This window comes from Pezoporus occidentalis, unplaced genomic scaffold (genome assembly GCF_034315485.1).
Source record: "Pezoporus occidentalis ecotype Australia unplaced genomic scaffold, CSIRO_AGI_Poc_V1 ctg18, whole genome shotgun sequence".
Lineage (NCBI taxonomy): Eukaryota > Metazoa > Chordata > Aves > Psittaciformes > Psittacidae > Pezoporus > Pezoporus occidentalis.
Window position 1 is genome coordinate 10,118,330 of NW_026913640.1, and position 114,813 is coordinate 10,233,142.

General features: G+C 39.1%; 3 protein-coding genes across 4 annotated transcripts; 1 reads left to right on the plus strand and 2 right to left on the minus strand.

Moving 5' to 3' along the window:
* Positions 1-3,527: 3,527 nt before the first annotated feature.
* Positions 3,528-65,051, minus strand: ATM (ATM serine/threonine kinase). The gene is made up of 63 exons (XM_062615314.1): positions 64,919-65,051; positions 62,759-62,860; positions 62,561-62,673; positions 61,186-61,331; positions 60,609-60,773; positions 57,962-58,127; positions 57,436-57,674; positions 56,420-56,583; positions 55,879-56,048; positions 54,093-54,464; positions 53,343-53,537; positions 52,915-53,010; positions 51,685-51,910; positions 50,946-51,077; positions 50,197-50,322; positions 49,995-50,084; positions 48,836-49,007; positions 47,452-47,651; positions 46,897-46,979; positions 46,633-46,788; positions 46,210-46,285; positions 45,928-46,058; positions 44,588-44,708; positions 42,323-42,499; positions 41,394-41,563; positions 40,845-41,091; positions 40,133-40,248; positions 38,511-38,637; positions 37,340-37,539; positions 36,236-36,410; positions 35,512-35,676; positions 35,091-35,223; positions 34,031-34,126; positions 32,555-32,726; positions 32,044-32,185; positions 31,220-31,387; positions 30,675-30,846; positions 29,460-29,547; positions 28,977-29,132; positions 27,955-28,066; positions 27,099-27,187; positions 26,901-27,003; positions 25,700-25,848; positions 24,123-24,227; positions 23,480-23,599; positions 21,258-21,492; positions 20,499-20,666; positions 19,101-19,220; positions 17,884-18,101; positions 16,912-17,119; positions 14,867-14,980; positions 14,311-14,469; positions 13,072-13,210; positions 12,642-12,724; positions 11,040-11,180; positions 10,153-10,269; positions 8,550-8,699; positions 7,682-7,847; positions 6,725-6,811; positions 6,531-6,645; positions 4,943-5,006; positions 4,143-4,279; positions 3,528-4,017 (listed from the first exon to the last, which is right to left on the minus strand). Exons 2-63 carry the CDS (start codon positions 62,828-62,830, stop codon positions 3,837-3,839), a joined length of 9,195 nt encoding a protein of 3,064 aa, XP_062471298.1. The 5' UTR covers positions 62,831-62,860; positions 64,919-65,051; the 3' UTR covers positions 3,528-3,836.
* Positions 65,052-65,094: 43 nt separating this feature from the next.
* On the plus strand, positions 65,095-91,132 carry LOC134161948 (protein NPAT). Of its 2 annotated transcripts, XM_062615316.1 has the most exons (18): positions 65,095-65,269; positions 69,270-69,388; positions 70,760-70,820; positions 72,123-72,195; positions 72,642-72,682; positions 73,558-73,788; positions 74,289-74,373; positions 76,099-76,225; positions 77,089-77,180; positions 77,264-77,351; positions 79,084-79,180; positions 79,703-79,834; positions 80,642-82,324; positions 83,966-84,081; positions 84,170-84,278; positions 85,292-85,349; positions 87,407-88,562; positions 89,843-91,132. In XM_062615316.1, the coding sequence occupies exons 1-18, from the start codon at positions 65,233-65,235 to the stop codon at positions 89,918-89,920; spliced, it is 4,383 nt and encodes a 1,460-aa protein (XP_062471300.1). In that variant the 5' UTR covers positions 65,095-65,232; the 3' UTR covers positions 89,921-91,132. The 2 variants fall into 2 exon arrangements, with proteins under 2 accessions (XP_062471300.1, XP_062471299.1); XM_062615315.1 differs by lacking the exon at positions 89,843-91,132 and having other exon boundaries at positions 74,292-74,373; positions 87,407-88,773.
* A 1,283-nt stretch (positions 91,133-92,415) lies between these two features.
* Positions 92,416-110,191, minus strand: ACAT1 (acetyl-CoA acetyltransferase 1). The gene is made up of 12 exons (XM_062615317.1): positions 110,067-110,191; positions 107,993-108,040; positions 104,739-104,856; positions 103,709-103,804; positions 103,148-103,248; positions 100,623-100,766; positions 97,479-97,629; positions 96,833-96,928; positions 95,569-95,682; positions 95,107-95,171; positions 94,009-94,166; positions 92,416-92,785 (listed from the first exon to the last, which is right to left on the minus strand). Exons 1-12 carry the CDS (start codon positions 110,115-110,117, stop codon positions 92,665-92,667), a joined length of 1,263 nt encoding a protein of 420 aa, XP_062471301.1. The 5' UTR covers positions 110,118-110,191; the 3' UTR covers positions 92,416-92,664.
* Positions 110,192-114,813: the final 4,622 nt, after the last annotated feature.

The window sequence follows — 114,813 nt, forward strand, 5'->3', positions numbered from 1 at the left end:
TGTCCTGTCACTACACGTCCTTGTAAAAAGTCCCTCTCCAGATTTCCTGTAGGGCCCCCCTTTAGGCACTGGCAGCTGCTCTAAGGTGTCCCTTGAGCCTTCTCTTCTCCAGGCTGAACAGCCCCAGCATTCTCAGTCTGTCTTCATAGGAGGTGCTCCAGCCCTCTGATCCTTCTATACATAGCCGCATATTCTTATCATCCCTCCTTCTTTGCTTCAAGCACACATGGTATAAAGCACCTAAGGCAAACAAACAAGCTCAGATCTTGCATGTTGTCTGTTGTATGGCAAAATGGATGTGTAGAATGAGGAGCTGTTGTGGATGTAGCAGCAGGAAATCTGCAGGGCAGACAAGGGTGTAGTCACTTTGCATCACGTTTTTTGTGGATACATACACAGTAGTGAGGGAAGAATGAGGGAGCAGGGAGAGAAGCTATGTGCACCTTTAAAGATATCACTGACATTATTCACTATAGTGCTCTGAAAGCTGACATGTACTTAAAAGTGTTGTGGGCAGGACAGATGATGAGAGCGTTTGTTACGTGAACAACATGGTAAGTCTTCTCATATAATCAGGATACAAGTAAGATTTTGAATTGTGTTGGGAAGAGAACCTAAATGCTCATTTTGCACACTTCCCAGCTTCCTCACTGAGGCTTCACTCTTCAACCTACCTGCTGAAATGATGAGTTTTATTTAATGCTAATATTAAAGTGTCATCATTAAGTGCTAATATTAGGTAATCTCTCCCCAAGAGCTGTTTCAGGCTGTCTACAGGTTCCACAAGACACCACAGCTGCCACAAGACAACACAGCTGCCTTACACGGTTGCTTTGAATTCACAGGGGTGAAAGTAGTAGTCAGAACCTAAAGAGTCATCACTTCCCAATCATGCAACCAAATTCCGCACAGGCAGATTTTGGAATTGCCCATTTACGAAAGCAACCCTTTGTCATTGAAGAATTACCACTTGTACACGCATGGAGTAACAACATTCATGAGGAATACAATTAGTGACGATGTATAAGAGCACATTATCCCCTGAAAATATGAAACCTAGCTTTTCAGTGCATTCAAAAAAATACAGTGTTGAATGCTTTGTATAAACTCAGGAGTTTCACAGTAGCATAGAATAGTGACCTAGTTAATTCAGAGTTACTGAGAAAATGATTTTTGGTTGTTTTATCTGTAAGAACAAAAGGAGTTTTCAGATCTGCATTCATGAAGGCTGACATCCTTTTTAAGTATCTCACCAGGTGACCTGTTCAATCCGATTCCTATTCATGGGACAGTTTCTTGCTGATGGAAAAGTTCAGTCAAGGTACATAATTCAAATTGGTTTACCTGCCAATGCTTCACTTTTTCCACAGTTCATACTCCTGAGGACATTTCTCCAACAGATGGTTCAACAGCAAAAAGCCCATTTCAAATAAATATGTTCCCATTTAAAAACTCTTCTCCTATCATACTGGATCACAGACTCATTTTTCTTAGAAATTCTCTTTTCTAAATGTAAATGTTTACTGTTACTAAGATGCATTCCAAGGATAAAGAAAAAAAAACCAACCAACTTGTCTCACTTATTTCCATTTTACTATTACAGTAAATACATTCGAGGCTCATGAATACTGATCTACCTTGCCATCAGTAGCAGCATTAACAGCATTTCCATCCAGGTTTTATTTTTCTATTCTTCTACAAGGAAAGTGTGTACCTATAGAGGATACATTTTGCAAACCATTTACTTTCTAATTTTGACTTCTAAAAATTAAGGCATTACTGGAGTAAAAAGAAAAGCAGTCGCTGATGGTTGCTATTTGGCTATATGAGGCTTTGCACTGATGACAATTATCTCAAGAATGTTAGATTACTCAAAACAGATCTCACAGTAACAGGATTGTGTCACACGGATTTTGACAGTGTTTTGGAGACACTAAAATTTGTTAATAGTTCAAACTGTTTTCATATGTTTGTCAGCTAACTGGCTTTCACTGCTACAGGGTCTTACAAATAATGTAAGCAGGTTTAAAGTACATTTACAATATCTACCTGCATTTTCATTTGCATTTCAATCAGCTTTAACAATGAAAATGTACAGACACTCAAAATTTAGGCACTAAATACGGCATTAACAGCATTGCAGAGGAATAATTTTTTCCTCTGAAGTTAGACTTTCCTGAGACAATCATATTAATATTAATGGTTCCCCATTTGCTGGAAGTAAAAAACCTAAACTGCAGCCCAGCATGACAAAATATTTAAATGAAGCAGCAGTAACTCATGATGGAGGGAAAGGATCTGTCATCTGCTTTTATGCACTATTCATTCATATGTCACCTAGGAGTTCTAGTATTAATTACTGCAAAAATGCCTAAAGAACTTCCTCTACAAGAAGCATGAGAAATATTTCCAGAAATGCTACCAGATTTTTTATGTCTGTGCTTTTTGTTTAGTCCTTACCTACCTGCCATTCTGTAATTGCTTGGTAGGACTTTTCTCCCTTTCCTAAGTGTCATTCAAAAGAGTATGTGCTCTGTCAGTTAAGTTTCATCTTCAGAGAACAAATCACTGTACCCCAGGACGACAGTTCTTCCCCACAGAAAAGCCAGGATGCACTTTTGGTGCCAAGGATCAACAGAAATTTATGTCAGCTTCATGAAAACATAATCACATGAAAACAAAAGATTCATCTTGCCATGTTGACATTAACTTATAAAACAAAGACAAAGCATAAAAAAATGTGGGAATACTGTACAAATAAAAATCACTGAAATGCTAATTAGAACAGAAATCCTTCACTATACTGCTGTAAAAAGCATAAGGTGCAAACTAAGGTAATGTCAGAGTATGCCAAATTTTATTCATATTTTTATATATAAAGACGATTCTGGAAGATTTATTAAACATACCAGCACAGCTGTTACTTGAGTGGATTCTCCTATTACCTGTATTCATTGACTATCCAATTACAGTAGGTATTTTTATTTAAGGAGTAATGTATTCTGTGCAATCAGAATGGGATTTTTGTGCTCAAAATACAACTTCAGTGTTTCCGACAAGAGTTTACTGCAGATATAGAATGACTGTTAGAGGCTTTAGAGGCATATTTGGTATGCTGAGCTTCATTGTACAGTCAGTCTATTTTATCAAGGAAGCCTGAGCTACAAAAGCTAAATATTCATTGTTTCATACTACTAACAGTATTATAAAAATAAAATACCAACATAATTTAATTTACAACAGGAAAAAAAAGCAGCTGTACTATACTTGACTCGAAGTTTGTATCTATATAAAGAAACATCCATTTAACTAAGCTAAGAACCAAAAAACCCAACCCCAAGAACCCTCAGCTCCTTAAACATTTGGTTCTTAGGTTTTCTTTTATATTCACTGTAGCATTATCTTTCAGGTATAACCCCCCTTTTGAAATGTACTTTAGGTAGTTATTGCATGACTCCTGGTTTTTAGATCATCCATTCTGCACAGTCACGTAACCATACAGAATTATTACACACAAGGCTCCAGTGATGAATCTCAGGCTTTACGATTATAACACACCCAGTATGCCCAAGCAAAGTTCTTGCAGATCACAAGAAACATCAAACCCCTGCTTCGTGCCTTGTGCTGTATGGTGAACATAAGTGGACAAAAAGTATTTTCTTGGTAACAGGTTATTGAAGAAAAAAAAACTCCAGAACATCCGCCAAACACTGATGAGTAGAAGCCTCATGGTTGCTCCTGCTCTAAGTTTAAACTGTGAAATACCGACTCAAACTGTTATGACACTTGCTGCATAGAAATAAGTTTCTTCTAAAAACGTGCTGGATCCTTCCAAGTCACACCCAAGGTTTCCATCCAAAAAAGAGTTGGCTCAGATTTTTGGGATCCATGGCCTGCTGTATGAGGAGGTTCACCTGTCCTCCCACACTGAGCACTGTTCCATCCTCAACACCTTTCAGCTTCTCCTGAAGTCTCAGCAGAACACGCTCAGCCACTTTGTTAAAACTCTGGTCATCTCTGCTGACAGAATGAAAAACCAGAAAAACAAGTGCACTTGGTATGGATCCTGATCAACATTCAATAGGAAACCACAAAGCAAGGTGACGGGGTAGGGGGCGTGTGATAAGAAAGAAATCTTGCACCTGGCTTTTCTTTTACATTCTTGTGGATCAGCATTGAGTGTGGAGTTCATGTCAGCCTCATCCTCTGGTCGCTGCTGCAAATACAAAGCTTTCAAGGGGTTGATGGTCCAGTGGAAAAGAGGATCATAGAGCAGCACCTACATGGTAAATAAACGTCTATTTAATTTAAATCGTTCATTACAGCTAGGTCAGTACCCCAGTAGGAAGAAAGACACTCCTAATGCTCATACTAATCACAATATTAGGAGATATTTTGGGGTTTGGGGTTTTTTCTTAATCCCATAGAATTGAGCTAAATTGCTTGGTAGACAATCCAACAATTAAACTGCATCTGACCATCTGCAGGTACTGGTGTTGTTCACCCCTGACTCAGTTTTGCCACTCAGTCCCATCTCAGCAATGAAAAGGTCATTTTTTCATACACTGAAGACCATAATTAGTTTTTAATGCATAGTATAAGCTGCTTTTAAAAACTAATTCTCTTTGTGACTTATGCAAAGAGGATTTAATTCAATTGGCACTGCTCATGCTAAGAATGTTGCACCATGGCTAGAAGCATTTAGATACTGAACAGGGAAAACTGCATATGCCTGAAAAAAAGAGTTCCCATAGAAAACGCAAACTGGTCATAATTTTACTGAAGATTACATGCACTCACAAATCTGGCCAACGCTACTGCACTCAAATTCAATAAAACCTCCCTACATAAATATTTGGTATAGCAATGCATATGAAGACAAAGAGATGAAACTAAAGATATTCTGGCAGGTTACTATCAGAAAGAATGACAAAATGCTCACCTCTACAATAGTCAGCAAAGCTTCTTGGTTATTTCTCATTACAGCCATTGTTTTCTCACAGCATCTAGAAAACATTTTACTGTATTTTTAGGTTCTTTTTGTCAAAATAGAACAGTATTTTTATCATTTAAATTATGGATATTTGTATCCTTTTTAAAGGATTTCTAACATATGAGTAACCTCTCTGATACTTCCAGTTTTGAAAAAAAAAAAAAAAAAAAAAAGGAGAAATTTAGAAATGTAAGACCAGAATGAGACTGGGTAGTTCACTGATTATATTCCCTATGGGAAAACGATTACCTGTTTCACTATCTCGATATGTTTCTACCTGCAGAATTAACCAAGTTAACACTGATCTTTGGCTGAAGGAAAGCATGTGAGAGACTTGTGGGGTTGCTTTACACAAAATGAGCAGATCCAGTGGGCAGACATTAAGCTATTTCTGAAATCTCTCCAATGAGTTTAGTTACCAAAGTGGTAAATAAAATTTTACATGCATTCCCGAGCAATCTAAACTTGCGGAAGGAATATGAAACTCTGCCTTATGGGACAGGTATTCCAGTTAAAGATGGATTAGGCCTCCCGTCTACTTCAGGATAAGAACACACCCAAAAAAGGTAACTGACTGTGTTCACACCCAATCCTGAGATGACTTGTTTATGCACTTACACCTACACTGTTAGTTACCAGCCAGTCTGGCTGAGGCAGAAACAGTATCTGCACCAGTGCCTTTTATACTGCATTTACTTCAGCTGGAGCCAAACAATTCATGTTTTTCTATATCATGGGACACAGGTTTCAAAAATAACATGAAATTATGAATTTGACAGCACCATGTTTAGAATATAAGTGGTAGTGACTGTCCTTCACAGGACAAAGGTATATTAGGAACCACTTGTTAACGGTAATTACTACCATACAAAGACAATACTTACACTATGTACTTTTTCAAAGACATGAAACCTGGGGTTTGCAAGCACTACGTTCATGAACATCAGGGATGTCCTGAATGAGAGAAATGTTCTGCTTTTTAGGGCTCTCTTGGGTCATTTCCTGGAGATAGGGTGGAATTTGACAGAAACTCAGCCCTTTTGGGATGTTTCTGGTTTGCAGCTCAAAGCTGTCGTGGGATTTATATTTTGCACTTGCAAAGTGATATCAAATATATGATCCAAAAGAGGAAAAAGACTTCAAGATACAGAAAAATGAACAGAAATAAGAGATAGAACAAAATGGTTCAAAGAAATAGTTCTGAATAGATAGTATCGTTCTGAAAGAAAAAAAATCTGGCAGTCTAGATCAAGTGACGAAATTTAGCTGTGGAACCTTTGGAAGCACTGAGCCATCCTTGAATTCCACAAGAGGGTGACAATAACCCATTAGTTAGTGAAGAATACTAGGAGTTGGGTAACAATAATGAACTTGCAATTGATCATATAAATAAGACCACATGAGTTAAAGTAGAACATTTAGCTTGGATACCATCAGCAGAATGATATCCAAGGCACAAAAACTATTTAACATGTCACAATCCTAATGCCAGGTGCTCTGCTACCTCCTCCCCACTGTGTGATACAGGAGCACTTACCTTCTGAAGACTCCTTCCACGCCAGTAATACCCATTCCATCCACAATGTCCCTGGTTAATCTAAATGGAACAGTCTCTGGTGTGGGAAGGATTTTACCTTGCTCAAAAGCAACCCCTAAATGAAAGGATAATAAATGTTTTTAAAAATGTTAAAGTACAGAAAAAAATACAGTCCTCTTGCCTGTTCCACTTACCCAAATCTATATGCACTAGTTCTGCTGTTTGTTCATCTATCAAGATATTCTGAATATGTCTGTCTCCAAGTCCAAGGATGTAGCCAACTAAAACAAAAAGGTAGGTGCTGAAACCATAGTTACATACCATAAAAACAGAGGTAAGATTTAACAGAGAGGATTATTAGGATCACAGTAATACGTGCAAACAAATTAAAAGTGCGAATATTTCTTCACCCATGTATACGTATTACTCCAGTAAAGAGCAAATGCCATTCCACAAATCCAAAAAGAAACGGTTAACTGGATGCAATTGCAAGAAGGTTATTCTCATACAGACATGTATTGTTTTGGCTACTCCACAGACTTCTTGCCCATTTGTCTCCATGGATAGGTTAAGCAAACAATTTCACAGCTTTCAGAAAAACCCAACAAATCAAAGGCATAAAGCAAGTGCACAACAAATTAGGGTTTGTTATTATTACCGTACTGCAATTTATGTCTGCTACTGGTTTCCTATTAGCTGATGGGCACAGACAGCAGTAACATTTCCTACAAAAATCTTTCATCTCAGTTCTGCTAAACTGTTGGTTTACTTCAAAGTAAAAGATTAAGCTTTTCAACTCAGTTAAAACATTTGAGGCTACAGATGAAATGAATAAATGATAAATCGCAACATCAGAGTTAGGTAGAAACTTTAAGAAAAGCCCTACTAGAACCTAAAAATACAAACCACCAGAAATACAAAACCAAGAAACACAGAATTTCATTCTGTATTTCTACTGCAGAAAGGGAGGGTGGAGAGAAATTAATCAGAAATCTTCATTACCAAAATAATGCTGGTGTTCTTGCTACCTTTTTTTGCCCCTTGCTCCTCCTTTGCTTACGTGTGACAAAAGCAGAACAGCCATTACCTCGGAAATGGTATAAACCCCTTGTTTAATCTAAAAAGCTAGTGTTAATAATCTAGTATCATACCTATAGAAGATGTTGCCACACTGCGGGTATACGCCAGTCGTTTTTCAAACCACACAGCTGGATCCAGGAATTTTTCCATGCAGAAATAACGAAACACAGGTTGGAAATTCTCACAGAGTTCCATGAAGATGATGTATTTCTCCTCAGAGCTTTTCTTTTGTGCAGCCTTTAAACACGTAAGAAATATTTTCCCCATGACTGACTGCTCTGGAAGGCAACCACCTCTTCCTTTGAAAGGACTATGCTCCTTTTTTCTACTCCCCTCCATCAAATGCTGTTCTCAGTCCTTTCTCTGACCTATGGATTACTGTCTTTTTTACAGCAATCACTAATGCACCTATCACATTTACTAAACAACTCTGTTTTCATACATAACTCAGAGGCTACATGGAAAAAACACACTCCTTTTTCTTTGGTTGCAGTTGTATGTACTTTATGCGCATGTACAGGTAAATGCATCTTGTTGGGAGCTATTTCCCTTTGCAACTCTGCTGGTACCTTTGCCTATCTGATAGTTTCACATCACTGGGAGAAGGTCGCTCTCACATGCACAAGCTGCACAATGCCAAAATTAAATATACTTTTATCCTGTTAATAGTATACAGATATAAAAGGAAATAATTTCTTGCACCATCATGGCTTTATAAAGTAACAGGCAAACCTGTCTGCAATTTTCTTAATGTCTGGTGAGGTGGTTTGTGGAACTAAACTAAACTAAACTAAAGTCTGAAGATCTATTAATTGTCTATCTATGCCACTGGTCACATTATAGTACATTGAAAGAATAGTATATAATTCTCCATAAATTTCAGCCCCCAGTAAAGAATGAGCTAGATAGTTTATTACTCTTGTAGTTGTTATGACTCACCATCATCATTTTCTGACAGTGAGAGCTGGAGTAATCTTTTGGCCTGTATCTCTTGTGAGCTCCCTCTTTGACATCCACAAGGAAGTTCCCGATGGGTGTTGTTCTTGAGCACCACTCAAGAACACCACTTCTCTGAGACAGGGGAACCACCTGTGAAAACAAAACCACTGCTGCATCAGGGAGGGTCATACACTCCACTGTGAATATACATACTGCAAAGCATGGATATGTATTTCTGGGGCTTTTTAAAAAGGCAAAAGACCAAACCATACAGCTGACCACAATACATGTTTTAAATACACATGTATACACATATAAAATACACTCAAGGTTTTTCTCCCAAATACTTGCATTTTTTTCCTGGCACAGAGACCCTTCCACTGCCTACTTGACTACAGTATTTCTACTCAATTTGCACGTTTGTATCAGTATTTTAGATGACCTCAGAGTGCCCAGAGCTTGACACGTGTGACTGCGATCATACAAGCATTGTGTGAACAAACACATAGAACCTGCGTGAACATACTAGGCTCATCTCTGCTTCCCACCCTTCATAACCTACAGCCCTTCGTAACTGCCTGTAATAGTTACCTCAATTGCTGTAGCAAACAGAACTGGCCAGAACAAAGAATCTCCTGTCCTCAGAGAAACAGCTACTGACGGTTCCTTCAGTTTTCTTATGAAGGTCTCTATCTTACCATAGAATCATAGAATAATTAGGGTTGGAAAGGACCCTAAGATCATCTAGTTCCAACCCCCCCCACCGTGGGCAGGGACACCTTACGTTATGCAACACCCATTCTCTTTTTCCCTGCCCCCATTCATTTTTTCACACATAGAAACCTGAGTCTTCATTGAAAATTATTCAAGAAATGTGACTCTAACTCCACCTGTGAATTCTTAAAACTACGCCAGCAATTCAGAATAGCTCCTTCAGAGATTCTGGAGAGCACACTTCCCATTTGTCAAAGACAAGAGCTTTTACTTAGAGAGTACTTATTCAGAGGTCACCTTCACAGCTATTATTATAATCCAAGCACATAAAAAGGAAGGAGGAGAGGAAAGTTCCTGTTCAAACACATTTTCTGCATTCACCATAAGAATTTATTGCTGTATTTCCAATTATAATAAAAACAGTTCTGCAACTCAAATTCTGCATGAACAGACCCTAGATGGCTCTTCTGGATTTTCTGGATTCAACTGTAAGGCATACCACAAGACTAAGATTAATTATTAATTAATCAAGGAATACTGCAAGACTAAAATTAATGAGAATTCGTAAACAACTTGTATGCTCAAGTAGCAATTTACAATTCAAGGACAGTGCCTGCTTTAATTTCTTTTCAATTATAAGTTAATTTAAAGACAGCTTTGAACAATATTGAAATATATATTAGGCATCAGAATTTTTTTCTAAGGATTTGGGAAAAAATTGTAATAATTATTTTAATGACTAAATTGTATTGTTTATTGCATACTTTAAGGAGTAGTGACTATATTAATAACATAAATAAATACACTTCATGTCAAAAAGAGGAGACTGAGGAAATATGCTTTTATTGGTAGCGCTTATTCCTCTGCTGCAGTAGCTGATCAGGGTTACCTTGTATCTTCGGATGGTTAATTTTCTCTTGCGCGTTTCAGTGTTTTGCTGGAGCAATGTGTTGCACATCTGGAAAACCTGCTGCATAACAGCATCTTGTCTCAAGTCATCATGCCCCTTTAGAGTAAGCAGAAAAAGCAGTTAAAGAACACTTCCAGCATTCAACTGCTTGTTCAGTAACTTTAGAAGAATTATTTAAAAAAAAATCCACAAACCCCAATTTACTTTTCCACTTAAATCAGTTGTAATAAAATGTTACTAACATTTTTTTTTTCTCTTTGTTTTTCTAATAGTGCTCAGCTCCTTAAGTGGAACCATTATTACCTTAAATCATTGCCTTTTTCTTCTGTTTTGGACAAATGCCATTTGACTAAGGTTTCAGTCACCCCACATGCTCTGGTACCCTTCTGAAAACCAGGTGTTTCATTCTCAACATTCAGCAATGCAGCACACAGGTGAAGAGGCAGCTGTTGCTACTGCAGCTCTGATTACTGGATGCAGATGTAGCGATGCTTGCTTCTCTTGACAACTTTCAAAACTACCCATACTAAACAGAAAAGCAGAATTCTCCAAGCAGCTGCTGAATCCTTACATTCAAAGACAGATGGAATAAAATCAACTCCATTTCAAAAGGTTTCACTAGTTGAGACATGACCACACAAGTTGCAGGTCTGGGAGCTGTCAGGTAAGCTACTGTATATTACATACATTGTTGAAAAAATAGTTACAAAAATATTATCATTCTTCTTCTATGATTATTTATATTAAATTGTTATATTACTTATTACTACCTTGTAATTTCTTTACTAAAGCATTCCTGAACTGAGAAAACTGAACTGTGAAAAGCCTCCTCGTGGCACAGAATTCATACAGATGACAGAACCTACCTTCACCAACTGCCTCCTTTCTTTACCATCTGATCCTACACAATCTATTATTTTAGGCAGATTCACGCCTCCTGCTAAGTGAAATTCTGGCTTAAAAGACTTTATTGTCACCAAATTTTCATATTGTCCTGTGGGATCCACCTGAAATTATAAATTAGTTTAAAATTAATATAGAATCACTAAATGGTTTGGGATGGAAAGGACCTTAAGATATCTAGTTCCAACCCCGGTGCCACTGGAAGGGAAACCTCACACTAGACCATGTCACCCAAGGCTCTGTCCAAACTGGCCTTGAACACTGCCATGGATGGAGCATTCACAACTTCCTTGGGCAGCCCATTCCAGTGCCTCACCACCCTCACAGTAAAGAACTTCTTCCTTACATAAAATCTAAACTTCCCCTGTTTAAGTTAAAATCCATTACCCCTTGTCCTATCACTACAGTCCCTGATGAAGAGTCCCTCCCCAGCATCCTTACAGCCCCCCTTCAGACACTGGAAGGCTGCTATGAGGTCTCCACACAGCTTTCTCTTCTCCAGGCTGAACAGCTTCACCTTTCTCAGCCTGTCTTCATAGGGGAGGTTACCTCCATTTCTCTCAGAGAAAGTTGTAGGAAGTTGTTTGCAAACCTCATTAGAATAGTAGGTGTTAAATATTAATATGAGCACTGCATCATCTATAAGGATAATACCCACAAAGACTACAAAAATATACTGAACAAAGGAGTGAGCTTGATTCCTCCTTGTTTTCCTGGTAGAGAGGACACGGTGCTGCAGACAGCCACAGCACAAGCTCTAACAGAATCTCAGCATGTCCCAACTGGCTTTTTCCCAAGAAAATGTTCATGTACGGTTGGAGGGCATTAAGTTTACATTAGGCTGCAGATGGACCCAATCTACAATCCTAAAACTGTTACAGTCTACAGGATCCGTATTCAAACTGTGGCCTGAGGGACTTCAGGGAAGTTTGGCTGCATAACATTTGAATTTTAGGTGCCTGGCCCAAAAAGCATCTCCACACTCCTGAAAATGGTATGTATCCTCAGTAGAGTGTGGGGCATCTGAGTGCCTATACACTCATCCCACCAAACACTTCAAATGGATTATTTACCGTTACTGAATGGTAAAAACATAAGCTGGCCATTTAGGAACAGAAGAAGCGTATCTATTAATTCTCACCCCTTTCTGAACAAACTCTGAGCTAGCACATACAAACCAGGATATTCACATTCCGAAATCGTCTCTGTGATTCAGGTAGCCCATCACCCCTTCTGACAATGAAAAATTAGTCAGTGATAATAGTGGCAAAGCCATCTTCATACAGTAAGGCACAGTAAAACACTATCCATCAAATATGATACTTAAGGTCAAGGTATTCTAAAGTCTAAGGAAATAGGATACTTAAGGTCAAGGTATTCTAAAAATCTAAGAAAATCACCTCACCCTCATCTCCCACCTGACAGGAAAGTAGCCCTGGTTCGCTGCCCTACAACAAACACATGAATTTGATGAAGCGACAGATGTCCTGACTACCAGTATAAAAAAACTGAAGTTGATTCTACAATTTGGCATTATAGTGTATATTTATTTCAGCTCCAGTCACCTTAATTTCCATGGTAGGAACCACAACATCATCCAAGTCCTTCAGTTTAACAATTGGCTGGTTAGCAGGAATACTTATTGCTTCTGTAATTAAAAGGAATTCATGTTTTTAAATTCAGAACTACAAACATATATCAAAGTTCACAAATACCATGGATTTTGAGACCCAAAACCTCACTGCATACTTATGTTGAGCTGATGAAGATGACCACAGACAACAAGAGTTTTCTGGAGTTTCATACTTGGCGTATGAACCTCACAGTGCAAGTAATTACTATGACTTTTAATCCAGACTAAGTTTATCAAAAACAGGACACAGTGCTAGCACAGTACCTCCTTTAAATAAATATCAGTATTTAGACATATACTTTTTAATCCAAGAAAATATAACTTCTCTATTAAAAAAAAAAAAATGTTTTTCCAAGACTTACTTCTTTCAGATTTCCACGGTGTAGCATCTACATTTGCTAATATGATGTAAGCATCACAAAGTGCTTCAGTATGTCTAACCATACGAGCTCTCGTTTTTCTTACGATATTGATTATATTGCTAGCAGCCTCCATTCTGTCCTAGAAAACCCCAATGGAATACAAACATCAGATCTTGCAAACTACACCTTGTAATATTAAAGATGCATCGTAACATGCAGTCAAACAAGTAAAATTGAGACACATCCTGTGAAAACAGTGGACATTGTAATAATGGGCAGCCCTTTGCGATGTGAATAGGAATAAAGTGAAGAAATGTTCTGTGCTGTCTAATCTGAGATAATGAGTGAAGTAAAATACTACTGGGAAAGGAGACAGTGCACATCTGTCCAGACAATTTGCAAAAAACCTGCAAAAATTCTTTAGGAAGAGGGACAAGCAGTTTTGGATGTTCTTCCACCATCTTTCTGTTTCCATTGTTTCCTCCCAACTGAAGAAAAAGCCTGTATGCAAAAGGCAAAAATCTGACTGTGTATCCCTTCTGTGCCTAACTCTGAGACACTTGCTGGAGATGAGTGTAATCCTACTCCTAAAGAGTGGGACCACAAAAAACAACAAATCTGAGAGCAACATGAAAAAGGCCACATGAAAACATGGTGAAAAATTGTATCGGGGCAGGGAAAACGGTAATGACAAACAACCATGCCAGGTCTGTAGAGATGGGGTAAAGAAAGGGCATTAATCTAAATATGAGATGATTCCAAAGACAGGTTCCAGCAAAAATTAAGCACTAACAACTTTAACGTGAAGCCATAGTTTGGTATAACCCATCATCACGGCTTTTAACATAAAAATGTCATATAAAGGAATGAAAGATACACTGCACAAGATTAAATACTTAGAACAGCTGTTATCACTCAAAGCAGAAAAAATACTCAATTCAGTATTATTTTGTGTATTTTTAACAATAAACCCACTTAAGTCTTTGTTGCATCCAAAATGCCTTTTACAGAATCACACATCAAGGACATTTATCACAAAACTCTTTGCTGTTTTTTGCAGGAAATGTTAAATATGTTTTGTTCAATCCCATAATTACTCCTTTCAATAATAATGACCAATGTATGCATAAAAGTAGGCTTTCTTATTATTAAAGCACATTTTTCCTCCTCCTACTCTTTCTTAAAAAATAAAATGAAAGGACTGAATCTCATTGATAGAATAGAAATTTTTGTAGTCACCACATCAAGCTGGGAGATATCTTTCGGTGCATTTTTCATTAACTCATTTCTTCTTACTGCATTTCGTTTTGTGAAGAGTTCATCTTTGTTAGCATTTGACAAAGCTAGTATTATAAACAAAGTATGATGGGGATGATCCAGTGAAATTCTAGCTATTAGCTGTGGAGAAAAACAATAAGATCCCATTATTGAAAACTGTGAAGAAAAAAAAAAAACCACATTAAAAATTATCAATTCTTTTGAACTTCTAAGTTTCCTAATAAGAAATAAAAAGTAAAACTTAGATTGCATTTCCACAGCTAAAATATGTTCATAGCATACTCCTATACCTGCATATGACTATTCTTAAACAACAAGGAGATCAATTAAATAGCAAGAAAAAAAGTCCCCAGTCCTCTTCCCCTCTATACTGATTTTGCAGCACTCATTGTTAATACACCTTTATCACCTACATAACTCCTTTAGCTGTAATTGCACAAAGGAAGATATGTATCATTTAGAAGTATGCATGATGAAGCCAATTAACTTATCTTTAGCTACAACAAGCATAAATTACATTATTCAGAACTTCATGAAATCCTAGACCACCCATCAACTTGGTTCCCATCCGAGCAGCCAGCTGGTACATCAGAGGCAAGAACTTGTATGAAGGGATCTTCTTTGCATTTTTCTGTAGTAGAAAAAAATCAGTTAGAAAGCTGTACAAAACACAAAAACCCCTGTAATCACAAAATACCAGGTAAGGGCTAGCAATTTTGGTCTTGCTTTTTTTTATAAACTGGGAATATTCATTGCTGTATGATCAAATGGTAATCCAGTGAGTATCACATCATCTTGGTCCGTGTCTCCTAAATGCTGCAAGTCCTTCATAAGAAAACTATTTTCTATTCTATCAGAGCAGAGCTTAGATGTGCTGATTCAGAATTCATTTCCAGATTCTTTGTGGCAAGAGACAATCCTAACTAACAAGTACAATCTAGTTTAAGACATGGAACAATTGTTCGTCAAAAATATGAGTAAAGAAACACTTTCTATTTTTCAAAGTTAATTATAACACAAAGCAATTATACAGACCTCTGTTATAAACAATCATTCAGATTAAGAACTATCAGATTTCCTGCATGATTCTAGAAATGATAGAACCAGCTTAAGAACTGGCTCTACACCAGGAACTTTGCTGGTCCCTGGCTACTATGTTATAGAGACACTCTGAAAGTATATCCTTTCACCTAGTATTATGTACAATATTAGCTAGAACAAAGTTCTAAAGGATGCTGGAAGACGATAGTCTTCCAAGGTTTGTAAAGAACAAGGTGATAACAGTGAACAGATCATGAGACTGTCATACTGACTTAATCATACAGACTTGTTAAATTAAAATGCTAAATTAAATTGAGTTAATTTAAAATACACCGTGAATTACAGCTCTTTGATGAAAAACTAACTGATAAGCAATGACTGAAAAAATTAATTTTTGAAGGAAAAGTTAAGGAGATACACAGGAAAGCATACTGCACAGCACTGTATTTCATCTTCTAGAAACAAGGAGGACAAGAAGTTATGACCAGTAACGAGTGGTGTCCCTCAGGGATCGGTGTTGGGACCGGTCTTGTTTAACATCTTTGTCGCTGACATGGACAGTGGGATTGAGTGCGCCCTCAGCAAGTTTGCTGATGACACCAAGCTGTGTGGTTCGGTTGATACGCTGGAGGGAAGGAATGCCATCCAGGGGGACCTTGACATGCTTGTGACGTGGGCTGATGCCAACCCCATGAAGTTTAACCATGCCAAGTGCAAGGTGCTACACCTGGGTCAGAGCAATCCCAGGCACAGCTACAGGTTGGACAAAGAGAGCAGCCCTGCAGAGAAGGACTTGGGGGTGTTGGTTGATGAGAAAATGAACATGAGCAGGCAGTGTGCACTTGCTGCCCAGGAAGCCAACCGTATCCTGAGCTGCATCAAAAGGAGCGTGACCAGTAGGTCGAAGGAGGTGATCCTGCCCCTCTACTCTGCTCTTGTGAGACCTCACCTGGAGTATTGTGTGCAGTTCTGGTGTCCTCAACATAAAAAGGACATGGAACTGTTGGAACAAGTCCAGAGAAGGGCCATGAGGATGATCAGGGGACTGGAGCACCTCCCGTATGAAGACAGGCTGAGAAAGTTGGGGCTGTTCAGCCTGCAGAAGAGAAGGCTGCGTGGAGACCTCATAGCAGCCTTCCAGTATCTGAAGGGGGCCTATAGGGATGCTGGGGAGGGACTCTTCATTAGAGACTGTAGTGATAGGACAAGGGGTAACGGGTTAAAACTTAAACAGGGGAAGTTTAGATTGGATATAAGGAGGAAATTCTTTCCTGTTAGGGTGGTGAGGCACTGGAATGGGTTGCCCAGGGAGGCTGTGAATGCTCCATCCCTGGCAGTGCTCAAGACCAGGTTGGACGAGGCCTTGGGTGATATGGTTTAGCGTGAGGTGTCCCTGCCTGTGGCAGGGGGGCTGGAACTAGATGATCTTAAGGTCCCTTCCAACTCTAACTATTCTATGATTCTAAGAAACATGGATAATACCATGTGAAAGCATAAGGAAAAGCAACATCAGACATATACCTTCATCAGTTCATTGACTCTATCAACTCCAGAATTTTCAAGCCATAGAGAACAGAGTCGAAAGATCCACATATCATGTTCTTCTCCACTTAGTAAACAGCTGATATAGTTCTCCACTGCTTTACACAAGAAACGTTTACGATCCTCAGTTAGGGCATGCATGGCACATTCATCCAGTTGAAGTTCTCGCTGAACTTTCACTGTATATCTGTGTAAATAGAAATTATTTTTAAGCAACAAATTATTTCTTAATGAACTTACAGCAGGTCTGTCAGAAGTTCTCTCGCTAATTTAACATTTTTTAACTTGTTTTGTATGTACAAGCACAATAAATTAGACAACTGAGAAACCAAGTTGTGGGAGCTACTCCTTTAGTGTATGTTCACACAGACCCACCACTTTAAGTAAATTTTCAGTGGTTTTGTTTTGCTTTTTGTTTTAATGATTTAATCTCAGTGTTGGGTCATAAATGTGAATATCCAATACCGATCACTTCTGTAAGGACTTTAGTTTCCAACAGCTGAAGTTCAATTTTTTCTGCTCGTTTGCAACTGCATTTACTAAATCTTCAAGAATTCTGTATTAAGATGAATTCTACTCTTTCATCAAATGTGCAATGGAGAAAAATCTCAAAATTATTTATTTTCACTCTGTAGTATTCTCTCTGTCAACTGAACAGATCCAGGGAATAAATGGGAATTCTGGGCCACGACCATCCGTGCTGTTTAATTGTTGTAATTCTCCTTGGCTTAGTTTTTGCCCACACTACCTACCTAGCACTCTCCTAGACCATGTTCAAGCACATTTCAGAAACTATTTGCAAGAAGCACTACAGATTTGGCCACTATTTTGTGCAGAAGGAAAAATTCAGCTGTAGAGATGTGACTCATGCTGTACCAGTTGTTCAGAGAATTAGTAAAGATGGAGCCTTTGACAGCTCCATAGTCACCACCTATCCATTTGAATGCTCACCTATTTGTCTCAGCTTTACACTCCTTGAGAAGAATGACCTCCTCCTGGGCCTTCTTCAGTAATGTCTGCTTATTTTCAAACTCTGAGGATTTCATGTAATTCTCAATTCGCTGGTACTGATTATCTGAGAAACGAGCCAAAGACAGGAAAGCCTTCATCTTCCCTTTCTTTAGCTCATCACTGCTGTCTCCACTGTGGCTTGAAGCAACTTCCACCGCCTAAAAGGGAGGTTACAGTAACGATGAGACTGATAATCAAATTAATAGTGCTGCATAATACTTGATTAAACTCATATTATCAGAGAAAACCAGAATGCTTGAGGTTGGAAGGGACCTCTGGAGGTCATTCTTTTCAACCCCCTTGCTCAAGCAGGGTCATCTGCTCAAACAGGTTATTTAATGTTGCCTATGATGGAATATGTATGCATATAAAATAAACCTACCAGCTGAATATTTTTCTCTTTGAATTTAATCTTTGAGGAGTGTTTCAGTGAGAACAGTCAAAAAGATAATGCTGTATGAAACAGCTTTAATAACCATACAGAAGTCTCCTACAGTTATCTTTTAGAGTAACTAGGCATGAAGTTTTACAATGGTTTTACAATAATTTTACAACTTATAAGATGGTAAAAAAGGCAGTCGCCAAAGTGCCAAAACCAAAAGGAAATTCTATATGAAAGTCTTTGATTCAAATCTTCAGAGTGAAGAAAGCATGTACAGAGTAACAGAGAACAGCAACTATGGAGAGTTTCACAAGTTAGCATGAAATAAATTCAGGGTGGACGAATATTAATAAAAATATTTCTATTACTAAGAGTTAAAAAAATACAGTATATAGAAATACCGGAACAAGACTTTCCAGCACTTGGCGAAGAATATTACAAATACAATACCCATACTGAAAAGACAGTAAGTGAATCATCTTTCCTGTAAGGGAAAAGATGGGGATGGAGTGGAATAGAGGAAAGGAAAAGGGGACTAGTAGTTGTAATCACTGCACTTCTAAACTAATATTAAACATAAGTTTTACTGTGAATTTTATAAAGACATATTCTAAATATTTTATAAGATTCAGTGTTACACAATACTACGTGAATACTTTTATAAGAAGACGTATTTTCAATCCAGAAAAATAAAGGCTGCATTGAAAAATATATTTAACACATATTTTAGCACAGCATTATCTTCAAGACTGTACATTTCAAAGACTGGATGCACCTTTTCTAAGTATTTCTGCATGATGACTGTAGGATTTTCCAAGCATGTTTCTGCTAACCAGGTTCCACATAGCCTCAGACACTCTGTATATATCAATTTCAGATGAGGATCATTCTCAACCTTTAGGAAAGCAAGTTAGAGGGGAAAAAAAAAAAGAAAAAAAGAGGGAGACATCAAATAAAAATACCTTTTGCATATGAGGTAAGCAATTTACAAAGCTTTTAAACCCTTAATATAACTCAATCACTTGGGTCTCTGAACGTAATGTATCTACAGAGTCATTTACCATCCACATCTAAAGTAGTCAATAACCTTAAATCACATTCACATCCTATGTGAGTAAAAAAAAGAACATATTTTTAAATACCTGAGAGTTTGAACAATGAAAACCAGAATAAATCAATGATAAAATGTAATAAAAATTAAATAAATTCACAGCATGTTTCCAGGATTGCATTTGCTAATGTTTCCATTTAATCTGAAATACCACAGTACATCCTGTAGGAAACATTCAGGAATTGCCGTAACTATGTGTGACCATTAAATTTTTCAGGCAGACCTCTACATGGAAACTTGATTAAAAGTGCTCCAGAAAGATGAAGGAGCAGGTTTCCAAAGAGTATTTTCCAAAAGGTCTACATAAATTCGCAGATTAAATAACTGAACTACTAAAAGAGGTATAAAAGCTTTTGCTTAAAACTGCCTGAGTGGCAGGTGGCAGATGTGACACCAATATTTCAACAAGTTCCAGGAAAGCACACATCAGCAAGACTTCAATCAGAAGTGGACAAATTAGCAAAAAACTATTGACTATTAATTTCCAGCAAGAGAGATTTCATCACTTCTTTGGGCAAACTGGTCACAGTATTTATAGGTAAGGAATTTTCTTCCTGTATCTTAATCTAGTGGCTACACTCTTAGTGATGTTCACCTTCATAGCCACAAAGACACGCTGAATCATTTTAGCTTGCTGTTCACTAGGACCAGCAGGTCCTTTCTGGCAGTTACACTCCAGCCAATTAAAACCCTCCCTGTAATGCTGCTTGAGATTATTCTATCTCAGGTGAAGAACTTCCTACTCATCTAAAGCAATTCCTATTGGCACAATTTTCAAAACTATTGAGGTCCCTGTGACTGGTGGCTCTTCCTTTGAGAATCTCTCCAGTCACCTGTGGTGTTCAAGATACTAGCCTTGAGGAGGCAATGAACAGTGAACACAAACACTGATGATGATACCAAGTTATGCAGAAAACAAGGACAGATGAAGAACTGTAAGCAAAAAATAAATGACAATAAATAGAATTAAAAAACCTGATGAAATTACAAGCACAAAAAAAAAGGGTTGCATGAAAGAGGGAAAGAGACTTCCCATAACTTTACAGATTATGTAACACATACCTGAAACCAATTTGCATCTAATTTTTTTATCATACTTTTAAGAATATTCAGTGCAAGACTCTCTTCCTTTTTAGCCCAGAAAACCTGAGCTTCTTCTAGTTGCCATTCAGAAACTCCATATCCCATTGGATTGTGTTGCTTGATCTGAAACATAGCCCTTTCTGGAAGCTGAAATTGAAAAAACACTATAATCACTTCTTTAAGTTAAATACATGTATCTCACAGCAAGTTTTGTTTTTAAACTCCATCTTCCTTTGCTCTACTTGTGCAGCATACTCTGCCTAGCCAATTCTAAGAATTTATCTGCAGCAAAGAGATGAAGTTATTCTCCTACACTTGCAGAAAATCCTGATTTGTAACAAAAATGGACTATGGAATTAAACTTGACAAACCCCAAAATAATGTATCACGTTCTTTCTGCAGCTTTACTTTGGAACACTACAGCAGTATGATGCAAGTGGAAGCTGGATATATAAAGCTGCATTAAAATAAAATACTAGAGCTATAAGAACATTCTTCACTAATATTTTCTTTTTGATATTATATTCTTCATAGAGTAGCTTACAGTTATGAACAAAACTTGGACAACACAGCCATAAATACAATTAATGAATTAAGTTCTACATAGTTTAAGTCTCCAACTAATTGATTATTGAATAAACTTAGAATACAGTTCATCGTTGGTACTGTTGAAAAATGAAGTTCTTTGGAAAACTAACAAACTAAACATCCATCACTGATCTTTTCTGCAATTTGTACCTGAGTATTTTTAGCAGTTCTTGCCAATCTAGACAGCTCCACTAGATGTTTGGTCAGGATGTCTTTAATACATTCTCTTTTCATATTTTCATTTTCTTTTTCAAGCAAGATTTCCAAAACTACAGTGCGCAGAGCCATGACAGGTTCCTGGAAACGGAAGTCGCTGTCCTTGAGAAGCTGGGACTGCCTCTGCCATTTCAAATAAGTATCATTCAGTTGTTGAGTAGTAACAGACCTGTAATTGCCACCAAAAGAACACAAGACCTGTTATTAATTCTTGCTAAATATTAGTGAAATGCAAAATAAGTAACAAAAGTAAATTACTGAGGTAGTTCACAATCTACAGTTCAAAACCAAGAAACAGTCCATCAAACCCTAGAAGATTAATATGCAGAATAAACTGGCAGGTAAATGCATCAAAAACTGTTGTGGTTAAAGGTCTATTAGCAATGGGAATCACCTTCAAACACAGGACTACTGAAAATACTAGAGAGCAAGATTCCTATTCTATAATATAGGTCATATATGGATTAAAATAAGCATATATTCTAGACTGTGATACTGTAGCTGTGTAGGCTCTCCTTATATGTATTATTTTCTTAGACAATTCATTAACTGCAAATAGCAATGGTTCATAATGTCCTGGACATGCTAAAGGACTGTAGGATAACTATTAGCTACTAGACTGATTAAGGGTCTGTAGCATCTCCCTTTGAGGGAGGGCTGAGGGAGCTGGGCCCGTTCAGCCTAGAGAAGGCTCCAGAGAGATCTGATCAATATATATAAGTGTCTGAGAGGATGGTGTCAAGAGGATGTGGCCAGACTCTTCTCAGTGGTGACAGGTGAGGAGGCAATCGGTATAAACTAAAACAGAGGAAATTCCACCTGAACATGAAGAAAACCTTTGTTTCTGTGAGGGTGGTTGAGCACTGGAATAGGTTGCCCAGTGAGGTTGTGGAGTGTCCTCCCTTGGAGATATTCAAGAGTCATATGGACACAATCCAGATTAATGTGCTCTAGGTGACCCTGCTTGAGCACAGAGGTTGGACTTGACCTCCAGTGGTCTTTTCCAACCTCAACCATTCTGTGATTCTGTGAAACTGATACCACTACAGCAGAAAAAAATCCAACATTAATAGCATTAGAGATATAAATACTCTCCTATGATTAAAAAATAATATTAAGAATTCAGGTAGTATACTGATATTAGTAGTGTTCCTGAAGAAAGTGATTCAAACTGAAGCAACGTTCAATAGATCTATGAGTATCACTAAGGAAACGGAAAACATTTTTAGAAAGGAAACTAGAAGAGAATAACTCAGTTACTTTAGTAAACCAAAGGCTAGAAGACATGATGGCTACCTTGGAGTATACTCAAAAAAAAACCAACCAAAACCCCAATTATTTTATATTAGTATTGGCATAATATCATATCATAGAATAGTCAGGTTTGGAAAGGACCTTAAGACCATTAAGTTCCAACCCCCCTGCCATGGGCTGGAACACCTCAAACTAAAACATGTCACCCAAGGCTCTGTCCAAACTGGCCTTAGAACACTGCCAGGGATGGAGCATTCACAACTTCTTTGGGCAACCCATTCCAGTGCCTCACCACCCTCACAGTAAAGAACTTCTTCCTTATATCCAATCTAAACTTCCCCTGTTTTAGTTAAAACCCATTACCCCTCGCCCTATCACTACAGTCCCTAATGAAGAGTCCCTCCCCAGCACCCTTATAGGCTCCCTTTAGATACTGGAAGGCTGCTATGAGGTCTCCACGCAGCCTTCTCTTCTCCAGGCTGAACAGCCCCAACTTTCTCAGCCTGTCTTCATACGGGAGGTGCTGCAGTCCCCTGATCATCCTCATGGCCCTTCTCTGGACTTGTTCCAACAGCTCCATGTCGTTTCTATGTTGAGGACACCAGAACTGCACACAATACTCCAAGTGAGGTCTCACGAGAGTAGAGTAGAGGGGCAGGATCACCTCCTTTGACCTGCTGGTCACTATAATTAAAACTAAATCACAAATAAATCCAGTCTGGAAATAAAGAGAATCTAGATTTGTCTTCACATAGTAAAGCTAAAATCTGTATCATTTTATAGACGAAGTTTGAGATGTTCATAAGCGAATTTTGTTGAGGTGATTTTATTTTTTGTGCTAGACTTGATTACCAAAAATCTGAGAACTCAGAAAGGAGTATGAAAGAAGCTTAAAAAAATACCTGGAAAACAGCAGACCTGTATTTTCCAACTCCCCAATTAGCTGTAGTCTGCAAAGAGTCGGATATAATGAATAAACAGACTCAAGACTGCCTTTGCACAGCTCTTCTACTTCATTCACTCTATGGATTTAATAGAGAAATACTAAATTAGGGTTTTTTAATATTCACAAGTAATTCCAAATATCCATAACATAATTTCCTTATAGTGAACAGAATTTAACCAGCAAAACTATTAAGTTCAGAATTATTCGTATTACCATAAGAGTTCAAAACATTAGTTTTTTAAATAACTGAAAACACTGTAAGCATATATCAACTCCAAACTGTGACAGATCAGCTAGAGTAGTCAGCAATCAAATCCACTTAAGAGGACCATGAAGTAAGGGATGTAGGCCACAGGAAATGCATTTTCAATTAGCACACAAACTGTATATGCACGGAAGACAAACTGAAGTTAAAAAAAAAAAAAAAAAAACAACAAAAAAGCTTAGAAACAAAGCTGCACTACAGAAATATTCATTAATTCTATGCACAAGTCTTCATTTAAGCCCATAAAATCCCACAACAGTTTTTTAAACGTAACTTGTGACTACAGACACACATTCCATCTCTCTCTAACAGCACAATATTTGCATGCAGTTACCTGGCGTCTTTAAGACCATCATAGAAAGCAGAGAATTCCTTATCTCGTAAAGACTGAAGAGCATCATACAGTGATTCGTGGTACCCTGGTCTTCCTGTGTCATCGCTTAGAAATAAAACAAAAGTAACATAAAATAAAAGGAAAATTATAGTTCTTTTGCAAAGAAGTCCATTTTACCTTTATAACAAATATTTTCAGTAGTACATTTTCTGCAGTTGGATGGATTGCTGTCTTGCATGATAATCAATAATAAGTTTTAAATAAATTTAGTATTTTACAAATTCAAGATGTGCTTTTAAAATAAAGAAAAAACAAGAACTGATAGAATGTTCGGAATACATACGAGATGTTCAAGGTTGTATCAAAAATACGGCACAAAACCAACTGCACAGTAAAAAAATTAATCATAACATTTCTCACAATGTTACGCTAAAAGATACCTATAATGGTATGTATGCAACTTCAGTTCAGGATGTACAATTTTTTACATTTAACTTCAGAAATACTTATAAAAGGAATAAATAAAGAAAATCAAAAGGCTGAAAAAAAACCCCACTGAACCCAGAGTTCAATTCAATTTTCTCTTTGTCCTTTTCACTTTTCCTTCTGCTTCTCTCAATCCTCCTCTTCCATGCCATCTCATTCTCTCTCATCTAACATGTTATTTTTTTGATCCTGTATTAAAACTCAATATTCTATTTGCATAAGAGGTTCATAACCCAAGAGGTTTACACAAACCCTAATCCAGAGACAAAGTACGCCCACCTATATGAATTTTGTTGTGACTGTGGCATGACACATTTGACAGGATATGTCTGTGAAGTCTTTCAAGTGCTTCTAAACAATGATCTAAAGACAGTGCAGGAGAAAAGAATGAACACACCAGGAGCATGTTTCCCAGACCCATTTCTTTGTACAAGTCTTAGGAGAAAAATCCTCCATTCTTCCAGCTATTAAAAGTTAACATAGAAGGAGTTACTGAAGACCCCATCACATAACTTCTGCTTTTGGCAAAAATGTAACAAATCTACTCTGTATTCCTCCTAAAATGTGTGATGATGTGGCTGTATTAGGAAGGCTCAGAGTTCATACTAGATCCTGGCCAGCCATATAAAGTAACTAATGCCAGGGATCCAACATTACACAAGAGAGGAGATTGCTCCTTACAAGGGAGGAGCCATGAATCAACACTGGTGTTTGCTTATCCAGGTCTTGATAACCTCTTGTGGCTTACCAAGTAATATTTTCCCCATTTGCTTATAAATTAAACATCTAAAACTATTTCTCCCTCATATGTACTTGAGACACAACTATCTGAGTCAAAATGGAAAAATTTCAGTTTATAGTTATGGACAATCAAAAAGAAGAATCAATGTGTACAATTTCCCAAGAAAAAGGAAAGTGATTTGCTTAAAGGACAGCCAGGTCTAAGTGAAAAAAGACTACTTTTCCATTCAATGATTAAGATAAATTAAGTGACCTGCTTCATAGAAATGATATTCTACGTTATCCTTTTGTTTGGAACTGAAACCATTGCCTTTCACTTAAAGAACTAGCAAAAAAGTAAGTCAATTTACTTGACAGAAGAGAGATGGTCCCACTGCATAGTCCTCCATGCTGCCTGATAGCGTATTTCCTGTAGTTCTGCACTCCACTCAGTGTTTTCATGTTCCAGTCCTTTTAAATACGTGGAAAGAGTGTGGCGAAGGCCAAAATTCTGCAAAGCCTGGAATTAACAAAATTACTGAAAGTTGGTTTTCCTCCTTTAATAAATGGAACTGTTTTTTTTAGAAGGCTTTGTTTTACCTTAGGAAACAAAAGAAGCTGCTGGGGGCAAAGCAGGACCATAAGTATTTCTAAACTCAGCACTATATAAGGTGAAAACTTTTACACAAGAATGACTACTAATCACACTATTGATAACTGCAACCCCAGAAAAAGAGTTTTGTTACTACTGTGGCTGGCATTTTTTTGAAATAAACTTCCATGCTGTGTTTGAAATGAACTATCTGCTCACATTTCTCCATTCCATCATTCCTGGGCAGTAAGTCTAAACTGATTTTACTTCTAATGAACTTTTATTTCCTGGTGGGGGCACTTGGAAAAGTTTCCCAGCACTCTAAAACTACTAGCTGTTTGCAGACCATAATGACTATAATTGTGACCACTTATCCAAATGTGTGCAGCCATTATGAAGGAGGGACACGTGGAAGTTTTACAATGATACTAAATTATTTGGGGTAGGAAAAGTACCTTAGGAAAATGAAATTAGGAGAAACACAGATATATCTGTGTGATGTTATTACAGAAGTAGTGTAAATATTTTTAGGATAAAAACTCAAAATATTTTTAAGGGCTCGAAACAAGACAACATCAATTCTATTTATTTATTCTATCAGAAGTACCACCGTTTCAGTACAATAGTTGCCATAATGGAGAGGTCTAAAGAATGAGATAGCAAAAATAACTGCTTACATTACTTTTTACATGCTGTCATTTTAGGAGCTGGCCAAATTCTGTATAAAATTAAATATACTTATTTTGAAATATTTCACAAAAAAATTCACTACCTAAAATAGGGACTACGGGTGAATGACAAGAGGACTAGAAGCCTTCAGGTTTTCAGGACAAATATTAAATTGCCTTATGTTATACGGCTTGTAGGCCTACAACAGTGGGCTCTTTTTGTGCTAAAACAATTTTGCATTTACTACAAATGACTCTCAGTATGATGGATATCAATTCTTACATTCATTTCCTATTATAAAATAAAATTACCTCTATTATTCCTGCCTGGTGAGTAGACGGTGCGAGGCTTGCCTCAAGGTCATGTGTTACAAGGGCTTTCTCCCATACTGCTTCATGCTCATACGTTCTTATCCTGTTGTAAGTTAACAAGAAGTTTTCAATTTAAGTTCCTTACTAATAAATGAAAGCAATGACTTTAAAGAACATAAGAACATTAATAAATCATACCGTGCTAATGGCTGTAATATTCTTCCTCCACCACAACCATACAGACTGTCAGGTTCTCCAATGCTTCTATATATGTCCATGAGAAGGTCCTAGAACATGTGCCATAAACCAAAGAATTAGTTCTTTGCAATCAGTTCAAGTGAGTCTTATACATAGCATATAAGTTTATAAATACTAGTCCTTCCACGTAACATGGTGCTATCATTGCTTAATTTTCCTTTATCATTGCTTATTTTCCTTTATCTGAGCCTGGTACCACCACAGGAAGACAAGTTTTTTCGCCTAGCAAAGCTCCTCAGGCCTATCTAACTTTTCTGCAATGTTACTAAAAACTAGCACTTGACCTTAAGCGGGCAGGTTGAAAAGCAAAAGGCAGTAACACTGAATGAACATCTGACATACCAGCTAACCCATGCACTTTAAACATATGCAAGCACAGTTCTGGAATAATGAACTAAGCAGTAACTTAGACAAGACTACCAGATTTTATCTATCCAATAAACTGGATAATACCACTTCGGCTTTGATTATTACAACTTGCTACACCACTTGCTGACTTTTTATGAAAATATCTCTCTGACAAAACACACTGAAAAATAGTCACCTGGTTACCACCATGAGGTCAGCTTTTTCGGGAACAGTCTGCTTTGCTGCCATTTAAAATGCATCAATTAATTAGTTTCAGAAGAACAAATACTCCATTTAACTGGAAAGGCCATTGAGTCCACTTTTAATGAGGAGAACTTTCAAATACTGTTTTTGAAGTTCAACTAGATCTGACTTCAGCTCAGATGAAACCTGCTAATTGTACTTCTATGAGAAGACTGCTTTCAGATTATGAAGCACACACATTTACCTGTAAACTTAGGCCAGTTTCTTCTTTGCTTTTTTCATTCAAAATAGTAATAGTTGTTTTTTGATCTTCTTCTTCTTCAAAAGCCAAACTCTTAGCTGCTTTAAAGGAAGACCTAAAAGAAATGTTTCAACCAGTGAAGTTAAATGAAATTTCATACAAAGAACTAAAATTCTGAAACAACACTTAAGCCCAACACACTGGGCCCAAATACAAAATGCAAGATCAGGCCTGTTGTATCCTTAGGTTATTCAAAATGGTTCTCCACCAGAATAACAAAGTAATCAGCTGAACTATCAACATCAAGGGATTTCAAAATCAAGGTGTTTTGGGGGAAAAAAAAAAATCCCACGCCACCTTATAATATCTAATCTATTAAATCACACTGCTTTTGTGAATGCCTGAAGCAAGAATGCTCTTTTGGGAAAGAATAAAAGAAACCACATAATATATAAGCTTATCACCATACTTTTGTAATACATTCACTGCCTTAGAGCTATTTGTTGCCAAAGTGAAGCTAGCAAACTAGCTCCATGTTTTAATCTTGCTACAACGGAAGACAAATATAACTGTCTATTACAGAAGAAATCTCCTTCTACAAGGATCGTTCAGGTCTACCCACACAATTCTGGTATTCTGTGGATTCACTTCTGGCCATAATTTAACTACTGGAACACTATTAATTATGTGAAACAGAATCTGAAAAGCATTCAACATAAAAAGTGAGTTTCAATACATTTAGTATTCAGAATCACTACCTTTACTGAAGTTTCTCCAGAACACACACTACTAAGAAGACATTCCGGTTAGAAGTCAAAATGACACTATTTTGAGTGTGTCAAAGCTAGCAAAATTAGCAAGGTTGAGATCACAGTGGCAGAAACATTTTCGATGTCAATAAACACACCTACAGAATATTTTTAAAGTTTCCTTGACTTTTCATGGAATAAAATACTACTGGGACACAAAAACCATGATCCATTATACCCAAAATATCAAAAAAGAGAATTTCTCAAGCATTGTACCTTTCTTGCTGTTTGTCTCTGTTTATCTTGTCCGCATAGATTTCTGTGTAGAGCAAGGCTGTGAAGTGAGCAGCACAAGACTGTGCTGCTATAGCAACCTCAAGATAATTCAGATCTAGCCAGAAGCTGTCATCAAAAACTGTACCTGAAACAGACCTGATTAAATAAAAACTTCAAGATTGCTGTAACAGACCTCTCTGACGCTAAACAAAATAAATCCAATCTAATTATAAAGCCTTGTAAAGGCTAATTTTACCTTACTCCCCTCAAAACCCATACCAAAACCGGAAAGTTTTTAGAGGAATCTTTCAGCCTTTAAGGCTAGCTATATCAATTCTGTAAGAAATGCAAGGTTACTACTATATCCTCAATTCTTTGAAATGACACGGTCTCTACCACAACCTTGTCCTTTATCTACAGTGTCAACTGATCTCAGACAGTCATAATTAAATTAAAGCAACATTTTGGAAAGCTATAATTTACCTGTTTTGTCTTCTTAAGTAATCAACAACAGTAAGCATGGCTCGTCGAGATACTTTATCCAGACTTTTAAAATTATGGGTTTCTTGGTCTGGGATATAGATTTCAAAAGAAAGAACATAATGAACTTTCATCAGAACAGAACCATTTAAAAAATAAAAAGGTGTATTTCGTACTCAAGAAAAACATAAAAAACCTTCCTTGGACAACATTTCCAAACTTAAAATTAACAGTTTGTCACCAAATATACTTCCTCTCCTTATATGATGTTAGTGACATTACAGTAGTTTATGCTGCAACTTTATCAAATTGTCTTTGTATTAATAATGTATATATTCTATTGCTCCTTATAGAATTCAGAGATCATCCAACACCATTGCACAGCTTTTCCCTTAGGCCTGAGACATGTAAACTTATTCCAAAGCCACAGAAATACTTTTTAGTAGCTTTATTGTAGACTTTATAACATGTATGTTTGTACAAAACCCACTATTTCCCACATACAGACACATACTTTTAAAGAATTTATATTTCCATGCCTTGCTCCTAGTTTTCAAAAATACCAAACAAACAGATGGCTACAAGCTGTGTTCTGGTCATTGGGTTAATAGTTTTCTCTTGGACATTTTTAATTAATAAATCACAAGAAGCAAGAAACAGGGAAAGCATAAGCAAAGGTTTGATTAGTACTACACTATAGTAAGATGCAGAACTACAAATCTGTGTGTTCTTAATAAACAGAAATGAACAATACTTACTTTCCACTGCTACCAAAGACCTTACAGAAGGAACATCACCTCCTTATTTGTACATCATCTCCCATGTGCTTAACATATATAGACATATAGTGGGGACATGCGACTACCAGTTCCTAAAGCATCATGACATTTTGCTCTCCAGAGTCAGAGAGGAATTTAACTGCCAACTGGTCATTTTGAGTGGCAGTCCATGACTCAGTCTCACAGCACACAACATTGGATCACATCTAAATTCAGCAAGTAAAAACATTATGCAGTGGTGAATAAGGAAAGAAGCTATACAGAAGCAGCTACTTGGGTGCTGCCAATGAACAGGTATCTCCACCAAAAAAGATCAAACAATTGGACAGAAGCTTCCAAAATCCTGTCTGCCTGCAAGTGCACATCATGTTTGATGTCAGAAAATAATCTTTTCACAACCAGAATCCTTCTTTCAGATGAAACAAAAATATGATATTACCTGAATCTGAATTTGGAGGTGTAGACCTACTAGATGAGGCAAATCTGCAACAGGCTGTAAAAAACTTCTGGATATGAACTGACAAAAGATTTCTCCAAGATTCATCTGAGTCATGAAGAAGGATATCATGAATCAAGTATGGAAGCAAAGTTTGACACAAGTCTGTTTTCACCTAGGAAACAATCATGCACAGCAGCTGCTAAGAAAAACAACCAAAAGCCTTTCTTTCTCAGGTTATAATCAAACTGACAACTACTCAAACAGCTATCGCTTAAGAACATGTAATATGAAAAATGTAAACCACTCAATGGAGCTATGCTGGCATTGAGTTATGTAAAGTTCATCTATGTTTACAATTGTCTCAAATCTTGTATTTCAGGAGTGTATTTTTTAGGTATCTGCAATATCTGACTATAAAACACCACTATTAATGTTAAGAAAAAGTAATAACTCAGTAGCAGAGATTACTATTTGCTATCAAGATGAGTAATAATGTATTTTTATGCATCACATATTGCATACATGTACATACACATATACCTCACCTCACATAGTGGCTTCATTAGCTGCAGAACTTCATTCTGCACACCTCTACTGTCCAGTATTGAACTAGTCAGGCGCTTGATCCAGGTCTCATGACTTTCTCCCAGAGGAATCCATAAGTTTGCATCATCCAAAGATGCCTCTGTATCATTAGCAGGTACTACAAAAAACTAGAAGAAAAAAAAAGAAAAAATTGCAAATGTAAACAAATTCTACGCATTTGAAAAAAGATACTGCTATCTGCACAGATTAAAACATATTAAATATTAACTGCTTTAACTGATTGACAGTATTTTTTCATGTAAATTTAACGCAATTTTTCATGTAAATGTCATTTTGTTCATGTAGAGTTTTCCAAGGAAATATGAAAATATTAGAAATAAAATTTTACTGTTAACATCAATAAGGCCACATTAGACATCACATTTAGGTTATAAAACAAGTTTGAAAACTTAATTATTCATTATTTATGGTTCTTTCTGACCTATCTTCCACTGACTTTTTGTAAGAAATGATACTGGAATCCTCAGAAAGAATGTATTACATTACCGAGTAGATAATCAAAAATTGTCTGTCTCATAATGAAAGTACACAGCTTTCTAATGCCAAATTGGTAATTTCCTATGTGAAGAAGCCACAAATGCTGAAACAGAAAGGAGAAACTGATGGACAAAAGCAATCCCATTTGTAGTCTGACTGCAATCTGAATTTTACATTCAGCAAAGCCTATCCCAAAAATATTTTCAAATTTACTTTTTTAAAAATATGTATTTTCAAGTTTTCTCTGCCCCATATCCATCTAAATAAGGTATATCAGAAGAAGTACCTTTTTCCTAGATATTCTGAAAGGCTGTAGATAGATTAACATGGGATCAGCTTTATTTTTATAAACTTCCCAAAATTCACTGCCAGACTTGGTGGCTAATATGTTTTTCAAACAGGAAACAGCAGCAGCTCTAACATCAATACTGAAAGAGTACAAAATGTTGTCATTAATTTCATTCAGATATTTTACTTTTAAGATCACTTTTATAAATATAAAAAATAAGTAATTCTGCAATCTGACATGTCTATCAAATCAGAAAATTGTGGGCTGGGTTATGCCACTGCATATTTTGTTATAAAGCAAAGTGTCAGTATTTACTCCACAGCACTGCTATCCTCTGGCTCAAGCCCAACTGGAGAATTTCTAAGAAACATCTGAGCTTGACGGGATAACTAATCTAAGCCTTGAAGACACACACCATTGGACATTAATTCTGAGGTGATTTGAGCAATGCACAACTTAGAAACTCCCATTAAGCTTTGAACGAAATAAATTAAGCAAGTATACTCACCAGTTATCTGTTAAAGCAATATTTATTTGAGTTAACATTATGAAGACCCACTGAAGTCTCCTATCTTCAAGTAAGTCCACTGCTTTAGAATCCAGTGCATTTTCAGCATGCTGAAGAGCTATGGTGGAGAAGTCCATTGGACCAATTTCTCCCAAACAACTTCCAACAGCCTCTGTAAATGCAGGTAATCTTATAATCTTATGCATGCTAAAACAAGGTCCCACCCTAAAAGTTGCAATTAATACAAACTAATTTTGGAACTAAGATTACTATGGGGTAAAACCTGCAAACGTTTATAATCACTTGAGGAACTTTATGATTAAAATTACATGCATATAAATTTTGCAGCTTAAGACTCAGTTAATATAGTTATGCTCTCAAAATTTTCTAGGAGTGCTTATGGCTCTGGGTTTTGCAGTTTAAATCACATATGGATTTTATATCTGCCTGTGTCAGAACAGGTAACTGCAAAAGGCCACTAAGAGACACTCATTTTCATTCCCTAAGGATATGATAAACAGTAGTCTGTAAACTCAGTGAGAATTAACCTACATTTCACATAAAATGATGTATCAGTGTGTTCCTCACTTGTTTTCCAGAAAAAAAATAGTGTACAGAACCACAAGTACAAACAACAAAAAATAAAACAAAACTGACCTTAAAAGCAGTTTAAAAAAATAGGCGTTAATGTTCGTCAGAAAGAAACCAAAATCTATTTCCCTGCTCTTCCCCCATAATTGGCAGGTGTCTTCAAAATGTTTCCATTATCTACAACATTGTATTAGCCACCAAAGCAAATAAAGAACACACTGAAGATACTCAGACTGTATTTTTAACTAAATTTAATAAATCATCTAAGAAACAAGAATCACAATGCAGAAAAAGCTGAAACATACAGCTTGCAAAGATGCTGAAGAATGTATCATACTGAAATCACTGCAAGCTTTGGGTGCTCACCATTTCTAATTATCAGTTATTAGTCTTTTAGACAAGTATCTATTAAGGAAATGTTCTCATTACTTGTGTTTCTGTCTAGTTTAGACATCTAACTTCAGTAAACATCACCTTCATGGAGGTACTCCCCGCTTGGGGAAGACGGGATTTGGGTATTAGCTCCAGTGCTCTGGATCAAACATTAATCAGGTACTCAGTAAACAGTGAACAATTTTAGTAACACATAAGAGGCTCTAAGATAGAGAATTTTCAGTTCCTCCAACACATGCTTTCCAAATTTTCAGATAAGTTCTCTTCAAATTTTGCTTACTATTTCTCAACTCAATGAAGTAACCCACATAACAGCAGGTGACTCTTTACTTAGAAGAGACCAGGGTCTAAACTGATGAGAAATTAAGTTATTAGTCAAGAAATTAAGTCATATGCAAAAAAGCAATGGGAAGTAACATTGAAAGTGGTCACACCTTCAACCTGGGGTTTGCAATGGCAGCCCTAGAATGCCTGTGGGACTAAGGAACTTACCTAGCACTGCTTTTTCACCTGTATGGTTAACTGCCATCTTGGCCAGCTGCAGTAAGCTCACCACCAACTTCACTACTACACAATCTTCTGGCTTTTCTATCATTCAGAAAGAAAAATAAACCCAAAAGTCTCATTGTGTATTTGTAACATGAACGTATAAGAACACACTGATTTAGAATCTTTTATCTATGAATGTCAACATGCCTTATTAATGGTGAAGTTGGTATTAAACAGTACATTGAAAAATTAAGCATTTTGTCTTACTGATCATGTCTTGAAAAAATTTTTATGCATTTGACTATGCCAAAGAATACCCAAAACTAGAATACACAAACGTTATTATTTTCAGTATTTTGATGCAGAAATGACCATTAAACACATGAAATATCAGTATCAGCATAAAAATATTACTTGAAATAGTAAAATCATACAATGTGACTCCACTGACAGCACTTAAGCCAATATCAATGTTTCTGTTCTAATCACAAAACCAAGGAATATCCAAAAATAAAGGTTTCTGCCAGAAACCTCACAGAATTTGACTAGCTTTATAAACTCCCAAGACGGGTACTTCCCTATATATCTGCTGCCTGGCTGAGGTCTCTTTTTTTGAAATAAGCATTTTGCCTTTGCCAGGAACAGTCTAGGAAAAAATATGATGATCTGCCAATGGAAAAAAGAATAAAAGTGGTACTTCTTTTAAAAAAATCCTGCTGCCCTGTTGATTGGAATGGAAACATGGAATCAGGCTTTATGTTTGTTGACATTTTTATAAAAATGAATACACGAGTCCAAACTGCAGTAATTTCTTTCTTAAATGTCAGTTTTCAGAATACCATTTTATAGCCTTTACCAGTGACTATTTTTTTAATTCTTTTTAACAGCTAAAATACTTCTACTAATGTTACAAAAGTGCTTCATAGACTTTAAGGCAAAATGAAGGCAACAGGTTCATCAAGCCTGTCCACCTGCCTCCAAAGGAGTAAGACTAAGTATTTCTTCCCAGGCTTTGCCCACGATAATTTAATATATGATAAAATACAACAGTAGATGTCAGTACCCTGGAAACTTTTCAGGAGATCCTTCATCTGATCTTTATATTGTTCCAATTGTTTGCGTAAATCATACAGTCCTTCAAGTCGTGTTAAAGGCAATGAATCACAACCACCAACTGAGAGAAAGTGATTAATTTCCTGCAAAGCAACATTTTGTATTAAGCATATACAGCATACAAATAAAAGCTTCAAGTAAAAAAGTGGCTCTCAGTAGTACAAAACATGGATATGAATAGATGCAAAATAAATGGAGACCTACAAACACCTTGGTGTCTGAAACTGGCAAGAAAAAGAATCCCCACCTAACTTAAATCTTTTTCAAGATTTATTTTTTCTCTAGCCATATCTACAGCTAGAGAATTTCCTTTTGAAAGTTTGCATTACAGAAACCACTCTGCCATGAGATATATTTTAAAATGTAATTACCTCTAAAAGAGAATATGGTCCTTTACTGTATTTTATTTTCTGTTGAGCTGCTCGCAAATCTTTAAAAGCAGGATATTCAGGAAAAGGATCTAAGCATTTGATTGCTTGGTAGAGATTTTCATTATCCTTGTTATCTATCACCAGATACTTCAACACGCCTAGGACCTGAACATAAAAAGTAAATGAAAACCAAAAAATACAAACATTTTTGAGCCTTGTTTGTGTGGCAAGGTTTTGGTAGCTGGGCGCTACAGAGATGGCTTCTGTGAGTCGCTGCTAGAAGCTTCCCCCATGTCCAATAGAGCCAATGCCAGCTGGTTCCAAGACTGACCCACCACTGACCAAGGCTGAGCACACCAGTGATGGTAGTAGTGCCTCTGGGGTAACATAGGTTAAGAAGGGGAAAAAGTTACTGTGCAGTACCAATTGCAGCCAGAGGGAGAAGTGGGAGTACATGAGAGAAACAACTCTGCAGACACCAAGGTCAGTGAAGGAGAGGAGGTGCTCCAGGCACTGGAGCAGAGATATATTCTCATGCAGCCCATCGAAAGTCAGGCTGTGTCCCTGCAGCCCATGGAGGTCCATGGTCGAGCAGATATCCACCTGCAGCCTGGGGTGGGCCCCACACTGCAGCAGGTGAACATGAGTATAGATACAGCTTTAACGACAGTGAATATGAACTGAAAAGCTAATAGCTAAGGAACAAGCAGCAACTCAAAACTACCTGTTCCTGAATCTCAGGTTGTTCCACGGCAAGAGGTATTAGGGTTCCTACAATAACATGAAGGTGGCTGTCCAGGGCATCACTGCAACATGTAACTGCTATGTGGCAAACATGATGAAGAAGATCACAACAAAGTGAAAAGCTGCGCATGGATATGTCTCTGACAGTTACAGGTCTGTCACAAGAAATAAAAAGTGAAATTAAGGAAATGCAAATTGTCATTGTCTCAAGTATTAAACTATTATACAACAGGAAAATATAGGGGGAAAGGGGAAATATAAATAAACTTTATAGGAGGAACTGATTCTAAACTTTAAAATATATGAAATCTATCAGCTCTAGGGATTTAGCTCTCACGTCTTGCCTGGAGTGGCCTGACATTGGACATGGTCCTACTGCAGCTTCCTAATACTCAAAGAGGAGAATGGCTATTTCTTCCCTCATCTTGCTGGCTACACTATTACCAGCACAGTTCAGTACACAGTCAACGTATGGTAATGAAAGGCATGCTGCAGATTCATCCAGCTTGTCCTCCAAGACTCCTGAGTCCACTTCTGCAAAGCTACTTTCTAGCCAGTCAGCTCTCAAGCCTTGACTCGCACATGGGAGTATTCCATCCCAAGTGACAGACTTCAGTGTTCATTGCAATAAATCTCATAATAATGGGATTTACCATAAATGCCATCTCTTTTCAATAGTCCAGGGTATGAAATGCTTCCAACAAGCAAAGGAATCAACTTACATGCAAACCAAATGACATTTAGATGAATAACTGTCTTGGAAATCCAAAGCTAAACCTCAAGGAAGAGAGTATCTCTAGTCCTTACGAAAGGTAACAATCTCCATCTAAATCTTAAACTTGAGGAAGTACCAATTTTCTCGATCTGAACACATGCATGTACCAATTTTTGCTCATTCTGTTAGCTAATTTTTGGTGAGAATGTAAACGTCAATACTCTTTATTAATTCAATAAGCACATTTTGACATTTACTTTGCACTTAAGTCCGCGATCTGAGTATTTCTCCTGTATCCTTTTAAGTCCCAAAGATGCCTTCTGTCATCAAAATCAGTCAGGAAGAACAAGATATAATTAATGTATTTACCTGCTATTAATGTGGTGAATCAGGGTGTAAATTACATCTCGGAGGACAAAAGCCCATGCTCCTCCTAAACCATCTTTTATCTCTTTAAGTAGAAGACTAACAAACAAGTGATAAATTATAAGAGCTCTGTGCTTCTTGTAAATGTTGGTTGTATCTGACGCATGCTTACAAAGGGCTAGAAGGATTTTCTGGAATGAATCCTAAAAGTAAATGTGTGTAAAAAAAAAAAAAAAAAAAAAATCATAATACCAATACAGATGTCCTTTATAAAAAAAAAAAACCCACTTTCAGCAATAGCTATATATAGATTTTTTTAAAAGACATGGGCAAAAAGGCTTTATTATTTTTACTCCTTTAAACAAACAGAAGACCTTGATTGAAACTCATTCTCCAAGCAGGACTGTAAGCCACATACCTCCTAATTTTCTTTTTCCTGTGTCATTCCTCCCTTCCCTTCCCGCTCCCCTCTCTCCCCTGCCCCAAGAAAGGTTATGCAAAAGACAGTTATGGTAGTTTTCACTAATAGGAAAAACATCAAATTAAAAACATTAAAAACCTGAATAGTGCTTCAACCTATATTCTTTCAAACTTAATGTTCAGTTGTACAAATCGCATTATTTCATAGAATATACCATTACAGATCGCAACTATAAAAAGTAACTATCTTCAAATAGTAGACAGGTTGTATTAAATTTTAAAGCATTTATTCCACAAGCTGGCAATATTAACTTTTACATTCAAGACATTTAGACAAACATGGTAGAGAAAAGGTCTTTTTTCTTATTGTGAGACTGCTTATGGCTAGACAAAATAAGTTGCATATGCAGTAAAATAGTGTACTTTGAACAAATCTTTTGCATCTAAACTATGTCTGGTACACACAGATTTCCCCACACTTTAAAGTAATTTTCTCTATTTATACAATATTTGTTAATTTTTAATATTTATATAACACATGTAATAGTTCAAGCATGTGATTTGTGCAAGGTTACTGTGTCTCTGAGCTTAGGACTTCTTCCATCTCAGAAGACAAACAAAGGAACAGAAAGGTTTCTAAGGTTGTATTTTTTTCCTCCTATATACATGCCAAAAATGTCCAGTTAAACCAAAATGTACCCATAAAAGAAATGTTACATTCTACAGAAAAACAAAATCATCATTACATACTTACAGGGCTTTTAGAAAGAACTGCTACAAGATTTTTCAATTTGCTTTTATGACAGTTATTAATATAGTCCAAGGTTGCCTTAATCACGTAAGATGGAAAATGAGGAGGATTAGGAGCAGGATCCAGTTCCCTAAATGAATAAAAGAGACTATTTTTTTTTCCTTCCCAAAATCAAACCCCATGTAAGTAAGTCTCACTGAATAAACTCGTAACTCCTAGGAAATCTTTTCTGCTTTCAGTAACTAAGTAACCAAAAGCCTACAGCAGAGTGAACTACATCTTATTTTTAGCTGTTTCCTTCTATGCCAGCTTTATAAGTTGCACTTTCTTAACATTATTTTACTGTTTTTTGAAAGATCCTATTTCTAAAAACCCACACATTCATCTCATCTAAGCTACCTAGTAGGAAATTATAATTGCAAGTCATGGAAAAAGGCTTCTGCACTTTGCAATTATGGGAACAATTTGCTTGAGAAAAAAGTAATCATGAATCTTCCCATTAAAAATAAAGTAGTTGACTCTGCTGGGACCTCAAAAAGAAATGCATCATGACAGTACCAAACCAGCAAGATCTAAGCTTCATTACTCTCATCCTTACCATTCACTTCTTGGAAAGAAAAACTTCAATTGCAAGCAGACACCACAGTCAGTTAATAAACTCACTGAAATTTCTTTTATAAAGTTCTGAAATCTTCAACCATTTAACTTTTAGCAGACTTTCATAGAAAAGCTTTGTTTTTTTTTCAACTTTACATTTCTACAATAATAGTATCTTCTTCAATAACTTCAGAAAGTGTGGTATTTTTCCACCTCGTTTGTATCTAAACAAAAAAATCTGTAAAATTATGTCCAGACGCAATTATGCGAATAGTGGTATTTTCGTAACAACAAAGCCCAAAAAGCTCAGAAAAATGAAGATATTTATGGCATTAGAATATTTCTATCATTTATTTGACATTGCTTAAGCAATCTCCTTACCAACGGCAAGAGTCGACACTACAAGAACTACTAAGAAACATTTCACTTCACTTCTCAGTGACTTCTAAACATTTAAAGGCCTTTAAAAGAATCATATAAATTTAGACATTAAAAGCTAACCAATTTTACATTCGAATTTGAACTAATTTAAATTGGCATTGCCATAAGTCCAGCTCGCTAACATACAATGGCATTCCCTGGCCCACCTATTCATTCTTTATAAAATCACAGAATGGTTTGGGTTGGAAGGGACCTTAAAGCTCATTTAGTTCCAACCCCCCTGCCATGGCCAGGGACACCTTCGACTAGACCAGGTTGGTCAAAACCCTGTCCAACCTGGCCTTGAACGCTTCCAATAATGCGGCAGCTGTAAATTCTCTGGGCAGCCTGTTACAGTGCCTCACCATCCCCTCAGTAAAGAATTTCTTCCCAATATCTAACCTAGCTGTAGTATTATAGAGGTTCTCCTTACTGATACTGGGGAGTAACGCTGTGAGAAAGTATGCCTATGATACATCATTACTAATGACAATAAAATACATGAATTCTCAACTTCAAGGCCACCTCTTCTTATACATGAAGGGCACATTTTAATGCACTATATTATACAAACACACTCAGTGTTTAGAAAATAGACAAACACATACCTTATGTATTTACTTAGCTGAGCTCCTCCTTCTGGAGCATCAGGTGGTTCATGTAAGGTCATCAACAGTTCAACCACAATCTCTGGCAAGTTATTATGGGACAAATTGTCAATTTGCTAGAAGAGGAAAAATAGTGGTTTAATAAGGAAAAAAAAAAATTCAGCTAAAATAATTTAACATGTCTTTTCTGAGAAAACCCTTATTTTCCTGTATGGATTCTCTATTCGTTCAATCATCCATGCCATACAATTCAATAAAGAATTAAGCCTGGTAAAGTCTTACTATCGCAATTGCAGGTAGAACAATTTACTTTCCTACAGTATCTAGAAGAAAAACCATTTTACTACCTGACAGTTCTGAATATAGTCTGCCTCTAGAGAAGATGCCTCCTCATAAAGCATTAATAAAATATTTTATGAGGAAAACATGACTTTCTTAAACACATATATGACCAGTAAACTCAGGGTTGTAAATGAATGGTAAAAAAGTTGTTATTACATTCTGAAAAAAATTATACTTCAAGTCAACTGCCTGCCTGAAGGTTTCTATTGAAGAGCTACTTGAAAACCCTGTGATAAAAATGTGGCTAGCTTGGTTGTATTAAAATAATAATTTTGAACTTGAGCTATTTGTACTTTCACAGAATATAAAGAAGTTTCTTTCAAATCTGTTAAATGCCAGAGCACTCAATTTACAGATTTAAAATGGATACCTGTTTTCCTAAGCAGTTTTCATCCTTAAGCATGTCATAGACTTTAGAAGCTGCATCTCTTTGCTCTGCTACTTCACTGTTTCCATGGCTTTGATAGGCAAAATACGGGAGGATATTCACAAGTATCTTCGGAAAACAGTCTCCTAGAACTTGCCTCCAGTCTTTTTCAATCTTGTTGGCAAGTGATTTCACTTCTTCAAATTGACTTCTAATCACCAGGTGTGGAACCAAAACTTTGTAACAAGACCTACACATAGTAAATACATTTCCTGAGTGTCCTTGTAGTACATTTTCAGAAGTCTCAAGTGTCATACAGCAAACACCATCCTCTACTGCATAACTGTGTGATTATAGTCTAGCTACTACTACACAAAAAAAATTAAATCTTGCCAGTACAAATATAATGCAAGATACTTGGAATACATTTTAGAAGGTCTCAATACGTCACATTCCAACAAAAACCTCATGTATTAATACATTTAGAAACTTGAAACCTCTGTCATAATTGTAAATAAATCTAAATAAAATGCTTTCATGTAATAAATTTACCTGTAGAATTCCTCGAGGTTAGTGTGGTTCAGAAGAACATAAGGAAAAGAAGACAGGCTATATCCACTGTCATTTATTTTCAGCCACTCCATCACCAAATAGTCTAAATGTGAAGTCATGAAGTCTTCTATACTTTTATAGCCGAAAATATCGGATACTTTTTCCAAAACCTGTGTATGAAACAGGATTGCAGAAACAGCATGCAAAGTACACAGTACTATGGCAAACTGGCAGTACTACACCTCCATGCCCTCCCCAGCCTTTTAATGACTGTTTTTATAACTCAGCTCCTCTTTAGCATAAGCAATTTATCATTTGTATTGCTATATCTCAAAACAGTTCAATTAATAAACTACAACTACCCAGTAAGAGGTGGTACACAAAGAAAGGACAGACAGTACACATTTTGAGGGTAGACTGTGTGTAAAAACAACAGGCAACAAATAGAAAGAAAGCATAAAAAGGACAAGTGCACTAAAAAATGACTGGCATGAAAGGCTGATGTATAAACAGCAATTACTTCAGCACACCCTTGTGAACTTCAAAATTAAAGTACACAAGATACATACTATCTTCCAATACATTGCATTTATTTTACATGTTTTAACACTGGAAAACTCATTTTACTTCCACTGGATAGAAAGATTTATTTTTTTTTAAATGAGATCTGCAATCTTCAATGTATAAAAATCTGTACTTCAGATACAGATTTTGACATGGAAGATTTACAGTTAAAATTGCTTTTATGATGTCATTATTTCTACGGAAGTCATTAAATATAATGACAAATATATTCAGATATTTAAGTCTTACACTAGTCACACTTTTACAAAACTTAACTTTCAGTACTGACAAAAGCATATTTTACCATTCCAATTTTAAACTAACCTAAATTTAGAACCTAAGTATAAAAGGAAGTTTATACTTGCCTTTTTCACAAGGTGAGGTTCTAATCCATTCTCTTTCATAGACTGGCAAATAGCAAACAAAGCTTGCTTTTCACAGACTGGACTGCAGCACAGAACCATGGTTATAAGCATCAGCAAAGTAGCTTTTCCATTACACTGTCTGTCCAAAAGATCTTCAGGACTTGCATCACCTCTGATCTTCAATAAGAAATAATGCACTCATACAAATATTCTGTCAAAGCAATCTTCTAATTAATAAATACAATCATAGAATAGTTAGAGTGGGAAAGGACCTTAAGATAATCTAGTTCCAACCACACTGCCATGGGCTGGAACACCTCAAACTAAACCATGTCACCCAAGGTTCTATCCAACCTGGCCTTGAACACCGCATTCACAACCTCCCTGAGCAACCCACTCCAGTGCCTCACCACCCTTACAGTAAAGAACATCTTCCTTATATTCAATCTAAACTTCCCCTGTTTAAGTTTTAACCCATTACCCCTCGTCCTATCACTACAGTCCCTAATGAAGAGTCTCTCCCCAGCATCTTATAGCCCCCCTTCAGATACTGGAAGGCTGCTATGAGGTCTCCACGCAGCCTTCTCTTCTCCAGGCTGAACAGCCCCAACTTCCTCAGCCTGTCTTCATGCAGGAGGTGCTCCAGTCCCCTCATCATCCTCGTGGCCCTCCTGAGCTTGTTCCAACAGTTCCATGTCCTTTTTATGTTGAGGACACCAGAACTGCACACAGTACTCCAAGTGAGGTCTCACAAGAGCAGAGTAGAGGGGCAGGATCACCTCCTTTGACCTGCTGGTCACGCTCCTTTTGATGCAGCCCAGGATATGGTTGGCTTTCTGGGCTGCGAGCGCACACTGAAGCCGGCTCATGTTCATTTCCCCACTGACCAACACCCCCAAGTCCTTCTCGGCAGGGCTGCTCTGAATCTCTTCTCTGCCCAACCTGGAGCTGTGCCTGGGATTGCCCCAACCCAGGTGCAGGACCTTGCACTTGGCATGGTTAAACTTCATGAGGTTGGCATCAGCCCACCTCACAAGCATGTCAAGGTCCACCTGGATGGCATTCCTTCCCTCCAGCGTATCAACCGAACCACACAGCTTGGTGTCATCAGCAAACTTGCTGAGGGCGCACTCAATCCCACTGTCCATGTCACCGACAAAGATGTTGAATAAGACCGGTCCCAACACCATAAAATAATTTAAAATTAGGGGCATTGGCATAAATACTGCTGAAAATGTGGCACACTTGGAAGAGAAATGATGGAGAGACTCATAAAAGAAGCCTCTTTTCTGCTCCTGATGCATATAGGAAAGAACTACGTTGTAATTCAAATGGAGACCTTCCCTTATTAAAGCAAGGTGCTGACAAAGTGATAAACACTGAAAAGTAACAAGAAACTGCAATGAAAGGTCAGAAGCTAATAAATAGCAAGCTAAGGGGACAGAACAGGGAGCCAAGGCAACAGAGAGACAAGACAGCAAAGAACTGGAGGCGATGGTACAGAGATACGAAATGAGATGACAGAGAGATAAGGTCTCAGCAGCAAGCCCAAGCTACAAGACAGCAGACAAAGGGAACAGAGACAAAACACAGCAGAGAGACATATGATAGTGTGACAGAAAAAAAAGCAGAAAATGTAGGTGATGTAGATGACTTAGCAAGGTACCAAGGAAGGATGAAAAGTTAAGACACTAATAGAAAAATTAACAGTTAAAGAAATTTCACAGTAACATACTCCATGGCACTTCTAGCGACTGCAGTGAAGTAAAACCATTCTTTCATCTTAAATTTCTTCTAACTAGTTTAGATTTTTAAGCAAATTATGGTTTTGTGAAAACCACTGCTTTTAATACCACTGGAAACATGATCTTACTGGAGCTTATAAATCTGTTTTTATATTATGTGAACACGTAATTGAATTTACATTGCCTCTTATTCACTCTATGTCATCTAGAATATTGAGGCTCCATTTTAATTTGACTCTCAACTGCTACAGTACACAAACCTGCAACAATAAATCGTATGATACAAAAGAGCAGTCTGGAACATACAGTAAAAAAGTGCAGAAAGTTGTAATATGTGCTAAATAGTGAGTGACTGAATGTGTAAGGAATTTCCTCACTACCACCTTTTTTCAGCAGCACCTCAGGATATCATAAGCCCAGAAGAAATTATGCTCTTGGAAAATAAAACATGATCTTTTTGAAATGACCATCTTATTCATAAAAAGAAAACCAGGTAAAACTAATGACTAGATGTTGGTACCAGGTTTTTCATTCCTTCCTGAACTCTGAGATACGCATTCTCAAAAGCTTTTTGCTGGAGCTTCAAGGGAAGAGGTTTTGACATTCCAGAAGAATCTCTCTGCTTCACATCTTGAAACAAACTTTAAGAAAAGAATAATAATTAGCATAACATTCAGACCACAGAATTACTGCATATTGTGCACATCAAAAAAGCAGCTTCCAATTATCTGAGTATCACCATTTTCTTCTTAACTTTCTTGTACAGCAGTCTTTCCTTCCTCTGCCTCAAACATTATCAATAACACTATCTGTTAGGCCAAAATGGTAGAGAATAGCCTGAAAATATAGTTCTATAAATAACTATAAAAGTTTCACAACCTCTGCCAAATGCAGGAAGCCAAACTTCAGATGTCCATTGTAATGCAACATTTCATGTCATGAATTACTTCGGGAATACGGAAAAAGTGTCTGAAAGAATTATTATTATTTTTTTGTAGATAGAGGCCCAACCCACTTTGCTCTTTGTAAAAAAAATGGCAACATCACAGTGGATTGGACAAAATGTTACTCTAGCCATTTATTTCTACATGACTATTAGCAGATACCTAAGAAAGATCACCATATGCTTGCCTTGTATGCATAATAATTTCTGGAATATAACATTTGTCCACAGATGCTCTAACCAGACCGTATTATGATTTTTTCTTTCATGAATTTGTTGCTTTTTGAATCCCTCAAAACATTCAGACAGTTGAAGAAGGTAGGATAACACTCAGGATAACTGAATGCTGTATGAAGAAGTAAACCATATTTTCTTAGCAAGAAATTTTCAAGAGAACATGTTAGCTTCACTTGATGTCCCCTAGTCTTTAAACTGGAAAAGACTCCCAATCTTCACTTTGTTCCACTCCTGATTTTGCAGTTCTATTATACCTCCTGCATTTCAGCTCTTTTTGTGCTAAAGAGCTCTAGTTTATGCAACCAATAGCCATGCATAAAGTTTTTCATAATTTTGAACATCCCTCCTTTACCCCTATTCCAGTTCAATTATATCCTTTTTTATGCAAGAACTATATATATATATACAAAACCTAACATCCTTTGAAAAGCTTTCTATGCTACGCAATGCACATAATCTATTTCTAGAGGATTAACTATTTCCTGTTCAAGTTTTGCATAATAAACTTAGTGCAAAATTTGCTCACACATAGCTTTATATATATACTGTTTATCTCTCTCTACATATATGATTAAAGCCCCAGAAGTACTGAAAAGAGCAGCTGTACAGTAGCAGAAGTAACACTCAGTTAAGTGAAATTAAGCATTATTATCATCAGAAAAAAAGAGCTACATTATCACCTGGTAATTGACTTTGCAGCAAGAATGCAAACTTGATGGTGGCTATCTGCGAGAAAATGGGGAAAAGCATCGCTCACAGATAGATCTTCATTTATCACATTAAGGATCGCCCATTTGCAATAAGGATCAGCCTGAAGAATATTAACATTGTGGTTTAAAATATACAGAAGATCTACAACAGAATATACACTAATGTATACAAAAGATCTTCAGATACTGTTTTCAGGTACACCTTGAGTATATACTTGACATGCTAATGAATGCCAGAAAATCTGGGATTACCTCAAGCAGGGCTTTCATGCACTTTAAAAGGGCCACTCTTACTGGGGCTGTGCATTTCCCTCCTTGAGATAAATGCCTAAAATAAAGAAGATTTGAATAAATGAAAATATTTAAATAAACTAAAAACAGTTCTAAGAATAAGTCTGACAAGTTTCTGCTGCTCACAGTTCAGTCTTTCGTGCTTAATAGGCAGTCTTTGTCAATATACAACAGTGCAGAATTTACTGTTCTAATACTATCTTAAGGACAACATGATTCCTTGCTACAAATACAACACAGAAAATCTAGAAAGTTAAATGCTGGATAAAAATATCATAGGATACCAACAGCAAGACAAACAATAGTACTATAGTCTTCACACTGATAGCAAAAGTTAAAATTTTTATGCTCAACAGACTTCTGCATTAAATAGGCAAAACATACCAAAAGGCTCCAACAACTGTCAAAAATTGTCCTCGTGCATGTCTTGTCTTTTCAGCATCTGTGTTGGACTGGGCCAACTGTACTGCTATAGGAAGCAAATTATTCAGAATTACTTCACAAACTTCTTGATCTCGGCGGTACAAAGAACACAGGGAACTGTGACAGAAAGAAACAAAAAGCATCCTGAAATACTGAACAGCTCCCAAATCCTCTGGCTGTTCAACTAAAACAGCTCTAACACATGCTGAATAGTTTCTCCCTTACGAAAGAGACTGAAGAAGCATATGAACATCGTCTTCAGGCAAGAGGTGCTCTTCAATAGGGAGCTCCTTCAAAAGGACCAAGTACTGGGGAACAAAAAAAAAAAAAGAACCAAAATGGAAAATAAGTAGACAAAACTCTAGCACATTTTCTGTAACTCTTACATGAAATCATGCAGTAAGGATACCTATTGTATAACATGTTAGACTCTGACCATCTTTTCATGCAAATACTGTCACACAGTAATACGGCTCATGAAATTTTTTGGTTTGGTAGTCAAAAATATTTCCTTTGTAACCTAAAACACAGAGCCTATTGTACCACTATTTCTAACTATTTAAAAATTAATTAATGATAAAGACAGGATGTTTACACTTATCAACTCTTTATTTTCTGGCCTACAACACACTTCCAAACACTAAAAGTAGCTGGTTTAATGTCTTCTCAGGGGACATACAACAAGACAAAGACAAGAATACATAATTGACAAGAATATGCAAGTTTAAAACCAGTACAAATACAGAGATGGGTCTGCTGTAAGAAAAAACTCACACTCACCACATGCAGGTGCAGTGGCTTAGCACCGTCAAAGACACTGCCATCAGTAAGCATTAACAGCTTCCTCCGTATATCAGAGACTCCAAAACTCACTGTTTGAATTTGGACTGTAGTTACACAAATACATAAGAATCTCAGGATTTCAAGGAGAAGTAAATCCTGCTTTGTCAACTGTTCTTCAGCTAATGGACTCAAAGCACCTGAAAATAAGATTTTCATGTAAGAAATGCTTCCCCAAGGACCATAAAAAACCAACAACAACCTGATCACATTTCAGGTCTTTACAAAACTAATTTATATTTCCAGAATAGATAGAATACTAGCAACCTTTATATTTATTTGTTATTAAGAAGTTACTGTATCAGTAACAGCTTCTTGAGTGTGTTTCCCACTTTTTCAAATGCTTTCTCTAAAACGGAGGCTTTTAATTTTTTTATATATGGCTGATTTCTCCATCAAGGTTACAGTCTGCTGAGTTCACTATCTACAACTGTGCTCTTTTGTGCTGTTAACTATAACTCAGGATGTATTTTAAACTACAGATTCAAAGCTTTCCCAAAATTGAAACTATTATAATGAATGCTATGCTAATACCCTCATTGAAATGTCAATTATAACCTAAACAAAGTAGTTACAAATGCAATTTTTCTGTCACATGTAGAACTCTTGTAACTTTCTGCAATTGCAAACTTTATATATTAGAATTATTTATTAGATGGTTCGAGAAGATACGTCTAGAGATAATTCAAAATGATAGGGAAAACAGACTAGCTGCTGTTTGTGGCATTAATAAACACCCTGATTTCCTTCTCATTCAATAATAATTGGAAGACATAGTCCTGATTATAAACTAAGATACACACCATTTTAAGAAAGAACTTAAAAAAAAAAGAACATCAGAACTTGTAGCTCCTAACAGGATTCATGCTCTTGTACCTCTGCAGGTCCAGAGATACAAGAAAGCCAATCCTGTCAATAACTACTTATCAGGAAAAGGAGAAAGTTAAATAGGAATACTTTAGAGAAAATTAAGCTCGGTCTAATGACAGAGAGAAGCGTCCTACAGACACACCTTTCAGTCTCCTCTTTGCCAACAATTCTGCTTGACATTGAACAAGTTTGCCAGCTTCTCTGCTTGCATTCTACTATTTATAAAATAAAAAATAAACTCCCTTCTAAACGAGCTAGAACAATTCATGAATATCTTTAAAACACTAATGACGTACAAAAGAATTATTGTTTAGAAAGTACTTGGTTCAATCAATACCTGCTTCAACTATTAATAAAGCAACACAGTTTTGTATCTCGCTGTCTTTTAAGCAAACAAAGAGCAATCTGTAAAAATTAGCTTTTGCAAATAGTTTTGGACACAAAGAAGACTTACCTGTTACATTTTGCATCTCACTAGATTCACTTGTATCACGGATGCCAGTCACAGCAGGATCATCAAACAGATCATCAGATACCTGGTTATCTCCTTCCATTATACTCTCCTCAGGATCATTACCGACTAGATCCACTTCTCCCAGTATGCTTGGTTTTCCAGTAAATGTCATCTGACAAAAATACCACATACTTTTAAAGTTGGCGTAAGACAAGGAAATAGACTACTGTTTCCCAGTGACCTAGAATGGCTGAATTCAATATGGGCTACACTGAATTGATGAATTTCAGCCTTTGGAATAAATCAATCTTCTACACATGTGAATTCTTTGATTTGAACTATTCTCTTTAGGATAGAAGCTTCCTAAGCCAGGTACTAGTCTCTGTGTTTTAGATGGTGCCAAGGATATTGTCAGTATCTGAAAAACGATTCTCCCTATGAGACTCTCAAACTTCTCACTACATAATTACAGAGAAATTAAAAGAATGCATATGGCATTTTCGAGGGCAAATTAAGTACTGCTTTCCCTACCAGATGACAAGCTAACAGAAGGTAAGACTCTCAGCTTCTCCTCATCTGAAAAAAAAAGGATTTTGCCTACTCAAATCTGATTACAGGACAATATGCCAAAACAAGACATTTTAAGAGTTATGCTAAACACAATGATGTGCAACCGTATTACTTTTTTCAGTGAGAAAGGAGTCATTTACAGTTAGATTCAATATCTACAAAATAAACACCTTCAAAGTGTTCTAAGGCACATAAGTTCATGAAAATACAAACGAAACAGAAGCTTTTAGAAGTTTAGAAGTGCATTAAAGTGTTATATGTTATAGAAATTCTTCCCGTGGCATAAAACTTCTACTTCAATACAGTATTAAATAAAAATCCAAAAATAACATACACTGGTTTTCAATGTCAGTTGGCATGCTAACCTTCATTAAACTTTATCCATCTGATCTCATTTTTCCCCTATGCCTGTGTTCAACTGCTAAATAGAAAAGTTTCCAGTTAGAAATCCTCTATAAAACTCAATGTATTTTGGTTCAGTTTTTCAGTAATTTGGTTTTCCTCCAAACTATTATAATGTAAAAACAATCCTCTTGCAGAAGAGCACTGAATTTAGAAGCAGACATCAGAAACAATGGAAAATACTTACCAGATTTTTGCAAGTATCTACAAGGTCATTCATAAATTTCGATGTTAACAAACGCAGGAATATATCAGAGTGCATTTTATTAGCACTGTTCTGTAAGAAAGCAAGATAGGTTAATTCATTTTTTTCAGGTACCATATATATGATATTCACTTCATGATCCCATTAATGAAGAAAGAAATATAAATTCCTTGAAAAGCTTTACCTTCACACAATTGCATAAGCATTTTGTACACTGCATTATCAAAGTCCTCAGTGAGTTGATCTGGGCATCTTCATTTAGTTTGTTGTTAGAAAGAGAAATGCTTTCTCCAGCATAATGAACGAGAGACTAAAAATACAACAGTTAAAATACCAGTTACATTCCTTTATCCATTGGTACAGACACAGTGCACACAGAGACAAAAGGTTATGATTCTCACTCATACACTCTCATTCATATAGCTTTATATGAAATACACACTATATAGCATATAGTGTGTATCAATGAGTTTTGACCTTTTTTCTTTCTTTGATTTTTGTTTCACACTTTCTGTTCTGTGACAAAAAAATGGCCCAGACCTGTCTGTAACACTGACACTTTCATTACAAAAGAAAAATATAGCATCTCTCCATGATGTGTAAGTTTGAGGTTTCCATATTTAGGCAAGAAATAACTTCTGATAGCAGTAGTAGTAGTATCAGCAATAATAATAATTATAGCTGTCTTCGTACCAGTTGAAACCACCAAATGATCTTAAATTCCTGCATGAAAGACCTAAGGACATGTCTACATGTCCATTGTTATTTATTTATATTTAAAAAGGGGTGACTCAGAAACATATCGGTATTTAGAATACTTTGCCCTGCAAAACTGATGCATTGGTGTACTGACAATATGAATAGAATTTTTAAATTATTTCTATTTAATGGTTTATTTCATTTTTAATAGCTCCCGAATGCATTGCCGCTTACCTTAGCCTTCTGGAACAGCTCTGATTTACAGGCATCCTCTTCTTTAAATATACCAGTGTAGCAATAGCAGCCAAGAACACCAGTCAAGAGACTGGCACATCTGACAAGGTGTTCTGCTGTAACCACCTTAGACTAAAACACACAGTATAAATACCAGTGGTTTATCATGAAACTTCTTCATCAAAACACAGAATTGTTCGGAGCTCCTACCATCTCAGTGGCCTCTTCTGCATGCATGAAGTGCCTCGCACTGGGAGGCCTAAAACTGGATGCAGTATTTCAGATGCTGCCTAAAGTCACTGCTAATATAACCCATACTTGCAGTTTTCTTTTACAACTAGTCCTTTACACACGCTGTGTTTTTTTACAAACCCTAAATATTTGAGACCTCTGGGTCTCAGGCTATCTTGGCTGAAAACTGGCAAGGGCTTAAAGCATTACAGGGGCACAGAAACTGAAACCAACATCACAAAAAAGCAGGGCAAGTGGTTTATGTGGCAACTTTGCACACATTTCCACTTCTATACAGCTTCTGTGTATTCCCATAATTTTGAAAATAACATCATTGGCAAAATATCCATAAAAAAATGCAGACTTCTCTATTTTGTATTATTGGATATAGTTTTTAAAATGCTTGTTGTTCAACTTTACGTGGCAAAAGGAATTAAAATCTATGTACTTTGGCCTTGAAAACATATTGTTTGGAAGCACAAAGATGTAACAGTCATTTCCACCTTACCTTAGAAGCATGGATGCTTAAAAGCTTTTCTGCCATTGCTAAAAGACATTGCTCCAATGTTTCCCTAAGATTCTGGTTAACAGCAAGTCTTGAAACAGTCACATTTTTATCTGCAACATTTACTGCAAAATTAGTGAAAATATCCATTTCATCAAATGTTGTCTGCAGATACAGCTCTTCAACATCGGAAAAATTGCTTTCTTCTTTCCGTTGCAAGTGCTGCACACTTCAAGAGGAGACATAATTCTTAGCAGTCAGTATACAACTTACAAGACTTTAAAACCATCATTTATATACAAGGAAAAAAAAAAGCAAAATAAAGTACTTTATCTTTTTGTGTTTCCAAACTCTGGTTGATTTCTAATTTCTGAGGTGACTTTGATTTGGCAATGGATACAACTTTAGCTCTATCTGAAGAAACTGCAGGCAAAAGTGAAGTCTGCACACGCATCCTATGTTCTACTGTAGTTCATATAGCAGCATCTGTTTTGCATTAAGATGACTGACCTCAATCTACTTCACACAACTGGCACAGAAATTCAAAAACACCCTGAAAACAGTATTTTTAGCTTCTAGTAGGAAGGTCTTATATTTCATCAGAACAAGTTATACACATTTTAGTTTATTAGGAGGAAACTGGATATAGTCCAAGGGCTTGAACATACGTATCACTGAAATATGCAACAGCATTTGTAAGACTGACTCTGACAGAATCAAGCAACGTGAGGCCAGGGCCACAAATACAGGTGGAGTGGCATGAGGATGTATGAACAGTAAGCATCTAGCCAAGTTTCCACTTAGCATTAATCTTCAAGAAAAATCTTTAGATACATGTTTCCTTGAGAATGGAAGGTAATGTTATAAAGCATGAACAGGTATTTCTATAAAGCTACAAATTATTCAAAAAATATAATGAGTTGATATACCTAGTGTACTTATGGATAAAGAGACAAATATTTAGCTAAATTGCTGAAGATTAATAATACACATAGCCCATATAAGGTATTTTGTTCAGTACCTGAAGCTTTGACTGTCAGCAAAAGACTATTTTAACACACGCTTAAACCATCTTAACAAATCACAAAAGCACTGTTATTTTCATGGGGTCTCAAAGGTGTTATACAGAAAGATGCAAAAGAGCTTGAGGAATTACGCATTTCATTATCCCTGCCTGCTAAACTGACAAATATAAGAAGCTTAAGTATCTATAAAGATTGATTAAAAACATACCATTTAGCATCATTTTGGAAAAAAGTCATGGCAGCTCTACAGTTCTTCATTGTAAGGCTCACAAGAATCTTTTGTAATATAAGATGAGGAAAATCACTGTAGAAAAAGAAAATCATTTTGTAGTTTCTCACCATCAGACAAGCTCTTGGGATTCCTGAAGTACACTCAACAATTCACCAGATCAACTGCATATCTTCGAAGCAGCTTAAGTTTTCACTTAAGGTTTTAAACATAGTTCAAGTATCTGCTGTGCTATGGACAGATAAGTAAATTATGGCCCCAGAATGACATTCCACAATAAGCTTACAAACTCTGTAAGCTCTACCAAAGCACTAATATTATGCAATTCTGTAAATCCACTTTTTCCTGTGTAATCTCCTGTGTCACAGAGTGAACTTACATATAAAAATAGGCCACAAAGACTTTACCTGCAGAGCACAGGAGGCAACTCTGCACATTCTTCCATTTCTTCTTCCAAACAGCTGGACAGTAGCCATTTCATTATTGCTTGCCTTAACACGGAACCCAGATTTCTTTCAGAATTATTCTGTTCCATTCCTACATCTAAATTTTCTGGCACTGAATAGGCAGTCATCAATAATGATAAGCAACATACAGCAGAACTGTAACAAAAAGAGAACACAGGGCATCTGTGAGAAACAATGTGGTACTTAGCACTCTAAAGCGAAGTCACTACTTCTGCATGCTCAGGGAGCATCAAGTATATAAGCAAGTTATTAAGCACACATACTGGAAAGCACCTTTTTAAAAAATCTGTGTTTTCAAAAGCCACATTTTGGCTATTACAGACATTTCCTGTCTATTTTAGACTGTTTCCAAATACTCATTTCAGAATCAAAATCTAGAAGAAAACATACTTTTTAACTCCCAAAATCAACTTTGCTTTCACTTTCCATTTGATGTTTTTAGTCATTTTACATTTGAAGATGCTTGCCTCTTCTCCTCTGCCTGCTTTTAGATTTATGTCTGAAATTTATGTATTTATGATTATCTGTATTTATGCCCATTTCAAATGCTTAAAACACAAATTTGTACAGTTCTTGAACAGAAATACAGCCACAACAATAATGTTATTTTGAATAATACAGTGATTTTGGCTGCACAACAATAGCAATGTGAATGAGACACAAAAATATTATCCTTGCTTCCCATTTTACCTTGAAGGCTTACATGCAGGTCCTGAAAATATTTTCCAGAGTTCTTTATCTGTCACAACAAGATTTCCTTGAATCATAGCTCCAAGTAGCCCAAAGCTCTCCACTTCAATTTGCTGGAAACTAACACTACGAATGGTAAGAGACCAAATCTTTGCCCAGATTCTCTGGAGCTCCAACTTGTGGCTACTTTTCAAATCAGTCTTCCGGTTTTGACACAAAGCCATCTCTCTAAGACACTTCAGCACATATGGGGTCCTTTCTCCTCGGCGCTGCTGAGGCAGTAACTGGTGAAGTACACTGAGTAAGGGAGGTAGCTCACTGTTAGGAAGACTCATGGGATACTTTGATACTAATTGAGCTGTAATCTGTAACCTTGAAAACACAAAGTGAAGCAATTAATATCAAACATATGTAAATCTGTGTCTTCAAAAGCAAATGAACAAAGTGCTCTCCAATTGTCATTTTACATTTATACTTTCCAGTATTGAGCCGATTTGTTTACTAACAAAGGTTAAAGATTGTGTATTAGTACTGTTTTCACTTGTAAAGCCTGCTCACCTTGCTTCACTATCACCAATAATTCCTTACAAGCCGACTTCACTGATTTCTGACTACAAGGGAAGAAAATTTCAGGAAAAAAAAGATTTTTTTTCCTTCTCCTGGACTGGCCTGTTATACATTCTGACCCACGGGGTAGCCTTAAGGGTGAAATTACATAAACAGAACATTACAGCAACATCTCTTCAGATAAGAGAAGTAAAATTCATCAAATGAACAAAATGTTAAGCTGGGCATGGTACGTTGGAAGGATGCTGCTCTTAGCAATGGTTGCAACTCTACTCAAATTACAATACTTGTGGTATTTCTTGGAGATGGTCACCTCCACACAAATGGCATGTTAATTACTCAAAACAGGCACTTTGCCTCAATACTGAGAGCAATAAACGCACATACCTACACACACAGAAACCCGCCACCCCAGCTCAGGACTCAGATCATAAGCAGCTGCACTGTTGTGGAGCCTTGTACAGCACTTTTCCAAGAAAAGACAGAAAGGAGCACTAACGGAAAAAAACATCTGGTGTAATCTATTGCAGCTAAAAAGTCAACATTTTTGGGCTTAGGACTACAACTGGTTAGTTCTGGAAAAGTCTAGCTGTGGTCTTTTAGCTTGATTCCCTGTCAAGCTCTCTGCTACAGAATCCTCCTGCAGCAGTCAGTGGAAGACGGTATGTAGCTATACCTCAAGGGCAGAACACCCTCATCAAAAAAAATGATCCCCTATCAAGGTCCAAGTTAAGGTGCTAGGCCTTGCCCTTCAACAGTTTTTAGGCCAGATATTATGACAAACTGTGTGAACCAGCCCAAACTGTTAACGGTTGCTGTCCTGTGACACAGCCAGCTTAAGAAACCAGCAAATCTCACGTTCACTTCCTAATACTAACAAGCTGGATCACATACACAACACTTACATAAAGAATGGCAATATCTAGAACAAGAGACGAGGAAAAAAAAAAAAAAAAAAATCAGAGGCAGTAATATCTTATACACTACCACACAGTTTACCAGGCCTCATGTTATTTCTTAGGAAACCAAAGATACAAAATTTTTACAGCAAGAGTGCCACAAACACTACTCATTACTTTCCAAATGCTGTGATAACCTAATCTGAGTGCTTAGATCTATGTCTGCATGCCCAGACACTTCATCTGAAAGCACATTCAGAAGTATGTAAATGTAGAAAGATGTCTGTAGTGATATTTATTTCATGTAAAGATGGTATTACCAAGGTATGACATCAAAATCCTTCTGGGATCTTTGCAGGTTGTCTCGAATTATCTCCCAGCCTAGTTCAATCCTCCTGCGCTTGCTTGGTAAGGTTTCATCATTGGGCTCTCTTTGTGAAACAGCATAAGACTGGGTAACTTCCAGAACTTTGGTATCCTCTGTAAAAACCTTTTATAAAGAGAAATAAAGAAGTATGCAAATAAAAAAAAAATGTAGGGAAAACTGAAATGATAAGATAAACTGGTCTATTTTTTACTGTGCATAAAGCCTCTTAAGAGGCAATCAGAATTATTCTTTACTACAACAGAACCTTTCTTTATAGTCTAATAAACAACACTAGTGAAATCTAGTGTGATTTAGGAGCCACACACTTCTAAACTGCACAAAAATTAGTAATTAAACACAACAGAACACAGACAAAAGGTACTAATACATCAGTAAATGATTCTGAGGAAATGCTAAAGCCTATTACACTAAAAAAGTAAAACGCACAACACAGCAAATAAATAGTCAACTTTATATTCAAATAAAAACGTTACCTGATGACAAATATCAGCCATTAATTCAATCAAATTTTCCTTTACAGTAATATTACGTGAGGCTGAAGAATACTTTCCTCTACTGCTGATGAGATTTATTTCATTCACCAGCAGATCATACAGGTTATATAAGATACTTTGCCATTTTTCTGAGTCATATGCACCTGTACCTGCAAAATCAATGAAAAGATAACCTGTACCACATTGTATGGATACAATATGCAAACCTACCTGTATGATGTAAAATACACACCTACCTAGACGATGCAAAGTACAGCCAAAATCAGAGTAAAGCACAAAAAGCTTAACAAATGCAGACATGCAAAACAAGCCTTATAATGGAGAACGAATAAAATAAAAAAGTGGAGAAGGTTAAAGAGAATTTAATCAGTGTATACAAGTAATTAGGGAAGGAACAAAGTTTGTAATAAACAGTTCTTTTTCTAACTGTAAAGACTACTATGATATGCAATGGATAAATTTGGACTGATTATAAACTCTTTGCCATTTGTAGACAATGTAAAAAAAAACCAACACCTTTAAAAAGATGCTGTAACTGAAATAGGCCATGACAGACAAGCAGAGTTACTGAGTGATCTTCTGTGAAAAATTTTATACAGTAAGTCAGATTTAGACCATAGTAGTAATTTTTAGGCTTAAACAGACCTCGTAAGATATGACCACATGTGACAATCTAAAAACAACCCAAAATATTCTTTCCCTTCCCCAAATATTGTATGCTTTGATTCTTTAAAATCACCTTTTGATTTAAAAAATTTAAACCCCAACCCTTAAAGGACTTAATACAATTAATATTCTTTTACTGCATACAATTTGAAAACTCATTTTCACTTTCACTCAATATTAATCTATAGCATAAAACTACTGACAAGTAATCATCACTCCCATTAATGTTTCCAAGACTCAGTATCAAAATTCAGAAAGCTGGCACAATTCAAACAATCGCATACAGTGATAGAAAAAACTCCAAAAAACTCAAATAACTTTTGCTGTACCTTTTCCCTGAGCTTTTGCACCCTTTGGATGATGAATATGAACTTGGAAACGAAACAACTCAATTATTGACTCCTTCAGGGAATCCTTTGGTCTATATTGAGTCCATATATAAAGGACTGTAGGCAAAATTTCTTCCCCTAATTTACAAATCCGTATGCGACAGTTGACAGCAAACTTATTGCAGAAGATATTCATTGCTCCAACAATATGATCCAGGCCTGCAGCACTCTTCTCTTGCCTGCAACATAAATCTAACACTCAAACTTCCAAAATAAATAATCTCATTTCTTTTCACAGGAATTGTTTAAACATGAATACTAGCAAGTAACTATATTTAGAATATTATTTGCCCACTAAATCCAGAAGTTAATATTTTCAGTAATTTATTAAATTGGAATTCAAAGACAGAACAAAATATGCCTGAAGAAGTATTACCTGCTATTATGCAGGTATTATCCCAAATACTTAAAATGAGCTATCTTTATAAGTAAGTATTAGCATACAAAAGGAGCACTTGCAACATACCTTGCACACTGCATTGCTTTTGAAAAGAAGATAAGCATATCAGAACTCAACCCATCAGTTTGGAAGCAGTACCCCCTTGCAAGTGTGTGAATTATCCTAGCCACCAAGACTCTATTAATCTTCCCAGAAGGTTTGAGGTACAATTGGCCATACAGGACCAGCAACTCTGCAAACATATTAAAAAAAAAAGTCTTTATGACATAATGTGTAAATATGTTATAAATATAAAAACATGTATATGCATACATACTACAGAAGATTACATAAAAATGCTGGAAGCAAACTATTGCATTAAATACATAGAAATGATCATTCTGAATTGACCTGCATTTCGCTATTCACAAAAGTTAACAGGGCAGGGGGAATGTGCACGTGGGAAATAAAGCATGTAGTCTACACTGGAAGTAAAGTTATATTCATTCTGACCTGCGATACAGTCTGCTTTGTGTTACACTGAGCAAAGTACCTACCACCTCATGATCAATTTGCACAACTACTTCCATGCTCAATTTCTACTCTACATCAAGTAGAGCAGGGGCTCCATTTGTTGCAGAATACACAATAAAATACTTGGAAACAATTTACAGCCACACATACACTAACAAAGAATTTGGTGTAAAAGGAGTAGGTAAACCAATCAGAACAGTTGAAACTGAGGCTCCCCCATATTTCCATTACATGGAAATTCACGCAGCTTCGAGTTTCTTTTAGTAAGATTAAGTTCAGCTTCTACTGGCCTCACAGGACTCCTTTGATAATGCGGCCAATATGACAGCTTGTCATAATTTTCACAAACACGACTATAAACATTCAGAAGCTCAGAATTTCCAGCAGATAAGAGTGCCTTGTGAAATCAGTACTTGTTATCTAACTTTGGCCAAGAACTGGAATCCATGTTTACTCTCAACTGCTGTACCGGATCACTGATTTTGTAAGTAGAAAACAGACTTCTCCATTGTACTCCAAGAATTATAAACAAGGTGGAATTGCTAAAAAAGGTTATGATAACCTTTACAAAGCTCATATCTCTCCTTTAATAAAAGCAGATTGCTTCATTTAATGGATTTAAGTCTGACTTCCTCTAGATTTATGACCATTAGTCCAGCCTCAGTTCAGTAACTGAATTCAACTGTGCCCCTTAAGATCTAATGCCAACATTTCTTCTGTCACTCTTCCAAGCTTCCACCCATACACAGATTCAGCTAACTTCTGTGTTCCTAACCTACCTAACTGCCACACAGTAACTCTCATAGGCTCCTCATGCAATCTGCATGTATACTTCCTGTGACACTCAGTCTTAGCTTCCCTTCTGTGACTTCTTCAACATGTCTTTAACATCCCTGGTTACTTGTCTCATTCCCTACCCACCTACCACCAGTTCTACCCAAGTACCCAATTCTTCAAATGCCTTTCCTGTCTAGTACTTTGAATTCCAGCTTCCAGCCTCCCTATCTGACCAGCAGGCTTACAGCCCTTTGTCTTCTACCCCACTCACTGGCTCCTCATCACGGGCAGCTTTCCTATGCAGTTGAGGCTTCAAGTCCTACATCCATGGTCAAATGGTACCAAATTCTTTAACTTCTGAGATCTCACCCTCAGGCTCTCTAATTACCAAACCACAGCTCTGCTTTACCAGCCTTCAGCGGGGGTTTTCTGCACACACACACCCCCCCCCCTTCATTCCCAGTATCACCAGGCCTCTCTTCTGAGTTTTTTGCAGGTTGATTTCCATTCTGTAGTTCAGCAGTTTCTCAAGCTACAAAGCAGAGTATTTTCTCATAAAATGCTTTTCAGGAATTTAAATTGATTTTACAGCACTACACCATGCAAATACAGTATTTCTACACTTTCTCCAAAACTGTACATGCAACATGCAGCAAACACAACTGCAAAACTTCTAATTACCTTTTTTTTTTTCCAAATTACTCTTCTAGTCCATCAACAAATAAAAACAGATGAGTTGAGAGCTCAGCACACATCAAATGATTCAAAATACATAAAAAATATTCTCCATGATAAATAATATCTTGGAGTCAAATTCAATCCTCTGAAAAGTGAAAAATCCTATCTGTATTTCCACTCAGTTCAGGTTACATGCATTGTCATCACACAACTTTTAAATCTGCTTTTATCTATTGAAATCTTAAGCTTTCTAGGTTGGCTTTTTTTTTATGTATGAAATATGTGCATATAACAACAGTGACACAACAGGCTTTTTAGGACCTTCATAAGCCAACAAAACTCTGATAATAAAATTCAATAGTAATACTTTATCAAACCTACACCAGCCACTACCTAATAAATTGTGAACAGGAGCACATTTGCAGCGCACACATTCCATGGATTTGTTACACATATTAAGCCCTGTGGAGACCATGTGTTCATATATTAACTCATATAGAACCTGATTCTATATGAGTACACATGCTCAGCAAGCAAGAGGCAAACAGGATGAAAAAGAAAAAAAAAAAAAAAATCAATTCCCAATCTTTGCTGCTTTAATTCAACTGTAAGCTTACAAGGCTGACACTTTTTTAGTCCACTTTTTGTGTAGCACCTCACACAACAGGGCATAAAGAAAGCAAAATGTACCTAATCATGCTTCTATAATAGGAAAAGACATTTGCTGTAGGCTTAAAAACGTTACCTGACCACTGCTTCTGGGATATCTCACACCAATATTTCCTTACTGAGAGAATATCTTTAAGGAGTATACTACTACAATCAGATCCACATGCAGCACAACTTGTTGGATCTCTTATAATTTCCAGCACATAAATCAGAAGTTCCTGACATTTCAGCCTGGGTCTTCCTATATGAAGAAAGAATGTGAGATTGTAATTAACCTAAAGTGTACCAAATAAATCTTGAGTACCAAACAAATTATTTGTAAATGTGTATTTAAAAATAATTAAAAAAACCCCCACCTCAACAGTTCAGAAACAGTTCTCTTAGGTATCATCTTAAATAGCTTCTAAGGAATAAATTACTTATGAGAGGACAAAACAGTTATATACCCATTGAATAATTAGAAAAAGGCATTGTGAATATCAACAAGGACAGAGAAAGAGCACAAAGGACTGATTCACATCAAGATATTTAAATTGTGAACACCTGGAAGTGCATGAACCCTACCCTGGTAACTTGCATCAGAGTAAAAACTCAAAGTTGAAAACAAAGCACCAAAACAAAAAAGTAATTCCATATGAACAGATGTTACTGACTTTTATTAGCACATCTGATTAAATATTTGACTAAGCTTCCAACTTCTTGCACTTTTTTCTGTCTGGTAGTTTGGGTTGAAGCAGATGCATTTGGTTTTGTCAGCTGCAGGGTTTTCATTTCTTTCTGGAAATACTTCTGCAAGACACTTCAAAAACAAAAAAGATTAATTATCTGCACGTTTATGACTAAAGAAAAATAGGTAATTACAGTTTTAGCCTACAGTGTCAGTGCTTGTTCTTCTCACAATTCTAAATAACGAAGACTAATTGAAATATATTACAGCTTTAGAATGACAGAAATAATCTATTAAAGGAGCTGTAAATTCTAAAATAATCCAGAAGCACCTTAGAAACTAAATTTTCCTTTAAACTTTGTATAATGCTAAACATACAACTTATAATTAGGGAAAAAAAAACCCAATGACAAGTTTTTCTATTTAAGCTGCAACATTGTACAACAAAACAGTCAGAAATATTCTTCACTGTTTTTACTGGGGAAAAACTTCCAAGTCCTATTTCACTATTGTTAAAAATTAACATGATTACATTTTAGATCTAAAAACAGATTAAACCTTTCACTGGCTTTGTCACTAGCAGTTACTGTCAATTTTCTGGCCTCCTATTTATATTCAGTTCAGAATCTGTATTTCTGTATTTCTCCTGTGCATTTCTAATGTATTTCTGGCCATCTCAAAAGAAACATACAGAATTTATAAATACCTCTTGTGGTATTAGTGGTATAGCTTTGAAACAAGAACTACTCCAATGCTGAGCAATTAAAAACATAATGGAAAGCTGACCAGCCTATGAAAGCTAACACTTCAGAAGCACTTTTAACGTGAAATTTAACACTGGGTCCACTTGCTCTAAGAAGAGATTGCACAAACACTCAGACCAGTCTCACAGTACACCTAAAGCACATTATATAAGAAAAGGGACTCTACAAACCTGAGCCCAGCTTCTTTAATTCACAAGCCACACTCCTTCCACTGTATCTTGAAGAACTCAGGAACACAAAACATTCTAATGAGCTATCTACAATCTACATATGAACTACACATTGAAATTCAGATGCAGAGGATAATTTTCAATAAAAGAAAGCAACTATTATTTTTTGCAAGAAAAAACAATCAATTAATTAATGATCAGTTTCCTAGCAGTTATGTTTTCTGCATGTGTTGCATTTTGGCTATTTTAAACTTACTTCCTTCAGAGACTAACACAAGTCACTTCTTGTTTACAAGCTGACAAGAAGACTAAATCAATCTGTAGAAAGATCAGCATTAAAAGAGTCCCAATAAACAAAAGAATGATGTTTCAAATAAGAAAACTGCAACCATTAAAAAAAGGAAAAAAAAAACCCAATGAAAACTACCTAAATACAGCATCCCAGTTGAGCTGCTTTCCTTGTTTAGAATCAGAATTCCGGTCCAGCTGGAGAACTGTTTCAGAATCACGGAGAAGTCGCTTGAAATTTTCAATTTCCTTCTGAAAATGTATTTCAAGAAGAAGAATTATTAATGATTCCCTTCACTGCTAATTGAGGCACACACACCAAAAGAAAACTTGTTACCCTTCGCTCCGCAGCTTTCTCATTTTCAAGACGACGACAACAAACAAGCAGATTGTGTAATGCAAGACTCATGGTTCAGTTTAACAGAAGGGTCATTTGTATCTGCAAAGAGAAGGAAATGATAAAACAGTAATTATTTTATTTTATACAGAGCCAAGTCAACCAGTCAAAAACATAGCTATGTGATATATTTAAAATTATAAAATGCATTCACTTGGAAAGGACCTTAAAGATCTCCCAGTTCCAACCACTGCCATGGGCAGGGACACCTTCCACTAGACCAGGTTACTCCAAGCCCCATCGAGCCTGGCCTCGAACACTGCCAGGGATGGGGTAGTCACAGCTTCTCTGGGCAACCTGTGCCAGTGCCTCAGCACCCTCACAGGGAAGAATTTCTTCCTTATATCTAATCTAAAACTACCTGTGTTCAGCTTAAAGCCATTCCCCCTTGTCCTGTCATTATACGCCCATGTAAAAAGTCCCCCTCAGGGTTTCTTGTAGGCCCCTTTAGGTACTGGCAGACTGTTATAAGGTCTCCCCTCCAGTATCAAAAATAACCACAGTGCCATTTCACTGAAAATCTCATTCATGTCTGGGTTAGTCTTACTGATCACAAGACTGAAGCAAAATCTCATGCAAAGAATATAACCTATTCCCAAATGCAATGGTCAAAGAATAACAGCAGAAATCCCCTTCACATGACTGACTTTCTCCCTTTTTCTGAGTGTTAAGAGTAGAGTTGGTCAGGCAATATGGAGTGACATTTTAAGAAGATTCAAATGACACAGAGCTGAACACACTCAAACAGCACTAACTTTCAATAGCCAGCTGTTGTCAGTACCTGTCTTAACCTCATGCTGCCAGCAGAAGGCAGCACTTTGAAAACTCTTCCTCTCTCACACCCCACATTTTTATAGGTATGCACTACCACATTGACAAATCCTTCTGGACTCAATATGCCAAAGAACGCTCAAGTATCAATCATAACAGAAAACAACCTTTTTCTTCTGTAGCAACTTAAAATGATGCCTCATATTCCTCAACAGAGGCTGGAATTAGCTAGATCCTGCATTTCTACTTTACATAGAATTATGCTGACACAGAACACAACAGTGACATTGTACACAATTTTTCTACTTCTCCTTTTACACCTTTAAAGCAGACCCAAGAGAAACTCTGTCAGAAAAAGATAAGACAAACTCAACTCCAAGCACATGCTGCTGAGGCTTCAGCAAGCGACTGAGAACAGGCATTCATGATACACAGCACTGCATCTTGTGCACTTAAATGTGAATATAAAAACACACATTTAGAAAAGCAAAACCTGAAGTATCTACTGCCTTTTATTTATTGCTTTTGGCTTCAGTCAAGATCTGGCTGGGACTAAGTATGATCAAGAGATACACTGACTAATAGGTATGGATGAAAATAAAATGTAAGCAGGAAGGCTGGCTGTACAGTACAGCTGAACTCATTTAAGTGATGAAATGAAATTAAAGTTGATGCTTTTGCTGAAAGAGAAACTGAAAGGAGGAAGTAACATTTTAACACTAACAGTGTCTAAAAAGCTGATGGGCTGAAAAATGGTGGACCAAGAACTGTAGCAACATGGGTTTTATGTTGTAGGGTCTGGGTATCAAACAGGAAGATGTTAGTCCTCTAGTTTGTACTTAAGGTCATTTCAACAGGCATAATAACAACAGTGAAAAATTCCTAATACTGAATCCATCTCCTATTTCTCTTACCAATTACACAGTTTTCCAACTACCCATTATGACCACCGTCACCTCCTGGTAAAGACCACGTCGGTCAAGGTGGGCACACATCAGTAGTATATAAATCACCGCCCCCAGGCATATTCCCCCCCCCACCCCCGATGCTCCCGCGCCAGAGCACGGGGCGTTACACTAACGGCCGCCATCAGGCCGCTCCCGCACGGCAACCTCCCGCTCCAGTACCCCCGCAGCAGGCGTGAGGCCCCCCAACACAGCGGCACGACGGCCGCTGGGCTAAGCCCGGGCCCGTCACCTCAGCTGCCCAAGGGCGGCAGAACTGGGCTCACCACCCGAGAGGGCGCGAAGCCGGGCAAGGGAAGGGGAGGCCGAGCAGCCCCGCAGGCGGGAGCCGAGGGTCGGAAGAGGGGGACAGGAGCGGGCCCACCTCCGAGCGGCGTGGCGGGCGGTGGGAGCCGGCGGGGTGGAACGGGCGCCGCGGCTGCGGTGCGCGACCCCCTCTCCTCCCAGCAGCGCGTAGCTGGGAGGTGCAGGGCAGAGCAACGTGCACGGACAGCAGCGGCTGCGTGCGGACCTGGAAGTGGATGAGCGGCAGCAGCGAGTTCCGGCGGAAGGAGCTGGGCCGGCGCTAGCAGGCAGTTTCCGCGCCTTCGCCTCGGTGGCGGGGCGGCTGAGCTGTGCCTTCAAGGAGCGGTGCCCACTGCCTCCCGCCTCCCCTCGTTCCCGCTGCCGCCTCGGGCCATGTTGCTGCCGTCCGACGTGGCCCGGCTGGTGCTGGGTGAGTGAACGATTGAGCCAGCGAGGGCGGGCGGGGCCGCCTCTCGCCCCTGTGGCGCGGCGGGTCTCCCGGGGCGGGGGCAGGCGGCGGCCGCGCCATGGGGTCTCCGCTGAGGACTGTCAGGTGCCGGTAGCGCCCTCGGCGCGGCAAGAGCACGGAGCACCTGCGTCCTTGACCCTCGACCGCGCCGTGATCGGCTCCCCTAGGCCGGGGTTGTCGTTGCTTCTGTCTCCGAGGCGTAGCCCCATGGCAGAGGTCTCTGGGCTGCCCCCCTCTCTCCTCTGGCCCAGTCTCCTTTGGGAAGCAAACACAGCTCGGTCTTGAGGAGCTCTGGGGCCTCTGGAGTCGCCGTGGGCGCAAGGGACCCCGCCCGGCGGTAACTGCTCCTCAGCTGTGACTCCACGAGAATGTGGTAGTCTCTGGTGTCCACGTACAGACAGCTGTCTGGTGAAGGAGCTGTTAAAAGTATGCGATTCCAGAGGAATATAAGGTGATCCAAAACATCTTTTATGAAGATAGGGTGAGAGAGCTGGGTCTTTCAGCCTGGAGAAGAAAAGGCTCCGGGGAAGCCATAGAGCAGCTTCCAGTGCCTAAAAGGGCCTACAAGAAATCTGGAAAGAGATTTTTTTACAAGGGCATGTAGTGACAGGACAAGGAGGAATGGATTTAAACTGGAAGAGAGGAGATTCAGATTAGATATTAGGAGGAAATTCTTTACTGTGAGAGTGGTGAGGCGCTGGCGCAGGTTGCCCAGAGAATCAGTGTTCAAGGCCGGTTTGGAAAGGGCTTGGAGCAGCTTGGTCTAGTGAAAGGTGCCTGCACCCATAGCAGGGAGGTTGAAACTGGATGATCTTCAAGGTCCCTTCCAACCCAAACTGTTCTGTGATTCTATCAGCACCTTTTGGCACAGGTTGCAAGGATTACCTGGCAGCTTGTGTTGAGATTCGGTTTTCAGTTGTCCACATGTTTTTGAACGCAAAGCCATTAAGCCTGTATCTTTTTTTCAGTGTTCCACTGGCACATTTTAGTTTTAAATATTACCTGAAGTGTTTCTTGCTACTGTCCTGAGAAGCAAGGCTAGTAAGAGGTGTGATGTTTTTATTATTAGGAAGTAACAGAGGATTGTTAGAAACCCCATGTGTTTTAAAAGAACACTTAAAATCATAAAAGAGAGGTATCTTGCTGTACTTTTCTATTAAAAATATGGCTAAATTACAGGTATCTGGGTAGAAAACCTCACTCATATGCTTACCAGGGACTTTATACAACTGAGCAATATTAAGTGCCCTAAGGATGATCCATCCTATCTTGTTTCTATTGTGGCATGGTGTGTGTATCGTATCTGTCGATCTTCTTAGCATTTAAGGTTGTAGAACAGGATATTCACTGTAACTCTTTCTGTCTTCTGATAGGGATTCATCTTCTATGAGTCATTTTTGAATTTGGGTGGATAAACAGGATTCCCAGTGCAACAATTCTTCCTTTTTGTTTTAATCTTTTTTTTTTCCCTCTGTATATAGTCTTTCTGATCCTATGAAGATTGATGAATATTGGTTTAACAAACAAAACTAAAATACGATGAGCTCACCCATAGAAAAATACATAAGAAAATATATCTTTTTCTAATTACTACAAAAGTGAATATGTACTACAAGTTAGATGTGTGTCATTATGTTTCTTAAGATAGTTCAGAAGGTACTGTGCCTTTTGTGCCCTTAATTTGGTTTTGGTGACATTAAACATTGTGTACTGTTATGCCATTATACGATGTGTGCACAGGAGCTCAGTTGCACAGATCTTAATTTAGGCATTTTTAAACTTGGGAATGCCTTATTTTGCAAGAAATTGGTGTATGTGCGAACTTTCCCTGTATGCAAGCATTTGGTCATGCCTTGCAATACTGTAGTAGTAGGTTCAAGAAAGAAAAATTCCAACACTACGTGTCTACTTGAGCTTGACTGTAAGAAAGCTGTACCAATTGTCCTGGTTTCAGCTGTAACAGTTATTTTTCTCTTTCTTAGTAGCTGGTGCAGTGCTATGTCTGGCTTCAGTCTGAGAACAACGCTGGTAACAGACCAATGTTTTAGTTGTTGCCCAGTAGAGCTTACTCTGATCAAGGACTTTTCAGTCTCATGCTCTGCTAGTGAGGAGAGGCATGAGAAGCCAGAACGGAGCAGAGACAAGGACACCTGACCCAGACTAGCCAAAGGGGTATTCCATACCACAGCATGTCCATGCCCAGTATATAAACTGGAGGGAGTCACCCAGAAGGCCCAGATCACTGCTTGGGTCGGGGCTGAGTATTGGTCAGCAGGTGGTGAGCAACTGTACTGTGCATCACTTGTTGTAAACCAGCTTTATTGTTGGGGTTTTTTTCCCTTCCCTATTAGTAGTAGTAGTTTTGTATTATGCTTTAGTGTTCTTATCTCAGCCTGTGGGGTTTACATTCTTTCGATTTTACTCCATCCCGCCTGGAGGGGGAATGGAAGAAGTGGAGGAGTGAGCAAGCAGCTGTGTGGTTATGAGTTACCAGCTGGGCTTAAACCAGGGCAGTCCTTTGTGACACCCAGCAAAATGCTGAGATAACAACAGATCTGACAGAGTGTGTCAAAACCAGGACACCAACACAGATGAAAGCTTCACCTAGCCTAACACCCCATCTCCCATCCTGGCCAGCAATGGATGGTGGATAAGCATAAAACTGGCATATAATTGTGTTTTCCCAAAACACCCTTTCAGCTTCCAGCAATTTGTGGCTTGAGAGTTTTATAGCAAAATGTATTTGAAAAATTAAACAGGACAGCCCTTTCTTTTCTACAGGTATCACAAATGCTTTGTGTCAGATAGGCCAGCTCATACACTGTGATTAAACTCACGGTAGTTATTCCCAAACTGTGTTTAACTTTCAAGTTTGCGTATTTGTTGAAGATCTGAACAAGGGCTTATGTGTCTGAAATATGATCTGCTTTTTCCAGCTATGCTTGTATCTGCTGAAGGGTATTTCTCTTCATACAGACTTAATGCTGCATTTTCCTATAGGCATTCCTGAACTGACGTGGATCATTCTGAGGCCCCATTGAAATAGATATGCTGATGTATATGTATCCTGCATTGTATAATTAGGCACATATTTTATCCTCTCTTTAAAACATTGCATGTTCAGTTCTGCTACAAGCAAAAAAGAAGAGACATTTTCCTTTGTGGTTCTTTGTTCTAGAATCCTTCATTCAGATTGGTCTGTTTCTATCTTTTAATGTTTAGAGTATTTGAAGATTAAAGCAGGTCTTAAAAAGTTTGATTAAAGCAGAACATATTTGCTGAGGAATGGAATTTTGGAAAAGTAAACTTTTTCAGTGTATGTCCTGTTAAGGTAAGTTAAGAGTCTTGGGGTGTGTGCAGAGCACAAGTTGCAGCTGGTACATCTATTCGAAATGAAAATTACAGTTAAGTGGGGGGGAAACATTTTGCTGTTACTAATTTTTGCACAATGCCTTTTTTTTAATAAATCTTACACACTGTTGTAACAACTACACACGTTTTACTTGTTTTGAAACAGGAGGATGTGTGGAGAGCTATTGTTACATAGCAATGCACTTTATTAACAGAATGTTAGAGAATTCAATTTAATTACCAGACTGAGTTGTTCAGCCTGTGCGAGGGTTGGTTTGTCAGCCTCCTGAGCCAAGAACTTTCATTTTCTCGTCTGTACAGTATTGTTTGTGCTAAAGATCAATCAGAAATTTCTCATATTGCCTCACTTCCAGTCTTGAAGAGATTGTAAATCCTGTGTGGTATCACTAATATATTTGTGCTCTTTCTGATTTTAACTATTACAGAAATATTTTGAAATATGTATCTTTTTTGAAAATAACCTCCCTATCCTTGACAACATACAAATCTTATTTCCACGCTGCATGCAGCTGGTTATGTTAATGCTTTGATACCTATTGAGCAGGAGTAGTGAATAAAATAGCAAAAATTTCCATCTGATTTCTTGCAGGGTATTTACAACAAGAAAAACTTCTGGCTACCTGCCGTGAATTTATTTTGGAAAGCTCAGATTTGAAAGAGTATGCAGAGCACTGTACAGAGGATGGGTTTATTCCAGCCTGCTTGCTGGTGAGTTTGTATTTGCAAAGCAGAAAGTTAAATTGTCTTGCATCCATGGGAAAGAAAATTGAGATATCTCAGTGTAACAAGTATTTCTCAAATGCTGCTTAAATTTTTTAGTTAGGTCATGCCCTCTGGGTTTTGGGTATTTTTTTTCATCCTGTGGTATTAGCAGTTACTTGGTTTCTAGTTTTTAATCTTACTAAGAAGCATTTAAGTGTAAAATATGCAAATTGGTTTCAGTATGTTACATTTGGTCTGCTTTATAGCTTTGAGGCTGATTTATGGAAGGGTGTTGCAAGAGTTTTATTGATTTCAAGGCTGCTGTTGTAATTTATTAGAGATCCCTTTTCTATCCTAGACATCCATTTCAAGTACATATTAATATTGAGGTAAGATACCTCAGCTTTATCTTAGGGTGCCAAATTCTGTTGACAAAAATTGTTTCGGTTCAGCTTCCTCTCTGGTCAGTATCATCTGCTTTGTCCCAGGTGATATGTGGAACTTTGGATTTGCATAAATACAGAGTTTATCTATCTATGTATGTACATAAGTACATACTGCATACAGGGTAATTAGATACTTTGCATTTTTAGTATATACAGAATGGAATTTAATACAGCATGCATATTACAGGGCTTAGATATTGTTAAGTATTAACTTTTTAATGTTTATGAGTGCATCTTCTTCCTGTTTTCAGTTTCAGTCCTCTAATACATCAGTTAAATATATGATCTGGGATTTTGTCCACAGTGTTCAGAATTTGTGGAAATCTCCTCCGAGATCCAAGGTTCTGATGCATTTATTCAGAGCAAGCCACTGAACTTACTTTATTTACAACTTTTTAGTGTACTTTGGGAGTTGGAAGTGGCGAACTGAGCCATGGCCAGCAAAAATTAGAAAAACCAAATGTAAACAAATTACCTGGATTCTTAAGGAAAAATTCTCACTAGCAGAACAAGTAAATATGATAGGAAAGTGTGACTTTTAAGAATTTTACATTAGACAGAAGTTCTCTTCATGTTTGCATCCTAACACATGTTGTGTTCCAGCATGATACAAGCTCATTATTCTGTTACAGCTGTTCATCATCTTATTTTTGGGGTTTATTCTTAACAGCAAAGGTGAGTGGAGGTCATGCAGCTCTAACTGCCGTATCAGTGTTGTGCAGTGAGATGCAGCACTTCAGATTCTGTGTTCATAATGGCATTTTGTTCTGTAGGTTGCCCTCTGCCTAGCTTGAGACCAGCATAAATTACAGTTCCTGTGCTGAGTGTCAGCAGGGTGTAGTATTCGAATGAGCTGCTTAAATATAATGTGGTACAGCAGATGAAGTATAAGTTACAAGTAAAGGTTCTAAGACCAGTATTTTTTTTCCAGTCCCTGTGTGGAAAAAACTTGACGACTATTCTTAATGAATACGTAGCCATGAAAACAAAAGGTAAGCCTTGAAAATGAGATTTTGGTTTATTTTTCTTATTGGTTCGTTGTGAACTCCTTGATGAAGAGGCAACATCTTCACCTATATATGGACATATATTTTCAGTTCAGCACACACCATATATTTTCACTTCAAATTTGAGCAGAACTTCTAAGGTAGTAAAGTACAAAGATGTAATAAAACGTGCAAATGGTATGGGTTTATGCTTATAAAATTGTGCTGTTTATAAATAGGAGGGGGAGATGCTGATTTCCTCTCTCTGGTGACCAGCAACAGGACATGGGGAAACAGAACGAAGCTGCATCAGAAGAAGTTCAGACATCATTAGGAAAAGATTCTTCACTGAGAGAATGGTTGGTCACTGGAACAGGCTCCCCAGGGAAGACGTCATGGGAACAAGCCTGTCAGAATTCAGGGAGCATCTGGACAATGTTCTTAGTCATATGGTTTAGGTTTAGTTAGTAATCCTGCAAGGAGCCAGGGGTTGGACTAGATGATCTTTATGGATCCAACTTGAGATATTCTGTGATATAACTGGGAAGAGTCCTATGGTGTGAAATCTTTCTTGTCTTGTTTTTAAACTAACTAAAATAATTTCAGAATAACTTATCATTTTGTATGAATATTGAGGTGGAGTTAGAGTGTTTCCTGATTTTAAAAGCAGTTACTGAGCTTCTAAATGTTTCCGAGTCTAACAATTCTTTGGTACGTGTTGTATGATCAGATTGTAGTGGCCCTAGTTCTAGGACTTGCAATTTAAGACTTACCATGTTTGGAACATTTCTGATTGTTTTTTCTTTTCACACTAGGTTTCATAGAAATGGTAGCTAAGACACATACTTTCTTCAAAATACTTTGTACTTGGCACCTTGAAAAACATTATAAATTGATCTGCTTACGTCTTTCCATTTTTACTTTTAATATTCTCCACTTCAAATATACCAAGTGATACTTTTTTTTTTTTTTTTACCAGCTCTGGTGACGCCTTAAAATAAAGCGTTACTTTTAAAGGCCTGCCTGTCAGGTTACAGTTTTTAAAAGCACTCAGGTGACTTGGAAATATGAATACCCTTTCCAGAAGTTAATTAGGTTACATTAGCCTGTGTATGCCCATGGCACTGTGTGCAGATTCCATTGAGAATTATAATCATGAATGTGTTCTCCAGTTTCATTTAGGCTTTCAAACCCAGGAACTGTATCGATAATAATGATTTTGCTTGTGATTTTACTTTTTCTCAGTATGTGTCTGGTTTAAGCATTTGTAATTTTGTGTTTTCTTTTTGGTTTTGTGGCTTATTTTAGAAACAACAAGTGAAGTTCCAGCGATGATGTCATCTCTGTGGAAAAAATTAGACTATACACTTTCTCAGATCAGGTAATATAGTTTTGAAATAAAGACACTAAAAATTCACTCTGAGTCCCTATGTTGATCATTTCCCTTTATCATTGTATGAGAATTGTTTTGCTCCCTATTTCCTCTGGTGAAAAAGATAGGTATGTGAGAGCTGATGGCTGACATTTCAAGGCAGGACCAGCAGATAAGGAGGGCATTAGTTTGAGAACATGCCTTCCTGTAATAAAACAATACACTATGACTCATTTAGAATCTGATACCATTGTGGTTACTTGATCAAAAAAATGTAAGCTTCATCTGAAGTATCTGTGAACACTGTCTGAAAGAAAACAATCAGTAGATTGAAGGTTTCTGAAGTAATGTGAGGTTGGGACCAGACTGATGTAATCATGATAGATACTGTCTCCTCGTGTAGCTGAGTGTTTCTGTTGTGCTTCTTTTATTAATGTCACCTACTTATTTTTTAGGAGCATGCAGAATTCCACAGGATTTTCTGCTAATCAAAGGAGTAAGTAACTGTTCCAATTCCATGGGATCAGTAGGCTTTATGTTCAGATTGTTTTGCAAAAAATGGGGGAATGCTACAATAACGCAGCCTTGCTCTTAAAATGTCAGATCTCTTCTGCAGTGGGGCTTTTTTCAGCATGTCTAATGTCTTCAGTGCAGTCTGGGTTACTGTAGTGATCAAGGAAGGAAAGCAAAAGCTGAGCTTTTTGCAAGGCACATCAATTCTCTATATAACATTTTCTTCTCTGCTGAAAATCTTTTAGAAGTTTACAGGGTTAAAAGTTTTAAAAGCTGCTGTTTCAGTCCTGAAGCTGTTGACTGAATTTGTGGTTCTTAGAGGAATTGAAAACGTAATCAGTCTAATTATGATGCAGTTGCATTTCTGTAGAAGGCAAATATAAAAACATTTTACAATCTTGAAACAATTTTTATGCTTACAAACATGTAGCTGATAAAAATATTAGAAGATACTTGTTTTATCTAAAATTGTTTCTGATAAATGGAAACTTATATTGGTTTAGCTGTTTCATTTAGTATCAGTTAATGAGTGATATATTCTGTAATAAAGTGTATTTTTGCTATGATTTATCCCTGTAAATATTTAAGCATTGATACAAGCATGCCTACTATGTCTATGGAAGTTGGCTGTACTTGTTGAATTAATTTGAATTATTTTTAATAACTTCTTGAATTATTTACAGGCTCAAACCTGTAACACAGAAGACATGAAAGGGTGTTGGTTGCTTCTTGAGTTTCATGAGTTAGTTGTTGTACATAAAAAAGTTTCTGTGGAGTGTCCTTAATCAGGTCTTGGAAAATCAGCAATCTTTTCAAATTCTTGTATCGTGTATTTCCATCTTGTCTTATTATCTCCAGCACGTACAAGAAGTGGAATTGTGGAAATGAAAAGACAGAGAATGCTTCAGCAGTCAGCTCCTACGAACTCAGGATTGTTATCAGTAGCCTGTCAGTCAGGGCCGCAGAATTCCTCTTCTGTTATATCTCCGCAAGTTATTCACAGGCCAACAATAAATCAAAGCATATCACAGACAAGACTGAACACATTGTTTGTGCACCAGTCACAAACCCAGGAAAACAAAAGCAGCAGTAAGTTACTCATACTTTTAACCTGTTTTTTTTTCTGTGAAAAATCTATGAACATAGATGGAAGTTGTCTGAAATCAGGGCTTACCATCTTCCACCAAAATAGTTCCAGAAAATTCATGCTTTATTCCCCTAGCTCTTCAGACTGGTTCAGATGATTAAAAAAAAAGGAGTGCCCAAAAGAGAAATGGCTCTTGTGTACTTGCTTGTTAATGTGAGTACAGAGATCAGACGTACATTAATCTGTCATTCTATCCTGTGGTCTCACCCTTAACCCAAACACTTGTTTTAGTAGGTATGGATGATCCACATCAAGTGCATGTTTTTTTTTCAAGATACATTTAAAAAGAATAATTTTTATGGTAATACCAAATTATTTTTATGAATTCCCAAGAAAATTGGTTGGAGCATAGTAAGTAATGTGTAGATATCTGTAGTGCTTTGACAGTGTCACTAGAAAAAGTACTGGCATCAGGGTTGTTTTTTTTTTTCCCTTTATGAAGCAGGAGATTTCATCCACATTCAGGTACCAGCATCACAAGAACGAAAGCTTCATTCAAACTTGCTCTCTCCAGGAAGACGGAAAAGGTAAACATGGTTTTTTTTTGTTGTTTGGAATGCTTCACGTTTAAGATCCACTGAGAGTGGCCAGTGTGTGTGATGTTTCACTAAGGAAAGGAAAGTCAAAGAACTTAACATTAGACAGTGTCGTGGTTTAAGCCCAGCCAGTAGAGCCACGCAGCTGCTCTCTCACTCCTCATTCTTCTTCCCCTCTGCTCGCAGAGGGATGGGGAGTAGAATTGAAAGAATGTAACTCCCATGGGTTGAGATAAGAACAGTCCAGTAACTGAGGTACAACACAAATCTCTACTGCTACCACCAATAATAATCATGATAAGGGAAATAACAAGGGGAGAGAATATAAAAATAAAACAGGAAAGTTAAAAAAACAGTAAACACAAGTGATGCACAGTACAGTTGCTCACCACCTGTCAACCGATACCCAGCCTGACCTGAGCAGAGATCTGGGCCTTCTGAGTAAACACCTTCCCCCCGAGCCCCCTTTATATACTGGGCATGATGTGCTATTCCATACCTCTTTGGCCACTTTTGGTCAGGTGTCCTCTCTCTGCTTCCTCCTGGCTTCTTGTGCCCCTTGTCACTGGCAGAGCATGAGAGACTGAAGTCCTTGGTCAGAGTGAGCGCTACTGAGCAAACAACTAAAACACCAGTGTGTTATCAGCATTGTTCTGAGACTACAGCTGAAACTGCACTACACCAGCTGCTGAGAAAGAGAAAAATAACTGTTAACAGCTGAACCCAGGACAGACAGAAAGGAGGCTGTTTGTGCTTCTTTATTGCCTACAGCTGGTCTTTACATTATTCCACTAGTAGACTTAAGGAAATAATTTTGGATCTTGAGACTTAGTGTTCCTTCCAAAATATTAGTTATAAAAATTCTCAATATTGATATAAATGTGCATTTTTTCTATTTTTAATGTAGAAGAACTATTGGCTTCAGTAAATTTTTTCACCAAAAACTTTCATATTCACACTGAAAGTGGTGTAAAAAAGCCTGTTTTTATGCTAGCTTTCCTTTTTTATCTTTGCATTCCAATATCCTTTTAGTGAATTGACTGTTCTTGTGTTGCATTTGTTGTCTTTATCCCTGACTAAATCCCAGTAGGTGGTTTTGTGTATCATTTTTCTTGATCCTTACTCATATATACTCTTTCCAAGTCCTTTTCTATTGCTAAATGATTTTTTTTTTGTATGTAAGTGATTTTAGTGCCCTTGCTGATTGATGGTTTCAGAAGAGTCTATACCCTGATCTCATATAAAAACATTACATTTCTTATTCATCATCTAAATTCTTACACAACATAACATTTGTTTGCTTCTTTGACAATAGCTGCTTCTTGAGAGGTCTTTATTTTCAATTGTGATGTCCAGATCTTTTTCTTGAGACACAGTTAATTAGAACCTGTGACACCAGTTAGTCATGTTTACTAGGAGGGGAAAAAAATCCCAACTGAATAGTGGGCTTAGAATTAGAATTCCATTTGCCATTGTGCTGTTTATCCACAGTCTGCATATTTGTTTGTAACCTCTGTGAAGTGGGGGACAATGTATGCATGTGCATAGTGAATCGGGTATTGGCTTTTATTGTATTTCCAATATGTAGTTAATTTTCTGTTGATTAAAATTTGTCATTTGCTAAGAAGGGAGAGAAACACTTGATTTATTGACCATTAGGTCTATTGTTTGCTATGTTCTCACAAAATACATCATAAATTTCCTGGAATGTTTCAGTGAATCTCAGAAGAGGAAAAGTATTACAACATCTGGACCTCTTTCAGCAACTAGAAGTTCTCAAGACACTGATGAAGTAATAACAGAAAGTGAGCCTCTTGAAGAATTCATAGATGGTAACTTCCCAGTGAGTATATACTTATGGAAGGTACTTACACTTAAGAAAAAAATTCAGACTAAAGGGAAAGAAAAAAAAATCAGACTAAAGGGAACTATGCTTACAAATATGTAAAGGGTGAGTGTCAGGATGATGGAGCTAGGTTTTTTTCAGTGATGTCCAGTGATAGGACAAGGGGCAATGGGTGTAAACTGGAGCATAAGAGGTTCCATGTGGACATCAGGTAAAATTTCTTTACTGTGAGAGTGACACATCACTGGAACAGGTTGCCCACGGGGGTTGTGGAGCCTCCTACATTGGAGAGATTCAAGGCCCGCCTGGACAAGTTCCTGTGTGATGTACTCTAGGTTACCCTGCTCTTGCAGGAGCGTTGGACTAGATGATCTTTTGAGGACCCTTCCAACCCTTAGGATTCTGTGAATTAGTCTTCTATATGTTGTTTATCTTGGGTTTTATAGAAATTGCATTTAGAAGATAAAGTTATTCTTTTGAATTTGAACTATATTCTGTGTAATAAGTTAGTGAGAATGGCATGGCTATGTAGAGGTTTTTTTTCCTTGATATATTGGCTTTGTTAAGATACCTGTAAACTGTTACGATATGGTAATTTTGTAGAGAATGGAAAACAAAGCAGAATAAGCCTTGCTGTACTTTAAGAGTAGAAGTAGAGGAATGGTTTTTGGTACTGTTTCTATAGCAATGTCATGCAGTCACAGGTTGGCTGTCTCTCTGTTACCAAGAGTGTTCTCTTTGTTGAATTGACTTTATTGATTTTTTTATTTTTTTTTTATTACCACTAAGTTGGAGATCCATGCTTCTTCTCTAGTGATGATAAAAATAGAAACCTGACCACTTAAAACTGTGTTTTCCAGCAACTGGTTATTGAAAATGCCAGAGAAAAAATCTTGAGCAACAAATCTCTTCAGGAGAAGCTTGCTGAGAACATTAACAAAATCCTGGGCAGGTAATAAAATGAACCTCTAAACTTCATATGTATTCTGATTTGATTTATTTTTGTGTTCTGAACTAATGAATAATGTGTTCCAGTGATGGCAACATTGCTCAGGCCCCTAAACAGACAGACAGTGGTCCCTCGGAACAGGAGACTTCAATTGATGAAATCCTTGGACTCCAGGTAGGTGTAAATTGCCATGCTCACAGTTTTTTATAAGACCAGGCACATGAGGATGATAAATTATGGGAACTATACTGAATCTCTGTCTACTGTCTAATATCTGAGATTGCTCTCCTCTTTCTCTTCTTTCTTTTTATTCATTTGCTTGTTTTACAGTACTTCTAAGCTTATCTAATGTCTAGCTTCTGCCCAGGGGCAGTTCCACAACTTCCCTTGCATAGACGTTAACTCATCCTGTTTGGTAGTGGGCAGGTTCCAAGAGCTGAACTAACAGGATTGTTTTGAGCCAGTTTAGCACTCTGAATTCATTTCCAGTGCCTGTACAAGGCAGCACAAGCATGCAGCAGGGTTAAAAGCTAAGGGAGTGGGACTGCTTCTGGCAGTGGTTAGCTGTTCACATTACCCTCAGACTGAAATTTAAGTATGCTTCCCACAGTTGCCAGCTGCCTCCTTGTCACTGGATCTTTGGTACTGGTAGTTGGGGATCAGGTTCTGACTGGGGATCTGATCAATAGCCTTATAAAAAACAAGGGAATTTAAAATATCTTGGCAGTCTCCAAACATGTTTAGTCTAATCTGATACTCTGATTTGCTGCAAGATAAACATGGAATGTCTAGTATAGCAAGAGAAACTGTCTTTGGAGCCTAAATAAGGATGCTTTTTCTTCAAATTTAGTATTTTCTTGCTTTTGGAGGAAGTGTACTTTCTTCAAACTAAACTTCTGGTGTTTTTCCTTTGTGCTCCTGTAACACTTAACCTGGCAATCACAGAGTTATGAAGGGCTCTTAATGAAGGTATAATCTTCATAGCCCTCATGAAAAAGGCAGGAGAGTAGAGGCAGTTGCCTACTTATGAAGTAGAGGTATCTGTTTTTTAAAAGCTATTCTTCTGTCACGTGGTGATTTTTAGGTCAATTGTTGTGAAAATACATAGCTGAAAGCTGTATCCCATTTTTTCTGAGCAGAAAAAGATCAAAGCAGTTTCTTGGTTTAGTTAGAGTAGCTGAGACAAAATAATCAAGTCTGTCATATGGGATATCCACCCTTAGAACCACCGTAATAAAAGACTGTACAGAATCTCTGGGAAGTCAGGAGAAACTTTGTATTTGAATGCTAGAATATGTACTGAGTGCTCTGCTCATTTTCCTCCTGAGCTGCTACCAAACCAGTCAGCTTGAAAAAGGAACCATAGAGCAGCATCCAATGTAGTTATGCCTTCCAATTCTATTCCACAGAAAAGTAGTTGGAAGTTATATTCTACAACTTGTAATGGGTAAAGGAAACAAAACTTGGCTTTGCTTAGTATTGTCTTCTAGACACATGCATAACCAAAAAATGCAGGTTAATTTAGGGATCTTTTTCCTCAGTGGTTGGCTAGTGCAGGCTTATGGCATTCATACTATCTGCGTAAACTGCCCAGGTGACCTGAGATTTAGACCTTCTTAAACAGTGCTGATCATTATGAAGAGAATACTCCAGTGTGCATGTGCAGGGTGTAAGGTCTGATGAAGATGTTTGAGGGACTTTATTTCTTAAACTAAGTCACTAATATTTTGTTTAACAGATGTTAAATTTGTGGCAGAAATATTTCCAGTGTTAGTTTTTATGTTTCAGTGCTGAGCAGAAGTAATAGAACTAAAAGCAATCTGAAAAGAAAACAGTTCTTACTTGTTTTCCTTTTAAGTTACGGAAGTAGGTTTCTGACAATTCTTTATGTCTTGTCTTTTCTCAGGGTGAAATCCATATGTCAGAAGAAGCTATACAGGACATTCTAGAACAGACAGAATCCGATCCAGCTTTTCAGGCACTCTTTGACTTGTTTGATTATGGTAGGACATATTATACTAAATTGTACCATTAATATAAAGCATCATGAATGATGGGTTTCCCCAGGTATTGCTTGAAGAAGCAAAAGTAATTAAGCAAGCCTCTTTTGCAGCAGGAGTGGACTGTAGGGCATCTGCATCCCTCAGTTCAGAATCAGATTTTTGTATTTATATATGACTGTAAAGTACAGCATTTTCTTGTGGCTGAAATTCTGGGTTTGTGCTGGTTCAGTGATTGGTTTATTGATGTTGCTTTAGATTCTTCTGGTCTGAAGGATGATAGTTCATACTTGGTCTTCTATGCTGTTGCACATTTTTTCTATCTGTCTGATCAGGGATATCCTTTTATAAAAAGGACATTTTAGTGCTATTTCTGGATTTGTAATGAATATAGACAAATAGTTCTTTGAGTGTAGGATTGCGTTTCTTGAATATGAAATCTCCATGCTTCATTTAAAATGTAATAATTGCATTTATGTGTAAAGGTCATATTTAATCATTCTTACTGCTTTCTTTTTAAAATAGGAAAGAGCAAAGTAAATAAGAATTTACCTGCTGGTATTTCTGGTCAGAGTGGAGTAGAAAATGGAATCCTGGTGGATGAGGATAACCTGGAAACACTTGAAAGTTCTTTAGGAACAGAAGACTCTAGTATATGTAGGTTGTTGTGTTTCAGTTCGGCTTGTTTTTTGGTTGTTTTTTTCCTTTAAGATCTTTTCTAGTCTCTTTTCATTATGAAAATATTTTCAGACAACTTGTACATTTCCAAAGCTTTTTATTTTCAATGGTAATATGGAGTCTGACTTGTACATTGCATGAACATATGGATATACCTGTTCTGTTAGGAAGTTTGTCAAATTTAGCAGTAATCCATCAGTGTACTTAGAAGTTGTACTTGATAAGCTCCTAAATGGAATCAAAATACCTGCAAATCTGTTTTCTCATTCAAAATAGAGATGCTTTGCAATATTCATTGTGGAACACATAAAGTTAATATCTTACATCCAAGCATATTAATCTTTCTATTCTGTAATGTATTGGTTAATTAATACACAAAAAGATACTTGCTCTGGACAAAAGGTGCATTTAGACTGTCTACCCCATTCTTAGCAGCTGTCCATCAGCAGCAACTATTCAGCAAAAGCCTGTGAGAAATAGAGCCAAAGGTCTTTATCCTGAAATGGCTTTTTGTGCTTGTGGAAGTCTGATTTATTGACTTAAGCCATTTGCTTGTTATTTGTATGCTTACTACTTATGTACAAACTGATTTACCAGTTTGTCTAATGTACATAGCTATCCATTGCATATACTTTCTGATTAGCTTGAAAGTAAGGGTAAGTAGCATTATTCCCACTTACCAGTTCAATGAAAAACTGTTTCACATGAAACTAAGTTGCTTCTAAAGCACTGTAAAAGGATCATCTGTTTGATAATTATGGAACTAATTTATTTTTTGTTTTACAGGTGATAATTCTAGAGAATCACTATCCTGTAAAGGTTTTCAGTTAGGAGAAGCATCATGTGCCTTGAAGACCAGCATTAACAATGATGATACAGCTAAGAAAAATACAACTAGTGACCAGCTGCATGGGAATTGTAGACCAAGGAAGCAGACTGAAGTACTTAAAACCATTACCCCTGAACATATTGGAGAGCTTGAAATCGCTTTTGACTCTGTGCCTGGTTTCACTGAACCTGACAAGAGACAGAGTTCTGATAGCAAATGTAATGAATGCTGTGGAGATTCTTATGATAAAAAAGAGTTGCCTGCATTAGTATCTGAAAGTGAAAGAGCTATGGAAATTGGAAAAGGACCATTAAGTCATAGTGCTCAAAGTACTCCTAATTTAGAATATGTTCATTCTGGTAGTCCACAGATTTCTTTGATTTCATTGGCAGAGGGAAGTACAGCCAGTGAAAACAGAACACATTCTGGAAGTAAATGTCACTTATCACCAGATACATCACTATCTGAAAAAATACTTACTGAAAGCCCTTCTAATGGGAGCCCTGGCCACAGTGTACTGCTGAGAAAAAACAATTCCTCAATTTCTAGCCCATCAGCAGATGCAGGAAAGGAACACGACACAACAAACGGTACAGCTGCCTTACCTGGTATTTTACAGGAGAACTCTGTCCATCAGGAACAGAGTATGCAGTCAGACTGTGCTGCAAGAGCTGCAGTGAAGGTTTCGGATCTTGACAAAGCAGAGTTGCAGCTTGAAGTTGTTGATACCTCTAACAAAACTTGCTCAAATGATCAGCATACGCTTGATAAGCCTTGTAAGAAATATTTAAGCTTCCCTTCAGGACTGTCAAGCTTGGAGGGAGCACAAGGGGAAGTGCAGGAACCTTCATCTTCTACAAAAGTAGATGCTGATAATGTATATTTCTCTTCTGCTGATGACACATGTACAGAAATTTCTGTAGTACCCAATGAAAATACTCTTACTACATCTGAAATATGCCGCTCTCCTCTCCCAGAAACTGCATCCTCAACAGATGAGTCAGGTACTGAGGCCAAAAGTATAGGCGGCGTATCTTCTAGTAGTCAACCGATGGATGTTGATCCTTCTAATATAATGTCCCTCAAGATCATCATCAGCGATGATCCATTCATTTCATCTGACACCGAGTTAAATAATGCTGTTTCCAGCATCACAGGAGAAAATTTGCCAACTATAATACTGTCTTCTCCAGCCAAATCCCCAACCAAAACTGCAGGCCTGTCCAAATGTCTGACTTCAGAAGACACTGAAAAAAATGTGGATTCAGATTTGACAGAGCAGAATCTTCTTGTGCTTAGACCTAAGGATCCTGTGGTCACCTCAGTCAACACTCAGAATGAAGACTGCACTGTTTTTTCAGTTGCAGGTACAACTAACCTTTCCAAGGAAGGGGGATTTATACAGTTGATGCCAGCAACAAGCACAGCTTTTGGGAATTCAAACAACCTTTATATAGCCACCTGTGTGACTGATCCAGCTGCCTTGGGCACAGCAGTAACACCATCAAATGTAGTTGTATTGCCTGGCAATTCTATACCACTTGCTGCCCAAGCTCCAGCAGTACAACAGTTACGGACTCCTCCTAGATCCAGCAGTACATTTGCAGCAAACCAGGCTGTCTCCCCAAACTTCACACAAGGTAACCTCATTGTTAGAAAATGAAAATGTGGCATTTATATAGTGGTTTTATTCCTTTTTGCATGAAAAGTAAACCATTTTTTTAAACACTGCTGTATCTGCCCCTTGAAACTATCCAAGAGTTATGTAGCTTGTGAGTATAGTAGTTGCTACTAAAAATGAAATAAAAACTACGAAGAGTCATCAACCAGGCTGCTTTGAAAGAACTAGTCTTGTATTTCAGAAGCTTACATGATACAGTTTTAACAGTGATAAATTTAGGAAGCATATTTTGGCTTATACAAGAAAAGATTTTGTTGTTTTGGCTAAATAAACCATTTTTGTTTGTTTTGTTTTAATAAGTTTCCTGTTACAAATAGAATGCTGTGTTACAGTTATCCATGTTTAGCTTTGATAACTGGCTAGATACAGATGATCCTTCCAAAATTACTCACTTGTTTTGTTTCATTCAATTTTCCAAGAACCTCTCCTACATTTAGACAGTATGTTCTGAAAGTATAACATTTTTTCTTTCCATAATGTAAAATCTCTCCTAGTGCAAACATTTTTATTACCACAGCAATAAAAAAAATCAGTGCTTTTTAAGGTGTGAAACCAAACTATAAGCCAGCTGTGTTTACACATTTAGCTTTCTTTCCAAAACTAGAAACTTGTTACACTGATCTTTGAATTTCTCTGTGTAGTGATTTGATTGTGCTCCACTGCGACAGTATGTGCAAGACCTTGGAGCATTGAGAGGCATTTTCTGTCATGGGGGATTTCTTCAAGCAGCTATTACCTTCGTTTTTTTTTCAGAGAGAGAGAAACACAAGTTTGCCTTTTCTTCTGCATGTGATAGTTTTCCTGGTAGTGCTCATTTAACTGAAGAACAACATGGAATGAATTTTCTGTTCACTTTTGGAATTTTTCTTCCACTTTTCAATGAATGTGCTATAATAGTTCCTGTATGTCTGGCAGCCATATGCTAACAACTTGTTAGAATAACTGAAAATAACTATTTTAACAGCAATTTAAATAGTTAAATAGGGAACTTTGGCTTCAGTATTCCAAATTAGTTTTATTATGCTTTTTTTTTTTCCCAGTAATTAATCTCAAACCCACTAATTAACTAAACTTTGTGTACTATGTTTAACACCTCCTACCAGCCAGGAATATCCATGATGGATCATGGATACATAGGGACAAACCTATCCCAGCGTGTTGTGTGCTTGTAAGCAGAGGGTGTTATGGGTACACTGGAAGAAAAGAAACATAATTCTGGTAATAACATTTGAGCATCGTAATTGTAGAGGGCAGGATGCAAAGAGTTGTTTGTTTTTATTAAGCAGCAAAATGAGCTTTTGGTGTTACTGTTTGTTATAAACCAATTCAAAGTTCAAGCCTTAACATGGGTTTGTCATACTTTAAGCTTCATTTTGAAACATGTCTTAAAAAGGAAAACAGACTTTAACGAAAGAATTCAGTATAATGTTACTATTTTCTAGTAGTAATGTATAGTAAGGACAGTGAAGGCTTACTAAAAAGCCAGAGCTTTTCTTGCCACAGGTTTGAGCATGCGTTGTTTTAAGAAAACCTGTTCTGAAGCTTTTCTTTTCAGTAAAGTGTTGTTTCTGTACAGTTGTAACACTTTGATGTCTTTTAGGTTCTGCCATTATAATTGCATCTCCAGTGCAGCCTGTTTTGCAAGGAATGGTGGGAATGATACCTCTCTCTGTAGTAGGACAAAACGGAAATACATTCTCGGCACCTGCCCGCCAGGTAGCTCATCAGAGAACTTTTCAGAATTAAAGCTGAGGTGATCAGGAATCTTGTGATAAATTATAACAGAATATTTTGATTCTTAAAGGTTCTACATATGCCTGTGGCTAATACAGTGTGCAACAGAAGTGTCCCAAAACTACCCATCCCTCCCAAATCACAAAAGATTCCTGGAGCAAGAAACAAGACTAATACAGGTACCTGACTTGCCTTCTTGAGAAGGGTGCAAGAAAAGGGAGGGGCTCTAAAAACATGTCAGTTTTATGCATACCACTGCTACTCTGCCGGGTAACTGCTGGGATGGCTTTGCAAGAGGCCTGTATCTACAGTTAGTGACTGCATCTGCTCAGTTTACAAAGAACTCCCAGCATATAAAATAATTCCAGTTTGGGATCAAGCTTATTTTGCAATGTAATGTTTCAAGGCTCTAATGCAGTTTCTGAAAATTTAATTTTCTTTATATTTCTGATTATTTTTAGTCTTGTTGGTTGTGAGTACTGTTTACTGCTGCCGTTGAAACCAAGCCACATAGTTACAAAGAAGTTACTGGAAGAGTCAGCAATTCTAAACATTTATTAAGGAAAATATTTAATAGAAGGAATGCATATACACTCTGCTGCCTGTTTTCTCTTTGCCATTTCATGTGCTTGTGTATATTCATTTCATTGACATCTTGCTTCTTTAAATAGGAAATTGAAACAAGACTGGAGTTTGATTCATTTCTCAGTGTTGGGAAGGGGGTGAAGAAAAATAATTGAAAATGGAAAATAATGAGTTGTAAGGACAATTTATGCTTTAGCCTGTCTACCTTTTTGAAACAGAGACAGCTTACACATAAAATGGAACGAAGCTGCAAATGAAGAAAAAAGCTGGGGTTGTATAGTTAGTTCTGCATTATACTTTGCTGATGGATAACTGAGAGTTCCCTGCAGTTATTTCCCACTTGGAAATCCCTGCCATGTGTTTGTGTCCTGGGTTTTGTCTTGCCAGGCCTACCTGTTAGGTGTAGGCAGCAAACTTCTTGTCTGTTCTTAGTTGGTGACCTTTGCTAATCTATTAATCTGTAAACTTGAAAATTACAAAAATAAGGCAGAATTCTGTCCTGGGTTTTTCTTTATTGGTTCTCTGTCAGGTGAAATGTCATTGTACTCACTGTGAGGTGATTTCCTTGGAATATTGTGGTTTATTAACATTTCATCTGTTGTTCCAGGAAAACTGGTACCAAGCGTAGCTGAGCCTTTGAACCACGCAAGTTCTCGAACACAAAGGTCAGTAGAGCCAGCTGTTCAAACCTGCTTTCTTCTTCCTGCCATGAATTGCTTTGAACAGTACTGGTGGAGAGGAGAGCAAGTTTTATTAATGGTGGCACAAGCACCCCCTTTATTTCTCCTGCTCTGCTAAGAGCACTGGAACATATGTGTGCTAGTACTGGTGCAGCACGTGCTAGAATTCTGGTGGTACTGTTCCTAGGCTAATTTTGTATGGCTTTGTGTTTGTTTCTATCTCAGTTGTCAAATAAAAATTGTTTGAGGGGAGTGCAAGCAAGGAGCAATTGCCTGTTACATTTACTGGGAGATTTTAGTGACTAAAACCTTTCCTTTTTTTTTTCCCCACCTTTTCAGATGAGTATTGCCCACAGTTTTGTAGTACAGCCTCATTGCCTTTACTGCTCTCTGGCCCAAAGCCTATAGAGCTTGTTAGATTGGGTTCTGCAGCTGTGTGTTCTAGCTGTGCAGATTAGAGCACTGCTTGGTCCTTTAAAGTGAAAAGCCAAAGGAAAGATGGTGAGGAGAGCAGCATGCTAACTTTGTAAGTGATGAGTATCACTGAAGTGCTAGTTGGGATAGGTACTCGTTTTCTGTTGGGCAAGTGAGAGAAGAGAAGGCAAGGCTTCAGTAATAACTCTCCTTGTTGTTAATGGACTTAAGAAACGAGAAAGTTGGAATGAGCAAAAGTGTAGGAGAAGATAAGAAGCTCAGTGGAAATATTAGATGTGAAACATCCTTTTATTGTTTAAAAATAAAACATACTTTTAAAAAATCTACCTATTCAGAACTCAGTTAAAATGTCAGGGAAGTGAAAAAAAACAGGAACAATAAAGTCAGCTTATTAAAAAAAATTGTATCTCAATGTATACAGTGTATGTGCCTGGAAAAACTAGCAATTTTTAAAAAGCCACAGAAGCAAGATTTTGGATAATACCACTTTGATAATTCAGCTTTCTGTTAGTTGTAGTCAATCTCCAGACATATGTTTTGCAGAGCAAAGAGAACAAAATGTTCCCTGTAAAGAGATGTCATTTCCTATTTCTACTCTCTATGCTTTCTGCCTCATCTCAAATTTCACATAAATAGAACAAACTGTCCCCACCTGTCCTTTCTTTACTACCCCAAAGGTACCAGAGTTACCATCCCGAAGTTAATTTGCTATTTCCTCTTGCAAACCATAAAGGCTGATCTGCACAGGCGTATCTTACCAGCAGAGATGAATATGAAGAGGCTTTTCTTGGAAACACAGTGTAAGCAGGTAGAGGGCACAGACATAATAGTGGTATGAGCTGACAGAACAGTAACATCCTTCTCTTGACATCAGTACAGCGCAGTGGTGGCTTTTTCATACTCATTTGGCTGGTTGTCAGGTGCAGACCCAGCCTGAGGGAGTTTGTGTGCTCTCACCCAGATGCCCACTGAAAACTTTGTGTCTTGCTCTGTGTCCTGTCACCTACAGCAGTGCATAGGGGAGAGTACATATGATGATACTGCCCAGAGTATTCTGGCAGCCTCTTGGCAGCTTCAGCTCCAAGGGCTTCCAGAGCCACAACCAGTACTCTGGGGTGGACTGTCTTGTCATGAATGCACTGTTTGTTTTGAACTCAAGTGAAGTACCAGCATCCAGAAATACCCCAGGGTAAAATGTTCCCAGGATTAATTACATTCACTTCAAAGCCTCCTTGTTTTGGTTTGACCCTGGTACTACTTTTACTTGATGTTCCTAGTTCTTCCATTGGAATTAGTTTCCTTTTATTTGGCTTTTTCTCAGAGTTCGTCTCAGTCATCTCTCTTTCCAGGCTGAAGAGCCCCAGTCTACCTACTTGTTCTTTGTACAGGCTCTATTTTGTACTTTTCTTGTCATCCTTTTTGGCCTTCTCTGAGATTTCTGTGGTTGTCATCCCTTACTCCTGGTGTTTGTGTGTTGATAAAAAATAGAGAATAGTGAGAGCTTTAAGCAGGTGTTTTGAGGGGCAGGTGAGGACTTCCAGCCAGATGAAACGGACTTGACTAGTAATAACAGGTATGTTGCTGAAGTGTTTTCATCTCATTTTCAGGACTGGAAACTCAGACAAGCTTATCACTGCAGAGCTAGGAAGGAAGGTGGAGGAGAACTTACCTGTTGCACCAGTAGAAAGCACAAGCTCAAGTTCAAGACAAAGTGAAAGCCACAGAAGAGTGCTTTGCTTTGATAACGTCCTACCTGCTGCAGGAGGAAACACCCAAATTCAGACTACTAAGAGTTTATCCCAGAAAGAAAGAAATGAAAATACTGTATTTGCTGTTGACTCTGTATCATCCTCTGCTAAGACACAGGTAGCAAAGAGAGAGAAAGATAAAACATTGCCTAGAATTCTCTGTAAGCCAGAAGTTGGTAGCAACAGAAGCGCATCTGCGAAGGAGCTGCAGCCTGAGCGGAAGGCATCAGCTGCAGGGCTTCCATTAGATCCCTTCCACAAGACTACAGCAAATAAAGAAAATGAATTACAAAGGGATACTGATGAAAAACAGAAGAGCCAGGACACTGCCAAACTCTCAAATGGCCAACAGAGTGTTAGCTTGTGGAATGAGAAGACAGTTGCTTCAGTGCCAGAGCTGAACAAAAAGCAAGGTTCACTGTCGAGTGGAAATGGCAAATCCTCAGTGTCTGTTTCTTTGTCTTCGAAGGAGCCAAAGAGAGAGACACCTAAAGTTTCCAGCCAAGGCCTTTGCCTGTCAAGCCCATTCACTAAGCAGTGTGTGGAAATGCTGCAAGACATTCAGTGGCACAGCCCCACTAGTAAAACAGTTGAGAACGGAGAATTGCCTGTGCCCCGTACGCCATCTGGAGTCGGGGACAGGCACACAGATGATACTACAGACAGCGTGCGGACACCAATGTGTCGGCGCTTCAACGAGGACAGCACCACCCCTAGAATCATGGTGCCTCCTGCTACACCAGACCTGCCCGCCTGCAGCCCAGCCAGCGAAACAGGCAGTGAGAACAGTGTCAGCATGGCTGCTCACACGCTCATGATCCTGTCCCGGGCAGCCATTGCCAGGACTAGCACTGCAACCCCCCTGAAGGACAACACCCAGCAGTTCCGATCCGTACGGAGTGCAGTAAAGAAAAGGAAACTGGAGGACTTGAATGAAGGTGAGAGAAATTCTCGTTCTGCAACTAGGAAAGACCTTCAAAGCTCTCCAACGCCATCAAAAAAGAAGAAAATAAAGGCAAGTGCTGGCATTTACTTGTTAATTCTAAACATACGTTGGTTATTTATATAGATATTTATAAAGAAATGGTTCAGAGGTGCTAGTCCAAATCCCAGATACTCCAGTTATATTTGTCAGATTTACTAACTTTGCCTCTTCAGCCTCCTCTGAACTAACAGTTTTCTTAAGATTAGAATAGCCCAAATACAAGAGGGATGTGGACCTCTTTGAGTGAGTCCAGAGAAGATTATCCAAGGGCTGTGGCACCTTTCCTATTGAGACAGTCTGAGAGAGTTGGGCTTGTTCAATCTGTAGAAGAGAAGGCTCCAGGGAGACCTTAGAGCAGCTTCCAGTGCCTAAAGGGGCCTACAAGAAATCTGAAGAAGGTCTTTTTAGAAGGGCATATAGTGACAGGACAAGGGGGAATGGATTTAAACTGAAAGAGGAGAGATTTAGCCTAAGTATTGAGAGGTTGTTTGCTACTGTGAGGATGGCGAGACATTGAAACAAGTTGCCCAGAGAGGCTGTGGCTGCCCCATCCCTGGCAATGTTCAAGCCCCTCCTGAGCAACCTGGTCTAGTGAAGGGTGTCCCTTGCCTGTGGCTGGGGTTTGGAAGTAGGTGATCTTTAAGGTCCTTCCAATCAAAACCGTTCTGTGATTCTATGACAGTCTTCAGATACCCACAAGTAAACTCCTGCTGGCACTGCACATACCTATGGAATCTGTTAAATGAGTTTCTGAATTCTTAACTTCAAACTATGTTTCCAGGTGGAATGTAGGAAATAGGACAAACTCAAACTAGGCCTTGCTAGAATTGAAGCCATTCTTGCATCCCCATTTACCATCAGGACTAGGAATCCACATTTTATGTATTCCCTGTCCCTCCAGTCCATAGCACCATTCATTTGACTTGAGGATTTAATGACAAATAGCAAAGATGAGTTGAGAAAAGGTGATATATGCAAAGAATCCAAAAGAAAACATGGTATAGCTTTGTAACTCACCGGGCTTAGAGCACACTCCTGAAATACTGAGAAACACTGACTTTTACGTACATGACAAGCCAGAGGCCATGCCCTCCTGAAGCCTGGATTGGCTCCTGCTGGACCAGAACATGCAGCTACTCTACTCCTGTCCCCTAACCTGACGGCATACAGCCATTCCCATGTCTGTTCCTATGTGAGCTTGGTGCATTTATGTCTACAGCACAGATGGAAGGCTGAGGAAGAAAGCGATGCTTCTTCAGTAGCCCCAGGCTCTCAGTATTTAACCTAACTGTTCTCTTCCTCTCCTACAGAAAAAGAAGTTACCAAATTCTTTCCCAGCAGGCATGGATGTGGACAAGTTCTTGTTGTCTTTGCATTATGATGAGTGAAAAAATAAAGAAGCTGGGCTGTGACTGTTCAAAGCCAGATGGTATTTGCCGAGGTTTTGAATGAGAAGTTAATTCTAAAGGGTGAGTTGCACTTTCAGTGCACTGGAGTTTCACTTTATAGCAAAATCATGCTGTTCCTGAAGCAGGTTTCTAAGTGTAAATATCATTGAGTTGGTCTGTGTTTGTTTCTGAAAAAGCACTTGCGTAATTATAGAGCCATTTAATTTGCAAAGTTGTAAATTTGTATAAATGTACTGTAAGAAAAGTTGTATGTTTCCTGTTACACCACGTTGTCTGTGTTCTGCTGCATTCTCTACTTCCCCATCCAAACCGCTTAGACAGTTTGGTAAAGGCAGTGTTTGTAGTTCACTGTTCTGAGACAGGGGCCACTTCCCATTGTCTTATTGAATCCAAAAGGGATTTAATCTTTGGGTGAAACCGGCTTGTACTAACCCTCCCTCCTAACTGTCAAACCCATGCTGTAAGGCTTTGAATGAGTTAACAAAAGTGCTGGTAACTAAACATAAGGCCAGTAAAACCTCCAGACATATTTCTCATCTAATGAAGCTCTGCCCAGCCAGTTATCCAGGTAAAGCTTCCATTTGGATGAGCCGCTGTTTGCAGTGGTGGCAGTTGAATGCAGAAGCTGTTTCCAGACAGTGTGCTGTGCTGTTGGGTTAACTCCCTTATGCCTACCCCAGTGTATGAACACTGAACCTGTTGCAACAGCCAGACAAGCATTTTGGGGTGTTCTGTTGCAAAAGTCGGTTCTTTTAACTGTCATTTGTACTGGTGAGTTAGCGTTTGTTAAACCCCCCTTGTGCTTTCAGCCAGACACAGAAGAATTGGCAGCTAATCTTTCTGTTCAATGTAGAATTTTTCTACAAACTCTTTTCCAAACAGGCCCAGGAGAAGCCCAGCCTACATTTGAGTAATAATTAGCATGGGTAAAAATTACCACACTAGCCTTGCTCCAGTACTGCAGGATTTTCTTTACTGGTATTTCCTTCTTTGTTCTCAAATTGCTGAGGTCTTAAAAAGTTGCAAGTTTTCTCGTAAGAGATCTGTACAGCGACAGGGCAATGGTTCAGATAGTATACAAGGATTCCTAAGGAACCAATATTATGCAGTAGATGTTTATATTAAACCCATCCAATAACTGAATACTGCATAGCGTTTACAGCTTGAATAAATATTTTTGGTTTAATAACAGTGTTGTGTGTTGCTTAATGGTTTGTACATCCATGAAGCAGCTCTAAGGAGGCTCTATAGATGAGTCACGTTGATCGGTCATTTTTAAAGAGTTCAGTGTTAACCACTATGGTCTAACAGCAACTGTCAGAGGGGCTCAGACAGGTTAGCAAAGAAAACTGTCTTAAGCATAAAAACTGCGTAATAGTTTTCTGCCAGTTGGTAGGTGACATTTGTAAACAGCTTTGCTAGTTCTTTGAGACCTGGCATAGCTCATGCATGGGACAGCTGCTATCCACCATAGTATTTTTCAGTTCAGGTAAACTTGTGATACTAAAGTGCATTATCACTTCACTTTCAACTGGAAAAAACATCTTCAGTTCCAAGCTGCTGTCACAGGGCAAAGAATTTTAAGCAGAGCAGGTGTCAGAGAGTGAATGAAGGTGTTTTCTTATCATGAAGCATTTAAACCCCACTGTTCATCTGCTCCCTCCACACATACATTCCTTCCTGAAAAAAACAGATCCCACTATATCCCAGTCAATGTAGTTATTCCTCTGTTTCATGGAGGAGCATGTAAGTGGGTGAAGATGACTTCCTGTTGAAATCCCTGTGAAAATTAAGAAAGCAGTTGTCATAAATCCCAGCTAAGAAACTTTGAAGTGTTTGCTGTTTGTCCCTTGAAGAAAAGGTTAGGGGAAAGAGGCTTTATACTGGGGCAATAGCCAAGTTTTGCCCCTAGTAAAAAGACAACTGAGGAAACTCCATGAATTGTCAATGACCTCTTGAACACAATTCATTCCAGGACAGTATTTTCCTGTCTCCTCACACCTGCAATACAAACACATAACTCATCTCTGGAGTCAGGAGTGCAGCAGGTGCTGGGGTGTGCCTAGGGAAGCAGTAGTAAGGGCAACTGTACTCTTCCAGTCCCAGTCTGCCTCTATTTGAAAACAGCTGAGAGAACTGACATCACAGGGGTTTATATGAACAAATATGGAGCAGTAGCATCTTCAGCCCTTGTTTGTACTTGCATGTGTAATTTACAACACTGTCTCTCCTACTTTGCTTTGCTGCTGCCCCCAGGGCAGCAAGTGTTACAGTAGGGCTCTTTGACTTGGCTTCAAGGTACATAGCAGTAGAAACCCAACCCTTGAGTAAAGTTACTTTTTCCATGAGAATCACTCAGTAGTTAAGAAAATCAAGCAACAAAACTGCAAAAAAGCAGTAACAGCACAAACTGAGTTACCAAGAGCATTCCTTTTCAGTGGCACTTGAGAAACCATACATCAGTGACAGGGAGCCACAGTTAACAAACATTCTTTATTGTCAGGTCTCAAGCCATTAACATAATTGGACATTTTTTTGACTGTATAAAAACTTACTACTTTAACTCAGTGTAAAAGCTCACTTGTCTGTATGAATGATAGCTTAAGAAATTTTAGAGTAGCAGTTATGGAATTCATCCACTCATTTATGAATAAGATGTAACAGGTACCATTCATGCTTTGATCCGAGAGCATTTACAGCTTTGTTTTTGGCACTGGTTGTGCCTACAGCTTCTGTATCAGAATTGCAGAAGCACCTCCTCCACCATTGCAAATTCCTGCAAGGCCATATTGTCCTTGTTTCAATGCATGGGCCATGTGAACAACGATTCTGGCTCCAGACATTCTAAATAAAAGAAAAAAAATGCATATAGCTTAATTTAAAGGAAATTCTTAATTTGACTTCTGCAGGACAGTTGGCAGAACATAGAAGTGATGCACTGGAGGGGAAAAAATACAGAAAACCCCTTTCACCTCCATTCAGATGCAATAGAGGTTATTTTTCTCAAGCTGTACCAGAAAGATTGTTACAAACACACAAACAAAAACTCTGGTTTATCTAAAGTTTCTTCTGGAAAAGGAAACCACCTTATGCTATCAAGTAGCTCTACAGGTAGCAAGGCTCTTTCAAAGACGGCCATCAATGTACCACAGAAACCAAACAATAGTAATGATTAACATCAGTTTCTTACTCGCTCGATACACTGCAGTGTCCTACTTTGATCCCCCTAATGTGTAAAATCAGATATTTAAATTGTGTCATTAGACTGACAAGATTAGCTTTTAAGACAAAAAAAACCCAAAACCATATTCCTCTCTCAGAAGCTGATATTGCAGAGATGTCATTATGTCTTGCGGGATTAGGTTGTGGCCAGAGCATTTTATGAACCATGAAGTACTCCTGCTTGTTCCTGATGTATAACACAGTTACTTCATACCTATATTTAGTTAGAGGTTTCCTTACAGGCCGTGACAGTGGAGCATGATCACTCTTAGGGAGAACTAATGGGATAAAGTCAAGTCATAAGTAAGTTACAACTGCTGAGGACACAACAGGTGATGTGACTCCTCTAACCAGAGGATGCAACCTCAAATGACCCACCAACATCCCCCAGACCACCCCATCTGCTGCCCCAGGTGCTTGGAGCACTGCCAAAAAATGCTTTGGCAAGACCTGGAATTTCACTTTGCTCAGGTAGGAAAAATACAAGTCCCTGTACCCATATCCTTCACTATTTTCACAAGTTTACCTGTAAATTTGATTATCTACTTGATGGTTTATTCTGTCATGTTAATGGTGATTTGGTTTTAATACTTCCTAAACCCACACAGCTGTGGTAACAAGCAAGCTCCTTGTAAAAGTAGGTGATAACTAATGGTGAAGAAAAAAATGGGCTTCTGTTCTTTTCAAGGTACTCTGAAACGCAGTGCCTGAGTTAAGTCACTACATACTTGACAGCTGATTTCTGTTTCCCTTCCTGCTTCCATTACACTTGAAAATGAAGGTGTGTCAGCAGTATGGCTAGAAAACAGTACCTCTGTGTGTAAAAACAATGCTCCTCTGCTTACCCTATAGGATGTCCAAGAGAGACAGCACCTCCATTCATGTTTACTTTTTGTGGATCAATACCCAGCATTTTAATATTGGCCAGTACCACAACACTGAATGCTTCGTTGATTTCCCACATTGCAATATCTTCCTTTTTCAGGCCTGTCTCACTCAGAATCTAGAAATAACAACAGAAATAATTACTCTGATTAGAAGATTGGGAAGATAATTACAGAAGTAACTAGGTCAGTTTTGAAGTGGGTGACTCAGGCTGTCCATAGTCTGATTCAAGTTCACATTTTGCAACCTCTTTCTTTGCCAGATGGGAAAAAGCAAAACTGGGAGACTGAAGCACAAACCTGAGCTTTCACAAAAGAAGTGGGGAGTACCTTATGTTAAGAATATGTTTTCATCACACACACACCAAGACCACTGGTACAGAAAGTGCATCTAAACTGGTGCAGTGTTGCCTCAGACCACACACTTGCCTTCAGTTCCTTTTTGAACTTGGCTGTTCATTTTGTCTATTTAGCCATAGTAGCTGCAAAGCTTCAGAAGTATGAAATAAGCCCAAGGTTGGTGAAAGCACTATAAAACAATCACAGAACCATAGAATCAAGAATCAGCCAATCAATGAGAGAATCATAGAATCCAGAGTACCTGGAAAAGACCTTTAAGATCGAATCCAGCCGTTACCCAAGGACTGCCAAGTCCACCACTAACTCATGTCACTGAGGGCCTCATCTACACCGTTTGTGAACACTTCCAGGGACGGTGATTCCACCACTGCCCTGGGCAGCCTGTTCCAACGCTTGGTCACCCTTTGGGGAAGAATTTTTTTCTAATATCCAGTTTAAACCTCCCCTGGTGCAGCTTGAGGCCATTTCCTCCTCTCCTATCACTTGTCACTTGGGAGAAAAGACCAACCCCCACCTCCCTACAACACACTTTGTGGTAGCTGTAGGGAGTGATAAAATGAACCTCTGAAAAAGGTGTTCTGTGTATTTATGTTGTAATAATTTCAGTCCTAATTAGAGGAAGATCCACTGAGGGATGAGCCAATGATCAGTGCTAAGGAAGTCTGCTGGGTTTCAGAAACCCCTCAGTTTTATTCCTACCTTGGGAACTGCATATGCAGGCGCAATGGGGAAGTCAATAGGATCAACAGCAGCATCTGCAAAAGCTGGGAAAATGGCAAAAGCTGTTTCAAAACCTTTGGTTTTTACCACACATGATTTTTACTTGTGCAAGCAGCAAACCCAGCTAAGAAAAATTCTGAACAGAATGGTCCCAAAAATAGATACAGCTGAAGTTTAGTGCCTTAAGTGAGCCACATAATAATGTGTGCAGATTTTTAATGTTATTCCATATAGAAAATTCTGTTTATGGTCAACAGCTGCTGGCGCAACAATTGAGATTGCCAGGGCTGTCCCGAGAAGATGTGGCCATCGTGCCCAAGGGCTCACCTGTTCTGTTGCAGGGACATCAGGTAACCACCTGAGCAGGACTCCCAGTCAGACAGTAAACTATGGGAGTTGTTTCCAGGACTGTACTCAAAGACAGGAAAAGTTACCTCTTACCTACTATCCGTGCCAGTGGTTTGACACTCAGTCTCTTTGCTGCCTCTGTAGTCATCAGCACCAAAGCAGCTGCTCCATCATTCAGAGTACTGGCATTGGCAGCTGTAACAGTTCCTGAACAGGTAAAGCAATGTTTAAACTGAGGAGAGAGCGAAATACAACTTACATACATTTTGTTAACAGCTTTTGTAACCTTAGGCCCTTAAATACAAGGTCTTGACAATATGGTGATACCTGTTGCACTGAGTTTACTAAAAATGAGTGTTGTTTAGTTTGGTTTTTTTTTGAAATTGATTAAACAAGTAAATTACATCTATTTGTGGGTGGTGGTGTGGATCATCCCTTCCGTGTCAGCTGCATTACTGCCATTAACACTGAATTAACTCAAAAATGGTTGTGAACAAGTGGCAAGTTTGATTTGGCCAGAAAGATTGATTGCATACAGATCCAGGGAAGTACCAGGCAACTGGTACTGGTCCAGAGAAGGGCCGTGAAGATGCTCTGAGGGCTGCAGCACTTCTCCTATAGAGACAGGCTGAGAGACTTGGGCCTGGTTAGCCTGAAGAAAAGGCTCCGGAGAGAATTTGTAACAGTCTTCCAGTATCTAAAAAGGCCTACAAGATAATCTGGAGAGGACTTTCACAAAGGCCTGTAGTGACAGGACAAGGGGGAATAGCTTTAATCTGAACAAGGGTAGTTTTAGATTAGATAATTAGGAAGAAATTCTTTACTATGAGGGTGGTGAGGCCCTGTCACAGGTTGCCCAGAGAAGCTGTGGCTGCCCCATCCCTGGCAGTGTTCAAGGCCAGGTTGAACACAGGGGCTTGGAGCTACCATTTGAAAGAAACTTCTGGTCTAGTGGAAGGTGTCCCTGCCTGTGGCAGGGCGTTGGAACTGGATGAGCTTTAAGGTCCCTTCTAACACAAACCATTCTATGAACTCTATACAGGCACTCCACCTGCCAGGGAAACAAGGGCTTACATCTGGTAGAGGGGAAGGCAATAGCTACATAGAAACCAATCTGTTCCAGTCATGTTACAGTGAATGTCCAAAACAGAGGTTGTCACTGGTTTAAGTTCTTGGACCACCTTTTAATCCAAACTAAGTGATGCTGTGGTGAAGCATCAGCTGGTTATCTCAGATATTTGAAGGCTAATGGACTACTTACTGTTCAGCATTCAAGCTCTGTGGACTGGACTCTTGTGGACTGTAAAAAAAGAATCCTTGCACTCAGTAAGGAATTAAGCAGTTTAACCATATTTACCATTTTCTTTTTGGAAAACAGCTTTCAGCTTTGGAACTTTGCTGAAATCAACACGTTTGTATTCTTCATCTTCATTTACTTCTGTGTCTGGTTTTCCTGAAATTCAGATTTGGTTTAGTATTTCATAGAACAATCCATTATTAAGACATTCCAACATAGTACTTCGATTAAATGCTGCCTTATTTAAACAACCTATTTCAGTTAAAAAAAAACATAAACACATGTAAAAATGCATGTCAAAAACTGAAAGAAAAAATATCAGTCCTTAATCCTATTTATTCATAGCAAATCCATTTATAATTCCCAATGGCTGAATGAAAGGGACAAGGAACACATCTTTATGGTAATTACAATGGAAATTAAACCACAGATGTCCTCAAGCCGTATTAGCTATGCTCAATAGCCAGTGTTCCACCCATATAAAAGAGGAAGAAGATACGGCACGTAACACTAAAGAACATTAAAGAAACCAAAACCAGATGACACTGCCTGCAGCTCACCAGAATGTCTGCATAACAGAACTCTTAGCTAATCCAAAATCAGTGTTCCTGGGATCCGCATATCTAAACACCACACTTTGCACTGAAAACAAAGTTACAGCCTTTGATGAGAGACACAATTCATCTATCACACCTTCCTATGGTACCTTTCTTTGAAACAGTGACAGGAACAATTTCATTTTTCAGTATTCCTGAATCCCAGGCGGTTTTGCTTTTGGTGTAAGAGCCTATGGCGTAAGAGTCCTGTTCCTCACGTGAAATGGTGAACTTCTTTGCAGTGTTCTCAGCACAGTTGCCCTTGGAAAAAAAACAGGCACGTTAGGTTTGGTGTTTCTGGAGATGGGAAGTAAAAATGTAACTGAAAAAACTCAAACAGCAGATTTCCAGAACTGAATGGGACTAATATCTGGTGTCCACTTCTAATTTATAGTCATAATCAAACAGTAACTTTTGAGTTTGGAACACAATCTTCAGATTAAGGAAATGCTTTCTGGATCCAGATTATTAAATTGGGTTCCATGAAGGAACCATCCCATTTTTTTTAAATTAAAAAACTGCATGCAAAGTAAGTTGTAAAGTGTGTGGGGCTGACAGCTTCAGAGGCTCACATCATCTTACTGGTGTTTTCGTTCCATTACTAGCTTGCCTATTCCAAAGGTTAAGAGAACAGCTCAGCACACAGGGCTTGATCAGCCTTCAGGGTCTCATACTCTAAAAACTGTACAAATAAATGTATATACCTTTTGGCAACTAACTGGAATGAAGCAAGTAGAATGAAACAATCTTATGTGCAGGTCAAGCACAATGATAATTTACAATCATTATTCATCACCAATACTGCCTAAATACGTGGTGACAAAAACCGAAAGGCACTCAGTCAACCTGAAGGATTTGTTCTTTAACAGGTTTTAAAGGTTTCATCTTTAATTTCTGTAGAAAACTCAATGAATCGAGAAAAAACCTTTTAATACACATTCCTCAAACAAGCAGGTTCACTTCTATGCAGTTATTCAAGAACTTTAAGCCTCTGTGGCACCAGCAGCTTAGTCTATTGCCAAAGCACAGACCAGAGTCAGTTCTTAGAGTCAGCCATTGGGTGGGCCTTCCTGGATATTATCACACAGACTGTTAAGGTGTTCTGAGCAACCTGCAACTGCTATAAAGACAAAAGGTTCTGAAGTATTGCCCCAGTCTGTTAAAACTCTGTGTATTAAAACCAACTCCTAGAGTCTCTCCCCCCATACAGGAGCTAGCAAAGCCACTACCTACATACCTATAGAAATCCTCACAATCAAAACCTATTCTAGCTGAAACGCAGGAATGGATTTCAACCAACAGTCCAGCCAGAGTACCCTATAATGCAAAACAAATACAATCCCACATAGAAGCAGTGAGGCCTGTATCAAATTTGGTGGCCTTCTATGATAGGGCTAAAGAACAGATGGACAGGGGTAGAGCAGTTGATGTCATCTACCTGGACTTGAGCAAAGCGTTCAACACTGTCTCACACGACATCCTTGTCTCTAAATTGGAGAGACATCTATTTGATGCATGTACCACTCGGTGGATAAAGAACTGGCTGGATGGCTGCACACAGAGTTGTGGTCATTGGTTCAACGTCCGGCTGGAGACCAGTAACGAGTGGTGTCCCTCAGGGATCGGTGTTGGGACCGGTCTTGTTCAACATCTTTGTCGCTGACATGGACAGTGGGATTGAGTGCGCCCTCAGCAAGTTTGCTGATGACACCAAGCTGTGTGGTTCGGTTGATATGCTGGAGGGAAGGAATGCCATCCAGAGGGACCTTGACACACTTGTGAGGTGGGCTGATGCCAACCTCATGAAGTTTAACCATGACAAGTGCAAGGTCCTACACCTGAGTCAGAGCAATCCCAGGCACAGCTCCAGGTTGGGCAGAGAAGAGATTCAGAGCAGCCCTGTGGAGAAGGACTTGGGGGTGTTGGTCAATGAGAAAATGAACATGAGCAGGCTTCAGTGTGCACTCCCAGCCCAGAAAGCCAACCGTATCCTGGTCTGCATCAAAAGCAGCATGACCAGCAGGTCAAAGGAGGTGATCCTGCCCCTCTATTCTGCTCTCATGAGACCTCACCTGGACTATTGTGTGCAGTTCTGGTGTCCTCAATATAAAAAGGACATGGAACTGTTGGAACAAGTCCAGAGAAGGGCCACGAGGATGATCAGGGGACTGGAGCACCTCCCGTATGAAGACAGGCTGAGAAAGTTGGGGCTGTTCAGCCTGGAGAAGAGAAGGCTGCATGGAGACCTCATAGCAGCCTTCCAGTATCTGAAGGGGGCCTACAAGGACTGGAGAGGGACTCTTCATTAGGGACTGCAGTGATAGGACAAGGGGTAATGGGTTAAAACTTAAACAGGAGAAGTTTAGATTGGATATAAGGAGGAAGTTCTTTACTGTGAGGGTGGTGAGGCACTGGAATAGGTTGCTCAGGGAGGTTGTGAATGCTCCATCCCTGGCGGTGTTCAAGACCAGGTTGGGCAGAGCCTTGGGTGACATGGTTTAGTGTGAGGTGTACCTGCCCATGGCAGGGGGGGCTGGAACTAGATGATCTTAAGGTCCTTTCCAACCCTAACTATTCTATGGTTCTATGAAATGTATGGATCACAGCAGAATATTCTCCAAGATGTTTTCCTGTACACCAGCAAAAACACTAACAAAGCAGTCAGTAATGTCCCACAGTTGTGAATTACTATAGGCAAAGGTCAGAAATACTCATAAACTGAAAGTAGTCATTCTCTTTTCAAACTGTTCTTCCTTTGTGCTTGTTCTTCACTACCTTCATATCAGTTGTTTTCCAAACCCAGCCTGAACTTGCAGTTGCTGCCATGTGATGAATAAGCTTATCAGCCAACTCAAACCTTCCAACAGAAGATATACGTACATTGCGGGAGGGGAAAAAATAGGACAGCCTCCTGAACTGTACCAAATACGTACCCTCAAAGACACCAAGTAACTTGACTGCTGTCTCCCAAAGACAGAGCAACAGCAATATATCAGTTGCAGACTATTTTTGTTTTAATCCCTGCTCTAGGCTATTCAGACTTCAATCAGGGACAAATGAATATTAACACACAGTGTCTTCTGTCTATCCCTCCATTACAATTCTTACAGGAAGCCTGCAAATGGAAGACTTTTTCCTTCTCTGATGAAGTTATTCCTCATTTCTAGGTTGGCTAAATAAAGCAGTTTCATAATGATCATAAGCAAGCTCTTTAAAGCTGCACCAGGTCTTCAGTAGTGTACAGGAATATTTACCATATGGATATGGTTATAAGCATCTGTCAGCCCATCTTTTACTATCAGGTCTTCCAGCTTTACTCCTCCATAAGGCGTTGATCCTCTGCTCATTGTATAGGGAACATTAGACATGCTCTCCATTCCACCAGCAACCATCACATCCTGCTCAAAGGAAACAAGTTTAAATTAACAATAATGCAGTGTGCTCTCCGTAACTTCTTGTAGAGACAAATATTAGCAAAAACTTAAAAATGGATTATTTATATTTCTGAGGAATCTTAGAGAAAGGGGAAAAGAATCTTCATGCATTTAAAAAGAAACAGCAGGAACAACAGCTGAAGACAGTTAACCCACCCTGGCAGAACAACTGGATTTTTGTCTTGTGGAGCACCTCCCCTGTGAAGACAGGCTGAGAAGATTGGGGCTGTTCAGCTTGGAGAAGAGGAGCTGTGTGGAGACCTCATAGCAGCCTTCTGGTATCTGAAGGGGGCCTACAAGGACCAGAGAGGGACTATTCATTAGGGACTGTAGTGATAGGACAAGGGGTAATGGGTTAAAACTTCAATGGGGGAAGTTTAGATTGGATATAAGGAAGAAGTTCTTTGCTGTAAGGGTGGTGAGGCACTGGAACGGGTTGCCCAAAGAAGTGGCAGTGTTCAAGGCCAGGTTGGACAGAGCCTTGGGTGACATGGTCTAGTGTAAGGTGTCCTGCCCATGGCGGGGGGGGGGGGGGGGGAACCAGATGATCTTAAGGTCCTTTCCTACCCAAACCATTCTGTGATTCTATGATTCTTTGTAAAAAGGGAAGCCTCCGTCATCTCTGTAGCCACCCTTTACATACTGGGAAATGGTGATAAGGTATCCACTGAGCTTTCTTTTCTCCAGGCTAAACAAACTCATTTGTCAGCCTTCCCCCATACAGCTTCCCAATCCTTTGATCATCTCTGTGGCCCTTCTACTGGGCCCTCTCCAGCCTGTCCACATCTTTTTGTATAGCAGGGACCAAAATTCGTTCAAAATAAATTATAAACTAGATCCAGGAATAGTGACATGAAGTAATAAAGAAAAGAAAGAATGCTAGAGACAAACTGGAAAGGCAGCAACAGACCAAAGGAATGAGAGTCCCTGGCATTTCAATTACATAAATTGAAAGACTTGGAGACAGAAATTACAGTTGTTTGTATGATGATGCACGCTAACTCAAGCCAATGGGAACCATCACTGACTTTTTTACCACAGATACCTTACAGTCCACAGCCAGGAAAGACAAACAAATACGAAATCACCCCTGTAATTTATAGCTCTAAGACACTAATCCCCAGCCAAGCCTCTGCTTTTGCTGAGACTGCAGCACAGCATCTATGATCAGCTCAGCAAAAAACTCCAGTTCTCCTCAGAGCTCATGGACTGCATCTGTCAAACCAACCAAATGCACAGCAACTGTCATGAAGGTATTGGATGTAAATGACTAAATACAAGTGTAGCTGCTTACATAGACATGCTGGCTTGGTTCAAAGTTCAGTGACAAGACTTCTACCAATGGCAGCAGACACAGGACAAGGGCCGTTCTCCACAGAGTGCTTACCTCAGCTATACTGTTATTTTCACAGAAGGGACAAGAAAACTTAAATACTATACTTTTGTTCTAAACAACAAAGACCAAAAAGTAAGTACATTTCTCACTTAGAAACCACTTACTTTATAAACCAAAAATACATACTGAACTGACAATACTTTCACTTCAGGGAAGGGGAGATGTTGCCAAGATGCTTTGAGTATGGAATTAAACACAAAACTGCAATGTCTTTCTTCACATTCACACTTCTCCCACACTTTGCTGCACAGCATTTAGTGGCTTGCTGAACAAGGTGTTCTCCCATCGTCCCATTAAGTAAGACTATTTTCCCCATCGTACTGAGCATCTTAGAACACAGTTGACAGAGACAGGCAATTCTCTTCCATCAACCTCTTCAGTGAAAATGCTCAATCAGCAACAATAGATTTCACATCTTCTAAAACAATAAAAAAAGCCTAAAACATCTTTAATGTATTGGAAACACATTGCTTTAATATGCATATTGAAATTACTGAAGTGTTAGAAGTGTCTGAATGTCAAGATTAAATGTGCTTCAGCAAAAAACAAATCTATAAAGATATCTTCAATTTTGCAAACTACAAAGCTTGAAAATTATGTTTTAGGGGTTGGGAAAGGGCTTGGAGAAGGGCAATAGGAAGAACATGTAAATATCTCCCAGCCCCTCAAAAAATCCACTTTATCTGCTCAGCTCAAAAAATACACCTGACAAGTTCCTAACTTTAATATTTCTTCTTTTTATTCCTTTTTTCTCTGCCTTAAACCAAAACACATTTAAGTGTCTATAAAATTCAGGTTTTGCATAAGCAAAACAGAACCTGGCTAATTAGCTTCCTTATCCTAAGACAAAAGACAGACCCAAATCAAAGATCACTCTCATTAGTAAGACAGGATCTACAACATCAGTTGTGTGGGTTTCTTCCATAATCCAGCACTAGAATTCACCTACCTGACTCCCACACATCAGGCTTTGTGCTGCCATCATGATTGATTTCATTCCTGAAGCACAGACTTTATTGACAGTTGTAGTAGGAGTGCAGATTGGCAGACCTGAGTAAAGAAATTGCACAAACAAACAACTGTATTATTTAACGGGTAGACTAATATCTTACTGATGTTCAAGCAATATTTCATGTGGGACCAATTTTTATCTAAGCCCAGGGTGTCCAGCTTGCACTATTTAGCCTGCCAGGGCAATTCCCCTACTCTCACCCTTAGTTACTATCTTTCCTGAAGAATCCTGTTTCTCCCCTTCCAACACAGACTCCTGATGAAGGGGGAAGCAAGTGAAGAATCAGAGAGACAAGAATATCAGCAAAGCGATTCCAGAACTATTCCTCCTCCTGAAACCCCAACCCCCGCCTCTAAGAAGTATTAAAGACTGAAAAGTATAAACAGGCCGTTTTGGCAAAAGTCTGGGCACAACTCTGCTTTAACTCACAGCTCAGTAATGGACACTGTCTACAGAAAGACAGAAAACCTTTAAACCCAGTATCAAGAGAATGAATACCTGCACCCAAGACTGCTTGTCTTGCTGGAGCTTGTCCTTGTCCAGCCTGCAAGACATTACCCATATACGCTTCTTTCACTTCCTCTGCAGGGATACCTATAAAACAAAATTGTTTCCAGTCAGGACTCTTTGCAGAGAAGATGTAACTCCCTACTACCAACCCTCCCATTGAAGTTTTCTACAAAAGACTGATGGAACATGCCATGTCCAACCTGTGTATTAACAATACACAGGCCCCTTTTAGGTGCATCCCAAAACACTACCCTCATGTTCATGAGCCATGATGAACTAGTGACCCTGCAGGAAAGAATTTCTTTGTTACCCTACAGAACAAGCTACAGTTAGCTAACTAAAGCAAACAATTCCAAGTCTCACTAGTCACCTGAGAAGCTCAATTTCCATGGTTAAAGGCAGAAAACTTTCTACCTGCCACAATTACATGTAAAGAAACAGTTTTGTTTGTTTGTTTAACAGGGGCAAGCCAAGGCCACAGGTAGCTGCCAAGAGGCCTGCTCTCCCACTGCATTTCTTGCAACAACCCTGGTGTCCAAGTTCCTGTAATATGCTGTTTCAGGAAGAGCCAAATGTATAGAAAATTAGCCCTCCTTTCCCCCCAAAAGGCTTTTTTGCCAATTTGAATCCATCAATGTACTCACAAGGCTGTCCTAGAAGTGCCCATGGAAAAAATGGGCAGGGAAAGGAAGGGCCGCTGGTTTCAGCAGCAAGTAGCCTCTGCATCAGCTTAGTTGTGTCATAAAAACCGCACAAGAAAAACAATCAGCATCTTTATTCAGATTTAGATTAGCACAGATATCCCTAAGCAATATTCTGCTCTGAGAAGCAGCACTTAATTCGGACTGAAACAAAGCCCAACAGTTTACTTAAATATCATTTGTGGATAAAGACTTAAGAGTGCCACAGCATCAAAAAAAAACAGGACCTTCAGTTTACCAAGCAATTTAAGACACACTGATACTGTTTGGAGCCACTTGAGCTCTTGTTTGCCACAAAATAAAACATTTACATATACCTGCTCTGTCAATTGCTCCCTTAATTGCAATGGAACCAAGTTTAGTGGCTGGCAGTGATGAAAGAGATCCTTGGAAAGATCCAACTGGTGTTCTTACAGCACTTGCTATCACCACCTCCTAAGAGGAGAAGAATGGAGCAGAAGTCACAGTGTCTCTCACATACGCACATACGTACCAGTGTTTTTTAACTATATCAACTTTTACTCTTTCATTGATGTCACAACTCCCTTTTTATCCTGCAAGTATTTCAGAGAACTAAAATAAATCTTTATTAATGCATGCAGCAAGGGAAATAAATATAAGGAGACTAGTGTGCAGCTACAGGACTCCAACACTGGGACCGTGGAACTGTGGTGGTATGGCTCCCATGGCTGAAGTGCTGGCATGCAAGGATATGGGCTTTTTAGGAAAGACAGGCGAGAAGACAATGGGGTGGGGTCTTGTCCTTGGTGTGACAGAACAGCTGGAGTGCATTCAGCTTCAGAGAGATCATGCCTGCAAAAGTCTCAAAGGCTCTGGAGCAAAGTGGTGGGAGGGCAAAGAAGCTGGTTCATGTTCAAGGATTACCCCTCCAAGCTCAAGAGCAGTCCATTCCAAAAAGCTTTGGAGGGGTAAAGTAAGTCAGGTGAAAATGCCAAGAGGGCTGCATGGATGACAAGAACTCACACACAAAAAGTAAGCACAGAAGGTGGAAACAGGGACAGGAAACCTGGCAGACACTGTCCAAGCATGCAGGGACAAAGTTATGAAAGCAAAAGCTGAACTGGAATTGAATCTAGCAAGAGATGTCAAAGGCAATGAGAAGTGCTTCCATAAGGATCAAGGAAGCAAAAGGGCATCTATGGAAAAGTTGGGCCTGCTGCTGAGTGGGGCAGGGGACGTGGTGACATGGAGAAGGCTGAGGTACTGAATGCCTTTTTTACCTGGCAAGTACAGCCTTCAGGAATCCCAGGCCCCACAGACCAGGGAGAGGCTGGAGCAAGGAACATGCACCCTTGGAAGAAGAGGATCAGGTCAGGGAATACTTAAGAAGAATACTTAAACAAATTGTACATAGATAAATCCACAGGCCCTGCTCAGCAGCACCCACAAGTGCTGAGGGAGCTGGCTGATGTCTTTGTAAGGTCACTCTAAATAATCTTGGAACGGTGACTGCAATTGTGGAGGTGCCTGAAGACTGGAGAGAAGCAATCATTACTGCTACCTTCAAGAAGGGCACGAAGGAGGACCCAGGGAACTACAGGCCAGTCAGCCTCACCTTGATCCCCAGGAAGGTGATGAAACAACTAATGCTGGAAACCATTTCCAGGAACATGAACAAGAAGGTAGTCATCTGTGTGGATTCACAAAGAGGAAGCCATGCTCAAACAACCCAATAACCTTCTTCTGCAGTGAAATGACTGGCTTGGTAGATGGGAGAAGAGCAGTGGACATTGTCTGCCTAGACTACAGAAACTTTTAACACTGTCCCCTGGAAGATCCTCATACAGAGGATAATGAAGCATAGGCTAGATATGCAGACAGTAAGGTGGACTGAAAGCTTGCTGAACATCTGGGCCCAGGAGGTGGTGATCAATGGCACAAAGTCTGGTTGTAGGCCAGTAACTACTGGTGTTCCCCATGGGTCAAACCTGGGTCCACCCCTGTTCAACATCTTCATCAGTGATCTGAACGATGGGCAGTGTTTGCTGGTGATACCAAACTGGGAGAAGTGGCTGATACACCAGGGGGTTGTGCTGCCATTCACAGGGAACTCAACAGGCTGGAGAAATGGGTTGACAGGAACCTCATGAAGTTTGTCAAGGAGCAAAGTCCTGCACTGGTGTGGAGTAACCCTGGGCACCAATATATGTAAGGGAATTGCCCAGCTGGAAAGAGCAGTTTGGAAGAAAAGGTATTTGGGGTCCTGGTGGACACATGAGCCATGAGCTCTTGCCACCAACATGCATACAAGGCCATGAGGCAGCAAAGGGCCCATGCAGCAAAGCAGGCAAACGGCATCCTGGACTACATTGCCAGCAGGCCAGGGGGGTGATCCTTCCCCTCTACTCAGCTCTGGTGATGCTACACCTGAGTACTGTGTCCAGTGCTCAGCTCCCGGGTATAAGAGAGACCTGGGAATAGTACAGAGAGAGAGTTTAAGTGCCACTAAGACGACTGAGGGCCTGGAGCATCCATCACACAAGGAAAGGTTGAGAGAGCTGGGACTGTTCAGCCTGCAGAAAAGAAAGCTCAGGGGCACCTCACCCACATGTATTGATACCTGAAGGGAGGGTGCAAAGGGAACAGAGCCAGGCTCTTTTCAGTGGTGCCCAGTGACAGGACCAGAAGCAATGGGCACAGACTGACACACATGAGCTTTCCCATGAACATTTCACTGTGACTGAATACACGTTGCCCAGGGAGGTTGTGGAGTCTCCATCCTTGGAGATATCCAAAAGCCCAGATTCCAGCATAACACATAAGCAGTAGTTTAAGACATGGTACGACATTCAGCTCTATACCTAGTAGCCCCATAAAACAGATTTATTCTTAATTTGCTTCTTCGCTTTTTTGCTACATCAACGTGTCCACCTGCTAACCCTGTGAGAGCAGCATGAGGAACTGGCATCAAGATGATACACATTTCTGACCTCTGCCTGCTCCAGACAGCTATTTAGAAGTAGCAATGAAGACCTCCAGCTGTGCTGGTTTCTGTGGAAGTTAGACACAAAGCTTTACAGCATCTCACCACGAGTTCTTTATTTAGAGAGACAGGCCAAGAAAAAAAAACTCTACAAAAAGCATCAAACAAGCAAATAAAGAGACAAATTATACCTGTTGTAAACTAAGGGCTGCCTGTTTCTGTAACCCCTTCTTCATCATGATTAACTTCAGTGATAGTAACATACTTGTCCTCATCTTTTACATTGTACCACCAAGTTCCAGGACAACATTCAAATAACCTAAAGGGGTCAGCTGGCATCAGCTGTGTTTTCCAGGAACAGGCAAATAGTTGCATCACACAGCAGTCAGCTGACACACTTTAGCCAATGTTGTCCCACACTATCTAACTATTAGCAAGCCATAATAAAAAAAGAAATCTGACTTTTATTCCAGATTTTGCATTGAAGTGTGACTTGGGCACAAGTTACATTGTTTTCAATAGGGATTTTTTTTGTGATAACTTTTAAAAAAACTTCATTGATTAAGAAGCAAATTTAAACCAGTGATTTATAACAGTCAAAATGTACATCAGATGCTTTGCACTTACATTTAAAGTACGTTGTGATGCATAGCCACGGCTTGTGTACCTCAAAGCCTGAAAAGTAGAAAGTCCTCAGAATTTCACACCAAGAAAGGCAATGCCATGACATTTCAGTAATGTACCATTTTCATAGAAATCATTATTTAAAAAAATAATATCTAAAAAACACTGGAAAAATATTGAACTAAAAAATCATAACACTTCTCTTAAAAGGCTCGTTATTTTACCGTAACATCTGTGATAAAAAACTCTCTGAAAAATAAACAGGCACTCCTTTAAAAACAAAACCCAATTCATTTTGGCCAAGTCTGTTACATGCACATACAATGTATGTCTAAACCAGGAAGTGAGTGGTGCTGTCTTGGAAAAGTTTACTAGTCCCCCTGTCTGCTTCTCTGGACTTTGGTTTATTCATTCCTAACATTAACTTCACTGCTTTTTAAACAGTAGCAGTTTGCATCTACAGCTTCATTTCACTGGTGTTTCATGAACAAAAATGAGGATAATGAACTCAGAATGCTGCAATAAAAGATAACATAACCAAGAAAAAAGACAAATCAACTTATCAGGCTAATTCACCAGCTACTAGATTTATCTAAATATGCAGTGTAAAGATACAAATGTCTATCTGTAGGCATTGTTACAGATGTTAACAGAATGATCTTTCGATTACTGCTTTAAACCACTTTGTTAGCCACTTCCTTAGGCAACATTTCAGTACACTGGAGACTTCTGGTCATTACTGAATTATGGTTAGATAAATACTAATAGAAATAACCACTTCAGGACACCACAAAAACACCACCAGTTTTATAAATCAAAGAATGCCTTCTGCCATTGTATCCACAATGTGGGAATTTAGTTTGTTTCTCCCTTCATTTGACAACCTTCAACCAACAAAAGACAGATTTCCCCCCCCCCCCCGTTGTTTTTCTATTAGTTGTTTGGTTTTGGTTTTGGTTTGGATTTATATTTTTCCCCTTCCCCAGCTCAGGTTGTAATAACCAGCAGGAAGTTTTAAATTAAACCTCTACCTGAAAATGAAGTCTGTCCCTGCAGGCCTTTAATAACAGCCCTTTCAAGGGTAATGCAAAGTAACATGTCCTTACGGGGCAACAGCTGAAGTTCACCTCTGCTGTAAATTGGACAGACCACACAATAGTCTTCTAAGCATAACTGGCATTAGCTGGTGGTGCTCGTGCTCTGTGTCAATTACAGGCTTTTAAAACAAAAACCAGCCCCAGGCACTTCTACAAGCAGTAGTAGAACACAGCCTGCAGCAGTGCATATGGAGATCCGTGTGCAATCCAGCACAACGCAGATGCATCCCCTGCCACTTTTCTCCCTAGCACAGTGACAGGACGCCCGGCGCTCCAGGGAAGACACCGCCAGGGAAGCCAGCAGCGTCCCAGGGCAGGCGTGGGCAGGAGCACCCAGCACCGCACCTCAGCCGCCATTCTGATGGCCCTGCCTCAGGCACCACAAGGCAGCGTGTCTGCCCACCCGATTCCCCTCCTGGCCTCGGCTAGAGAAAGCCTCTGGCAGCTGAAGGCCTCTGACATCCCCACCGCTGCGCCGGGTAACAGGCGGATACAGGGGCCCTCCAGGGCCCCGAGCTGCGAAGGAACGGGCTGCAGAGCCGGGGGAGGGCCCTGCCCAGCGGCTGCGCCCCCGTCGCGACAGCCGGTCGTGAGGCAGTGGAAAAAGCCACTCTCAAAATCGCGGCTAAAGGTCCCGTCGGCTTAGCGCGGTGCCGGCGCGGGGCTGAAGCGTGGGGAGCCGTCTTCACCGACCCGCCGGCTCTGCGGCGGCACGGCCCACCCAGGCCCGCAGGCCGCGGCCAACACCGTTGCCCCGGCCGAGGCCCCGCGCCAGGAGCCGGTCCGAGCTCCGCTCCCTCCCGGGCCGGGGCCTCGCTCTCGCCCTCTCTCCCGCCGCGCCGCAGGGGTGAGGTGGTGGGGGCGCGGCCCTCCCCGCCGCAGAGGCAGTGTGACCTTGGCGGGGCCGGGGCCGCGCAGGGAGGAAAAGAAAAGGAGAAGGGAAGGGAAGGGAAGGGCTAGGGCGCGCACCGCCGCCTCACCCGCAGCAGCTCTGCGGCCGGGCGCCGCCACCCCCGGATCGCCACCACCATGCTGCCACCGGCCGCCCCCGTCACCTTCACTGCCGCCCCCTCCTCGGCCTATAGACGCCGACACTCCTCCCCTCTCCCAGCTCCCATTGGCTCTGGCGCCGGGGGCGGTGCCAATCGCGGCCCTGCCATCGGCTGGGCGGGAAGGCGGGCCTCAGTGTCCCTGGGGCTGTGAGCACGGGCGGCTCGGCGCCGGGAGCCCGCGCGGTGTGAGGGGGATGTCGGTGCGTGCCCGGCCGGCGCACGGTAGCTCCTGCCGTCGCCACGGGACTTCCGCCCTCCCTGGTGACAGGGAGGTTTCTTTCGGCGCCCGTGCTGCGGTTAGGGACCGGGGGGAGCGGGGCAGACAACCTTGGTTTTCGTTCTGAGTAACTTAGTAAAGGAATGAAGGGGGCGTGGAGGATCCTTGCGGGGCGAGAACGAGCGCCCAGGGTTGTCTGCTTTCCCCAGGGAAGGGAAAACAACGGTGAGGCCGCGCGTCCGCGTTAAACTGAAATGAGCCACAGAAATGAATCCCCTCGGGGAACCCGTGTCAGAAACACACCCATGCAGTTACAAGGTCTGTGGGATGCAGGTGCTGCAGTGCATCAGGGCCTTGCATGCCCTTGTGCTGTAGCTGCGTGCTGTCTTCACAAGAGCCAGCAACTTAATTCCCATTAACTTCCTCCTGTCTGGCCCCGGCATAAATACCTACCCGTTACCCCAGAATTCAAACCTGGCTGCAAGCTGACTTGGTAGCTGCCTTTACAGAGAGGCTGCTTGACTGCAGCTCGATCTCAGGATGCCCATAGTGGTTCCACAGTCCTACACTTTGTTTCCCCCTCCTCATGCTCTCTGCCTCTGGATTTCTAGATGAAGGCCAGTATTATATCTCTACAGCTGCCTGCCTGCCTGCCTGACAGTGCCCCTCTCCCCTCTGGCTATCCAACATGCATTGAGCTGGGCCAGGAAAAGCCTGATCCTTCCTAGTCTTGAGCTTTACATCTCAAAAGAACAGGTTCAAAAGACAAGATGACGTCCCCTGTGTCTGTGCTGCTGCACACTTTGTAGGACAAGCAGCTCTGTATTTGTTTCTAATCAGTTTTGCTTACCTTCTCAGCCACTTTTGATTCCTGGAGGAGTCTGTTACAGTAACCCACAACTGACAGCTACATGCCCTGGAGCTGGTGTCTGCAAGCCAAGTAAAACAGCATTTACTTACTCCTTCACTTCAGACCACAGCTGAAACTCCAAAAAGCATTTGGACATAGCATGGAAACATAAAATCCACTAAGTTGGAAAAGATCTAAGATCATCAGGTCCAACCATTACATCTGAAAAGCAGGAGTATCTCAACAATTTGTTACCATCCACTTGCTATCTTGACTGTTTTGGTTTTTTTTTAAGTAATTTCTTTGCACATTGTAAAGCAACATTCATCAAAACTGCTTCAGCTCATTTTCTGTTCTCATTCGTTTCCCTTTGAGAGAGGATTTAATTTTGTCTGTTTTCAAAATTAAAATACTTCTTGCTTTCCATGTGTGTGTACAGTTTCTCTGGACACATGGCAAGAGCCTGATAGGGACTGGCACAGATGGAGGAAGCGTTTGCACCCTGCTTCCTTGGCTGTCGGCAGCTGATGGTCTGAGTGTTTGACCAATCTAGTCCAGCCCTTTGGTTTAGAGCCAAAGTTATCAAGTACAAGCCAGAGATAACACAGGAACTCACAAATATTGACTCAGGAAGATCTGAAGATTTTACCTTGAAAATATATATGTATCATGTAGGAAAGACATCCAGCTTGGTTAGATGAGGATATTTTTCAGACAAGTAATGCCAAAAAACATATAGAACAAAAAAAGAGGAAGCTCTTCTTTAACTTTGCCTTTACTCCTGCAGTATAAGGCCCTTCCTGCAGTATAAGGCCTGGTTACAACCTGCTTATGCCCCAGGACTAACATTCCTATAATCTCAGCAAAAAAGACACAAGGACCCTCCAAGATGTTAACAAGCCCTTTACTGGAGCTCACACAAGAAAGAAAAAGAGGCTGGTAACGTGGGAACTGCAAGCTGTTCTGTTCCTGCTGTGTGGATGAGTAAAGAAGAAATGCTGATAGTGCACCTGGGTCTTGAGCAAGCCAAGGAGTGTTTGTGTGCATGGGTGCAAGGTCAGGATAGAAAACCACCTGGGGAGTGATTGCTTATAGAATGGAATATATAGTGACTGAAAACAGTCACTGTGGTTGATGCGGTTTCTGTTTGGCTTCGTAGCTCAGACCTGTATCTGTGTGCTATATATCACCATGCTGTAGTGAATAAAGTGGAATTGGTGTGTAAGCACGAGGTGTGTGTCTGTGTGTGTTTAGCTTCTTGCTTTGCATACCTCCCTTCAGACACTGTGACCCCTGAGATGTGCAACATCTCCAGCTGGGGCACAGCCCGTGGTGCAGGTCCTACATGAAGAGGTTTCCCAGCTTTCTGGTCTTCAGAGCTCTTTTAGGATCTTCTGAGAAGAAAATAATTCTGTCCATCTCTCCTACTGCCAGAGGATGTTCACCTGAGAACAGGCGGCTTTGTTTTCAGGTAAAGACAACACGCAGGTGGTGCAATTGCCCATGCCAAGAGGGAGCTCCTACAGGTTCCTTAGTTACAATTAGCTGGTCACATATTTTCTGTGGTGGGGGGATAGGTGTAGCACAGGAACGGCCAGAAAGCCAAACTGCGTCCAGGCCACATCATGGCATAGCTGTGCTGTAGGGTAGCCTACACCTTCCCAGATTAACTGGTATGTGGGCCACTGACTCCTTAGAGTACAACGGTCTGCTGGTTAGGATAGTGCTGAAATACAACTACTGTACAGAGCATCCTGTCCCTGGCTAAAGGATGAGCAAGGACAGGCAATTTACCAGTTTTCAGCAAGGTAATGATTGACTCCATGGGAATTCAGAAGATACAACACAGCACTATAATAAAATGATCTAATTATTCTGCAACTTTGAGTCTCCAAGATAGCAGATATTCTTGAAATAACATCAGTTTAAAGGAAGCTGAGCAAGAACTCCGGTGCTGAGAGAAGTGAAGAAAAAAGAAATGTTCCCTCCCCAGAGTCAATAAACACATTTCAGGCTACAAATCTCCTAATCTCATGCAAAAAAAAAGCCCCCAAAAGGTAAAGAATGCCTTTCATAGGCCAGGCAAAAATCCATTGCCGCCAGCGTTCCCTGTGCTCACAGGAGCACACTGGGACACACGGCAGTGCTGCCCATCTCCCCGCAATTTGGGCTGCACTTTCCCCCACATCTGCTTCTTTACATGGCATCCCCCATGACCCCATACTGGCGGCAGGGTGCCCTGTGGGATTTGTGTCCCTCCCCATGACGCAGTGGCCAGGGGCTGCTTGCTCACCTTCAGGAGAGGGTCATCACTGACAAGGGTGCTCTGCTGGGCGCTCCCCAGCGATTTACAGATTCAGTCCTGGTCTGGTGATCTTCATACATCTTCCTCCTCCCCTCCTGCATGTTACTACCTCTAGTCTATTGGTTGGGGTTTTTAGTTGGGTGTGTTTCCCCCATCTCCCCCACCTCTCCTCTGTAGTCCTTTTCCTCTGGGAGGGCTTTAAGATGTTTCAGGATAATTAGTATTTAGAATTCCAGATCTTAGATTGGACTCTAAGGAGATGAGCACCCCCTACAGCCACCACTTGAGGCTGAGCACAAGAGTCAGGGCAGTTTCTCTGGACTTCCCCAGCATCCACCTTCACTGGTTAGTGATGAATTTGCATAGCCCCTTTTGAACTCACTGATCCCCAGTGTCCCCTGGAAACAGGTCCTCTGTCAGCATTTTAGACCAATCTTGTGCTGGTTTTACCAAGCAGCCCTAATGATGATGTTACAGGGTTCCGTGAACATGTTTCTGCCTTATTCTCTACCCTTCTGCTTTGTGAAGCTCAGTCACGCCCATGTTTGGATTCTCTCCCAGCTGAAGCCCTGGCCATTTCCTTCATGCTACTTGGTGCAGAACCTAGTGAATAGCTGCTGGCAACCAGGCACTCTGCTGCCACCACGGCTGGCTGCAGCACTGGGGGATACACCTCAGCCAGGAGCTATTTCACACCTCCTCTGCTCCTTCAGAAGCGATGGCTCAAGCCAGGGCCCGTCTGTTCAGTGCCATAAATCCTGCATTTTTACATGGGCTCAGCCGATATCAACTGCCTGCTACAGGAGATGTGGTAAGTTCCTGAGTGCCTTCAAGCAGCAGAAATCAATGACTGCAACAGAGGGTAAATCCTAAACTGTGTGTATATAATATTAGACTGTGGTCTTAAAAACAAAAACCACAGCGCACTGCCTTCTTCAATGCGTTCAGCAGCTCTGCGCACCAAGAACAGCTGTAACAGCGCTCATTTCAAAGTCACTAATTTTCAGTGTTCAGTCTTTCAGACTATTAAAACTAAGCACACTGTACGGCTCTTCCTCAGCTCAGCAGATGAGATTTGCTTTGATATGTCCTAGATCAGCAACTCAAAGCAGCAGCCTACACATCCTCAACCATTCTCCCCTACAGGTGCATTTCAGATCACATGTGGGACTTGGAGCACAATATCCAACTGAAGGTACACAGCAGATCTCTATCACTACAATAAATGAGGGTGAAATGAAGGCACCATGTCTGCAGCTACAGAGAAGTTGAGAGAGATGTTTTGAGTGGAGCACAAGTCCTG

Excerpts from the sequence above, each read along its gene's own strand:
- ATM (XM_062615314.1), bottom strand. The coding sequence starts at position 62,830 with ATGAGTCTTGCATTACACAATCTGCTTGTTTGTTGTCGTCGTCTTGAA. Across the intron at positions 41,092-41,393 it reads AACCTCGAGGAATTCTACAG|GTCTTGTTACAAAGTTTTGG; the intron begins GTAAATTTATTA and ends TACTATGTGTAG. Across the intron at positions 19,221-20,498 it reads TAGATGCAAATTGGTTTCAG|GTTGAGAATGATCCTCATCT; the intron begins GTATGTGTTACA and ends GCTTTCCTAAAG.
- LOC134161948 (XM_062615316.1), top strand. The coding sequence starts at position 65,233 with ATGTTGCTGCCGTCCGACGTGGCCCGGCTGGTGCTGG. Across the intron at positions 72,196-72,641 it reads TATACACTTTCTCAGATCAG|GAGCATGCAGAATTCCACAG; the intron begins GTAATATAGTTT and ends CTTATTTTTTAG. Across the intron at positions 73,789-74,288 it reads CCAGGAAAACAAAAGCAGCA|CAGGAGATTTCATCCACATT; the intron begins GTAAGTTACTCA and ends CCCTTTATGAAG.
- ACAT1 (XM_062615317.1), bottom strand. The coding sequence starts at position 110,117 with ATGGTGGTGGCGATCCGGGGGTGGCGGCGCCCGGCCGCAGAGCTGCTG. Across the intron at positions 108,041-110,066 it reads CGGCCGCAGAGCTGCTGCGG|GCTTTGAGGTACACAAGCCG; the intron begins GTGAGGCGGCGG and ends TCTACTTTTCAG. Across the intron at positions 92,786-94,008 it reads TCTCTTGGACATCCTATAGG|AATGTCTGGAGCCAGAATCG; the intron begins GTAAGCAGAGGA and ends TCTTTTATTTAG.